At 47.4% G+C, this 102,991-nt stretch overlaps 4 protein-coding genes and 1 non-coding gene across 5 annotated transcripts in view; 4 read left to right on the top strand and 1 right to left on the bottom strand.

Moving 5' to 3' along the window:
• Positions 1–4,871, bottom strand: part of LOC135825959 (uncharacterized) — a 12,596-nt gene extending 7,725 nt beyond the window's left edge. Inside the window, exons 1-2 of the mRNA XM_065338600.1 lie at positions 4,485–4,871; positions 3,152–3,250 (exon numbers count right to left, since the gene is read on the bottom strand). Coding sequence (XP_065194672.1) covers positions 3,152–3,245 — 94 coding nt within the window. The 5' untranslated portion in view covers positions 3,246–3,250; positions 4,485–4,871. The remainder of the gene's footprint in view (positions 1–3,151; positions 3,251–4,484) is intronic.
• Positions 4,872–13,480: 8,609 nt separating this feature from the next.
• Positions 13,481–15,148, top strand: LOC135826294 (actin-3-like). The gene is made up of 3 exons (XM_065338921.1): positions 13,481–13,799; positions 13,944–14,054; positions 14,244–15,148. Exons 1-3 carry the CDS (start codon positions 13,545–13,547, stop codon positions 15,006–15,008), a joined length of 1,131 nt encoding a protein of 376 aa, XP_065194993.1. The 5' UTR covers positions 13,481–13,544; the 3' UTR covers positions 15,009–15,148.
• A 21,676-nt stretch (positions 15,149–36,824) lies between these two features.
• On the top strand, positions 36,825–86,122 carry LOC135826442 (deleted in malignant brain tumors 1 protein-like). The gene is made up of 19 exons (XM_065339052.1): positions 36,825–37,548; positions 47,799–49,145; positions 51,249–52,333; positions 52,816–53,013; positions 55,049–55,319; positions 55,846–55,919; positions 57,536–57,678; positions 61,966–62,231; positions 62,629–62,847; positions 63,606–64,922; positions 66,550–66,636; positions 67,291–67,402; positions 68,803–69,014; positions 69,931–70,094; positions 71,478–71,610; positions 72,924–73,226; positions 77,839–78,093; positions 82,450–82,827; positions 84,594–86,122. Exons 1-19 carry the CDS (start codon positions 37,413–37,415, stop codon positions 85,031–85,033), a joined length of 7,140 nt encoding a protein of 2,379 aa, XP_065195124.1. The 5' UTR covers positions 36,825–37,412; the 3' UTR covers positions 85,034–86,122.
• LOC135826875 (U6 spliceosomal RNA) lies at positions 54,113–54,218 on the top strand. The gene has a single exon (XR_010555339.1). It is a non-coding gene; the product is annotated as a U6 spliceosomal RNA (small nuclear RNA).
• A 15,679-nt stretch (positions 86,123–101,801) lies between the features above and the next one.
• Positions 101,802–102,991, top strand: part of LOC135826769 (hemicentin-2-like) — an 11,611-nt gene continuing 10,421 nt past the window's right edge. The window contains exon 1 of the mRNA XM_065339375.1: positions 101,802–101,806. Within this exon, the coding sequence (XP_065195447.1) occupies positions 101,802–101,806 (5 nt within the window). The remainder of the gene's footprint in view (positions 101,807–102,991) is intronic.

Below are 102,991 nucleotides of genomic sequence, written 5' to 3' on the forward strand. Positions count from 1 at the left end.
GCAGTCTGCCGATCGACACCCGAGCCATCGCTGAAATTACGAAATTGCTAGCTAGCCACACCGAAACACAAAAGTCAACACAGGAATTACTCAGTAACTGTGTCGAGGGAGGTCAGTATGCCTCTGCCCTCAAAACCGTGGAGTTACCCAAATTGCAACTGAAGAAATACGGGGGTGATCCACTCAAATTTAAAGAATTCTGGGACACTTTTCGATCTACCACATGTGCAATGTACGTTTCCGTACTGTGTACAACGCGGGATAGCGTGCATGCAATCCGATTATCTGCCATGATCCTGCTGGGGAGTTGCATACGCACAACGAGCTCCTGTCTGGCAGTGCTAGTTTCACGACTCCGCTGGTCCCTAAAAACTGGCTCGGAACATCCATCGGGAACACTGCAGCGCGTGATGTGAGGTTTGGCAGCGGGAGACCCCATAGAAAGGCTATCAGGAGTTGCATGCTCTTGGGAGGTTCTACTCCAAGATACAATAGCATGAATTCTCCAAAGCAGTATTGCTGAAGTGTGCTAACTGCGGCATTAGGACAGACGAAACTCAAAATCAAACCTAGAGACTGCCACTTGTTGCTTACCGAGGTGCATTTCCTAGGTCATGTTGTATCAGCTGAGGGTATTTCCATGGACTCGGGGAATGGAAAGACGGTACAGGAATGGAAACAGCCAACCACACTAATGTTGCGAAATTCGATACGCCCATTATTTGCACCCGTTGTTGTCTCTGGCCTCGCTGTCTCGTCCTGTCCGGTGTCAAATATGGCCTGCTGTCTGTACGGGTGTGGTGCGTTGTGTGCAGTGTATGGGTGTGGTGCGTATGACGTGGTATATGTGGTGTATGCGTTGCCAGAGTGCGCGGATCTGCTTCCGCCTGTGCGAGTGCGTTTGCCGACTAGTTGTTGCGCATGCGTGGACTATGTGGAGCATGCGCTGTGCGAGTCAGGTTCGGGTGCGAGAGAGTGGTGTGATTCGTCCACGGTGTTGTTGTCTTGGTTCTTGTCACATGTATCGTACGTACTGGTCGCTCATTGGTCGTTTCGATGTGTTCGCCCTTTCTCTGTTTATAACTGTTGGTTGTTTATTATTTCCTTGTCTTTCTCCCCCGTTCTCTCCGCCACCGGTTTGCATATTGTATAACTGAGAAGTATCCATGAACCAAATGATTACCAGAACTGTTGTATGGCGTGAGGAGAAGGGCGTGGGGGGATCTACCACAACAGTGGCGCCCGACGTGACGAGTGGCTCAGTGATTTATTTCGAGCGGGCCGCGAGAGATACCGAACTAAAGTCACTCCAATCCTTTCTCGGGTTTGCATCGTATTATCGTCGGTTCATTCCGCATTTTGCTTCGGTGGCCCATCCACTGTATGACCTCTTGAGAAAGGAGACCCCATCTGTCTGGGAGGAGGCGCATCAGGTTGCGTTCCAAAAGCTGTGCACGGCGTTTTGTACAGCGCCCGTTTTGGCCTTTCCGGACTTTTCACACCCGTTCATTGTAGATACTGATGCATGCATTTCAGGCTTAGGTGCGGTGCTGTCTCGGGTGTCTAGCGATGGCCTGGAACGTCCGATAGCTTATATTAGTCGGTCGTGTTCGGCGGCAGAAAAGAATTACACCATAACCAAACTGGAGCTACTGGCGATAGTTTGGGCGTGTCGCACATTTCGACTGTCCATGCTGTTACGTCCATTTTTGTTGAGGACGGATCATGGTAGCCTGAGATGGCTGATGAATTTGAAGAATCCGACGGGACAAACTGCGCGATGGCTAAGCACGCTGGCTGAGATGTTTGCGTCAGTCCGTGTTTCTTTCTGTGTGTGTCCTTGTGTTTCTCTGAGTTTCCGTAGCGCCGTCGGTTTTCGGTTAACCGTCCAGTGTGCGTCCTGTGCTGCAAGATGCCTGGATACCCGGTCCTGCTGCCCCGGTCTTCTCGGTCGGTGCGCGCCATCGGTCTCGCCGGTCCTGGCAGCATCACTGGTTGCGCCGGCATAACCTGTTTTCTCATGCATTTGTACTTTTGTTTGTCTTGACTGTTGGGTGGGTGGCGTACTAGGTTGGTGCTGTTCTAAAAATCAAGATCCAAAGGGACAAACACAGGTGGAACAGCTCACCAGCCGGGGTCCTCCGCAAAATCTGTTGCCTGCAGGTTCCGTTGATTGGTGCACAGTTTTGCGGGGCTCCCGACTGGTGTTGCCCCTCCTGGCCTACTCGTCATGTGTTCAACAGTTGTGACCCCACTTCTTTTGTGTTTTATTGTCGCCTGTTTATGTTGCTTCACATTTAATTTCCCCTGTCTTTCTGTCTTCTTCTCCGGTCTGTCTTCTTCCGGGTTTTTTTATACACTTCACTTTTGCTTCCATCCACAGGAGTGGATGTCTTTTTTTTGGTAGGGGATAGTGTTGTACATGTGGCTGCGCGTGTAGCTCTTTGTCGTCCATGCGGCTGCGCTTGTGTCTCTTTGTCGTACCTGCTGCTGCGTTTGTGTCTCTGTGTCGTACATGCTGCTGACCCGTGGTACACGCTGCTGCGCTGTCTTGGAATGCTTAGCACATGCGGCTGCACCGTCTTCTGTCCCCTCCGTATGCATTCTTTCTCATCTCGTCCCCGTCGTATACGCATTTTCTCGTCTTGTCTCCGTTGTATTCGTCCAGTTGCCGTCCTGTGTCCGTCGTATTTGATCGTCTGCCGTCTTTGTCTTCCGTCCCATTCGGGACCAGTTGTATTATACATGTGCACCTATGTCGTCTCCACGCCCCACTTTTGAGCACTTATTTCGTCTCCATCGTCCCACTTTTTCCACGTCCCCACAATATATTCCCTTATCTTGTCTTGTGGGAGTTCAGTTCTCTCGTCGGCTCTTGAAGTGTGGTACTGAAAAGCTCTCTCTCTCTCTCTCTCTCTCTCTCTCTCTCTCTCTCTCTCTCTCTCTCTCTCTCTCTCTCTCTCTCTCTCTCTCTCTCTCTCTCTCTCTCTCTCTCGAACGAAATCGAGAACTACCACTTGCCTAGTCCTTTTGTTGTGTGGCGGGCGAAAGCAGAGAAGTAGCTCGTCCTCCAACCGAGACGACAAGTGCCTACAACCTCCTCCCCAAAACATTTCCGTTGAAAATCAACAATAAAAAAGCAAGTTCCTACCTTCTGCTAAGCCCTCGCCACTGACAGAGCATGTTGCCAATAGCAACATAAGAGCAATGGCGGCCAAGGCTGGCAAGCCATAGCAACGATGCATTCTCCCTGGAGGAGCAAAAACAAGTCCAGGCATGCGCACATCCATATAAATACAAAGACACGCATAGAGAGATGCACAGGGACACACATACGTACATGTACGTACACAAGTGCACACACGCACGCGCATGCACGCACGCACGCGTACCCAAACATGCAAACACACATGCGCACATACACGTGCATGTGCACACACACACACACACACACACACACACACACACACACACACACACACACCAAACTCACTTGCTTAGAAGCACCTCTCAAATAATAGCCCCTGGAACGACCCGGTTTGAAAACATACAAGCCCCTCTCGAATAGAAACATGTTCTACTATTTACGCAGCATGGGGTGACCAGATAGTACCATGTATGGTGAGGTCAAGTGAATACAAAACATCTCGTGCGCGTACAATTATACCAGCACACTCAGGCAGGTGAGTTGTGTTAGCTGGGGAGAGTGCTCAATGTGCCCAGACGCAGAGCCCTATGTAAGTACAGTCGAACGTCTCCTTCCCGGGGCACATTGGGACCGGGCAGTGCCCGTATCTCAAATTTGCCCGTATCATCGGACAGCTCATCTACCATATCAGTTTTTTAAATGAAGAATATTTGGCCCGTAAAGCACATGTTCAGGATAGCATGCACGCAATTCCCCTCTCCTTGAAACAGTGTATCAGCTACACCATTTGTGCAACCAAGCTACACAGCCATTGGACTGGAATGATCCACGGTCAGGAAACTTGGGAGTTTTTCAAGATACATAAATGAATGATCATTTTCACTGTTAGGAGATCCCCCGATAGGCTATACATAATATAATAATTATAAGATCTACTGCTTGCTTCGCCGTCTCTGTCTCTGTCACTGTCACTGTCTCCGTCTGTCTGTCTCTCTCGAACATCACTGACCCTTCGGCTCCCTTCTCCACCATCAGCCTACACTTCGTACATGTACCAAGTAGACACTGACCTGCTATCGCCTACAAGCCTACGGACAAGGTTCGCTCACTACCCTCGAAGCGTCATACGGTATTATTACACTCGCAGGCTCATCGATTGTCTTCGTTCATTCGCATTGCCAGCACCTGGATCTCGCCAATCTCTTCGGTACTTTTCCGTTCGGGCGTGGTGAATGCATAAGAAGATGCCCCAGGCTATTACTGTATTAGTAGATGAAATGACATCACGTGTGCTGCAGCTCGAGGATGGAAGCAACGCGCGAACACACTGACTCACCTCCAAGATTTCCTCTCGGTCACGGAGAAATTCGCGTCGCTCAAGGCGCCCCTTGGATCGACAGCCTCCGCTCCCCCTCGCTTGCGACTCGCACAGCGAGGAGCTCTCAGCTGGCCAATCCTCTTCTCCTGATGGCTGCCAACAGAGTGTCGCAATGGCTAACACTAGAAAATGAAAGTGACTCTCTTCTATCAACAAGATCCACCCTGAGCCGAATAAGTTAGTTCTTGATTAGACTGAAGTGAGTTTCTTGGCAGTTCACCATGGTTCACGATTCCTGTTGCTCACAGAAGCTTCCGCCGAAGCACCTGCACCTGATCTGGTCTGCACGGTTAACTGGTTTTACTCCGGACCGATTTACCGAAATGTCTCTTGCAACACACGCAGTAAACCGAGCGGTTTTTGACCCTACAGGCTAGGTTCAGCCCAACTTGGCCCAAGGAATGCAGAAGCATCCGGATCCGGACGCAGGGGCGCTGCTTTTAGCCTGCGCAAAGATCGGCTGAACCTGTACGGCACAGCGGTCTGAGGAACGTCTCCGAAACGGTGAAGGTTCAACGGGAGACCCTAAATACAACCGATTCGCCACACCCTTGCCTCCAGATCTTGGCACTTGTCACAATGTGAGTGCCAATCGCGGGTCCTAAGAGCACTTTGAGAGCTTCGGCGGCCATATATGCCGCTAGTGTGGCGGTATGCAGAAAAACGAGGGTCCAAATGTGACTCTGATCTGAGTTCTCAAGCGGCTAGCGCTACTACATTGCAGTCAGATTGGAATGTACGCCAAGATTAGTGTTTATTGGTTTCGAAAGATGTGTAAACGGGAAAAGTCTGAAGAAATTGACTGTCATCACCATAACAGGACTCGAACCAGGGACCTTCGCTTGAGGCCAGCGATGCTCCAGTCTGACCACTGAGCTATAGTGTAGCTAGCTGTCATCCCAGCAGATCAGAAACCATTCAACATTTTCTTCAGACTTCGATCTGTAAATCTGTATTTTGTTTGTAGAAGATCGACCAAATGTTTCCTTCAATGGAAGTGACGAGCCGCCATGCAGGATCAGGAACATCGGCTACCAGTCCCCTGCTCCAGAGTGATACCGGCAGACTTCACTTGCGCTCTGAGAGCTCAACTACAAGTAGTTGCTTGCCAGAGCACATAAGTGACATAACCCTAGTGTACTGCTGTTGCTACACAGCACGAGTTGTCTGCATCCAGTAACTTGAATAGGATCGGCAAGGTAAGAAGCTGCATAGTTTGGTTGTAAACCAGAGTTCAGGCTCTTCACAATCAACTTTTTAAAAACCTTATTCCACCGGCACTCACTTTAATTTTTGTGAAGCTTCACTCCTGATCCTCACCTCCAATAGCCGTCTCTTCACTGTAATTCAAATTTATATTTAATACACCGAATTTTCCAGCCTGACCCATCATCACATTCAGGGTAATAAAAATAACAACTTGAGATCCATTGTGTAGATCTACCAGTAACATTGCCTTGTCTTCAGGTGAGATACACAGGTGAAGAAGAAACGAATCACTACGGTGCTACAATACTGCTCTTTTACTAGCAACATAGTACTGACATGTCGGGCGCCGAACTCGGAACGACCAGGCTAGAATTTCACTGAGCACAGCATACCATTAATATAGGCACCGGCGGAGTATGCTCGAAAAGGTTGCAGATTCTGCTCGAAAAGCAGTGAAATTGACAGAACCATACAAACCTTATGACGGGCAATTCCTTGAATTCTGCTCCATTTCTTTATCCACATATCAAACATGCATGAAACTTACCAGATATAGTACCGAATTCTGCCAATTTTTCTGCCGGCACAATCCGCCGGTGCCAAATGTATATACAGCGACACAATTCCGCATAGACCGTAATACTTGAAAAGTAAGAACGGCCTGGGCTACAATTATAGGAGGCTGACCTCCAATTCTTCGGCGACCGACAGTACTGTCACTGTGGGTGATATAAGCAGCAGCAGGTGGAAGGTGGATCAGTGAGAATCAACACGGGAGAGTGGTTTCACATCTTGGTCATGTGACTAAAACTGTGGGTTTGTGTAGAAAGTGATCATGCAATGTGGACAGTGGAACCAACATGGCCAACGTCATGTGACCCATAGATGCTAGGGTTGAGTGGAGCTGTAACCAACCTGTCCCCTTGGAAAAACGCGATTCCGCGGCCGCTGCAAATTTCGCAGAAGTTGCCATCATCCGCGGAAATCACGGAATCCACACTTTTGCCCGCGGAATCTGAATTTTTTAGGGTAAATTACTAAATTTGCTACTCAGAAAGCAGCAGAAAAACTACTTTGCGACTGTTTGAGCACATTTCTCTTGCCAGTGCAGGTCTCTACAAGATTCTTCGCTCTTATTCAGTTTGTGACTGCAAAGGATAGTATGAAAAGTGCTCCTTCATGCGATTAATTGTCATATCCTCTACGAGGAGGGTGAAAAACTTGCAGAAAGTGCCGCAGATTTTTGATTTTACCGCAGAAAATGCCGCAGAAAACCCCCCTTTTCCCCGCGGAATTTGCCGCGGAATTTTGAATTCTTCGCCGCGTTTTTCCAAAGGGATAGACCAACATGGCTGGCTGGCAGTGGCTGCCCTGTATGGTCATGTGATAGATGTGAGAGCACTCTATGGAGTAAAGTGATGATTCTGACACACATGGAAACATTGCAAATCCTACTGTCATGCACTAGCTGATGAAAGCCTGAAGAGGTGTGATCATGGAGATGTAACCATGTTCATTGTACTAACAATCAGAGATGACAAGTAAACCACACTAGCGATGTGTGAATGTCCTAACCAACACCCAACAGCCTGAGCTTGAATGTATGTTTGGTCTCTGCCACCATAGGTTTGGTTTTCTTGTATGCAGAATACCGTATATGACGTCACTCAGTAGTCCACCACCTCAGTACTGGGCCACCACCTCTCTATACCGGTATGTGTTCACTTCTCTACATGTCGTCGCCTGTTTACTTGGTGCCTATATGGCTTCACTGCGACTTTCTCTATAATGTAACTCCAGGTCATTCTCTATATAACTCCAAACGCGACTTTCCCTATATATCTCCACTCAGGTTGAGACTTTCTCTGTATGACTCCAACTCAGATTGCCACCTGCTCCATACAAAACCTGAGTTGGAGTCATACAGAGAAAGTCTCAACCTGAGTGGAGATATATAGGGGAAGTCGCGTCTGGAGTTATAGAGAATGACCTGGAGTTATATAGAGAAAGTCGCAGCGAAGCCATATACTGTAAGACATGTTATTATAACGAGTCGCAAATTTAACGATTGTCCAAAATTCATAGGTTAACGAGAAGATATGTTAACGATCTTGCAGTATTCTGCCATATCCACACACAGCATATATGAAGCAGTACGGCCTCAACGGATCTTATTATAACGAAGAAATGTCATCCGTTAAAACGTTAGATTTGCTTCCTCGTTATCAAGAGTACATAACCCCCCAGAGTGTGCAACTCCCACATACCCTGCTGTCCCGACAGAATTTCAAGTTGACGTCATTATTTATGACGCAATGCTCCTTGCACCAGTGATTTACAATATGTGTACGGGTGTCAACGCATCACACGTTTTTCTTTGCAATAATTTGTACAGGATCGATCGGCTTCGGTCAACCACAGGTTCCGGATACGTCTGATAATCCGTGTACAGTGCGCATTGCATCATAAAAATGACGTCAACTTGAAATTCTGTCGGGACAGTACCCATAGTGGAGTTGCACACTCTGGGGGGTTATGTACTCTTGTCGTTATATATATACATGTCTTACAGTAGGCACGAAGTAAACAGGTGATGACATAATATAGAGACAGTAGAGAGGTTCTGCACAACGAAAATTCGAACGAAGTTTCGCGACAGGCCTTGCGAAAATGTGTACGAATTTTCGCACGAACTTTTTGTTCTGCACATTTTCGTAGTTTGCACGCACCAAGTGCACGTACGACATGACCCAATCTCACGAAACTTCCTACGAAAGTTCATTTCGCGTTCCCTGCAAGTTTCGCGTCCAAAGTTGCGAAAGTTCGTGCGAAGTTTCTCACTTCGTGACGTAGAGCGAAAGTTCGTACACATTTTCGTTTTGCAGAACCTCTCTAGTGACGACAGAATTTGTCGTCACCGTTAATAGAGAAATGATGCCATACTGAGTGTAACATATAGAGGGTATGCAGAACATTCAGCAATTTTGGATCTCAGCTTGACGAGCGATCCCTGATGTGAGCGATCTCGGCCGTTCAGCAAAATGGAGCTAATTCCGAGTAGCCGATTACTTTCTTGTGGCTTGCGCTGCTCTTGCCTGCACAGCGTAACAAGATCATCTATTTTGATGCGGCGCTGTATCAATCAAAATCACTCACCCGTCGCTGTCGAAATCCACTCGAAATCTAGCTAGACCTTTCAGGTTCTAGTCAACTAACTTACTAACCAAAATTGGGATGAAATGGGCTGCAAAGTGAGCATTGGCGACATATAAACAAAGCTGAAAGATAAGCGACAATATCGCTGACGCGGACCAAGTACAATTAGGTAATCCTCCAGGCAAAGTTCTAGGAAGGTGGCAGAATCACTGCCAAAGTTACACCATATGGAAACTTGTTTCCTGCATGGTCTGAAAACAGATCTTCTGTGACTCCTGTGATCTAGCTCACCTCCTTGGAACATTGAGAACTGCTGTGTCGGACTTTTCAGTCGAAAAGTTGGAATCATTATTGTGAAATGAGTTGAACTATTGCATATAAGCCGCCTGATGATTGCAGTGCGCAAGAAACTCTGAGTTGCGACAAATCTGTAAACCTCTGTTGTACGTTTTGTGTGTACTATGTATGTGTGTACAGTAGTAGTAAAATGGAAACAAGGGAAACGGCAGTGCACAAGTTATGCGTCTCAGTTCCCCAAACCAAAACCAGACCAGATTTTGAACGATCAGACGTGAACAAGGCTGCACCAGACTGTTCACAATCTGGTTTAGTTTTGTGTACTCTAGCGCGCAACTTGTGCACCGCCGTTTTCCTTGTTTCCATTTAGTATTTCCCTTGGTTCACCATCTGAGTAAGTGCATGTAGTGGCGTGTGTGTATGCAATCCAGTACTGACTGTTTCCGAGAAGTCAGAACGTGATAAGAACGCTGCCAAGTTGCTCGGGAGTCCAGGAGATAAGAACGTCCCAGGCTGACTTCTTTGAAATGACCATCTTGGGTGCTTGACTCTAGGCGGTGGTGATAAAGCAAGAATGTGTTCTCTTATCTGCTAACGGACAAACAGCATGTAGTGTAGGGGAGCTCTGCATCGGCCGACCAGTTTGTGTGCATATGTGCGTGTGTGAATGTGTGTGGTCTATGAGAGGGAGAGAGAGAGAGAGAGAGAGAGAGAGAGAGAGAGAGAGAGAGAGAGAGAGAGAGAGAGAGAGAGAGAGAGAGAGAGAGAGAGAAGGAGAGAGACAGAGAGAGGGGGGGGGGAGACGGAGAGGGAGAAAGAGAGAGAGAGACGGAGAGATAGATAGATAGATAGATAGATAGAGAGAGAGAGAGAGAGAGAGAGAGAGAGAGAGAGAGAGAGAGAGAGAGAGAGAGAGAGACACACACACACACACACACACACACACACACACACAGAACCTGTTGACATGCAATGTGGACTGGGGTGCGGATTGATGTGATACACAGCTGTGCAATTATGTCAGTACATATACACATAATGTTCTGAATTGAGTAGTACCATCTCTGCACCATACACTGCTTTGGCACTCCATACAAAGCTCAATGCTTCAACATCACTGGAAGAAATGGACAGAAACCTCTGAAGTGTATCCGATCGTGCATCCTCACACACACACACACACACACACACACACACACACACACACACACACACACACACACACACACACGCACACATACACACACACGCACACACACACAGGAACAAAATTCTTCGTATGAATGGCATAGCACCAAACTGTCCATGGCCAAGCTACACTGACCATAATTTCTTACTTTTTATAATATAAGTCAAATTGGAGTATTTTTGGTGTTTTTGTCTTTGGCACAGGTTCAAAAGGTCAAATATTGCATTCAATGGGATACACGAGTTTCGGTGCGATGGCGTCTATACTATTTGCTGACCAGACCTGATGCAGGGTAAAATGATTCAAGCGAAAAGTAAAAGCACAGAAAAAGCAACCACCAAACAAAAGCAGTACATCCTATATTAATACAGTCGTCCCTCTGTAATCCGGCACTTGTTTATCCGGAACCCTTGCCAACCGGCGCACTTTCTGACGAAACCGATTTTTTTCGTTCAATTCCTACATCTTAATCCGGCACTTGAATTCCGCCTCCGGCAGTGACTTTTTGAAACGAATCGCTCAAACTGCACGTAGTTTGATTTCATAATCCGGCAGTCGTAAATCGCGTACCGTACAGGTGCACTCCTTGCCAGGCCAGGCTAGGCCAGTCTGGTCAATGTTGTCCAGGAGACAACCGGCAGTCAACCAACCATACTTTCTTATTTTAGCAAGGAGTAGTGTCCTGCCAATTTTCAGGTGTGTGTGTGTGTGTGCGTGTGTGTGCAAGAGTACATGTGAACATGTTCTCTGTTTTACTTTATCACTTTATCACTGTGTATATTCCCGGAGAACAATTGAGAATATAAAGCCGTGAACCAAATACTTGGGTCGACACGGAAAAACCCTGCGTTTTGACGTACATATGATACATGCATGCAATTGGGTAGGGTCGTGTCAGAGGGCAGGATTTCTTAATCCAGCACCCTCGTTAATCCAGCAGAAAACGCCGTAGCAAAAGGTGCCGGATTAGAGAGGGACGACTGTATATGGCCTAGCTTGCCACATGTGTTTTCAGCTTTTGAAGTACAGTTTTTTCTGGACAACCGTTTTGTTCCTATACTGTTACTCTGTATACAATAGTACTGGTGATTCCAAAAGATTCTGACCAGTCATAATTATACATGTTCATGCTATATGTGAAAATATATTTTGGATTGCCTGACATGGCCAGCTAGCTTGCAGTTGTGGCATGTCTCTGTCCATGCCTGACCTATAACATGTACAATACAACACACAACTACCGCGTATACCGGTACACAGCTGGGCTGGAATAAGCACACATCTACCCACCTGAACACTACTGGCAGGGATCAGAACTGGTCAAGAGACAGAAGGAGAAGAGACCGAAGTGCTGCTTGCTGTTGGGCGAACGGCAGCTGGAGAAGAACCACGAAGTACCGGTAATAGCTGTTATTATCAGGGAGTAGTACAATACCTCTCTGTCTCTCTCTCTCTCTCTCTCTCTGTCTCTGTCTCTCTCTCTCTCTGTCTCTGTCTCTCTGTCGTACGAGTACTACTCCCTGGTTATTATTTTGATGTACTAGCACTTCAGGAGTACATGTACAATTACCGGTACATGTAGATCTACATGATTGTATACAGTACAGTGCTAACACTAACAGCGAATTCGCCCAGCTGAAAACAGCTATGATCGTAGAAGTGGAAAGTGGACGTGTGACCTTTTCGTCCATGTACTTTACGAACTGAAATAATTGGAAAAAAAGAAAAGCTGAAAGGGAATCAGGCATTCAGGGCAGGCATTCCCCAAACAAAAAGACTCAAAAAAGATAATTATCTCAGAATCTGATCAAGCTGCACTGAGCTGACTGCAGCAGTGCAGAAAGACTCGAAACAGGGAAAACACCAAGAGTACATCACTACATGACTGTACTCTTGAAAACACCCATGCCATGGACCATGCATGGGCATGGTACGAGATCTACAAACGACCCCATGGCCCACTCCCTCGTGCGCCGATCGGCCTCCTCGAAACTGAACGCGGCGCGCGCGGGCGTACCCACGCGCAATGCATGCTTGTACTGTACGACTCGTACTCCGTGATAATTATAATTAGGCCAAACTAAAGAAGGTGTGTGGTTCGACTAACATGGACATTTTTTTTACGGGCGGGCGGGCGGATTTTTTTTTTTTTAATATATTTTTTAGTACATGTAAATACACTGTATACCATGGTATACGCGTATCGAGTAGACTCTACTACCAGCACAAGGCAGCAGTCGTACCACTCACTGCACTGCACTGCAGTACAACTACAAGCCAAGTCCAAAAGGAGCCGCCTGCGTCCGCAGACTCACGCCGCACAGCACGTAGACGTGGACGTGTTCAGTCCACGTACGTCAGTCACACGACAGCCCGCCGAAAAAAAGTTACGGTCGGGCTGAAATTGTACGGTCGGTCGGGTGAGTCGAACCACACACCTTCTTTAGTTTGGCCTTATCGATACTTTCCAACCAGCGCCAGGGAGAAGCCAGGGATCTAGGAAGTAGATACATGTACGAGTCGTACCTGGATCCAACCCACAACTTGTAGATCTAATTTTTCAGTTCTATTTTACCTTTGCAATGATGGTCCTTTCTCACTAGTCTTTCTCACTGTCTTTCTCTCGCCAAAATAATAAGCAAGACTTTTCATTGTGTTTCTAAAACCTCTCTGCCAAGTACGCGATCGCGAGTGCCCTACAAAAAAAACACGCACTTTTGAAATAATTGAAGTGTAACGCTTGTTGTTCGTACATGTACATGCGTGTGTACTGTGAAGTAACAGTTGTACCCGACAAGCTATCTGCATGCTGCATGCAAGGCACTGAAAACATGCAGTGTTTCCAAATACGGCACAACAGATGCAGCATGCGCCATGGCGCCGGTACGCGGTGAGCGGCGATCCGGCGAAATCCGGCGCATCATGTGATCTGGAAGTGAGACGTGATTGGTGCATATGACAGGTCACGTGTTCCCTTTCCAGGAACTGAAAACCTTCCAGGAATTGAAGATCACGGGCCACGCTTGCTGAGCGTTCCGGGAGGCGATACGGGATATCGATAGTGGAACTACAAGAAGAAGGTCTTGTCCCTCAAGTCCTTCACTCCACTCTGCTTTGCAAGAAACAACTTCACTTTTCGTGTTCTCCCTTATTTTTCAATCTTCAACATGTGTGACGACGACGTTGCCGCTCTTGTCGTAGACAATGGCTCCGGTATGTGCAAAGCCGGTTTCGCCGGTGACGACGCACCCCGTGCCGTCTTCCCCTCCATCGTCGGCCGTCCCCGCCACCAGGGTGTGATGGTCGGTATGGGCCAGAAGGACAGCTACGTCGGAGACGAGGCTCAGTCCAAGAGAGGTATCCTGACCCTCAAGTACCCCATTGAGCACGGTATCGTCACCAACTGGGATGATATGGAGAAGGTAAATACCTTTTTTTCTTTTCTACCTTTTGACTTTGCCCAATTTCGTAATCCTTTTCATGTTTGTGTGATGGCGGAGTGTCTGTTTACTTTTTCGGTCGAATTTTAACTTTTTGTTTGCCTTTTCTCAACTGTTGTGTTTCAGATCTGGCATCACACTTTCTACAATGAGTTGCGTGTTGCCCCCGAGGAGCACCCCGTCCTCCTGACCGAGGCTCCCCTCAACCCCAAGGCTAACCGCGAGAAGATGACCCAGGTAATTGGCGTTGTTGTAGTGTACTAAGTACGATTTCGTAGTATCTGTCGGTGTTGAAGTGTTTTGTTTGGTGTGTAAGCTTTCAAATTTCCTGATTCCAATTCTCTCTACTCTTGCTTACGCTTTGCCTGTGATGCCTGTTTTCTAAACAATCTTTTTGTGTTTTCTTTTCGTTTGTTTTCTTTGTAGATCATGTTCGAGACCTTCAACACCCCCGCCATGTACGTCGCCATCCAGGCTGTGCTCTCCCTGTACGCCTCCGGCCGTACCACCGGTATCGTCTTGGACTCCGGTGATGGTGTGTCCCACACCGTCCCAATCTATGAGGGATACGCTCTGCCCCACGCCATCCTCCGTCTCGACTTGGCTGGCCGTGACTTGACCGACTACCTCATGAAGATCCTCACCGAGCGTGGATACTCTTTCACCACCACCGCCGAGCGTGAAATCGTCCGTGACATCAAGGAGAAACTCTGCTATGTTGCCCTCGACTTCGAGCAGGAGATGGCCACCTCTGCCCAGAGCTCCTCCCTGGAGAAGAGCTACGAGCTTCCCGACGGTCAGGTCATCACCATCGGCAACGAGCGATTCCGCTGCCCTGAGGCTCTCTTCCAGCCATCCTTCCTCGGTATGGAGCAGTCTGGAGTCCATGAGACCACCTACAACTCCATCATGAAGTGCGACGTCGACATCCGTAAGGACCTGTACGCCAACGTTGTCCTGTCCGGTGGTACTACCATGTACCCCGGTATTGCCGACCGTATGCAGAAGGAGATCACCAACCTTGCCCCACCAACCATGAAGATCAAGATCATTGCCCCACCGGAGCGCAAGTACTCCGTATGGATCGGAGGCTCCATCCTCTCTTCCCTCTCCACCTTCCAGCAGATGTGGATCTCCAAGCAGGAGTACGACGAGTCTGGCCCCAGCATTGTCCACCGCAAGTGCTTCTAAACACTTTTCGTTCGTATCTTGTTTCGGTTGTCTTCTTGTTGTGTCTATTGTTCAGTATTCACTCTTTTAACACTTTATTTTCAAACGAGATCCGCTGGATACGGACTTACACACAGAGAGAAGATTGATCATTTGGAGTATTCCTGTTGGTGTTCTTGTTGTGCTGGATGTGGTGATGTCGTCAGTCTGGCATTGTTATACTGAAAACCGAGTGAGGGGGTGGGGCTGTTTTCATGTGCAATAATGGCAGTAAAGCGGTGTTCTGTTCGAGCATACTCAGTAGACGAATGTGCCATAGCTTTACAGGATCTGGATGGGGGAGTGCATGCTTGAATTTTTGCATGTACCTGTGTACCGCATTGTCTTCTATTAAAGCCTATTTTGAAATTATGCAAGCCTGATTTTCAAGATACACTGTCGGTGTCGGCACCTATTTTGAATATAAGCCCAGCTCTTACATCAGCTTCTACAGGAAGAAGCCTGGCTTTAATACGCAACATTACGGTATTTGCTAATGAAGCCTAGTACAGCAAGTTTGTAGGCAACATGGTTACACCAGGGTTTCAAAATTCTTGTAACGAGTATTCAAGTACGAGTACCTAACGTTATGTACTCTTGGTATTATCTACTACCAAGAGTAGATAAACAAGAGTGTGCAACTCCGCATGGGTTGGCCCACGGCGGAATTTTTTGTTGACGTAATCTTTTCGACGACGCACGCGCTGCGAGCCTTTTGGAGAGTTTTCCCTCGTGCACTTGGCTGGGCTTTACACTGCAAGGTCGGTGCCCAGCACGTGCTCTCACACTGCTCTGCGGCAAAGCCGCGTTTCTCTGAAAAAAGGTGACGTAAACAAAAAATTCCGCCGTGGGCGCGGGGTATCTGCAGATTGTGCAGGAGAGATCCGGAGTTGCACACTCTTGTTTATCTACTCTTGCTACTACGTATAGGATATTACCAAGAGTAGATAAACAAGAGTGTGCAACTCCGGATCTCTCCTGCACAATCTGCAGATACCGCGCGCCCACGGCGGAATTTTTTGTTTACGTCACCTTTTTTCAGAGAAACGCGGCTTTGCCGCAGAGCAGTGTGAGAGCACGTGCTGGGCACCGACCTTGTAGTGTAAAGCCCAGCCAAGTGCACGAGGGAAAACTCTCCAAAAGGCTCGCAGCGCGTGCGTCGTCGAAAAGATTACGTCAACAAAAAATTCCGCCGTGGGCCAATCCATCCGGAGTTGCACACTCTTGTTTATCTACTCTTGATATTACCAAGAGTACATAACCCCCCAGAGTGTGCAACGCCTGATCCAGCTCTGCATAGGCAGTCCATGCGCCAAGACCGAAAAAGTCGTCTAAAAGTTGTACTTTTTTATGCAGATTAGCCACTTTTCTGAGCTGAATATATTCAAATCTTCGTTGAAAAATTGTCAAGAAAATGTTAGATGTCTCGAGTCGTTTGCAATTTTCTCTCCATCAGTGATTGTTTGCGGAAGTTTTGCTTTCCGGACACCTTGACTGGGCCTTTGACCTTATGGATGTCAGTTGTAGTGGTCGTTACTCATTGTCTCGACGTCGCTGGGAGTGTTCTTGTGGGAGCTGTCAAATATTCGTGAAAATCAGGCAAGTGGCAAAGAAAAATTCGCCAAATTTTTGGGCAAGGTAGTATGTAGACATCGATGCTTTCCTTTGACTCTCCACCGATGTGGAAACACTTCCAGAAGCGTTCATCGGTGTCCGGTTCTTGATGGGGTCGTGGTGGCCTCCACCGTTTGGAACAAAACAAAACCAATGCATTGTCTGTCGTCACCAGTAGGAGACGTATTACATGGCAAAGAAACACACCAGCACCCGTATTCACTCTGGAGGGGCCTGAGATAGAAGCCCACATCATCTTCGTTCAAATGACAAAGTTCTAACCAGGATCTGCAGACAGCAATTTCAATGTCATTTTTGGTCCCTTGAAAAATGGCCTAGCCAATAGCCTATAGGTAGTTTATGCAGCATTGGCGTGTTCTTCGGGCTTGCAATCATATCATATTCATCATGAACTTCTCTTGCAAGATTCGTGCGAAACTGAAAGTTGTAATGTACTCTCAGGACAGCTTGAAGTAAGTTTCAATTCTCAGTGAGGTGCAAAGGTCTGAGTGGAACAAACTTTAAACCGTCATCGTGAATGTCAATGGGAATATGAGCCAAGAGTCCACAACCCCAAGGGAAATGTGTGATGGACTCTTAGTATGATCTGTGCGCAAAGAACTGCAGTTGAGTCATTGTTTTAGCAATATGGCTGCGTTCTGAGTTATAGCACATTCTTAGACTCTTATTGTACTGGATCATGTACTGGATCATGGTGTGTGCACTTTATAACACGTGTACATGTATATAACAAAAGCTGACTTACAGAACGGTAGAAAATGATATGTCCCATTCTCAGCTTTGGTTTCTGGCGTTCTTTTAATTATTAGTATTTCGGGCTGCATGTTCTTGGGCTCCATGTTCTTTAAAGGGGAAGTTAAGCCTAAAATCAAATTTTCACCAGTAACTGTTGTAATCTTCGGGACGCTGAGTCGGATGGTCTTGGTCCGAGGAAGCTGAGACGCTCACTTCCTCCTTTATTCCCAATCGAACTCGCGCACTTCCACCGAAATTGGGTGACTGCGCCCTACTAGATGGGGATTTGTATGCAAAATGTCACCAAAAGCGCCATTTCGTTCTTATAAAAGCACGGATGACCGCGATTGGCCCATATGTTGTAGTCTTTTGGACGCTGAGTCGACTGGTTTTGGTCCGAAAAGGCTGCGATATAGCGTTCGGCCCTTATTCCCGATCGAACATGGCTGAACAAGCGGTCACGTGCTCCTGCGTACACAAGTTACCTGGTCACCGCTCCAGCAGGCTACAACTTTTCACACCAAGGTTCAACTCGAGTGATAGAAACTCGCTCAAACATGCTATAACTTAAGTTGGAATAAGGGCTTAATGCTACATCACAGCCTTTTCGGACCAAAACCAGTCGACTCAGCGTCCAAAAGACTACTAGTACAACATATGGGCCAATCGCGGTTATCCGTACTTTTATAAGAATGAAATGGCGCTTTTAGTGACGTTTTGCATACAAATCCCCATCTAGTAGGGCCACCCAGTTTCGGTGGAAGTGCGCGAGGTCGATTGGGAATAAAGGAGGAAGGGAGCGTCCCAGCTTCCTCGGACAGAGACCATTGGACTCAGCACCCCGAAGACTACAACTGGTGAAAAATTGATTCCAGGCTTAACTTCCCCTTTAAAGCGAGGCTCTACTGTACATGTACATGTAATGTAAAGAACTTGGTGTGCCCCCGTCAATTTCTACCTGTAAACGACTTCAGCACATACACCAGAATACAGCGCTGAACCAATTCAATTATCATGATCATGCACATGGACCACATGATAGTACATTCGAGCGCAGGTATTCCCGGGGGGGGGGGGGGGGGACTTTACATTATTTCACTTGCAAACACATGGCACGTTACATGCAATTTCGATTCCTTCACTGTACATGTAGATCTACATAAGAAAAGGAACTAAACAGCCCAGCTGCAGCATGCATTCTTGATCAATAATCTGGCACACCCTGGTTTCAGTCAACCACATGGTACTGTAGCAGCTAAAAGTGCTTATAGCTGAGACACAGGCAGGAAGTGCTATATGTGTGCTTTCTTTTCCATCTCCTTCACAATGAGGAAACTCAATACAAGTGCAGACTGCCTCTTTTACGGCCAAAGAAACACAGTGTATGGTGAAGAAAGTGTACTAAGGCCGAGTAAAGGAAATAGCTAATAGGAATGGTAAAGCTACTAAAAGACTGGAACTGAACCCTTTAATTTAAACAACTTCCAGCTAGTATGTGACATACAAGTCAGTTAGGTTCAACACTATGCCAGTGGATGACAGGGCAGTGCCCAACTCCGATGCCAACCAGCCACGTCATGGACAGACGCACCAATGAGATGGTTAGGGATAGTCGGAGGCGAAAGTTAACCACAAGGAAGAACGGAGAAATAATAATTGTGTACAGCTACAAACAGGATCCGGAAACACAAGCTTCTCGGTCAAAGGGAATGAATTCTACATGAGCATCTTGAGAAAAGCACATGTGTCATTCCCCATACTTCACAGTCTAGCCAGCACCAGCATTTACACACTGAATGCCGGCATAAGATAGAGTGACCAAATTAGGACAACATCATCAGGCCTGGCAATCAAACAGAAGATCGTTGTCCATAGACTGTTATCCATATTCGAGAGCCACATGGATCTGTATGCAGTGACCATGACGATTGACCATGATACTCGATAGGCACTTGGATACCCATATGTGCACAGAATATGATTGGAAAAACCTCAACCAAGACAGAGGCACTGAAAATCTGTCGCCAGTGGCTTGTTTAAACACGGCTACGAATCCCACCAGACCAAACTCACACAATCCACTACAAACGAGCTGTAAATGGTCAGCGTGCTGTGTTCGAAACCCTGGACCACGTTCCTCGGCAAAGGACAAGACGGGTGTGCACGTACTCTTAACCAGTTCAGCCGTGCATGGGATGTGACAGTATTGCCTGTGACCGAACAGCTTGCAAGGAACGAGACAATCCCTCTAGTAACTGCATATGGCACATTTCACAAGGCATATCCTTGGCCTGAGAGTACACCATGACGATTGTTCCTTCATTTCTCTGACCAGTTGGGTCCACACTTGAGGTCCATAATCAAGATGGAGAGCAGCCAGCTTGCTCTATAGGAACGCATGCAATAATGTTCAGTAGACGGCATAATCCCGACTCCTGCATGGACAAAAACAAAATGAAAAGCCACACCAAGTCATAAGCATCAAAGTTCATTGTGAGGAATTATTGATCCATGACCGAGTACTGTAGAACGGGTAATTCTAGCGACTATTAATTTTAGCGTTTTCCCATTGTCAACCGGTTAGCGACGTTTCATTTTAGCGATTTGCATTTTTCTTCATTGTACACATTTTGATACTGCATTCTACTACTGTATGTACAAACCATCACTACCGTGTACTATGAGTGCTAGTACGAGAGAACATCATAAAACATGTGCTAACTAGTACTACTACTTGAAGTACTAGTATTACTACTTACTACTCACGGATCACCAGTGCACTACTAATGTCTCAACGGATTAACGACTTGAAACTTAAGCGAAAATGAGTCGATCGCTAAATTCACTAGGGTTTTTACGTCGCTAAAGTTACCCGTTCTACAGTAATCGGTATAATCGTTTCAGCCCTACTTGTACAGTGCGTATCGGTTATAGCGTGGTCGTGAAAAAGAATATACTGCCTACAAGAATGAACTCTCATGTTTTCATAATCATAACATGGATTTCAAGTGCACATTTATTCTTACAAGCAATTTTATAGTACAGTAGAATATATCGGTCCTAAGAATGGACTTTGTGTAGCAAAACATACCAGATTAGTACAAAGTATATCGCCTGTAGTAATAACATCCGTCCAATGCAGTTCCGACCTGACTCGCGTTGGGTCGTAGTGCTGCAGGTTCAACTGTTGTGGTCATGTAACTCATGTTGCATAGCCACATGGTAAGCCTATGTGACTATGCCCAGCCGCATGCACTGTAACACCACATTGTATGTACGATGATCTTCCTGACTCCGTGTACATGCACGTGATATGTCACACTTGATTTATCGTGTGTAAGAAATATCGGAATAAGAATAGAAAGTCGTTTTTCAAACACCCACACTATAACCGATGCCTACTGTACTTCGTAGGTGAACCCAATCCCACGGGCCACGACACGCTGATACCACAGGGTCCACCATATGCCATCTTTACACGGTTTAATGCGCAGCTTCCACATTCCATACCGGTAACACAACTACAAGCACATGCGCCTCTATGTGAGACCAATCGACCTGCAAAAGTTACAAATACGGCAAAAGCGTGTGTATAAGCGCATGGGCCATTACAATATGGTCCTCTTGTCAGGGTCTGTTCACTGCAGTGCTGTCCTTTTTTCTCGGCTTACGGGGCAGGAATACCTCAACAGGAATGTCCCCGTTGTGTTGGTGATGTGCACGCGGCGTGGGTCGGCTAAGAGTGCAGTGTGGAATGGTGGAGTGAGTTAATTCACCGAGAAGCGATGAAGGTAATAAGTGCGCCTGCCGAACACCATGAGACTCCAGAACATGTCTTTGTCTATGGAGTAATTAAGAGTGCATACATACTTATTTAATTCTACCCAACTTCCCATGACTACCATGTATGAACTGCGAAATCGGGTGAAGAGCCTCAATGGACATCGCTCTGAACTACAATTTTGACCCTCGTTTGCAGCTGATCTGAGAACGCGATCAGCCTTTTGAAGTGTATCTGTTCACATTCAAAACACCCATTAATATTTGTAACATCGTAGATAATTGTCCTCAAGTTTACGAGAAGAAAATCAGAAATCCATCAGCCATACTAGTTTTCGTGATTCTCGTGTATTGGCAACTAGGGTATTAGGAAAAATTCGCCAAATTTTTGGGCAAGTTACTATCAAGACAATTTTTGCTTTATGAGCAGCCTAGGACAATGGACTATACATACCTGAGGTCTGGGCGGTGTCCGGTAGTTCTTTTTTGGTTCTCACGCCATCAAGTATTTTGGCATCCAAAAATCATAAATTCTGGACGACGCAAAATTGAGAAAAGTGGCTCTGCTGCAACATGACGGAACAATCTCTGGCGGAACGGCTTCCAGATTTTGTTTAGGGACTATCCTAGCCCTCAGCAGACCAAGTTACAATAGCATTCATGAAAGTCTTCCATGCCAAATCGAAGACGATCAAAATGGTGATTCTGCTCAAAATTGGTCCCAGAAAAAGTCGAAAAAAGCGGCGTCGTCATCTTCATTTTGCATAAAGATTCGGGTCATTTTTGGCCCTTGGCGCATGGACTGTAGGGTCTTGGTCGAGCGGAATCGGATCTTTGCGTCATAATACCGTACACATCTGAGGGGAACCCGGGGAGTCGCGGGTACTCTTGGATCAAAAACAATGGTGCCCTGCCTCGAGACCGGCCTTGCGCTGGTGTGAAGTGTACGCATGACATCAGAAGATCCGATTCCGCTCGACCAAGACCCTACACAGAGCTGGATCGGCGTTGCACACTCTGGGGGGTTATGTACTCTTGATATTACCAAGGTTATGTACTCTTGATATTAGAGAGGTTCCGCACTACGTAAAGTTGAGCACGTAAAGTTGAGCAACTTTACGTTAGTGGGCGGGAAAAACCCGTGAATTCGCGAGTTTGCACTCCACTTACGGAAAGTTGTCTACGGAGAGTACGTAGATAGGGCTTTGATAACGTAGCTGGTCCGTTAATGGATTGGGTACAAATTTATGACTCTTTCCCCATGTCGATCTGGTCGTACACTGCAGCGTTCGGAGTTGCCAAGGGCAGCTACGTGATTTGAAAACTCCGTATGGCGGAACCCAGATCCGCATGCAGTTTACGTAAGACTTTCCGTAGATCGACTACGTTTTTTACTAACGTAATTACGTTATGCGGAACCTCTCTATTACCCAAGTACGAGGGTGTTACCTCCCGAATATCATCCCGACTGCGTAGCAGGAGGGATGATATGAGGGTACGGTAACACCCGAGTACGCGGGTCAATATCCTACTTATCCCAGGTACATCTACGCATTTTGGGGATCGACGCAACTGCGTTCTGAATACAATTGCCAAGGTACAGCTATACCAAAAACAAGATGCTGCCTTTCTTTTCAATCCAGTCAAGGTTTGAGAGCGATGGAGCTCGGGAGACAAGTTGCATTTTAGTAGTTGGACTAGAGAATTGACGAAGATTGCACTGTTATGATACATAGTCATTTGGTTCAAAGTAAGGGCCATACTTCAAGTCACGGCGAGATACCACGTCATTATGGAGGCTGGTGCTGACTTCCTTGTCATTGGATCGGCGTGGAACTTTCAACGGTTTGGGATCCTTGCTGAACACTGTCCGTGCAGGCAGTAACCACATTGTACATATCGTCGGACATTGGCACCAGTGAGTAAAGTGCATTTCGTTGTATCAAGACTCTTCGTTGTATCACTCTCGGACACTATGCAATCAGAAGAACGTTGATCTTGTTATATTATAGGCATACTGGATTTGTAGCAGCATCTACGTTTTAGATTGTTCTTGTGGTAATCGTACTGGATACAATGTCATGATAATCACTGCGGGTCGCATCTTGCATCCATATCTTATCTACATCACACATGGATTGCTGAGCTCTTCTTCTTTCACACTGTTGAATATTCTGTACAAGATTTTTCCTCTCACTTTCACGTCTTGTACTTTTCGAGTTGTTACGGTATCTCTCCTTGCAATAGACCGATCCCCTTATTATTGTCTGGGTTCGAGCAAGGGGGCAACTCCGCAGTCGCGTGGGATCCTGCTGCACACACGCGACCAACCTCACCGCGGCTGTGCGTGACTTCTCGCATGCGAAGTGCAGAGCACACGAGATCTACATGCAGTGCAAGCCTGTCTACAAAAAATGCCACAAGGACTTTTGATTTGAGCTGTTTTGTTTTAGTTTAGACGTCTTCCTTTTTACGACTTCAGGATGCCTTCTCAGAACATTGCTGCGTTCCTCACTGTCAGAACAGGAGGACGAAGCAAACAAGTCATTTCACTCCAGTCCTTTCCTCGTGTGGAGCCACAGCGCCTGGAGCAAGCGGATCCAGGCTATTCCCCATGAGGAAGGACGTAGTTTTAGGGTCACTCTGAATATTGAGTTGCAGCGATCATTTCGATCCCGAAATCGAAATCGTTTCACCCAGCTCTACAAGGACAGGATGAGTCCAGGAAACCAAACAGCTGTCCTACGGTACCAGGTTTGCCTTTCGCAAGAGAGTGGAGTCTGGACGCCCTGCTCCCCATGATCGCAAAACAGTATTTTGCTGAGCCTAGTGCAGTTCGGTCATGGACGTGCAGCGTCTGCATCACGAGCTCCCCATGCTCGCAAACAAGTATTTTGCGGAGAGGCAACGGCACTTTGAGTTGGAAAGGAACCTGGCTTAGTGCAGTTTGGTCCTGTAATGGAAGTGCAGCATCTGCATCAGGAGTTGGCAGCAAGTAGAGCTCGTGTACAGAGTCTCGTGGAGCAGTTGGACGATGTGAGGACTGGGGTGAAGAAAGCCGAAAAACAGCTTACGTACAATAACATAAAGAAAGACTCTGAGCCGCTCCAGTTTCTGACTGGTTTGCCTTCAGGTGTTTGGACCGCTCTGTGGGACTTCTTTGAGCCTAGCCGAGAAAATGTACTGCGCCGCGCCAGATCTGCGAAGACGGAAGCTGAGGGACGGCGGATACAGTTGGAGGTGGCCGTAAATCGCCAATGAGCATGTAATGGAGGATCAGCTGCTATTGGCATTGATGTGTCTAAGCCTGGGCCGAATGGAACAGAAGCTGGCATGCGTGGCACAAGTTAACCATCCGTTTCACGGTATATAGCTAGCTGAGCTGAAAAGATGTCTTGTTCCTCCGTTTGGGCATGATCCCCATCTGGGTGAGCTGGCGAGATGTTCAGTCATCAATGCCATATACCGCAAGACATTCTGCAATGGGGATCAAACAGTTCTATTTTGCCATGCACTTAGGGTTCTCGCACCGGCACGGCACAACAAGACCCAACAGATCCTTGCGCTCTTATTTTCTCCCATGGTAACATTGCCGGTCACAACACCCGGTAGCCAGTCGCAGATGCAACCAAAGCAACCGGGTTCTTTTTTTCCAATACTGAAACCAAAGGTACACCAATATTTGCATCGAATGCAGTGATGATTTCAACACTGTTCACTAGTACAACGCATTACCAGACTGGCATATAATCATAATATTATCCATTTCGCAATCACTGTCATTGCTTTCTTAGATCTCCAATCATCAATATCGGACCATAAACCGTCTACTAGTATCATCTTATATTATTTCATCATTTAATAGTATCCTGCTACTATCCTCCTCTAACGATGCGCTTGAAGAAACGAAACAGCTGTCTATAGGCGTAAATAATATCTGGCAACGGAAGTGTCCTTTCTGTGCTGGTGTGTTTATGCTTCGTGCATTAGTTCGGCCAAGAGCGCATGGTGGTGGCGGGTTGAGGATGTAGTACAGCGGAGTATGACCGAAAGCTCTGTCACAATGTATTTTATTAGGAAGGTATAGAAACAGAAAAACAACTGTATCTTGATCTTGGGCGTAAACAGCCCATCTCACATTAAATATACTAGAAAATAGTTCACTCTGAACATGGAGTCTTCCTAAGAGAGAGAGAGGGGGGGGGGGGGGGGTATATTCATAGGTTCGAAAGAACCGCACACACACTTTGCTGCAGACAGCGGCAAGCTTTGGCCCTCGTGCTTCGAAGAGGGAGCAATCCACTGCGCTACGCTTGCGATTAACAGCAGGCTTCAACTTTTCAAAGGTACGACTCATCACTGGCTCTGGGGTAAAGTTCCTGGAACAAATGCCCCATTGCCGACTGAGGGCCAGGGAGCACGCAATCTGCCTTCCTGGGCGAGAAGTGTTCCAGCACAAGAAGCAGCACAAATACATGCTGACAAAGACCACCATCACCACCAACCGGCACACAGCACACTGTTCTTCAAACACCATCCACTCCGTCCATGTGTTTGCACTGTCCTCCTCTAGCTCTTCACGCTCAACAAATACCACGCACTGCTCATCGTTTTTTTTTTGCTTCCTCTGCCTCTGGGTTGTCTAGCCCTTCGACTTCACAAAACAGCGATCACCACTGCACTGCTATCGTCACCGCATAGCAGTCGCTTCCACCAGTGGCCTTTCCTGCCTTTGCAAGGTGTCCAAGGATGGCTGATGTTGTCACTACAGGCAAATCAGAAGTACTTTAGTGGCTGATGTCCAACCAGATCGTTGGAAAATCGATTTTTCCACTTCAGGGCTGCTGATCGCGATCGCGACTTGGTGACTTGGCAGCACTACGGTTACCTTCACAGAAGATGGCTCTGGAGAGGAAAAGGCAGACCAGAAAAAGGTTACTATTGTCTTCAGCACCGATCTCAAGGAGAAAGAAATACGGTCTGCTAAAGCCGAGGCACAAAATAAATCTCAAAACACGATTCACGATTCGAATATTTCTACAACAAAAAACTCACCTCTGGACTCCTGTTTGTGGCCCGAGATCGTTCCCTCCCGCGCCTTGAAAAAATCCTACAGCTGCATCACAGTCCATGTCTCTCTCGGAGACTCTGCTCCTACCAGCAGGAGGTTCAGCACCGCTCGAAGCCATCGCAAACTACTTGAACTAAGCAGAAGACATTCCAAAACAAACCTGAAACACACTGTCAAAGATGCTGTCACGTTCAAAAACTAGCTCGATCGCGAGTGAGGTTGCCCCCGTGCTCGAACCCAGTATAATAAGGGGATATCGGTCTATTAGGCCAAAACAAATAATGACCTTGTTTCCGGTCGCCCGACCGGGCCACTTTTTCCCAAATTCTGAAACTTTTTTTTGGTCCCAAATGTATACAAACGGTGGCAATGCCATGTGTGCAAGTGCACTCAACTCAGTCAAATCTCAACCGAATTCCACAATCGAAACACCTACAAGGTAGCAGAGATTCTCAGCTGTCGGCTCGAAAAACTCCGGGGTCGATACGAGCTAGAATAACGGAGCTGGAAGGACTCGAACTGTTTGCTTGATTTCTCAGGATGTACGAAAACAGGAATACACCACATGCTGTACAAGAACAGTGAGTCAGTCAACTTTGACATTGATCCTTGCCATGATATATGTACAATGTACATATATAGGTGCTCTTGTCCATCAATACCACAACGATTGAGGAACCAAAAAAAGTATCCAAAAAAAGTTTCATTCCGGCCGACCGAGTCTCCTTTTTGAGGGGTTGCCGACCGGAAACAAGCCTATTTTTTGTTTTGGCCTTAGTAATTTTCACTCGGATGTTGATACTTTGTGTAGTTTTCGAGTTTACAAAGAGTGAATGAGAACAGATGCACTTCGAAGTCTCCTTTGTGTCGTAGTGTTGAGTTGAATAGTGATTGGAGTTCGTTGTTTGTTTGTATGGAATCTGGTTTTGGACGTAGTCGCGGAGGTAAGTTCTCTCCGTTCACTTTTACTGTACCGACGGTGCACTCTGCATTGGCATGCTCCCACCCTCTCACGGTTCTGTGTAGTGCATTTTGTCGCTGGGTTCTGATCGAAAGGCTCCAGTGGCAAGATGCATTGCATCGAATCGAGAGGGGGTGGGGGCATGCCAATGCAGGGTGCACCGTAGTAGGTACGGTAAAAGTGAACCCAGTTAATAATGAATATCATCCCGCGCGGGATTGTATTGGCTATTATTTCCCGGTCAGCAAGGCTCCTGATTGGCTGAAACAGGCCTATAGTACCGTACCATGGGATAAATTATATTCGATTCGCACTTTCTGGAATGCGTTTCAGCAAGAGTACTCTTGGTTTCAGGTGTCATTGGATTTTGGATCATTGTCTACATGACTACTAGTCTAAAGTCTAGACTAATGATGACGATGTGTGTGTTGTATCCTATCTAGGCTATACCAAGAGTAGATAAACAAGAGTGTGCAACTCCGGGATGGGTTGGCCTACATGTATACAGTAGAGCAGCTTGTGGGACACATATGATCCAGTACGGTTTGTTTCTAAGAACGCAGCCAGATTTCTGAAAAATAAGAACGTCCCAGTAGTACTGGGGCCAATTCAAAAAATCGACCTCTAAAATACATGCCTTGACACATGTCGGCTAACAAGGATTTTTCGGTGTTATTTGATAGATAATGTCTTCAAGAGCATCTTGGCCCAGTATGGCGAGTCCAATCGCGTCCAAAGGTCCCGAAATCACCCTCGATAGGAATACAAAATTGCCGAAAAAACTAAGTTCTCATCGGCTATATTCAAGCATTTTCAAGACTTTCTCGGTACTATATTGACTGGACCTGGGAGTTTTTACCCTTTTATGTGCCAGGAGCTATAGTAACACCGTACATACACAGGATGCGAACCGACGCGTACACTGATTTTGTGCGAGAGTTGGAAAGATTGAGCACTCAGGTATAATAAGGTGATCATGTGTGTACAAAACTTGTATTGGTAATAACGTTGGCATACATTAATATTTTTCAACCAAATTTTCTGTGGTGATACATGGGGTTAGTTGTCATCGATTTCCAATATCAAATTTAAATTATGAGCTGAATGACGTCATCAGTGCTACTTTTTATGTTCAGATTTCAACCCAAAACGCGGAGAAAACGAAAAATAGTAAGGCCACAAATCCTGGTGAACTGGATAGCCTTTGGGCCCTAGATAAAGGATATTGGTGGATATTGTACATAGATAACAACATTTCGCTGGAAACCAGTATCGACTTGTTTCACCATACGCACTGTACACATTTAGTATACGAAGCTGTCGTACCTCGGGGTCTGTTCAGACTCACCACCGCGATGAATGGGTGTTTAGTATCGATATCCAGCACATTCCCGCTTGCTGGGATGTACAGCTAGCCAATGCAACAGCTCTCATTCGCCAAAGACATTCCCCACGCTCCGCGTTTATGGATGAAGCTGTCATTGCCGTTTCAAAATAGCCGACATTGTCTCTTACACATAAATGACTGCGCTGTACATGTAGTGCATCACACCAGCAATCTGCTGTAGATCTACAGACAGTGCATGCAGCGAGCCGAGCATGCGCACTTGAGTAGGGTACTTGACTCCCACGCGCGATCGCTGGTCACAACTGTGAACTGAGTCTGTACTGTACACGGGACTGTGCTCGTGTCGTTGTGACTTGCAAGTGCACTCTGTACTGCACTGATGTACTGTATGACTAGTTGACTGGACAGGAACAATGCAAGTGCAGTTTTCAGTGCGTGGACTCGGCTACTAAAACATTTTGTGGAAGCAAACAAGCCTTCTTTATGATCTTGGTCATTTTTCTCAATCGACTCTGCGCTTCCAGCTAGATGTGTCCGTGGGGTATTGCCCAACTAGAACTGTAGTCCTCACATGCCCCAGGTCGCGAGGAGCTAATCACTTTTGTCAGCAGAACTCCTGCTCGGGACTCGACACATTTATTCCGTCCGATGTCATCTCCGCTGCGAGTGGGGAGCTTCATGCCCACGATAAAAGAGAACGTCATGACAATTTTCTCAATCGACTCTGCGCTTCCAGCTAGATGTGTCCGTGGGGTATTGCCCAACTAGAACTGTAGTCCTCACATGCCCCAGGTCGCGAGGAGCTAATCACTTTTTGTCAGCAGAACTCCTGCTCGGGACTCGACACATTTATTCCGTCCGATGTCATCTCCGCTGCGAGTGGGGAGCTTCATGCCCACGATAAAATAGAGAACGTCATGATATTTGAATCCTTCATCAGAGAAAGCTATTCGAGCTCAAAACGACACAAGACAATGGCCATGATAAAGATACTCGTACAGATCGCGATGTGACTGGCCTCCAAAAGTGCTGCAAAAGACTTGAAGTATTTTTCAAAACAAGATTGTGAAAAAAAGCTGAGCGCTCGAGTGCGGCGAACACGGCCAAACGCCATGTTTTCCTTGGTAACATGACGTCAGCCACATTATCACCATGGCGAGTTGCAGCGCTGATCTTGAAGTACAGCGGCACCAGAAAAGTGTCCTTATTTTACCTGAGCATCAAGTACCGTAGTGTAGTTGTGACATACCAGAAATGTGTTACCTCGTTTGGACACTTTCTTCAAAGTTTTGCATTGACTCGCTGGTGCTTTTGCTGTCGGAACGTCCACGAATGGATCGATGCTAAATTCAGCAGAACCTTCATTACAATGTCATCTTGGCTCCCCGGAAAAGTAGGCATGATTCCAACAAGGAGCAGCACAACAATTATGTGTGGAAAGCAGGGGAAAGTCATCATAGCTTGCCAAGCCAGTTGTAACTACTTGTATTCGTAGGACTAATCTACAACCGTGGAAAGTTTCAGACCTGGCTAACTTCATCGGGCTGGAGTGAAGGCATTTACTTTGTGAGTACTGCTGCACAGGAGGTGTTACAGTGGACGAGCATTTGATTCGAATCTACAAGAGCGGCTAGTGTTAGTACCATGATTTGAACACACCGACCGTGGTGATCAGCTACCATTATCACAAAGCCTATTTGCCAGCTCAACAGCTCTAGGACAACTGCCTTAGGAGTGCCATGCTGCAGTGAGAGGGAATAGCTATGTGGTGTGGAGTGTTACAAAAACGAAATCCGAGTACCTGGAGGTAACCTATCCCAATATGCAACACCAGCAATAGAAGAATCATTTCCTTGTCGCAGAATTTGATGGCTGGGCCTAGGCAGTGTGAAACTACAGTTATACTTATAAAACACTAACTGCAAGAAAGAGTCCGATGTCCAATGTCGTGGCTTGTCTCTCCTGAACTGATCACGGCACGTAGTTGATGCGATTCAAGAGCGGTGGTGAAGAGGGAAAACATGTTCATGTAATACCTCATGAACTAGTGGCTAAAGAATTGTCCTTGACTGCAGAGCCAATAGTGATGGTGTAGGTGGCGGAGTAGAGATGGGCTCAGCTGTCCGGCGTAGAGTTTCCGAAGCTCAGACGGAAGAACAACTTCAGTTAAAGTGAAACACATGGATGCTAAATATGGTGGTAAAGACACACCTGGCAATATGGCGGTAAACACACGCCTGCCCACACATGCTCTCTAGGCTGCAAAGTTCTGGCACAGAGCTCTCCTTCTCACCACCACCACCATCAGTTCGCGCCTGGCCGATGCATGGCTGGCGGTATCCGGCATAGCAGGCTGGTACATCAAGTAGCGCATGGCACATAGATGATGACACAGCAACGACATAGCTCGATTGCGATGTACGATTCTCCCAAAACACATGGAAGCGAAAGTATTCGCATCACAATGTTGGGATCGATCAGCTTTTTAAACTGCAGCTATTCACATGTGAGCGTTGTCCAACTGCAGCCTTGAATGACAAGCTAGCCAATGTTTGGACTGTTTTATGCAAAGGATTTTGGTATTTTCATTTTCATCATTTTTCGTTACAGCACTGCCATCGCATACAAGTAGTGTTGTCCTTCTTACATTGCTGCAAGATCTATCGTATTATCTACACATACTTCGAGTAAATTAGTTCAGGTTGAAACTGTCCTATAGCACTTCGTTCCTTAGACTCTGACAGTTTCCTACCACCTTTTCCTTCTCCTGTTAGTATTTGGGTTACAATACCTATTCTCTCAGTTGAAGTGTAACGCCGAACCGTCTGACGCTTCTCTCGTGTTTGCAGTCTGATTATAGTAATGCATGCCTGTAAATAGTCTCATGTACCTGCTAGCTGCACATACATGTACACGTACCTCAATGCTAACATTCGACGCGACATGTACTGTGCATGTACATGTCCAATAGCCAAGTAGTTTCACTGCACCTTGGAAATTTTGTTTTGACACTGTTAAAGTACAGTACTTGTTGCCGTACTGTATCTACTGCTTATTCTGAGCAAAATGAGGTGCTACTTGGCCATATACGTGTCAGTAAAAATGGATATAGGAGCAATTCTAGTTGGGTTGCTATGGTAATAACGGCCTTTTCTATTTTGATGTTTTTCACCATGTTCGGACACAATCCGGCAATCGAAACCTATGCCATCGTGTTCAGGAGGCAAAAACCATCCAGGAATGATCATAAAATCTATGTTAGCAAACATGTGTCAAGTAAAAGTGAGAAATTTCAAATGGGCCCTAGGACTACAGGCTAACCCCTTGGAAACAACGTTCTTGGGCGCGCGACTCTACTGTACGGCAGAATTTTTTGTTGACATCATCTTTACTACGACGCACACTCTGCGAGTCTTTTGGAAGTTTTGCCTCGTGCACTTTCCCGGGCTTTACATTGTTATAGGGGATTCACACACACGGGTAAACCTGAGGTCACGGGACAAGGTAAAAGTTCAGACCTTCGGTCAACGGAGTGGGGCCGTTCACACCCGTGGTCAGTTTTGCCTTGGCCACACGTTTGGCCATGAACTTGTGGCGGGGCAACTAAAAAAATAATCTGTACTGCATTTTTGTAGTACATTCTGTACTGTATCTTGCATTCGCCATGCACGATTTTCCGATCGGCACTGTCTGAAAATGCAAGTAATAGTTGCGATGCACTCGTACAATAGGGTTCAGAGTTCTCGCCAAAGACAAGATCTACGCATGCGCGTCTTATAGCCATGGGATTTTTCCCTTGACAAACGCTCTGAGGCCCACGGCCACGGCTTTGCCAATTTTTTCCCGAGAGGTTCTTCCTTTCCCCCAGTACCATAGTTTCCATAACAACTTTCCCATAACCGTGGTTTTACCCGTGTGTGTGAATCCCCTATAAGGTCGGTGCCCAGCTCGAGCGCGTGCTCTCTCACACTGCTCTGCGGCAAAATGCACGGTTTTCTGAAAAAGATGACATCAACAAAACATTCCGCCGTGGGCCGGGGTGTGTGCAGATTGTGCAGGAGAGATCCGGAGTTGCACACTCTTGTTTATGTACTCTTGGCTAGCTATACATGTATGTATGTCGTAATAGAGAGGTTCCGGGGTACAATTTTCCGTGCCATAATCCGTATGGGCGCTAAGGATTTTTTCGAGGCGCCGGCGTGCTTCATACGATTTTCAGCACGGAGAATCTGCGTGGATCATGGACAGACTTTCATGTAGGCGGTCAGCCTTTGGGTCATCCTAATAAAGTTATTATTGTAGAAAGGAAAAGGACATATGGATACGAGTTAAGAGTAACTCTCCATCACTGTAACATGATACTATTATACAGTCAGAAAGTGCAACAACTAGGCACAAAACTGACAGAGTACTGAGACATTCGACGTCCTGACACCTAGCTTCAACACATCTCCGTAGCGCTAACCGACAGCCTTCCAACTTGGAAGGTTCAAGGTTATGAAAAGACCAAAGGGGGAAGGCAAGCGCAATTAAAACGAGCAAAAGCTACAGTCCCAACGGAACAAAGAATGTCGATAGTTACTGGACGATGACGAGACCAGTACGATATTCGACATATATTTGATAGTTATTTTGGTTTTCCTTTTCCTTTCTACATTTATTTATGGCTCAACATCCGAGTTTCAAAGTTATTATTATTATTTATTATTACTTTCCACTCTGTTCATACGAACCATGTTTCGTATGGAGATTTTGCGTCATCGAGTGCAGACGCATTTTTCACGTACAAATTGGTACGAAAAACATCGATTTTCCACGGGACGTTTTGATTTCGGTAAAAAAATTTCAAAATAAAAGGCATAGCACGGGAATGTGACATGTTTGCGATCGTAACCTAGGCAATGACGGCAAACACATACATGTAAGTTCCGTACTCCGGAACATTTCACTGCTCGAAAGCGAGGTATAAAAAATCCGTAGCGCCTCTCGACGGATTTTGGCACGAGAAATTGTACTTCGGAACCTCTCATAACGAGGGTACATCTGTCCTGTAGGCTAGTAGTGAGATACATTTTTAAAAGTTCAAGTGCCTCGTCTACTCTTCTCTTGAGAATCATGCGTCAGGTTTTTACCGTACCGTTTCCATGGTTGTAGCCAATGTGCGACGCTCCCGCGGTGGCTTTGATGAGCCGATAAAGCCCGTCGTCAATGGTTATGGAAAAATACGGTAGCAATAAAGCCCATCGTCAATGGAACCCTAAACTCAGTCAGCCCCTAGCTTGGCAGCGGGGGTCTGTGGCAGTATTTCGTTGTCAGCTCAGATCGCATCTCACGTTCGACTGTGAACATTCTCTGGCACTTCGAAGTACCTGGAAACAGCCTGTCCAAGAACGGCAACATGAAAAGTGTCTACACATCGTGGTCAGTTTCCAACTCAAGTTCTTGTTGTCGTGAGTGGAGATGAAATCATTAAATTTTACGATAGTTTTGAATAAGCGAAAGAGCATGCACTTTATCTATCTGCTCTGAAGCAAGCTGAAATAAGTGGCAAACATCGCGATCAGTTTTCCATTTTCATTCTGCATGACTGTACATGTACTAATAAAGTAGTTGACGAGTTGCCGAACTTTTCTGGTAATTTTGAAAAAGCGAAAGATCATGGACCTGCTCTGAAGCAAGGATCATCCCATTCATGAGAAGCGGACGGAGCTGAAAATCACAAGTTGAATCCCCGACCACGTCCCCGACCACCACCCGTATACATGTAGGTGTCGCTTTTATACCAGAAACACGAAAGACAAGTCCGAAAAGGCTGCGATGCAGCGTTCCTCCTTTGTCATGTTCCCAATCGAACATGGTTGAACAAGCGGTCACGTGCTCCTGCGTACACCAGTCACCTGGTCACCGCGCCGCCAGCAGGCGACAACTTTCACACCAAGGTTCAACTCGAGTGACAGGACTGCACCCAAAAAAGGTCAAACAGGCTAGTAAGTTGTACCCTGCAGGCACGGTGACCAGGTGACTGGTGTACTGCAGGAGCACGTGACCGCTTGTTCAACCATGTTCGATTGGGAACAAAGGAGGAACGCTGCATCGCAGCCTTTTCGGACCAAAACCAGTCGACTCAGCGTCCAAAAGACTACAACATATGGGCCAATCACGGTCATCCGTGCTTTTATAAGAACGAAATGGCGCTTTTAGTGACATTTTGCATACAAATCCCCATCTCGTAGGGCGCAGTCACCCAGTTTCGGTGGAAGTGCGCGTCTGCGCGAGTTCGATTGGGAATATAGGAGGAAGGGAGCATCTCGAGGAAGGGTGCATCTCAGCTTCCTCGGACCAAGATAATTCGACTCAGCACCCCGAAGACTACAACTGGTGAAAATTTGATTTTAGACTTAACTTCCCCTTTAACAGTTCGCAGGAGACTCGGCTAGAAGTAGGGTCCGGCGGATTCTGCCGGCAGAAAAATTGGCAGAATTCGGTACTTTTCTGGTAAGTTTCATGCATGTTTGGTATGTGGATAAAGAAATGGAGCAGAATTCGAGGAATTGCCCGCCATAAGGTTTGTATGGTCCTGCCAATTTCACTGCTTTTCGAGCAGAATCTGCCACCTTTTCGAGCAGAATCCGCCGGTCCCTAGCTAGAAGCCGAGTTTTCCGCATCGGTAGGAACGCTACCTCCCTCAAGGATCAAGAAATCAGCCCAGTAAAATTTCCTTCATCACGTTGTGTTTATATTGCCGGTAAAAGAGGCTTATGACGTGTGTTGTGTTGGTTTGGATGGTAGATTTTTCTATACTGTAGTACCGCAGTAAAACCTGTCAAGGTGACCACTCTGATACAGCAACCACCTGTCCAAAAAGACCACTAGAACAACGACCAATGCATGGATGCCAGTCAAATGACCCTGCATAGGGAGACCACCTGTGCACGCCTGCACGGGGGGGGGGGGGGGGGGGGCACATTTTTGAAAGTCCCTCCAGCGAGCCGGCTTGTCACAGGTTTCACTGTAAGTGTCATGTAGATCTACTATAGTACAGTCATGTACATAATCATTGGCACACTGCGGTCAGTAATGAGTACTGTTGATACTGCAGTGTGGTCTGGACCACTCTATTCATCATTACAATCATGTTCACCCAGAGCTGCGCGCTATGCCGTGATGGCGCTAGCACAGCTCTATCTGTAGTACTACTGTACTGTACTGTAGTACTAGTGTGCCAGCGGAGATACGCATCAAGTTACCGGACGGGATGTGCAAGTCACGGGGGCGAAACAAGACACGATTTCAAACAAACTGTGTTTTACCGTTACTCCAAGCGTCCTACTGTAGAGTGTAGTGTACTAGTGCTAGTACATGTATGATGTAGGCTATTGTAGTAGAACTAGAAGAGCATCAAACCGCCAAGACCGCGCCTCGTACCAGTCCGAGGTGTGACTTTTCTCCCGACGTAGATCTACTGGCTGCTACACTCCATGGATCCACAGACTAGTCTGTTGTGACCGAGCTGCGTGTACCGCGTTTCTGCTCTGACCGCGATCGCTCGTCTCGTCAGGATCAATGCGGACCATGTAGATCTATCTACATGTACCTACATAGGCTACAAGCCACGCATGGATCGACCGACCGTCCAAACACTCTACTACACTACTAGTAGTAGTACTACAGTCTACCGTCTACCGTCCGGGGCCTGCTGTACTAGTATGTCAGTAGCGTAGACCTGGTAGACTGGAGTCTAGTCTGAGAGTACAGTCCGGCTGCTGCGATCAAGCCTCCCCCCTGGAGGTCGAAGGTCCACTTCAAGTTCAAGGCCACCAGCGAACTGCATGCAGGCGCGCTTCTAATAATAATAATAATTCGCGGGATTCGCGTTGGCATCGCTTGAATGTTCAGAAACACACAAACTAGCCTTCGCTTCCGCAGGCCACCACTATGCCTATGCCTTGCACACCTTAGTGGCGAATGCAGACCTCACAAGTGAGTCAGGGGAGAGTAGGTGAGTCTCTCAACCAATCGGGCGTGTAACGGCCCATAACCCTGTAAACTGCATCCTTGTTACCCTCACTCCGAGCTGTGAGTACCCAGTTGACCGTGGGTGTCGGCGCAGTTCACCACACATAAAAAGTCTTTACTCACGTAAAAAGTCTTTACACGCTCCCTGCTACCAGCGCGGGTCTCGAACTCGGGACCTCATGATTCGCAGGCAGGCGCGCTTCTGAAATCACTAAAACTAACTGCATTCTGAAATAGTACTGAAACTAACTGACTTACTTCAATCAGTGGTGTTCAAGGGAGAACGCTCCACGTCCTTTCATCCAGCGAGAACGACTCGCTGCGAACAGCTTCCGACCAAGCCAGCGGTGGCATCTTCCGTTGGTACCCGGCCTCCTCACAAGTACTGCCCTCTTCCTTAGGTAAATCTTACACATTCAGCAAGGAATTCTGGCCGTGATATTGCCCATTATTGGTACAGTGGTGGCATGCGTTCTGCGCTCGATTGGTGTGGTGGACGAGTTGGTCGTGTTTTCGGCAACAATTGACTTCCCCCCTCGGCCTGCATTCGCTTTCCTGCGGGCAAGAGGCCTACTCAGCAGCCGCTCACAGCACGGCTGACAGCTCGCACGTCTCAGTTTTCTCTCCTACATAGTTATTCAGCAACTAGGGGCAAGTAGACTGATGGTGCGGTGTCTTGGTGGCTTCAAACTTTCCGTTAATTGTTCACTGGTGCACTGTGCACACTCGCACGGCCAGGAAAACTAAGCTGGTAGGCGACGGAGAAGCAGTGTCGACCGTTCCAACAACGGTTCGTGTCCGTCCGGCATCCTTATAAATAATTACTGGACCAGACCGACCATGTACGTGGGTGTGGAAGCGTCTCCCGGTCCGCCGTGTATGCAGCACCGATCCAAGAGCATGACGGCGGCGTTGGATTCTGTTCAGTGCGTCCAGTCCTCGGCCACCATGATCCGATTGCGATGCTTTATCACAGGTAAGACCCGGAGTCCTTGCTGACCAATGTAAATACGGGGACCGAATGGCTGACGATATTACTATTATTACCATCTGTAGTGTAATGAGAACAGCTTTGTTGCGTTTCAAGGGTGATAAGTGGTGCCTACGTTTTGTAGTGGTTTCTACTTTTCCTAGCGTGTCAGTCCGCCTCGAGTTAGCAGCAACCTGTTTTTGTACCGGCATGTACAGCTATGTACATGACTGGCTGCATGCATTGGTGTCGGGCCGGCGTAGGCTGTCGTCGTCGTGGTTCTGTCGGAAGTACTCGTTCATTGCTACAAAAAACTGCCAGTGCTTGTCCTTGCCACGGCACCGGTGCACCAGTCGACTCGGCGTTAATAATTATTAATTTGTTTGCTGTGTGCTGTGTAGTTCTGAAAAATGTCTCTGCTGCGCTGTGCCTGTGGTGAAGTGTAGCGCTAGTACAGTAGTAGCTGCTGTGCGATCCAAAGCCTGCGTCCGTCCTATCGTCCTATCGGGGAACAAGATACAAAAACGAGCGCTGTAGTGGTGCAAGAATTATTTGTTTTCTTTTCTTGTGAGTTGTGTTATTAGAGGTGACTGCTGTGCTGGTACCGCGTACCGGTAGAGCTACGTAAAATCCAGTGCGGCTGGGGTTTCTGAGCTTGAAGTACGCTCGTGTTGTGCAGCGCGACCTGTTCGTTCGTTGGGCAGTGATGGGCGCGCAGTGACATCTCATAGCCGGCTGTGTTCGTTTACGTTTGCAGGTCACGAAAGGTCCCCACTCCCAAGCGAGCGTCTTTACTTGCGCTGAGCGATGTGTTGTAGGTCGTGATTTGCGTTTCACCTTCATGATCGATCAGGGCCCTATAATGAATGTTGTTCGTAGCGCTCACGATCGACTGTCAAGCGCCTTCTGGTTTGCTCCGTGTTACTGTCTGTGTTCGTTTTGATCGTGTACGTGTTTGATCAGCTCTAGTCTAGAGTCTAGTACTAGTACTAGTAGCACGCACATGCAGTAGATCTGCTAGTGCCTTCTCAATCACGGTGTCGTTTATGACTGGTCTCTTTGTCCCATCGTGAGTTGCTGTTTCCAGAGGCGTTGGCTGGAAGGTAGAACGTTGCGTGTGGTACTAGGATCTACATCTGATCACTTGAAGCAAACCACGCCGTGAGCTGGTGAGCTAGTGCAGCTTGAGAGGCGCAAAGAGGAGCTCAGTTCAAGCTACATGCGTAACATGGCCATAGTGTAACTGTTTTCGTCTTTCTTGACTTGACTTGAGCAAAGCTTGTATCACACAAGATTCACAGCGTCACATGACCATGATGACTGGGAACAGCCTCCCCCCCCCCCCTCCCAAATCCATGCCATGGTCACTTCTTGACTGTCAGTGTTACTGAATACTGTCACTCATTATGACACCACGTTGGTACACTATCAGTCTATCACTACTACATGTATCAGCCTGTGACTAATGTTTTGTCCAAGACAGCAAGACAGCAAGACAGTGAGTACACACTTGCGCGAGTACAGTCATGTAGTAGACTACAATGTACTAACAGTTACACACCCTAGCCTAGGCCTAGCACAGGGCCTAGCCTAGGCCTAGCACAGGGTAGCCGCAGTGTATTGTGAGAGGAAAGAGTATCATTTTTTGCTTTGGCGATGAAATTATTGTAATAAAAATTTAATTTATTATTAGTGACTAGTCCCTGGCTTCACCTGCGCCTGCACACGTGCACAGGTGCTGGACCACTTGAAGAAAACATAGCGTGCACCCTGACTGAGGAAGTCCTAAAGACTTTAAATAGACTGTACGTGCAGTCATTAGCTATCCCCAGTGCCCCAAAATTATGGTTGAAGTGCTGCAGCTTGTCAAGTCCATGTCACTCGCAGTTTTCCATGGCAACTGGCGAATTTTGGGGAAAAAGCAGCCATGATTGCGAGCTGCAATATTACATTGTTGTCTCCAGCCGTTACTTGAAGACGTTCACGGGGGGGGGGGGGGGGGGGGGGGGGGGAGCCGGTATGCCGGTAGTGGCCCTAGTTTTCCGGTAACATACCGGGAAAACCGGTATGTTTGGCAAGTATGCATAGAAGATGGAATTGCACATAGAGTGAATCCCCGTTGGGAAGAACCGACTGATAAGACAAATGTTTGCCTAAGAATAACTAGTATTCGTAACTGTATTGGATAAAACCCTGTGTATTCACTGGGTAAAACATATGGATAAGAAGAACTCCCGTTATTGCGAACAAAATTAATATCATCGGTCCCTGACTCCCTGGTTGTTTGTCCTAAAGAGGTTTTACTGTAGATGTAAGTATGGGACGGCGTATAACCTATCTCTACAGTCTTTGATTCTATCAAGAGTAGATAAACAAGAGTGTGCAACTCGCGGATGGGTAGGCCCACGGCGGAATTTTTTTGTTGACGTAATCTTTTCGACGACGCGCGCGCCACGGCTGTTACGACAGTACAAAACGGGCCCACTTGGTTTTTGTACAGGAGATGGCGCTTCCCGGGACTTTCCCGTTCTCAACGTTCAAAATTTGTACTCAAGGAGGTGTATTTTGAACGCAATCTCTGCTCAGTTGGGTCTCCAAAGCACCACTTCTGATCACCGCGTCGAGCTGTCCTCGCGGCTACAGTTGCGCAACATCCTGACCATGCCTCGCCAAAGAAAAAAGTAGTGAATTTGAGCTTTCCTTCGCTGAGAAAAGCCATTCTTCATGGAAATTTGTCTCTGAAGTTGTTGCCGTTCGATCGTTCTAGTCACCGAAGTTTGTTGCCTCCTTGAGGTGCTCAACGAGTTTTCGTCACGTCAAGGGTAGTTTTGCCGAGGAGAAGAGTATCTGTGTAGCTGTTTTTTGTTACTGCTGGGGCCCCGCTGATTCCTTGTTGGCCCCGCTGGGTCCAAATCTCTAGCAACATTTAGTGGAAATTGTTATTTATTCAGTGGATTTGAAATGGAAAAACACCAAGAAAAGTTACAGCTGGTATGCAGGTTAGGCGGTGAAAAGTTGTGTAGTACTAGCCGTGGAACTCAGCACCTTGTGAGAGATCATGCGAAAGCCATTGAATCTGTGCTGAGTATTAATGTGTTGTGTGATGACCAAAAAACTCATGCATATGAATATGCATGTAGCTCCAGCCTCATCCAGTCTGCATTTAGACGATGCAACAATTGGCATGGATATTCCCCTGATGAAACTGTACGACATTGCATCACCGCCATACAAAGCAATTGCTGACTTGCTGCCGGAACGCTTTATATACAGAGTTCGTTGCAGCACGCACGGCGGTACAACAACGTGATTAGAAAAGCCATTCTTCCTGTTGAGCTGCAATACGTGTGTGTTCCTGTGCTCCACCTAGATCTAGGGATTTATCCCTGGATTTACGGTGCACTTTGTGCTGACGCACATCAAATCGATATTGCACTGAGCAAATGTATGTTTCTTGCTGCAGATGACGGTGACTCTGCAGCGTCTATCAATGCCTACAAGAACGTACACGACACAGCAACACAAAAACTACACCTACAGTCAGAAGCACAAAGCATTCGTAGTCAGCTGCAGTTTGTGACGCTACAAGAACGTACACGACACAGCAACACAACAACTACACCTACAGTCAGAAGAACAAAGCATTCTTAGGCAGCTGCAGTTTGTGACGCTGCACATTCAGCAGCAGGAAGTAGTGGCTGCTGGCTTGCAGACTGTGGCATCAAATCTGCACTTCCTATGGAAGGAGAAAGAAAAGGAACTCAATTTGATGAATGAGAGGTGATGTGGCTCGAAAAGAGCATGAGAAATTAACAGTAAAAGATTAAAAAAAAGCAGCTGGCCCGTGCGTAACTTCCTTGGAAGCAGTACTGCCACAGTACCAAATAAAGCGGCAAGCATATCACTCCGGAGCATTTGTCGGCAACCACATACACCGTGCGTTGAAACCGGATGTCATTGCTGCCCTCACTTCTGTTCCCCTTACAGTCGTGCAGAGCCCCACACCTGCGGACAGCGGCGAGGTTCAGCTGCTTATAGCTTGCCCAGGCAAAGTCCTTGAGAGATCGCTACTCGAGACTCTTCACAGAGTATGCAGCATGTCGCAAGCTGTTCACTGGCAAGCTAGTTTTTACAACAGCAACAAGGCAGGTTCTGGGTGATGCCATCCACACCTTCATGGCCACCTGCAGAGCGGAGGTTCTGGCACGCAAGTTAGGAAATGTGACTCCTAAGCTTCACCTTCTCGAGTGCCATGTCCTTCCTTGTACAGGGTTGAAATTTATTCTTGCTGATCTGTTCGGCCACACACTCTGAGCTCCTCTGATGAGACCTAACAAGGTTGAAATTAATTCTTGCTGATCTGTTCGGCCACACACTCTGAGCTCCTCTGATGAGACCTAACAAGGTTGAAATTAATTCTTGCTGATCTGTTCGGCCACACACTCTGAGCTCCGCTGATGAGACCTAACAAGGTCGAAATTAATTCTTGCTGATCTGTTCGGCCACACACTCTGAGCTCCCCTGATGAGACCTAACACTGTAACAGGGTTGAAACTAATTCTTGCTGATCTGTTCGGCCACACACTGTGAACTCCGCTGATGAGACCTAACAAGGTCGAAACAGCTATAGCTGTCCGGAGATTGAGTAAACTTGACAAAAAGTTCTCCCCCGATCCGAGGCGCAGGTCGTCATTTTGCGAAAGAGTCCTGCGAAGCACATCTCCTTTATCTGGTACTGAGCGGTATCCGTTGCACTTCGCGGAGCACAGCTGCCTCCAACAACATTTTTTGACGAGCAAGAGACTGAAGAGACGAAATCCATAAAAGTACTATTTCAAGTATTCGAAGTGACAGAACCTTTTCTTTCTGCAGAAATGATCATGAAAATTTGAAAAATGCGATGAGCGTACCCACGCTTTCCGTGTGACCTCTGTTGCCAGGGGCGTTGCTACAGGGCGCCGCCATCTTGCCAAGTGACCTCCCCGTAACAGCCGTGCGCGCGCTGCGAGTCTTTCGGAAAGTTTTCCCTCGTGCTCTTGGCCGGCTTTACACTACAAGGTCGGTGCCCAGCACGTGCTCTCACACTGCTCTTCGGCAAACTGCGCGTTCTTCTGAAAAAAGGGGACGTCAACAAAAAATTCCGCCATGGGCGGGGCTATCTGCAGATTATGCAGGAGAGATCCGGAGTTGCACACTCTTGTTTATCTACTCTTGGTTCTTTTGAACTGTTACTGCTATTATGACTTGCTTAGCACGTACTCTGATACGAGTTGTGCGTATACCCTTCAGTAGTAAGTACCCAGATGATTCGTACCCTGCTTTGTACAATTGGGGCTGTTGCGCTCGGTGATAAGTAGGCGAATACTTCCTGCAGAAAAAAAATAATTCGTGATTTTGAACGGCCTCTTGTTTCTGGTGAATTGGGCTTTGAATAGTCGAGCGCTCATAACTCCAAATTGGACTCAATTGGTGCCAATCTCATTTTGTGTAAAACTAAAAGTAGGTGTTTATTAGGAGCTGCATCTGCGCCTTGATGCTAGAGGGTGGTGGCGTTCCTACGGATGTGGAAAACTCGGCTGCCAGCAGAGTCTCACGCGAACCGTGAATTTTTAATGTGTTTATTTACATACGGAAAAAACTGGGCCTTTGGCCTTTGGCCGAGTCTCACGCGAACCGTGAAATTTTTTTATTAGGCCACCCTGAAGAAGGTCTGTGGTTCGACTCACCCGACCGACCGTACATTTTTCAGCCCGACCGTAACTTTTTTTCGGCGGGCTGTCGTGTGACTGACGTACGTGGACTGAACACGTCCACGTCTACGTGTTGTGCAGCGTGAGTCTGCGGACGCAGGCGGCTCCTTTTGGACTTGACTTGTAGTTGTACTGCAGTGCAGTGCAGTGCAGTGAGTGGTACGACTGCTGCCTTGTGCTGGTAGTAGAGTCTACTCGATACGACCACCGGCAGACTGGCGAGACTTATTTTGAAGTGACCGTCCGGTTGAGAGTGATTGCCTCGTTCCAGATTAAGGACGGCCTTCTGTTTTGGGATGAAGGACAGACGAGATTGCACTTTCCTCGTGTATTGGGAACGATAGTTCACCTGTACCGGTAAGTTGCTGCTCCATGTGTGCAAGCACAGGAAGCGTCGATGGAAAAAGCCCATGTATTCGTGCACGCCGACGCCAAACTAGCAATACATGTGCCGGTACATTGTACAATTTGTACTTCGATTGAGTTCGAAGTAGTTCCCGAACTTACTTTCAACTCGCATCGTTCTTCATTTGCTTGATGATTTGGACAGTCAGAGTCACCGCTTGAAGTTATTCTCTTCTCGTTCCAGAGCTACACAATGTTTCAAAGTATTACTATTAGCCAGTGATCCCTTTATACAACATGTATGGCATAACACTGCGTAATAATGCCGATGTACTGGGTGTCTAAAGGCAGTACAGTGTATTTACATGTACTAAAATATATATATTAAAAAAAAAAAAATCCGCCCGCCCGCCCGTAAAAAAATGTCCGTGTTAGTCGAACCACACACCTTCTTTAGTTTGGCCTTATTATTATTTTTTACATACGTGTATCACTGTGTGTAGTTGTCATTGTCTTGAAGTACTTTTGTAGCACGGAGCTGAACTTATTCAGCACAGTAACTCCTTAGAGTGCACGCGGGACTAAACAAGTCCTGAAGTTTTTATTTCCAGAGGAGTACTAAGAACACGTTCCTGCCGGTTTCGTACGGCCATTATAGCTTATCAGAATCCCACTGTCTTATTGCCATGCCTGGGTGGCTGAAGGGTATGCATTGCAAGTGAGGGTGTGCATGCATATGCTTTCAGCAGAGCTACCATAGCGCGGCATGGGTTAGAAACTTAGAATGGAGCTGATAAGGCAAGAGGCCCAGGTGGGTATGGAAGAATGTGAAAAGTCATGCCCCCCCCCCCACACACACATGACCACCACCTACAATTCCTGATTGTTATGATAGCGTTATGCTAAGAACGGAGGGAGTGTTTCTCTCCTGCTCAGTCATGTGTGGCATAACGGCGTTCTTCTTGTTGTAGAGGTGTTTATAAGCCGTGAAATGGTGAGCTTCAGGCACTTGCAAGGGTGTTTGTTTGCCTAGTGCTAATTAAAGATGTGTGCGTATGTCTGCATTCACCAGAAGTGCTGCCTGACTCTGCCCGGTGCGTCTCCATGGTTCAGACACAATGGTGTGATTACGCCACTTGCACCTGGTGTGTTTGTATTGAGTGGCGCGGTTTTCTGGCTTGGAGAATGTGTTTGTAACGTTGTTGGGAGCACAGCCTCCGCTCTCTCTCTGTGTGCTGCGCTGTGCATTGATGTGCGGGTTGGGGCCAGAATGGCGATAGGAATGTTTGTGGATTTATTGTATGCACAGTTTGTGACCGATACTGAATAATGGTTTCAATCACGGCTCCCAGTTTGATGCACAATGTGAGATCATTGGGTCACTTAAGGGCCAGAATGGCGAAAGGAATGTTTATGGATTTATCTTAAGTACAGTTTGTGCCCAATAATGAACAATGGTTTCGATCAGGGCTCCCAGTTTGATGCACAATGCGAGATCATTGGGTCACACTTAAAAAGATCGTTGACATGCTGCCAATCGATGATACATGCAGGTATGCAGCTGACGGTGATGTGATAGAACTGATACTCAGTAGCGGCGGGCAGAAACTGGCACAGTACAGTACAGTACAGTACAGTACAGTACAGTACAGTACAGTACAGTACAGTACAGAACAGTACTGTTGGGTAGCGCCGAATAACGAGCAGGCTAGAGTTTCACCAAGCACAGCGTACCAATGTATACACGAGGACTCAACTGTGCATAGACTGTAGTAAGAACGACCAGCCTAGAATTTCACCAAGCGCAGCATACCAATGTATATGCGGTGACTCAACTGTGCATAGACTGTAGTACATGAAAATAAGAACGGTCTATAGTAGGCTAGGAGGCTGACCCCAGGTCCCCCCCCCCCCCCCCCCCCCCCAGGTCCCCCCTCCATCCAGGTCTTCTGCGACCGACAGTACTGTAATGAGGTTTACTGTTCCAGATACCAGTACAGTCAGACCCCGCTTATCCGGTCCTCTTTTACCCGGATCCCTCGCCATCCGGAAGAAAATCGCTGGTAACAGATTTACAGCAAACGTGATGCATCCAACATAACCGGTGTTCGGTTGTCCGGTTCCCTCGCCTATCCGGATAATTTGTGGAAAACAAGTGTATGCGGTTAAGCGACGTGTGACTGTACTGCATCACATGACCAGAGTATGGGTGCCTCGAACTACTTGCTGCTTGCTTCTTACATGCCTGTACCTTGATGCTTGTGTGCCCACAAGCTCATAATTATGTTTCCAAACAGACGCACAGCTCGGTAGCGATTGTGCTGGCAGGGGGAAGGATGTTGTCCCTTACAAGTGCTTGATGACACGCAAAGGTGTGTAAGGACTATAAGGGGTAGCTTTGCTGTCATGCATCCTATGGGCACAGTTTGAACAGTCTGCTCTCCAAGCACATGGTGCCATGTCGTAATGTTTAGTGATTATCTTTCTTTCAGCAGTGGTTGCGGGACTAATACAGCAGTAGTTAAAGCAGGAGATCACATCTAAATGTAACAATACGTTCTCTTGACTCCCGGAAGACAATGGATTTGAGCCGCTACACGACAAAAGGGTGCTTATGGCACGCGACATCAAACTGAGAAAAACTCGTTTAAAAGTTGAGTATGCAATAGGAAGAGTGCACATCTTCTTTTTGAATTCGATTAGTTTTCGTCGCGATTTATCAAGCTTTTTGAATGGCGTTTTTTGCAACAGGAGCAGTGAGAATTCAGCCATTGCGCTGTATCCATAACTCGGTTTGTAAAATTTTTGCCATGAGCACCCTTTTGTCATGGTGCGGCTCATTTTCAGTGAAACTGATGTTGCCCCAGGAGACAACTACAGTCCATTCACAAAAAAAAGAGTTGATCTCGGGTACTTTTCCAATCCGATTTCGGGTGAATTATGTTAAAAAACCCAATTCCAATCTGGCGCGAAATTGAATTATTGTTTGGACCAGCATGTCTTCACAATCACCAATGTGAAATCTGGCCGAAGTACTGAAAATCCGGCCGAAATACTGAAAACCCGACCGAAAAGATTCTTGGAGAAATAGACATAAAAAGACATAACAAGGCCACCTAGAATCAATTCGTTGTTTCGGGTCACTTCACTCATCCGCACCTGGGTCGGTCGGTCGGGGTTATTTAAAAAAAATTATTTTATATTATTTTTATTTTGGTTACTGCCACGTGCATACATACATGTACATGTATGTGAAAATGTAGATTGTAAAAAAACCCAGCTTTTGTCCATCAAGCCAGTCGATCAAATCTGACTGTAGACGACCCAGCGCAGCCATTGTCCCATCAGGTCCAGGTCCACTCCAGGACCAGATCTTGGCCTGGCTGGCGAACGAATCTGACCAGCAGCTCTCACCAAAACTTCTGTCAATGAGCGACGAGGTGGCGGAGCTGATACTGTCAGACTCGAAGGACAGATTGCGGATCGGAGATAACAAAAGACGTCGTTACAAACCGCTGCATCCTGTCATTTGGCTGCTTCCGAGGTCGATGTCGGGACTGCTGAAAATCAATGTACACTACTTCGAAGTATAATATACTTGTACATTTGCATGCGCAATAAAACACAAACATTTTACGGTCGGGTGAAAAGAGACGGTCGGTCTGGTCCCCCGAAACAATGAATTAATTCTGCTTGGCCTATAACCATACCATACTATACTGCACAGGAAAGGCAGTTTTGAAAAAGGTCCACCGTTCACCCATTTAGGTTCAAAAGCAAGATGGCATTCTGAAATTACTTTTGAACGATTAGATGCCTTGAAAGGGCGACGTGTTAGAATATTGGTATACATACAACTCCATTCAGTGTCTTCAGTGACAGCTGCACTTATTATGCTTTCCGGTGTGTTGGTGTGCATCTGTCGGTGTTTGTATCATGTGTGTGTGTGTGTGTGTGTGTGTGTGTGTGTGTGTGTCACTGTGTGTGTGTGTCACTGTGTGTGTGTGTGTGTATGTGTGAGTGTGTGCGTGCGTGTTTGTGTGTGTGTGTGTGTGTGTGTGTGTGTGTGTGTGTGCATGTGTGTTTGCGTGCATGTGTATATGCTTGTGTGTGTGTGTGTGTGTACGTGTATCAAAATTCTTGTATCATCCATACTGACAGGCGTTGTACTGGCACTATCGATACATCACACTTCGGCAGCAGCAACACAATGTTCACGATCAGCGTACGTCCTGCAGAACTCCCAGCCCGTGCCGCAGTGTCTGCAAGGCTGGGCGCTCCCACGGCAACAGCTGCCCGCCGCTGCGGTGGCCAATCAGCAAGCAGCATCGTCGTCGCCGGAGCTTTACGCTCGCACGTGTCAGCCGTGCCACGCGTCCTGCTTGGAGTGCAGTGCTCCCGCAGATGCCGATCAGTGCACTGGCTGTGCCGGCAACCTATATCTGGACAGCACGTCCACCGGCGTATCCGCTGTTGTGGGACGCTGCGTGGTGGCGCCGCAGTGTAGCATTCGGACGCCGCGCACCGTCAACGTCACCGCGCGTATCGCTCAGACCATACGTCTCGTCGCCACCAGTACGACCACTGCCGTCGATGTTGGTACTGCTGGTGCTGGTGGCAGTGTGCAGCGTGCAGGTCGCGTGGAAGTGTTCGCCGACGGCCGCTGGGGCACGGTGTGCTCGCGTGACGTGGATTTGACCGCAGCCAGCGCCATCTGCCGCCAGCTCGGCCTGGGCGAGGCCGTCGACATACTCGCAACTGCCCACGTCGGTATGGGCACGGGGCCGGTTGCCGTTGGTAACCTGCGCTGCCAGGGCAATGAAGTTGATATCCGCGACTGCACCTACCGGACATTTGTCGACGACTGTTCCCATAGTAACGATCTTGGTGTGCGGTGCTCTGGACCTAGATCGCATCAGACGTGCGCCAGCGACTGTCCGAACGGAACGTTCGCCGTGTCGACGACTGCCGGCTCGTGTGAGCTGTGTGAGACAAGCTGTAAAACATGCGCCGAGGTCTCGTACGCCTGCACCAGTTGCTACGGGAACGCCGTCCTTCACCAGTCGGAGTGCTTGCCCTCGTGCCCAGGCGGATACTACTCGGCAAGCACTGGTGACGGGGGTGAGGTCTGTCTTCGGTGCAATCGCAATTGCTCCGAGTGCAGCGGACCTCGCGCCCAGGACTGCACGAGCTGTCCGCCCGACCGGCTGGCACTGGGCAGCGGACGCTGCGATGGGGAACACACGTGCGCGGACTGCGCGCAGTGTGCCGGCCTCTGTGGCGCGACGCACGTCTGTCTGCAGAACGAGCTGTCGGTGAGCGCTGACGGCTTCTTGCAGATCGTGAGGCGGAGGAGTGCATCGTCGCCACCGGGTGGTAGTGCCGCAGTCGCTGGCCTGTTGGAGTCCGTGCTGATCTGCGGGGACGCGTTTACCATTCGCGATGCTCAGGTGGCGTGTCGGCAGCTGCGCCTGGGATCTGCCCTGCGCCTTGTCAACGACTCGCAAGGTACAGTCTCCAAAGGATTCATACTGTAGTGTGAAATGCAGTACTACAGTTGCGCTCACTGAAATCCAACCCGAAGTGCAAAGCTGGCGCCCTGGACCAGTTCCGATTACATCATTGTGGGTGTCCATGTGTACGTCCAGCCGCATTCATTCCACTGCCAGGGCGTCAAGGGCCGTGGAAGTTGAGGGCACCAGCTTTGCACATTGGGTCGGATTTCAGTGAGCGCAACTGTAGTAGTAGTTGTTAGATGCGTATGTGATTGGTGCGTGCTGGACATCAGAGTTGGTCAAACTGACTGGGATAGGGCGGCAGGGGACACGATAAGATTTCGAAATTGCTCTGACACAATGTCCTGCCACTTCTGGAACCGGTCGGACATGGCCGGACACTGTGATTTTTTTACAAGTCTGGTACTCATAATAAAAAATAATTATTATTGTCTTCACCAATTTCACACACGACACCACTGCATAATGCACACATGCATGTACATGCTACATCACACTGCGGTATTGCTGGTCACATCAAGTATGATCATCACACAGATCTCAGGAATGGTAACACTGATTCAAATCGCTGTGCGTTTTTCAGCAAACATAGCAACTGTGATGTGCAGTGTTTCTGCACATTTCGGATTTGAGCTGGTTTTTCAGCGGCAGATCAAAGATATTCATTTTTACGCAGTCGACAAAAGACAAAGTGGGCACCTGCTTGCCCATTCTAACTTCTTCTTGCCAGCTCCAAGATCGACACCATGTCACTACTCGAGTTGGCTGAAGGCTCCCATCTTTGGAAACGCGATGTGCTCTTTGAACAGCACGTAGTTTCTACGCGACGTTGAATTTCTGACTAACCTTCGCTGCTGCTGCTCCGTCGATCTTGCACAGCGCCTGTGCAACAGGAGCGTAATTGACTGGATTTGCAGAAGACTGCTCCTTTCGGTAGAGGCAGATCGCAAGCTGGCACAAATTTCTGACGCATTGTTTACCTGGAACAGGGACGTTTTCAATATTTCGGATTGTACAAGCACCTCGCGTAATAGTTCCTATTGTAGCAAGAAAGCGAAGAAATTTCATTTCAAAACTCGTTGATCGTTTGCTACGCTCAAACTGGAGCTACACTGAAGTGGACAGCTCCCTGTCTTGCTGTGAAACCCTCTTGTCACAGGTTGCTGCTCCGACTTCGTGAGACTTCTTCCCAGGCAGAGCGCCATTGTCCTCAGCCGTTCTCTTTCCCAGCGACGCTATTTTGTGAATTTCGATCGGACAGATTGTCCGTTCAAGAAAAAAAAAGCGCCGGATTCGAATCGAAAATGGTCGGAAAATGTCCGATGTCCGACCGTTATCGTGTCCCCTGGGCGGGTATTGTGCTATATGCAGATGGTAGAGTGAGTGAACATAGATGCATAAGTACACAGGCCACAGTATGTGTATGTGTGTGTATGTGTGTGTGTGTGTGTGTGTGTGTGTCTGTGTTGCCACACCTGCCGACATGTCAGTAGCCTGCCGATTTTTGGGGCCTGTCACGACCTGCCGACAATTGACCGTCTCCTGCCGACAACAGCCGTGAAAGTGTCCAAACTCGACCTTTGTGCTTGGTTTAGAAGTCATGGTCCAGAATTTTGGCTTTTACTACTCATTACGAGTATTTCCATAGCTCTCTCCTACAATACAAACATCAGCTGTCTGGGGGAAATCGTGTGCACTGTAGAATCCCGCTGGTGGGTTTGTACAACGAAGCTTGGCGATGTTCGAACTTGGCCTAGGCTTATGCGCGGGTGGGTTTATTCGCTGGATTCTACGATATATTAGGGTTACTATGAGAGGGGGGGGGGGGGGGGTCTGGGGGCGAAGCCCCCGGATGATGCATTTTTTTTTTCATTCTACTGATATTTGGCTATAATGATGTGGCAACACTGGTGTGTGTGTATATGGGTGCGTGCGTGCGCATGTGTACTATTAAAATGAGATGTTAGCATGGAGAAGACCCTACTAATGCTAGCAATTGTGTCCATTTGCGGCTGAACGAGTTTCTAGTGTGCATGTACCTGTGTGTGTGTGATTTGTGTATCATCCTGCAAACCATTTTTGATTTTTCACACAGGTACTACACCAACTTCACCCGCCACTTCCTATCTAACGGGCTACCATTGCCAGGGACATGAGCTAGGTCTGGAGTTCTGTAGAGTGCCGGTGGTAGCGCCGACCGCTACGTGTCTCTCGCGTGCTGCCGTGCAGTGCAGCCGTCCCGTTGCTATGGTTGCTGCCTCCACAGCGCCGCAAGTGACGCGTCTCCAGTGCCTGGAGACTTGCCCAGACGGCTGGCTGCTGGTCGGTGCGTTGTGCATTCCGTGTGATGCATCGTGCATGCGATGCGTCGGCACCACTTCGCAGTGTTCCGTGTGTCCAGCGGGGCGATTTCTCTCGGGGACCGCGTGCGTTCAAGCATGCCCCGCGGACATGTACGGCGATAGTGGCACTGCGGAATGCGCACCGTGCTCCTCGGCGTGTGCCACGTGCGCTGACGGAGACACTGGCAACGTGTGCACGTCCTGTGCAGTCGGCCTGCTGCTCGACGTGTCTGACTGTGTGTCCACATGCATCTCACCGAGACTTGCACTCAATGGCTTGACGTGCGTCGACCTGTGCCCGCGTGGGTCGTATGCGGATTCCGCGATGCTCGTGTGCAGGTCATGTGACCAGCATTGCGTGCAGTGTTCAGCACGTGAGAATGCAGGCACTGGCAGCACCTCCGTCTGTCACCAGTGTGAGCCAGGATGGTTTCTAACTGCAGAGGGCACGTGTCTGTCCACGTGCCCGCCTGGATTCATCCCGCAAGCACGGTTCTACGCCGCCGCCTCCGCGTCGGTTCGTCTCGTGGACGGAATGACCGGGGATGAGGGCAGGCTTGAAGTCCTGCACCAGGGCCAGTGGGGTACGGTGTGCGCCGACGGCTGGACCCTCCAGGCTGCCATAGTAACCTGCCGACAGCTGGGCTACGAGAATGTCAGCGTTGCCTTGACGACGGCATACTCCAATGCAAGCGCCTCGGTCAACATTTGGCTGGACGACGTCGGTTGCCGTGGCGACGAGGCAGATCTACTACAATGCCGAAGCTCTGGTCTGGGACAGAGCAACTGTCTCCATAGCGATGATGTTGGCATCGAGTGCTCGGTACCAACCGCACATGTAAGTCTTGGATACTGTAAGACTGGAATGTTTATTGGTTCGTATTACATGACTGCATTGCCAGTAGAGAGGTTTTGCAGAGCGAACATTCGCGCGAATTTTCATTTGACGTCACGAGAAGCGAAACTTTGGGCGGACATTCGCAGTTTTGAACGCGAACGTTGCAGGAAACGTGCAACAAACTTTCGCAGTAATTTTTGCTCATCGAGGACCGGTGGTTCACAGTGAGCCACCCTCAATCCTCACTTTTGTGCTTGGTCCGCGAGTGCTAGCTTTCCCATAGATGTGGTAGCCTGTTGCTTCGTGATCCCGTTTGACTTTGCAAAGAAACATAAAGAATTCGTTAGATTGTGACCTCGCTAACCCACAATAATCCGGAGATCGCTCACTTAAAATTGATATTGAAATATCTGGTCTTGCAGTAACGTTGCTCCTCGTTTCGTTCAACGATAACTCTTATGTCTTCCATCGTCATCGTGCAGGTCTGTGTAGCAAGCTGCTCGGACGGGTTCCTGCCGGAGCGTCTTGTTGTCGGGGGTAGCCTGCAGTGCGTGCGCTGTTCAATGGAGTGCCGCCGGTGTGCCAGTCAATTCGACCACTGTACCAGCTGTCACGCTCCATCGCTGCTGCACGGTACCGACTGCGTGCCCACCTGTCCTGGCGGTTACTATGGCGACGAGGTGAGTGCTACTATTCATCCATTCATCCAGCCATCCATCCATGAATTCATGCATTCAGACTTTTTTTGAAGGATTCTCCAAAAAGTAAATGAGTCCTTATCCAAGGGAGTTTCCTATCAGGGTAATGCTGGCTTGAAAATGCGGATGCCGTTGTATGCCGCCAGGTGTGGTCTTTTCAGCGTTCTCATGAAGAGGTGATATCCATTTTTTGCCACTTTCGAGAGATTGTTCAAACTGCAAATATTGCATACCGTACTCACCTGCATACAAGTGCATGCCCTATATGCGAAAAATGCGTGTTTTTCCATTTTGGTGTAGACGTTGAGCTTTGAGTAGAGCGTACCTCCAGTGGCTGTGCATGGTGGTAATCTGTCTTCTTTATAGCGGAGGTAGTGCGTATCCAACGTCAAGTGACTGGTATGGCGTACTGCCGAGTCCTGAAAATACAATCATGTCGGCTGCCGAAGAACTGGGGTCTGTGTAAACCATGACAGAAATGGCATTTTAGAATTCTTGTGGTTATGGCATGGTGCAATGCCCAGAAAGAAGCGGAAAAGGAAAGAAAAAAGAAGATTAAAAGTATCTAGATTATCACCCTGTGAATGCTTCTTGCTCAGTCTCATGAAGAAATATTGAAGAAAAAAACTGAAGAAAAATCTGCCCTATTTGAGATTCGTACCCGCGACCCTTAGATTACGAACACCATTACTACTTTAGTATCGCGTACTGTACTGTACCTGTGTTCTGGCTCTAGAAATGTCCAGGGAGTCCTGAGAATTAATACTTGTCGAGCGCATGTGACTAGAGGCAGAAGCATGTAGGACAAGTGAATGCATATGAGAATCGGCCCATATGGAATGCAGGACACAAAACCGTCAGATGCCGATCTGTTATTCCTTCAGGCGGATGGTTGTCGTGGTGATCCGCTCGACGGGTACTTGGAAGAAGGTTCAAGGAATGCTTTATTGTTTCTGAATATCAATAGAAAGTGATTTTTGTGCCTATTCCTGTCTATTTTCCATGGAAAAACATATTTTGGAATATGACCACTTAGCTGAGTGCATATGGTATATAAAGCCCTCCCAGTGACAGTAGTAATGTATCACTTCGGTGTTACATATACTAAAATTGGAACGATACAGAGAAGATTAGCATGGCCCCTGCGCAAGGATGACACGCAAATTCGTGAAGCGTTCCATATTTTTTTCCTCCCGAATGACGCCGAACGAATTTCGACATGGATCTTCGCCATTCGTCAACAATTTTTGTGCCTCTTGAATTGCATTTTGTTGGGGTTAGTAATGTGTGGTGCTATGTTGCGTACAGCACTAGTACGCGGAAATACGGTGACCAGACACCTCTGGATTTGGGCATTTGGAATAGAACGTGGATACTCTAATTTCAGAAATTTTCGGTGCTCAATATTTTCGGTATGAGGGCAAAGGGACAGGTTAGGTGAACAGAAGTTTTAGGTACAGAGAAGCAGTTCCCTATTGGATTATATGTGTTGGTGTTTGTTCGGTGTATTGAAATTTTAGGTATGAAACAGATACACCGAAAGTACCGAAAATAAAAGTACACCGAAAATTTGTGGAATTCCAGTAACTGACATAGTATTCAAGTCTTTATAATTGGCGTAATTAGTATACTCGAATGGAGAGCCAAGGATTAAGAAAAAGGACAGTGTCATGCAATGTTATCGCAAGAGCTGTTTGTTATAGTAACTGGTGGTCACGGTTAGTGGACAGTATAGCGTAACTAAGTCTTGTAGTTCCTTGGTCCTTTTTCTTTCTTAGAAAAGAATTATTATACAATATTACATTTTACTGGTTCTTGTGCACAATGGCAAGATTCGAATGCTGCAGATTCAAATATTGTTATAGTAAATACTGGTTGTGTTGTGGCGGTTGATGAGTAAATACTGGACTAGCTCGGATATAAATGAATAATATTTTTTACCCAGTTTACAGCCTACCGGTATGTTGATGATGCAGACGGTTTTCTTCAATTTCCCACTGGTCCACACCTGTTGCAGGTCTTGCAGGCATGTCGGCGCTGCCATGCCTCGTGTGAAGAATGCTCTGGGCCAACGGCAAGCGACTGCGTGTCCTGTTCAATGCCAACGTATCTATACCCTAATGCAATTGCCAATTCCAGCAGCAGCAGTAGCAGTAGCAGTAGCAGTGGTGCTGCAGGTGGTGTTGCCGGCAGTGGACCCGGTGTATGTGTGGAGTCCTGCTCGCCCGGTTTCATCTCCGCACCGAGTGCAACAGTGAGGCTTGTTGATGGAGCTAGTTCTCTGCAAGGTTAGGTATTCAGTACACTGGGTTGATGGTCAAACAGGCCGATACTACGTCTCTGGTAGAGTGTCGGGGGCGGGGGCGTATGAGTGTGTGACTGTATGACCGTATGGATGTATGACCGAGTGTCTGCATGACTGCATGACTGTATGACTGCATGACTGTACGACTATATATGGATATATGACTGTATGACCAAATGACTGTATGGATGTATGACCATATGACCATATGACTGTATGACTTTATGGCTGAGTGTCTGTATGACTGTATGACTGTATGACTGGATGACTGTATGACTGTATGACTGTATGACTGTATGACTGTATGACTGTATGACTGGATGACTGTATGACTGTATGACTGTATGACTGTATGACTGTATGACTGTATGACTGTATGACTGTATGACTGTATGACTGTATGACTGTATGACTGTATGACTGTATGACTGTATGACTGTATGACTGTATGACTGTATGACTGTATGACTGTATGACTGTATGACTGTATGACTGTACGGGTGCTGCAGGTCGTGTGGAGGTGTTCTACAATGGTGAATGGGGTACAGTGTGTGACGACTACTGGGATCTACGCGATGCACAGGTGAGCAAGACACACAGTACAGCGGGACAAAGCACTCTACCAAGTTCCTATATTGACTTATCAAATACAATTCATCTGGAAACAAAAACTTCGTGACTTTTTTCACTAATTTTCGAGTCTGTTCTGTCGCTCTCTCTCTCTGGTTCCGTCGGCCTGAGACACTGACATGACATTTAGGAATCGTAGGAAAGCATGATTCATATTCTGGACAGCCGACAGTCGTCGCAAAGCAAGGGTGGATTACCTGATACAGTCGTGGCCAAAGAAATCCGACCCGCTCACCGAAAGCAGCGCCTAAGCTCATGCTTAACCCTTTATGTACTGGAAAAATTGTACACAGACTGAATTTGATCTCGACTCACCTCAAATTCTATAATTATCTGGGTCATAACTTTAGTCTCCTTTTGACGATTTTTTCAATCTTGGGCTTCCTGGAAAGCTCGTCGCAAGAGGAACACATTGAGCCCACGATTGCCACCACGAAGGTCAAAACGCCAGCGCTACGGCCCAGCGTCTTAGCTGCAACGCCAATATTCCGACAGAAGTCGTCTTGCATCAGCCATTTCGCTCTCCTTGCTCGTAACAACTAACTGTTACTTCAAAAAAAATTCACAAACTGCCATGAGTCCGTTTACCATTTTGAACGTGTTTCTACGTCTCTGCATACCCAGAATGATGGGGAAATCCCTCATTCAAATTTGCGCGAGCGGCTATTGAGCGACATTTGCCGCGATTCGACTTTCGAGCTTCGTAACTCTGGAACCACACATCGGAGCGCTTCAGCGATTGTTTCAATGGACAGCTGGGAGTTTTTTCTTTGACCTACATATTTTAGTTTTCGGATATAACCCAGGAACGACTGAGTTACGATCCATTGAAATTTGAAAAGTTTCGATCCCAGGGGATCGAAAGTTGTACAGGCCGTACACAAAGGGTTAAGCCCTGAGACTCTCGTATGTTTTTGTGGAATTTGTGGAAATGGAAAAAAGTTTAAAACACGGCGCTGCTTTTGACTCAGGGGTCGGATTTCTTTGGCCACGGCTAGCACTGATCAGCCCATTGCACAATGATGTCATTTGTACCATCACCACTCCACGCAGCCACCTGGGCATGGTCTTGTGGGGGGTGTTGAACAGTGCATTGCTGATCCCAGCGTACTCACGTGCATTACTCATGCCTTCCGTATTTGGCAATGCGCAATGGGCTTATTGTTGAAGACTGTTGGTGCAGAACGAAAACTCTGGCTCTGATAGGCAACTCCTCTCTCGGGTCTTTCTTCCAACGATTTCCAATTGTCTTTGCCGCGTTGAATGGGATTTTCGGTCTTTGCCCGCTTTGCTGGAGGGCTGATCTACTCACCTCCCACCGCTTTAGGAGCTGCATCTGTGCCTTTGATCTTTGCAGGGTGGTAGCGTTCATACGGATGCTGAGAACTCAGTCTAACTGAGTCTCAAGCCAACTGTTAAATTTTTAACATGGAAAAGACTTCAAAAATCTGGTTTAGTTGGTGGACTCCGAATAACTTGTGCCCACAATTTGCCATGTTACAATTTTTTTCTTAGCCCGCCATCCGGGCTCGTTAATTGTTTTGTTGCCGGATGTTCTCCCCGTTGCAGGTTGTCTGTGGCCAGCTGCGTCTCGGCACGGCGCTGGTGGCGCAGCGTGGTAACCGTTACCAGGGCGATAGCGGTGGCCAGCGATCGCGACCCGTGTGGCTGCGCGATTTCACGTGCAGCGGCGTCGAAGCTGACCTGCACAGGTTAGTACTGTTAGCAAATTTTCGGCCCTTTCAAATTCCGGCCTCCCCGGGCTAAAACACATTTCGGCCGCATTAAATTTTCAGCCTGTACTGCTGCTGCCTGTATACACTGTCACACTGAACCTTGCAAAACAAAAAAATTCGGCCGCAACTAATTTTCAGCCCAATATGACCAGGCCGAAAAAAGCCGAAAATAAATATGCGCTGAATATTTGAATATTTGTTGACTTACAGTACTAAGTTGAACTCGGATGGTGAGCCAATTTAATTATGGTAAAAAAAATAGGTGTTGTTGTAGTACGTTATTTTGTGTACGTCGTGTGTACGTCATGTTGGTGCATGCGCGTGTTGCTGTGGTATGAAAAGCTGTCTTCGTCTTGAGTTCATCATCATGTCTTCGTCTTGAGTTCGTCATGTATAGTTATGGTTCCGTCGTCTTGTCACAAATATAGTCTTCTAAATGTAGTTATCGTCGCCCATTTGTATAAGTGTGGAGATGGCACGGGACTGGGAGCAGGCATAGAAAGGGAGTTACAACATTGGTGGCAGCGGTAATGGAAATTTGTAAATCTCAACTTCTGGATTCGTCCTGCGTGGCCTTCGCTCCCAGTTTCCGATGTCATCTCCAGTCGTCCTATCGTCACAATTTTGTCCGTCTTGAAGAAGTTCGTCCGTCGTCCTCGTCCTTCATCATTCGTCTCTCCCGTCTCTTGTCAGTCGTCGTCACTGGTGGTCCCGGACACGACGTAAAACTGTGCCCAGAAGAAGAGGAAAAGAAAAAGAAGGATGGATGGTCCCGGACACGACGTAAAACTGTGCCCAGAAGAAAAACTGAAACAGAAAAAAGAAGGATGGAAAGTGAAGGCTGCAGTGTGAGGATGTGGACGCTGAGCAGCGCTCCTTGAGATGGCGGACGACATGGCAGACGGCGTGAGGAGTTTCGTTGGTGAGAGGGTACGTGTGTTTTTGTGAACGTGATGAGTATGTGGGTTTTGTATTTTCTGTTCTCCCAACATTTTGTTCTTTATTATTTGCTCTCCTCGAGGGTAAAGAGGCGCCCGCACAGCGCGTGTGTTCTGTTTGTTTTTTGATTTGCTCTTCTATGAGGTTAACTAGAGGCCCCCACAGAGCCAGTGGATTTTGTTCTTTTTGTTATTCCTATGATTTGTGCTCTCACATTTTAGAATTTTTGCGTGATCGTGAGGTGGTGTGTTGAGTGAAATAGTTTAGAGTTTTTGAGGTTATCAGTTCCTACACGTGTGACAGCGATCGTGGCTGGTGTTCTGGGTGGGCGGACAGAGTTTTTTTGAATGATCTGCAGTGCAGGCAGAGGTATTTTATTTCTGGGTGTGACTGGTGTGGTATGATTGAGTGATTTGTGTGATCTTTTCCTCTTTTTACTCTGTTTTATTATTAGAATCGAGGACGATTCTACTCTTGGGAGGGAGTTATGTTGTAGTACGTTATTTTGTGTACGTCGTGTGTACGTCATGTTGGTGCATGCGCGTGTTGCTGTGGTATGAAAAGCTGTCTTCGTCTTGAGTTCATCATCATGTCTTCGTCTTGAGTTCGTCATGTATAGTTGTGATTCCGTCGTCTTGTCACAAATATAGTCTTCTAAATGTAGTTATCGTCGCCCATTTGTATAAGTGTGGAGATGGCACGGGACTGGGAGCAGGCATAGAAAGGGAGTTACAACAGTGTCAGGTCGCCGTCTCACCGAATGTCTCAGTACGCCTTGTCAGTTTTGTGCCATATTGTCGCAGTCGCTGACTGTATAAGATCTGGGTACGTCGGTGGACAGTTTGTCATGACTGGTAACATTTTGTCCTCCTTTTTTTCATCATACTCACAGTGTTGTATATACCGTGTGTCAGCGCCTTTAAAGCCATGGCCTTATATTCGAAACACCGCTGCTTTCCTAGATATTTTAGATGCAAAATGACTCACCCACTACGCCATGCCATAAAAGTCAAAGTCCACACAGAAATTTCAATCTTAATCTACTTGTTCACCCTTCCTGCTGGACTGTAAGTTTGTTAGCATAGTACTTATTTCTTCATTTTTGCAAAATACACTTCAAATGTCAATTCATTTATGAAGCCCATGACTTTATAACTGAGACTGGCTTTATATTTATTATTATTATTATACGCACGTCCGCGTTTACGTCAACAGTAAGTCCACGTATTCGCATGTGCCAGAAGACAGGCAGAGTGGGCAGGGAGGAAAACAAAAATAAACAAGAGTAAAAAATAAATGTAAGACAGCAGGCGACAGGCACATAACTCATGTTCGATGATAGGTGCTCAATGCACGGGATCTATTCGAAAGATCAAAAAAAATAAAACAAGAATAACAGACAACGACGATAGGTTTGTAGCTCATGGTCGATGATAAGTGCTAAATGCACGGGCTTTATAATCGAATATAATGCCATGGCTTTAAATGTGTGGACATACGGTATTAGCACAGTTGTCATGTCATGGTCGTTGTGTAGAGTGTGTAGACCGATGGGCAAGAAATATTAATATACTCTTGGCGAAAATCCAGGGGCGGGAGATTTATTGAAAGACTGAAAGCCTGATTCTAATCAACTTGATAAAATGAATCGTCAGGCGAAATAGCATGTCATAGTACATTTGAGATCAGCGGGAAGAAGATGACGACGTCCACTAATTTAGTATCTGTGCACACGAATCTGCTGTGTGTGTGACTCTGTGTGTCAGCTATGATATCATCTTCTGTGGTTCCATGCCTAGCATGTACGTCTGAACCATCCTGAAAAGTTTGAATGTCGTAGGTTGAGCGATTGCTCCGCGAAACATACTTTTTGAAATTTTCTTCATAGTATATCTTCCACCATTGAAATTTCGAATTTCTTCAAAAAAGTGCTGAGAGGGGTGGCTTGTAACCTCGATATGGCTTGTTCCAGGCATGCTTTGGAGCCATCTTCTGTTGAAGTAGTGGCGGGGATCTGCCCTGCAACTGCTACAACAAAAAATGATTCGATCTGAGAAAGGGTGAGACCGCGAATCTCGGTTGAATATTGAGTATTTCAAGCCTTTTCACGACGAAGATGGAGTTCTTTTTGGCGATGGACGTCGCGGCAAAGGACATGGTGTCCGACTTCTGGCGTCTGATGAAGCCAGGGTTCATTTGTCCAGTCAGGTCGGCAGCCTAACCGTCGGTAAGCTTGTGTTTGGATCCCGTTCTGCTCGATGTGGTAGATCACAAACAATTTGATATCGCACAAATTGATCTCAGCATCGTGCGTACGGTATTTTATATTCAGAAAATCCCAAAGTGTCTCTGTGTGGCCGTCCTATGCCACGAGAAACTCCAATCAGGCTCCTATGTCCTCTGCCTTCATGATTGAATGTCCACTTCGTTTGAACAACGAACACAACAATCGAGGACGGCTTTGCAATTAAAAATACAGCTAAACTGGAGCTGAAAAAAAGAAGAAAAAACGTGCTCAGGATGAGACTCGAGTGCACACATACTCTCCCAGCCGGTGAAACGCAAATTTTTGTGAAAAATGCGTGTCGCCGACTGACCAGTAATTTCGCCTGACGACTTCTCTGGATAGCCAGTTGTCTAAGGTCCTCAGGCTGCGTATACTGCTCTATGTGCAGTGCTCTATGTGCAGTGCTCTATGTGCAGTGCTCTATGTGCAGTGCTCTATGTGCAGTGCTCTATGTGCAGTGCTCTATGTGCAGTGCTCTATGTGCAGTGCTCTATGTGCAGTGGACAGAGCCAGTAATACAATGATCACACAGCAATGGCGCAAACAAATTCTTTTCTGCAGTTACTCGGAGTTTCATGTGAAACACTCATCAGAAAGCATATATCTCTGGATAAACACTTCTCTGGTTTGTATTCTGGACTGAGAGAGAGAAACCGAACTACCATAAATGTAGTTCTCTGTGAAAGGAAAGATTCACCTGCTTGGACGAAGGAGCACCGAGTTTCTTTTCCTCTTTTTGCTGACCTCGTTGCTATGGACAATGAACATGGCGGTTGTACGCAAGAAAAATCTGTTGCGGAAAATACACGAAAGTACGTAAAACTATTAGTACATGTACATGAATATGGTCTAATTTCACCGAGCACAACTCCAGTATAGTCCTCTAATGTTTAGCGTATCCACGGCGATATACATGTGGCTGTGGTGTGATTGTGTATCCACGGCGATATACATGTGGCTGTGGTGTGATTGTGTATCCACTGCGATATAGTTGTGGTGCAAGTCTTTGTGCTGTTCGCTTTGATTCTTGCTGTCAGCTGCCAAATAGCATCTTGGGGGACAAACGTGTGCAGTCATGACGAGGATGCAGGCATCGTCTGCAGTGGTCCTGACGTGAGTCGTCTTTGCGTGGGCACGTGCCCAGACGGATACACGGTCCTGGAGCCTGGCAACACCAATGGAGACGGTGTGGGTGCCGGCATCACGTTGGCAAGGCAATGCGTGCGTTGCGATGCATCGTGCCTGACGTGTGCTCAGCGTACCGACAGGTGTACCACGTGTCAACCAGGTCTCCGATTGCAAGGTAAGAACTAGGGGTATTATGTATGATGTCATCATGCATAACTGCATGATGTCATCACTCCCCCCTTGGGTGGCTTTGGGCCCCTCGCATCTGGCAATATGTATGATGTCATCATTAATAGCTGGCAACTGGCAACTGCACTATCCAGGATAAACTGACTGTTATGCAATTAGTCAGGGTGGACTCGTGATCATGCTCGTAGCCCGCATGGGGCACGGAGGGGGCACGTGCACCCTCCTAAAAAATTTGACCAAGGTTCAGTATGCACATAATGACTATGAATGACATGCACCAGCCATCCTACACATAAGCAGCCGTGCCCAACCCCCCCCCCCCCCCCCCCCCCCAAAGGTGGAGCAGCTACCCCTCGGAGTGATTGATGTTTTCCTGCTTGCAGGTACGCAGTGTGTGCTGCAGTGTGGTGACGGGTACTATGTGAGTGAAGACGGCGCTGGCAGCATCGACTCCACCGGCGCTACGGTTCAGCAGGGCCAGGGTGGTGATGGTGGCAGTGACGTCACCAGCAGCAGCAGCAGCATCACGTGTCTTCCATGCAGCAGTGCCTGTAGGACGTGTACAGGACCGGGTATCGATAGCTGTCAGGACTGTAACTCAGGTACGTCCACGCACGCACGCACGCACGCACACGTACACACACACACACACACACACAAACGGACACACACTGCACTTGTTGTAATAGTCCACACACCGTATCCTCCCATGCATACATAGTATTACATACGGCTTTCTTCATTCAGCTCTATTTCACGCACTTACCTAGGGTACCCTGTAAAAAGACTCAGTCTGTGGGGATTGCCCTAGTAAAATAATAAATACTACTACTACTACTACTACTACTACTACTACTACTACTACTACTACTACTACTACTACTACTACTACTACTACTACTACTACTACTACTACTACTACTACTACTACTACTACATACCGTACACATTCTGCCCCAGCATGCCATAATTATCGTACCATACACACTAGACAGTGCATTGCCGAGCCACCATGCTCACAGCAGAGACTTCTGTGTGTGTGTTATTGTCGTGAAAGTGGACCACAAAGACATACCGTACACATTCTGCCCTTGCATGCCATAATTATAGTACCGTACAGACTAGAGAGTGTACGTGTCCCCACCAAAACTCTGTTACCAAAAAAGGCAGCACATTGACGGGTGTCACCGTGGTACCACACCGGACCAGGGAGAGGAGTGCGTCGTTGTGAGCGTGTACAGTGCAGGGCCAGATAATATTATTGTCTGTCGGTGTTCGCCATGCTGTGGAAGGTCTAGTGTTGGGCACGGCTTGTGCCAATCCTTTTCTACTTGTGTTCTTTTGGCTTTTCCCTCTCTAGGATTCTATCTGAAAGAAAGTAGCTGTCAGAGCGACTGTTCAGCGTCACGCGACGAGATGGTGCTGACAAGAAACACGACGGCAGAAGCGCTGGGAATACGCTTAGCTGGAGGTGGTGGCGACGCCACTGTCCCTTCGTCATCTCCCCGGCTCGGCGGACGTGTCGAGGTGCTTATCAACGGTCGCTGGGGCACGGTGTGCGACGATCTATTCGATCTGCGCGATGCGCTCGTTGTTTGTCGGCAGCTGGGCCTCGGACCGCCGACGGAGATCGTGCGCCTTCTCGGCAGCTCGGCATTGAACATCACCCAGACGGCTCTGCCAATTCTGCTGGACGACCTGAAGTGTGTGGGCGTAGAGGACAGTCTTCTTGATTGCGAGTACGGCCAGTCAAACTGTGGACATTCGGAGGATATTGGCATTGTGTGCTCGCCGCGGGCAGTGCAAGCGCAGCAGTGCGTGAACTCGTGCCGCAGTGAGGACGGCCGTTATCGTGTGAACGCTGGGCAGTGTGCGGTGTGCGCGTACCCGTGCCAGACCTGTGACGGCGCGACGGCGTCAAGCTGTGTGACGTGTCGCGATCGGCATTACCTTGACGACGGCGGCAGCAGCAGCTCGGCGGCATGTGTACGCTCCTGTCCCCGTGGTATGTATGGCAACACGGACCTGCGCCATTGCCTTCCCTGCAGCGGTGAATGCTCAACATGTTACGACGGAGTCAACGCCTCTCTCTGTCGTACCTGTCCCGCCGGTCGTGCCCTGCATGGCACCAGTTGCCTGGCAACCTGTCCGGACGGCATGGTAACGCTTGAATCCATCCTTCCGCTCACCACTGGCACTAGTGACAACCTGTGCACGGCAGATCAGCGTTTGTGCTTACGGGATGGTGACAGTAATGCCGGAGGACGAATTGACCTGAGACTCACCGCCAATGCCACCAGCGGAGGCAGCAACGCAACAGACGATGGTGGAACTACTACGCACACAAACACGTCTGTTTTCGGCACGGTGTGCGACGATCTGTTCGATCTCGTCGACGCCAGCGTAGTATGCCGTCAGCTTGGTCTCGGTTTGGCCTCGTCAACCCTACGTGCCATTAGCAATCACATACCGGCGGGAACCGGGCCGATATACCTCGACGACGTCGAGTGCATCGGCTCGGAGAAGTCCATTCTCGACTGCCCGGCCCGGTCGGGGCAGGGCTGCTCTCACAGTGAGGACGTGGGCGTTCAGTGCGACCCGGGCGCAGCTCTGAGCGTGGAGAATCAGTGTGTGCGCGTTCGCATCGGCAAGTGCACATCACGGTCTTGTTATCCTGGTAAGATCTCACATCGCACAATTCAGGTGCGAATTATCAACAAGTGTGACTTATACTCAGGGAAATATGGTAGCAGTGCAGACACTGTGAATCAACTGTTCATGGGCTGTAGTGCATGAAAACAAGAACATTTTAGGGTACGAGGCTCAAGCCCATCCCCCCCCCTCCCAATTCTTTGCCCCCCCCCCCCCCCCCAGTTCTTCGGTGACCGACAGTACTGTAATAATTATAGTAGTTAGATACTGGGTCCGGGGTCCTGGCCGTGAAATGCATGCAAACCAGAGTTTGGGGATATCAGCTGCTTTTACCGTTGGGCGGCTCAATAATATAGCCAAAAGATTCATCTTTGCAGGGCTCCTTTTGAATAATTATATGAGCGGCAATCAGCAAAAACGACCCTTAGAGATTTCGTCATTTTTTCGAGAAGAAGGTCGATTTGTGACGTTCAACGATTTTTTGATCGCGCTGCAAACAGCGTGACGACTTCTTGAACTCCTTGCTTGAAGTAATTTATTTGAAGTTGAAGTGGTGTCGTGTGGCGACTCCAGTGTTCCTTGATCTTGTTGCGATGGCTGCGGACGCCAGAGCTGTTCGCAGAGCACACACGGCAGTCATTGTGTACAGCTAGCTCGAGCCTGGTGGGGTGTGGATGCTGAAGTAGCCGCTGAAGTTCTGAGAGTGAGGACGAGACCTTCTTTGGTTCCGACATCGATGTCGACAGCGAGGCGGAATCTCAGCCGTCATCTCCTGCTGCGATGCGGCTCAAGGTGGCCGATGACTCGTCAGAGTCGGCAGATGAGGAGTCGTCTGAGATAAATTCTGAGTCTGGGGCTACTGAAGGCAGTGACGTCGTGTCTTCAGTTGCGGAGGAAGAAATGGAAGCAGGATGCAGCTGCGAATATGTCGATCATTTCTCCGCACTCCTCAGCTATTCTTTGTCATAATAGCTGAATTTTGGCTTTTACTGCTCATTACGAGTGTTTCCATAGCTCTCTCCTACAATGCAAACATCAGCTGTCTGGGGGAAATCGGCAAACTCAGCCTGAGTCGTGTGCACTGTAGAATCCCACTGGTGGGTTTGTACAACGAAGCTTGGCGATGTTCGACCTTGACCTAGGCTTATGCACGGGTGGGTTTATCCGCTGGATTCTACGGTATATCGGGGATACTATGAAGGGGGGGGGGGGGGTCCGGGGGCAAAGCCCCCGGATGATGCATTTTTATTTTTTCAGTCTACTGATATTTGGCTATAATGATGTGGCAACACTGCCCTAAGGGCTGTTTTCGCTGGTTGAGGCCCATATCTCCAGTCTCCGGGAGAGACCCACGTGACCAATTTCTGGCCGTGAGCAAGTACAGGTAGAAACGTGGCAGCAGGCTCTCTGCTGATTGTCCACTCAGTGAAGTTTGGATTTACAGCAAAACAGTCTGTCTCATTTCCTGTACCGTGGGTGTGTGTGTGTGGGGGGGGGCTGTGTATTTGTGTGTGTGTGTGTGTATCTGTCTGTCTGTCTGTCTGTCTGTCTGTCTGTCTGTCCGTGCGTGCACATGTGCATGTGTATTGACACACTCCTTCTTGATCATGACTACTCTCTCTCTCTCTCTTTCTCTCCCGTGTTTGTTTCAGGTACCGGCTGCTTGAACATCGGGCTGAATGAATTTGTGTGCCTCGGCTGTCCTCTTGGCTACATCGGGGATGGTGTGGAGTGTATCGGTAAGATAGGCAGCCACCGCAGCAGTGTAAATCTCCGTTGAGAACACACATTTTGCTGGTGTCATAGGGAAAAACCGGGGGAGTGTGTGTGTGGTGGGGGGGGGGTGGTGCTTAAGGAGAAGGTTGTTGTGGTGGTGTGTGTGTGGGGGGGGGGGGTGCTTGAGGAGGAGGTTGTTTGTGGTGGTGTGTGTGGGGGGGGGGGGGGTGCTTGAGGAGAAGGTTGTTGTGGTGGTGGTGAGAGAGAGAGGGAGAGGGAGAGTGTGTGTGTGGTGGGGGGGGGGGGCGAGGGAGGGGGGGGGGGAGGGAAAGAGGGGGGGGAGGGAAAGAGGGGGGGGGGGGGGTCTAACACAGTTGACAGTGCGTACCGCTTTTGGAGAACGAAACATGGAAATCTTGGCTTGGACTGGACTGGCAAGGTAAAATGAAACAAGAAGTGCGACACTGATATCATCTGCCTGGTGGTCTAAATCATTGAGCACCCCACACCACCTGTGATCGACATCCTTGACTCAAGGGGCAACCCGCGCTGCTCATGGTCTACATCCTTGAAGTACCCTACAGCATTAAACAGCTGACACTGTATTGGCTTAACTCCTTGTGCGGTCAGCCATCATCGCCTGCGTGTCTGTTTGTTGTCGTGTTTTCTCACGGCAGCATACTCGCTGACTTCACCCAGTGTCGAGGACGCTCCCGTTGACTTGTTCATAGGAGGTGGTCAGACGCCCGCTTTCAAATGTCTAACCGCCGGCAACCCAGCCCTGAACTGGTAAGCCGAGTTTCTGCCTGGTCTTTTTAAAGCTTTCCAATTGTGGCCTTCAATAAGTTCACTGGTGACATGCCTTGCAACTCACTTAGCATGACATACAGTAAAACCTGTGACTAACGACCACCCCTTGCCTTGGGGCCAGAAAAACCAGTCCTTAGTGGCAGGTGGTCCTTAGTTAGAGGTTTGCACCGCACCACCATAATAATAATATGAATGTGAGACCGTCCGTGCCTGGTGAAGTGGTCTGTAGTGCCAGGCTGGTCGCTAGTCACGGTGGGCTTTAAAATAGAAAACGTTATGCAGAAATCGATACTTATGCTGTTAGTAGCGAGTGTTGAGAATGAATGAGAATCAATACCTTTGCTACATGTAAACCGGTCAATTTTCGGAAATCGTTATAATCAGGGGCGGATCCAGGAGGGGTTCCAGGGGTTCCGCGGAACCCCCTAAATTTCGTAAATGTACTCCATGTACTGGCAACCATACGCGCGTCCATGTACATGTAGATGTACATGTACATGGACTGAGCTACTAGCATTCAGTTTTGAGTCTTTTGACTATTGGAACCCCCCCCCCCTCTAGAGATCCCTGGATCCGCCGCTGATAATTGCGGCTCGGCAGACTAATTGCTTTTGCAGCACTCTGATTACACATGCCCTTGCTTAGTACACACTCTGATTACACATACCCTTGCTTAGTACATACTCTGATTACACCATGTTGGTTCCAACTCCAGTCAGCCCTTGCATCTATGGGTCACATGACGTCGGCCATGTTGGGTACAACTCCACTCAACCCTTGCATCTATGGGTCACATGACGTCGGCCATGTTGGTTCCAACTCCAGTCAGCCCTTGCATCTATGGGTCACATGACGTCGGCCATGTTGGTTCCAACTCCAGTCAGCCCTTGCATCTATGAGTCACATGATGTCGGCCATGTTGGTTCCAACTCCACTCAACCCCTGCATCTATTGGTCACATGATGTCGGCCACTTTCAGCTCGTGCTTGTCTTGGTTGCGCTCACCTTCCCCTCCTATGTTATGATATGACTTAGAACCTTCCAAGTTGGAAGGCTGTTGGAGTGCGCATCCAAGATGTGCTAGAGCTGTTAGCCAGTTCGTTGTAGAACGTCAGTACCGTCGATCAGGGTTGTGCAATGTTATCGCATGAGCTGATTGTTTTGTAGCTGCTGGTGGTGTTAGTGGACATTATAGCGTAACTTGTAGTTCCTTGGTCCTTTTTCTTGTTTATACATTAAATTTTATCCTTGGCTCTCCATTCGAGTCCAAATAGAGGCAAGAAAGAAAATAAGAGTATGAACCGCTGGCTGCAATAGCTTCTCTCTCTGTGTCATTTCTTTTTCTTCTTCTTCTTCTTCTCCGCTTTGTTCGGGGTCAGGTACAAGGATGGTGTTCTTCTTCCTGTGGCTCTGCCTGACCTCACACCCAACGCCAGGTACTTCAATCTGCTCTCGGCGTCAGCGGAGATCAGCCATCTCGGCACGCTGTCCATTGCCAGGTTCGAGCCGGCGGTGGACACGGGACGGTACGACTGTGTCGTGCGCAACACACGCGGAGAACGGAGAGCATCGGCAACTCTCCAACTACCAGGTCAGTTTTGTTACTGCATGTAGCAGAGAATCCGTTCTAGCACGTTGCTAGCATGACAGGACCGGTGGACCTGGCAGGTTTTCACAGGTCCGGTCACATCACAGTGACCTTACATAGAGTTATGTCCCATCACAGTGACCTTGCATACAGTTATGTGTATGGTAATGGTGGTTATGCAGTCATTACCTCTTCCGCAGTAACACATGGGTTGGTGGTAGTGGTGAAACGGATACTAGTATTTGACTATTCGAACATTCGTTCGGTTTGTCACATTCGAATATTCTTTAAGAAATTAAGTCACATTCGAGTATTCGTTACGTCACTTCGAGTGCAGTGCATGTATTATACAAGCACACCGAACACAATACAGTGCAGTGCGTACAGCCTACCTGTGACTTTGTACTGCATATTTGCACATGTAAGTCCATACTGGACTGCCAATGTTGCACATAACATGTATGAACTTTGAAGTACCCTTATGTGGCAGTACATTTGATGTGGCACTACCGCTTGTCATACCTAATAATAATGAAAATATCCATCAAATGACTGAGAGGAGGGCCTGTGATGGCATCTCTGTTCCCAAAAGAATGTTCGTTTGTTCGTTCGATAAGCCAAAGAAGATTCGGTTACTAGATTTTGACATTCATTTCACCACTAGAACTTGGCGGCCATACCGTTTGTGTATGATATGGCGGTTATACAGTCATGACCTCTTGCGCAGTAACACATGGCTTGATGGCCATACAGCTGGTCCGGTCATGGCCTTACCACAACCAACCGGACTGGTTCCACCGCCCTTGCACAATGGGCATACGTGTTGTTCATCCCAGCACTGGTCAATATGTCTCTCCGCCGATAATATTACGGTTTTTTTCTCACTCTGTCCATCTGCCCAACGGTCGGTCACATACAGTTGCCGTGGCGATAACCTCGTTCCCGGACGTTACTGTGGCAACCGGTGCCGATGCTGTCCTTGCCTGTACGGTGCGAGGACGGCCCGTTCCCGCGGTTGCATTCTTCCATAACGGCGTTGCCATAGAGACCCGTAACTCCAGTTTTCAAACGACCAAGTACAAGGTGAGTTGTGGCCAATGTTTCGTTGTATTGTACCATGTGATCTGCAGTGCAAGTAGGGAGGGCCCAAATATGCTCAAAAATTTCGCATATTGGCCACTTGCTTCAAGATATGCTTCGAAATCACACAAAAGCAGAAAAATATGCTCGAATTATGCTTGATCACCAGAACTGATATCAGTGATAATTATGCGAATTCTTTGCTCCTTGTAGCAAAATATGCTACATTTGGTACAATATGCTAGATTTGCTACTTTATGCGACCTCGAGTCTAAAGGACCAAAATATGCGAAAATATGCGCAAGCATATTCGGGCCCTCCCTAAGTGCAAGGCACGTTAATATTTCGCAATAAGGGGCTGTCCGGGGTTATCGACTGTTTTTCGAGAAAAAAAGATTTTTTTTGGAGGTGGGTGGGCTAGGGTTTTTCCGATGGGGGCTGAAAAATACTACCGGTTAATTAATCTTTTCATTTTCAACGAACAATCGGTAAGCCCGGACAGCCCCTAACTGGGCAGGACTTTTGCTGGAGGATTTCTTTTGGCAAAAATCCGACCTGCAGCTCAAGCCGCCGTGCAGCATTCTCAGGATTTGGCCAGGAGTTTGCATCCAAATTCCAAAAGTTTTTTAATTTTATTTTTTAAACTTAGCACGATGCTTGTCGCAGCTTCACTGATACCAAAGAAAGAATGAAAAGAAAAGAAAAAATGGTTCTAATTACATATATGAACTTGGATGGAGAGCATGAGCATGAGCTGATTGTTTAGTAACTGGTGGTGTTAGTGGACATTATAGTGTAACTTGTAGTTCCTTGGTCCTTTTTATTTTTTATAAATCACATATATGCTGTGACATTGGCTGGAACCGTACAGCTCTAAAAGTTCATGTAAGAGTCCTTTCCAGTTCAGAAATAGAAACCAACCGGACTATCATGTTCTTTAGCGCGATGTGCACGATAAGGGCAGGGAGAGGGGAGAGGGGAGGGGAGGGGGGGGGGGGTCCTAAACCTCATTGTGGCTGACACCTTGTGAGACATGTCATTTTCGCCGGTAAGGAATGGCTAAGTATTGGGTCGCTATTATGAGATAAGATGGATATATCGTCATTCAGTAACCATAACAACTGAGATCGTTAGCAGCAGCAGCGCATGCCGCATTTGCCTGTACACCGGTTAAATCCACCTTTCATGAACCCCTGATTCCTATCCGTAATATATTAAATTGTGTGCCTGTGTGTGTGTGTGTCTTTGTACGTGTCTGAATGCATTTGTGTGTGTGTGTGTGTGTGTGTGTGTGTGTGTGTGTGTGTGTGTGTGTGTGTGTGTGTGTGTGTGTGTGTGTGTGCGTGTGCGTGTGTGTGTGTGACCGTCGTGGTTGTCACTGAGTAGAACATAACCGATACTTCCTTACTCATCTACAAGACAAGCCTGGTAGATAACGGTGTGTATGAATGTCGAGCCACATCCCAGGTTGCAGGGGCTTTCATGGAAGTTACGAGAAACGCCACGCTATCCGTTTTGGGTTAGTTCTGCCTTGTGTAAATCTCTGCACGTATGTTGGGTAGGGGCAGTGCGTCTGACTGTATGTCTGTCCGTTCGTCCTTCCGTCCGTCTGTCCTCGTCTCTCATCATTATCATTCTGAAGGAGAAAATCGTCGAAGCGTTAAAAATTATCAGTCTCAATCAATCCGGTGTTGCTCCTGCCTGCCGGTGAATGCCTTCCTGCCTGTCTGTGTGCCTACCTACCGCCCTCAACATCCCCCGCCCGCCCTCAACATCCCCCGCCCGCCCTCAACATCCCTGCCCGCCCTCAACATCCCCTGCCTGCCCTCAACATCCCCTGCCCGCCCTCAACATCCCCTGCCCGCCCTCAACATCCCCTGCCCGCCCTCAGCATCCCCTGCCCACCCTCAACATCCCCTGCCCGCCGTCAACATCCTCTGTCCGCCCTCAACATCCCCTGCCCGCCGTCCACATCCCCTGTCCGCCGTCAACATCCCCTGCCCGCCCTCAACATCCCCTGTCCGCCCTCAACATCCCCTGTCCGCCCTCAACATCCCCTGTCCGCCCTCAACATCCCCTGCCCGGCCACAACATCCCCTGCCCGCCCTCAACTTCCCCTGTCTGCCCTCAACATCCCCTGCCCGCCCTCAACATCCCCTGTCCGCCCTCAACATCCCCTGCCCACCCTCAACATCCCCGCCCGCCCTCAACATCCCCTGCCCGCCCTCAACATCCCCTGCCCGCCCTCAACATCCCCTGCCCGCCCTCAACATCCCCTGCCCGCCCTCAACATCCCCTGCCCGCCCTCAACATCCCCTGCCCGCCCTCAACATCCCCTGTCCGCCCTCAACATCCCTACCCGCCCTCAACATCCCCCGCCCGCCCGCCCGCCCGCCAAATGAGCTTCACTGATTATGTACTTTGTGTAGTTCAAATGTTACACCGAAAATGCTACATCATCTCCAGAGAAAATTCAGTAACCTCAGCCACATGATTTGGCCAGGAGCCATCATCAGGATTGAGTTGAAAATTGGGTGTATCACCACAGGGGGGATATTTACTACCCATGTGATCAGCAGACAACAGGACTACTGTATTGGGTCTGATTGAGTGACGCGAGCGAGCGAGGGGGGGGGGGGGGGCACATGCACCCTCCTAAAAATTTCGACCTAGGTTCAGCATGCACATAATGACCAGGAATGACATGCACCAGCCATCCTACACATATGCGGCTGTGCCACTCCCTCCTCTCCCCCTTAAAACGGGAACCAGCTGCGCCCTTGCCATTTGTGGCATAACTGAGAATCACGATCTCTCGTTGCTGTTGCACAGATCTGCCCGTATTCACTCAGCGACCGACGGACGTATCCATAGCAGAGGGTGGCAGCTGGCTGTTTCCCTGTGTTGTCCTGGCGACGGGGACGGCGGTATCGTCACCCTCATCCGTGTCAGCTACAGCTCGCCTATGGACATGGAACGACCGACCCATCGTCGAATCACGTCAGCGCTTTCTCCTGCACCCTGACGGCAGTCTGGCCATTGTCGGAGCGCTGCACTCGGACGGTGGTCGTGTTAGCTGCATAGCCAGCAACCTAGCCGGCGTTGTGTCCGCCAGCGCTACTCTGAATGTCAGAGGTAAGAAGTTCTAGTGTTGAAACGACCTCATCGGATACTCGTTAGCTCGCTCGCCAGAAACTCGGCTCGTTTGTGCGGCCAGCTCGTTTGCACTAACGAACACCGTACACCGTACTCCGTACACATGGCAGTACATGTCGACCGGGGAGTCGTAAAATATTTTACGACTCCCTGGTCGATCGAGAGTCCAGTCCCGCGCAAAGTGAAAATCACTCGCAGTTACAGGTGACTGTATGCCTGCACGACACTTGAGTTGTTTCAGTTGTCGTTGCAGCTTTGGTGGACTCTACTGATGTCTTGTTCCGCATCTGCTGACCTGTCGCAGGATATGCTTCGGTCACCTCTCCATTCGAGTGAAAGTTACGCTCAGTCGTTTGGAAGTGTTTTCCCCGCGATGCAGCGAAGACCAGGGCTACTTCCAATCTTTGCAAAACGGTCTATTCTTACAAAGGCTAATCGACGATGGCGCTGAAAGACATCTCGACACCAACCAGCAGTCCGAAGTGAAGCAGCAGCAACCCCAAATGCCGGCGGTGATAATTTGAACCAGCTGAAAAAATCGAACTTAGAAAAAAATTATTCAAAAAAATAATCATATTTGCCACATCAATGAAACTCGTTAGCTCGCTCGATAGCTTGCTCGTTAGTGGAACTGATCGCTCGTTTGTTATAGATACGCTCGTTTCAACACTACTAAGAACCGTGTTTCCTATAGGCCAGTCAGCAATACCGTATTCTCCGGAGTACAAGCCGAACTGGAGTACAAGCCACACTGGAGCATAAGCCGCACCCCCCCCCCACCCCGTTTTTTTGCCACGAAATACAGACATCCTACCCTATTTACCACCGTTAATTTGATCATCGGAATATAAGCCGCCCCCCTTTTTTGGGTGAATTTTGAGTGCTCAAAGTGCGGCTTGTACTCTGGAAATATGGTAGTTGGCATGGAAACATGTATGAATCAGAATGGCTTCCAGCGTCTGTGCGTGATAGCATGGAGTGACTACCGATGTTTGAGTTTGTTATAATGTACTATAGAGGTGCCACCGTACCCCATGCTTACGTTGGTAAAACGTAGTGGATCTACGGAAAGTCTTACGTTCACTGCATGCGGATCCGTGTTCCGCCATACGTGGTTTTTGAATCACGTAGCTACCTTTGGCAACTCCGAGCACGACAATGGACGACCCAGAGGGAGAGAGAGGGGAGAGAGAGAGAGTAAGTTACATTTATAAAGACAGGTAAGTCTAACAAATGAGGACTGAGACCTCTACAACAGGGTTTTTACGCCTGAAAGCAGGTGCATGATTTAACAAGCAGGTTGTCAGTCTAGATTTTATGCGCAGATGGAGAAAAAGCGCAGAATTTTTGTAATGAGATGAAAAGCAGAAATAATAAGAAATAATAAGAAAAGATGCAATGAAAGCCTGCTCACAACCCCGCCCAGCCTTGCGAACTGGGTATGGTGGATTAAGAACCCGGTTCAACGCTCGAGCAAGCGCTCTCCACTCAAGGTGTTCACAGCAACTGATAGGAACTCATATGGGGAAATTATAGAAAAGAAATAATAAGATAAAGAGAATAAATTTCAACGCACCTCAATAAACGGAGCCCCACATACAGTACCTCAGAAAAGTGGATCTTCCGACCAGTGTTTTTGTTGACGCCGCAACCAGATGATGTAGCTGCTTCGCAGAGACGTCTTACTGCACAAATTACAAATAAATTTTATTCTTCGATTAGAAAATCCAAGCGCTTTCAGAGCCCTCCGAAGAGAGTCCGGGATGAAACCACGCACACCTACCTCAACCGAAAAAGAAACGACCTGCCATCCGTTTGCTCGGCATTGATCGGCCAGATCCGCATACCGCCTGTCCTTCCGCGAGTTACTGACACTGAATCTGTCCTCAGCACAAACTGTCAACTCCATCCAGAATACAATCCTACGACTCGTAGAGTACAGAACTATATCTGGTCTTAGGGTGGTAAGTGCAACACAGCTAGGGAAAGAAATCTTTGCACTAACTGAGTCGACAAGAAGTTTCCAGTCTGAGGCCGCTGACAGGAGATCAGTCGTAACCAACTTTCGTCTGGGCTGAACGCGAACTGGCTTCTCTCCCGCCTTGCAAAACGAGATGAAGTCAAGCTCATTTGAATTTGAGAGAGAGAGAGAGAGAGAGAGAGAGAGAGAGAGAGAGAAGAGAGAGAGAGAGAGAGAGAGAGAGAGAGAGAGAGAGAGAGAGAGAGAGAGAGAGAGAGAGAGAGAGAGAGAAAGAGAGAAGAGAAGGAGAGAGAAAGAAAGAGAGAAAGAAAGAGAGAGAGAGAGAGAGAGAGAGAGAGAGAGAGAGAGAGAGAGAGAGAGAGAGAGAGAGAGAGAGAGAGAGAGAGAGAGAGAGAGAGAGAGAAAGAAAAGAGAGAAGAGAGAGAGAGAGAGAGAGAGAGAGAGAGAGAGAGAGAGAGAGAGAGAGAGAGAGAGGGAGGGAGGGAGGGAGGGAGGGAGGGAGGAGGGAGGGAGGGGAGAGAGAGAGAGAGAGAGAGAGAGCGCGCGAGAGAGAGAGAGAGAGAGAGAGAGAGAGAGAGAGAGAGAGAGAGAGAGAGAGAGAGAGAGAGAGAGAGAGAGAGCGAGAGAGAGAGAGAGAGAGAGAGAGAGAGAGAGAGAGAGAGAGAGAGAGAGAGAGAGCGAGAGAGGAGGAGAGAGAGAGAGAGGAGAGAGAGGAGAGAGAGAGAGAGAGAGAGAGAGAGAGAGAGAGAGAGAGAGAGAGAGAGAGCGAGAGAGAGAGAGAGAGCGCGAGAGAGAGAGAGAGAGAGAGAGAGAGAGAGAGAGAGAGAGAGAGAGAGAGAGAGAGAGAGAGAGAGAGAGAGAGAGAGAGCGAGAGAGAGAGAGAGAGAGAGAGAGAGAGAGAGAGAGAGAGAGAGAGAGAGAGAGAGAGAGAGAGAGAGAGAGAGAGAGAGAGAGAGAGAGAGAGAGAGAGAAAGAGAGAGAGAGAGTCATACATGTATACTCCAATCCACTTACGGAGCACCTCCATTAGTAGAGCCCTACTTACGAACTCTACGTTGACAACTTCCCGTCATGGCTGGAGTCGCGATTTCCCGGGTTTTCTTGCCCACTTTCGCGAAGCTGTCAACTTTACGTAGTGCGGAACCTTTCTATTGGCTTCCGGACTGCAGCTGGAAGTGACAAATCTCTATTGAAGCCGGTTACCGTAGTTTATGGACTAAAAGCCGCATCCCGAATATTTGTAACAAGAAACAGACATCTAGTTTGTATTGAGATTCATTTCACCTTGGTAGTGTAAGCCGCACCAATCTATTTTGGGTGTATTATGAGTGTTCGCAGTGCGACTTATGCTCCGAAAAATTCAGTACTTTTTTGCTATTGGTCAGCGAGCAATGTTTTTTCCTCCATGAGGGGTGGCAAGTATGCCTCTATTGTGGGTGTGTGTGTGTGTGTGGGGGGGGGGGGGGTGGAGGGTGGAGGGTGGAGGGGCGGTTGGGCCCTGGAAACTCCCTTACTTATAGTTGGGCAAGGGAGTGGGAAGGGGGGGGGGAGGGGGCTGTTTGGCCCTGGAAGCTCCCTTACTTAGAGTTGGGAAAGGGAGTGGCACTATCAACAAAGGTACCGTATTTTCCGGAGTATAAGCCATGCTTTGTAAACACCAGTAATTCGCCCAAAAAGCTGCTGCGGCTTGTGCTACAATGATCGAAATTAATTAGCTGGGATGAACAGCGCAGATATCTGCATTTTGTGACAAAAAGTCTGGCTGCAGCTTATACTCCAGTGCGGCTTATACTCCAGTGCGGCTTATACTCCAGTGTGGCTTATACTCCAGTGTGGCTTATACTCCAGGGTGGCTTATACTCTAGTGTGGCTTATACTCCAGTGTGATGAAGGAAAGCGTGCACACAAAGTGAATATCTGAAATGATCATGCTGGGGAGTTGCTACGCGCAGTGAGTTTCTGTCAGGGAGTGCTATTTTTATTACTCAGCTGCTCGCAAAACAAAACGGGCTAAAAACGAACAGCGGGACCACTACAACATGTGATGTAAGCTTTCGCTGTCGGCGAACCCCATAGAATGGGTATCAGGAGTTGCACTATAGCACTCTTGTGAGCTCAGTTATCTACTTTTGTTTATACTTGTTCTTGTTGTCCATCTTTTTGTTCTCCACATGTTTTCCAGTAGAGCTGTGTTAATAGTAAAATACACTGCACTCCTGAATGTACTGTACTCTAGGTTTGGGCATAGCCTGACCCATTCCAGCTGGGGGAAACCCCTCTTGAACTGACTCATTCCAGCTGGGGGAAACCCCTCTTGAACTGACCCATTCGGGGAAACCCCTCCTGAACTGACCCATTCCTGCTGGGGAAAACCCCTCCTGAACTGACTCATTCCAGCTGGGGAAACCCCTCTTGAACTGACTCATTCCAGCTGGGAGCAATCCCACTTGAACTGACTCATTCCAGCTGGGAGCAACCCCTCTTGAACTAACTCATTCAAGCTGGGGGCAACTCCTCTTGAACTCACCCATTCCAGCTGGGAGCAACTCCTCTTTGACTCATTCAAGCTGGGTGCGACACCTCTTGAATTGATTGTTGTTGGCCCTGCAGGCGTGTGGATTGATGAGAACTCCACCATATCGCTGACGTGCGGTGCAGGACTGCCCCCAAGCGCTGTGGCAACCTGGACGCACGACACTGTCGCCTTGGCAACCGGGAACCGAGTGCAGGTATCGCGCGATGCGTTGACGATTGAACGCGCCGCGCCGCAAGATGCCGGTGTCTATCAGTGCGTTGCCACGGAGATTGGCCCGCAGGATGGGAGGCCAGTACAAGTAGTGAAAACGCACACTGTCTTTATTTCATGTGAGTAAGGCAAGCCAAGGCCAACAAATCGAGATTCCCGGCCAGCACCCATGTGAAATTGGTGCGCGCTGTTGAATTTTGTTATTTTATTTTAGGGGAAGTTAAGCCTAAAATCAAAATTTCACCAGTTGTAGTCTTCGGGGTGCTGAGTCGAATGGTCTTGGTCCGAGAAAGCTGAGACGCTCCGTCCTTCCTTTATTCTGAATCGAACTCGCGCACTTCCACCGAAACTGGGTGACTGCGCCCTACTAGATGGGGATTTGTATGCAAAATGTCACTAAAAGCGCCATTTCGTTCTTATAAAAGCACGGATGACCGTGATTGGCCCATATGTTGTAGTCTTTCGGATGCTGAGTCGACTGGTTTTGGTCCGAGAAGGCTGCGATGCAGCATTCGGACCGTTTTTCCAATCGAACATACATGTACTGTCAACTTTGTGTATAACGACACTCGGCGGGGCATCAGAAAAGTGTCCTTAATGGCTTATTCGCGAAGTGTCCTTATATCCGAACTCTTGTAATTATGTATTACAGTGAGATGGGACTTTGCTCTGGGCAAGGAAATTCTGTCGTTATTCGCGAATTGTCGTTGTATCCGCAGTCGTTATAAGCGAAGTCGACTGTAGTTGAATATGCGGTCACATGCTCATGCGTGCACAAGTCACCTGGTCACCGTGCCTGCAGGCTACAACTTTCACACCAGGGGTCATTTCGAGTTCAGCTCGAGGGACAGGAAAACGCCCAAACAGCCTGTAAGTTGAGTGTAAGTCAGGAGTGTCTCAGCTTCCTCGGACCAAGACGATTCGACTCAGCACCCCGAAGACTACAACTGGTGAGGCTTAACTTCCCAGGGGCGTGCTCGGCCCCCCAACTAGGGGGGTGCACGGGAGCCGAGGGGAGCCCCCCCCGGCAATTTTCTGCAATTTGTTTGCAACCTTTCTTTAATTTTAGAGCATATTTGCATACATTGCAATTGCCTTGGATCCCTGTAAGCCAGGTACTTCACAAAGGCACAAAACAGCAGATTTGTGGATTTTTCCGGAGACTGACTCATTACCAACAATGAACAGTCATGGATTATTGATATGAAGTAACTGTTATAGCAGCTGAGGAAAAAAGTGCACCCATTTTGGTCAGGGGATGGCCCACGCCTGAAAATAAAAAGAGAAACAAAGAAAAAAGCAAAAAACGGCACCCATTTTTTCGCTGCAGCAACAGCTCCCGCAGCAACAGTTGCAGAACGACCGAACGCTTCACTTAGAGTTAGCTGCGGCAGCGTGGAAGCTTTGCGCAATGACTTCAATGACGGCGGTCGATTTGACATTATGAAAAGAGCAGCTCAGTCATAGTCAGATATCCATACTTCAGGAAAGAAATCAAAGAATCCAGAGACCTGAAAGCAAGAAATCGAAACCGGGAAAGAATCCGACTGTCGCAAGGTACTAATGTTTATGCTGTGCACAGTGTAGATCTACATGTAAAATTCTTGTTCGCGCTGCACGTGTACGTGTAGAAGGCCGTCTGCACGTGTACGTGTACATGAAGGCCGTTTGCACGTGTACGTGTAGAAGGCCGTCTGCACGTGTACGTGTAGAAGGCCGTCTGCACGTGTACGTGTAGAAGGCCGTTTGCATGTGTACGTGTCACATCCGAGGTGCAGTATTATTTTTTTCAAAACCCAGATTGAAAATTTTTGGGGGGTGCACGTGCCCCCCGTGCCCCTCGCCGAGCACGCGCCTGCTTCCCCTTTAACGCTTCGTTAACACTGTTCATGCATTGGTTTTGTATGTAGAATGCACTTTTTCATTTGCACGTACAGTTGTGCTTTGTATAATCCGACCCACAGCGCATATTTGGCGCCCTCTGCTTGCACGGCGCTTGACGCGGCCCTGGAAGTGGTACGAATGCTGCATTACTGTGCAGGTACAGTCAGGCGCGTCGGACATGCTAAGGTCACTACGATTGTGACCGTACCAATGTTTGCCCCCCCCCCCCCCCCGGATACCCTGTGAATTAATAAACGGCACTGATTTGTGCTCTAAATTTTGAGGAGACACCCCAACCCCACATGTAAATCGTACTTCGGGTGGCTGACCGTAGAGTAAAACCCGGTTTAAGCGACCACCCCACGGTGCAAGCAAGAGCAGTCATTTAAGCCAGGTGGTCTTTAGAACCAGGTCACACAGTGCCTGTGTTGAACTGTCGGTGCATGGAAAAACGGTCATTATGAGCAGGTGGTCGCTAAACCCAGAGGTAGGGATCTCAGCGCGTGAACTGCGCAGCCAGTTTGCGCAGGTGAGATTTCAGATCCCAAACGCGTCCAGTGCAGAAACCGTGAAAAAAACATTCTTTCGAAATAAAACAAGTTAAAGAAGACAGAAGAAATGGCTGAATGTTGCGTCCAGGAAAGCACGTTCTACGGCCATCTCCAAGCTACCTATCTCCCAGACACTCTCTCAGAGGAACTTTGGAGGGTCAAAGAGCACAATAGTTCACTCTTGGACGCAGCGTGAACACCTCTTCTTCTGAGTGCGATGTCTTCTCTCTGCCAGATAATGGCGACGATGTTCACGATGGCTGATGCACTGAAAATCGAAGTTAGGACAATCTCTAACTAGGGAAACGTCTGAATTTTTTCATTGGATCTTCTTTGAAGTAGGTTCTTGCCACATGGCAAATTATAGGAAAATCGACCGGGGCGATGTCGCTTTGGCCACGCTGTCCTCTGGCGGGAATCACGATTGTGTTCGAACGACGATGAAGATGACGATTCCGCTAGTGTCGACCGCTTCCGCTAGTGTCGAAAATCTACCGTCGCCATTTTGTAGCTGTGTCCGCGAGCTGCACTCAAAACTTGATGACGCAATGTATGCGCAAACACCCTGCGCAGTGCACGCGCTGAGATCCGTACCAGAGGTCGCTAAACCCAGAGGTCGCTAAACCCAGAGGTCGCTAAACCCAGAGGTCGCTAAACCCAGAGGTCGCTAAACCCAGAGGTCGCTAAACCCAGAGGTCGCTAAACCCAGAGGTGGCTAAACCCAGAGGTGGCTAAACCCAGAGGTGGCTAAACCCAGAGGTCGCTAAACCCAGAGGTCGCTAAACCCAGAGGTCGCTAAACCCAGAGGTTGCTAAACCCAGAGGTGGCTAAACCCAGAGGTCGCTAAACCCAGAGGTCGCTAAACCCAGAGGTCGCTAAATCCAGAGGTCGCTAAACCCAGAGGTCGCTAAACCCAGAGGTGGCTAAACCCAGAGGTGGCTAAACCCAGAGGTCGCTAAACCCAGAGGTGGCTAAACCCAGAGGTGGCTAAACCCAGAGGTTGCTAAACCCAGTGGTCGCTAAACCCAGAGGTCGCTAAACCCAGAGGTTGCTAAACCCAGAGGTCGCTAAACCCAGAGGTTGCTAAACCCAGAGGTTGCTAAACCCAGAGGTTGCTTACACCAGGTTTTACTGTAACACCCTAAAATACGTTTCGACGCCTCTTGTTTGTTTGTTTCTATACTTTATTTGAATTCGCTAATCCCTGACAGTGACGTGTTCAGAACTGGTCCAGGACGTCAGTTTTGCGCTTCGGGTCGGACGTCAGTGAGCGCAAACTGTATGCTACAGTGTTGTGTGCAGTGTTTATCTGTACATTTATATATTTTTCTCCCCACACTGTTTTCTGCATCGGTATTGCGTATTTGTGTTGAGTGTCTGTGTGCATGTGTTCATTAGTGAGCTTCTGCTGCATGGAACTACGTATCAAACTCCGTGTCAACTGCAGTGAAGTTTGACACGGATCTTCCGTGCGTTGCGCCGGTTCTGCTGTGCATAGCATGCTCAAAGTATGCTCAAACTTCCCGCCACATGTACTCTGTCCGCTCAGTTTTCACACAGAGACCGGTCCGTGTGAAGCGCGCTTTGCATGGAAAACCATATGAAAAATTCTGTTTGAAACTTGATCTCGAACCGCGACAAGGTTTCCATTCGTACTTTGGTACGTTTTCCCGTGTAGCAGAGACTCACAATTAGAGAGGTTAAGATGCACGTTATTTCCGACGTGACGCTCAATTTCGCGCCAAATTTGGCGTAAAACTCCAAATTTCGACGTGAGCTGCAAGTCCTTCGCATTGTTTTTCTACACGCGAGCCAAATAACGCGAGCTGAACTTTCTCTTCACGTCAGAAATCACGTGCATCTTAACCTCTCTATTGTCTGTTGTGTATTGCTATCGCGGCGGCTATTGTGCATTTGTTGTTTGTCTGCTGGGTGCCTGTTGTGTCGACGGGCTGTGTGTCTGTGCTGGGTCTGTTGTGTGTGCCTGTGCTGTGTATGCCTGTGCTGCGTGCAACGGTGCTCTGTGTTTCTCACGCGCAGTTCCTCCGCGCCTGCCAGCAGCGGAAACATCATCACTCACCGCAGCAGCAGCAGCAGCAGCAGCAGCCACAGCAGCGGGGGCGGTGATGGAGATATCCACCAAGCTGCTATCCAGTGTTGCACTGGTCACCAGCATCCAGGCGCCATCCGATGCTCTCGTCACATGGGACAAGGACGGCGTGACCGTCGTCCGCGGCAACCCTACCACAGCGACGACATTGCCGGCGGCAACAGGCGTGTACCGGTTGTACAGGCTGTCCGTGGACGCGAGGACCCTGCGGATATGCGCAGCCCAGCGTAGCGACGCCGGTAGATTCCGCGTAACCGTGACGCATCGCCTTGGCAATGCCACACAAGAGTTCATTCTGGAGGTTCACGGTGAGTTACGTCCACTGACAACTGGTACTGGTGGGAGAAGTACAAGTCTAAGGGCGCGTTCGAATTGTCACTCTTTGATTTTTCGAGGAGCTTCGTTTTTCTGAAGAGGTGGCCTTATTGGCCTCTTCAGAAAAACGAAACTCCTCGAAACTCATCCGATGGGAAGGTGGATTAGTTTCGAAGAGTTTGGAATAGCTACGTCACGTAGTACGTGGAGATGGTCGATCTGAATGGACGTCATCATCGCCATGACAATTCCACTGAAAAACTCTAAAATGATAGAAGCCGCTCTAATGGGACACTTCAACTAATCTCTTTATAAAATTTGTTAGAACAGTTGATGAAGACAATTCGAATGCGCCCTTAGAACGGTCTAGTGGTCTTACACAAGAGAGACGCCTTGGGGAGGGGGGAGGGGGGGGGGGGCTGTGTTGGAACCCCGGGTTTTACGTAGTCACGGTCATCAAACGATTGTATTAGGCCGCGGTCACACCAAACAAGCCGTTTTCAGCTTGTGCTGAAAGTGGCTTGTGCTGAAAGTGGCTTGTGCTGAATGAAGCGGTTGGTCACATCGACCCATATGGCCATATGGCCCCCGGATTTTTTTTGCGTGCTGTTGAGGTTTTTTCTTCGAGTCCATTCTTGAATTTTTATTTTTTGGAATTTTAAATTAATTCTATTATCTGTTGAACATGTCACAGTACGTGGCAATCAGCAGAGTTTTGGTACTGTACTAGGAGCTTCATTGGAATCAAGGTGCTTGTTTGAAAGATTGAGGGAGGTTTGAGCTCGTAGTGCAGCCATGTATCCCGAAACTAGACTCCTTGCCATTGTCTGCATGCTTCTATCGCAAAATAGTCTCCCTTGTCTGACTCTGCCGAACCAAATCACGCCTTGTAGAAAGCGCACAAGGAAAGATGAGGACAATAACAGACAGCAGGCAGTGAGACAAGTTGGACCAACAACGAAACAAACAACGAAAGCCGGAATATTTCAGAACACGATGCATCCATGGCAAGATGTGCTTTGGATTTGCACGAATTTGTTTTTCCCGCCACTGCGCCAGAATGGTTGAAAGTGGCTGAATCCATTCAGCGCTCCATTCAGCGTTAAAACGGCTGACTGCTGAAATGGCTGAAGCCGAAAATTCAGCCGTTTCTGTAGCAACAATGACGTCAAAAAGCGCTTTTTCTGCTGAATGGCTGAATCGCGCTTGGTGTGACTGCAGCCTTAAGGTCTTATCCATTACAAATAAGAACTGTGGCAGTGGCATTGAGTATCCCATTACTTTAATTATGTCAATGATCTTGGAAGCCATTTCGCAAAAACTGAGCCTATCCGCTCGACGGTTGATTATCGTTATTCATGAGTTGACTGCAGAGTGTCTCGTTATTCACGAGTTGTTTCAATACCCGGCGAGGTGGATATTCATGAGCTTTACTGGATGGCCTTGCTTCTGCTACTGGGTCTGGGTGCTGGGTGCTTGCTTCTGATACTGGGTCTGGGTGCTGTGTGCTTGCTTGTGATCATGACCTGGTGTGGGTGTTGTGTGCTTGCTCAGCGGCTGATCAAGCGATCTCTACGGGGGGTTCCAGTATAGTCAAAACTGAATAGCTGATGCATGTCCATGGACACGCATATGGTTGCCAGTGGTACATTTATGAAATTTAGGGGGTTCCGCAGAACCCCTGGAACCCCTCCTGGATCCACCCCTGGTGCTTGTGATACTTGATGTGGGTGTTTTGTGCTTGCCTGTCCCTGTACAGGTCTGGACGGTGCGCAATCCTCCAGCGCCGAGTCACGCCCGTACCTCGTTGGAGTGATCATCGCGGCCGTGGTCGTCGGCATCATGCTCATTGTGCTCGTCCTCGTCGTTGCACTGCTCAACCAACGACGCAGCAGTAGCAAGGGACACAATCTTGATCGCGTTCGTAACGGTGGCCGATGCGGTGGCGGCAGCAATGGTTACTACGGAAACGCGTTGGTGCCGACGGACGGTCATGCCGAGAACGGTGGTGTAATAACTGACCTGGACTCGCAGCAGAGCATGCACAGCGGCGCTGGCGGTGGCGGAGACTGTGCTAACGTATTCCGCAGCACATTGTCATCTTCGTCGTCGTCGGAGTGCAGGCCAAGTGCGCCGCGGCGCATGGAGTCGCTACAGTACCTTGTCGCCGACCCGCACGTGGCCGAGCACAACGTATAGCGCAGACCAGGTGTGCAGTGCAGTGTGCTGGCTGGCATTGTCAGACCAGGTATACAGTGCAATGTGCTAGCTGGCATTGTCACTGTTCAGTGTTTACTCCACAATTCTTCGTGGACTGTGGTCAGAGTTATTTAAATTGTTTGTAAGTCGCACCGCCATTTCTATGATGGCGGTGATGGTTAACATGGGGGTTAACGAGGGGGGGGGCATAGTGCAAGAGTGCACGATCAACATGCTTGAGCTGTGTGCACGCGACCTGGCCACCAATGTGTGGTTTAGGTGATAAGGGAGCGATCGGGATTCTCCTATCCACGTCCACAGCATGTCGTACTGTTCAGTGGTGATAAGGCTCATTGACACCTATCCGAGGCTCTGCCTGGCTCATAGACCTCTCTGTCTTACTCTCTCTCTCTCTCTCTCTCTCTCTCTCTCTCTCTCTCTCTCTCTCTCTCTCTCTCTCTCTCTCTCTCTCTCTCTCTCTCTCTCTCTCTCTCTCTCTCTCTCTCTCTCTCTCTCTCTCTCTCTCTCTCTCTCTCTCTCTCTCTCTCTCTCTCTCTCTCTCTCTCTCTCTCTCTCTCTCCCCCCCCCCCCCCTCTCTCTCTCTCTCTCTCTCTCTCTCTCCCTCCCTCCCTTCAGCACTGCAGCCACTGAGGCTGTGGCCTTGGACACACTTTATAGTAGTTCGTGCTAGATTCTGTAATCAGAGCACGAACCCTGTTCACCTAATGTGCTACATTCTACCCTGTAACCCATGGCATTGCGTAACAGTGTGCAGACTGTTGATGACTCATTGATTGTTAACACATGTGTAATGCATACTAGATCTGCCGAAGTATTTATCCCTGTATTAAATGGCCTGGCTTCTCCAGCATGGCTGGCCTTCAACAACACGTGCAACATGAACCAGTGTTTGTTTGTACAGCCTACTGCACACAGCTGTGTCATTGTGAACACTAATGACGTATTATCACTCCCTTAGTATTGACTTCCATAGATTTTTGCTATACCTAAGCAGTCAAATATTCCTGCATATTTCACTCCTTAGGGCTATATTTACCGCTTATATTTGACTCCTTTTTAGCGATTGAACACATGCTTTGGTTAGTAGTGCTAAATCTAATACCGGTATTGACTGGGTACGAGGTCAATATTGGATACATACAAGTAGTAGGTAGGCGGAGAGACACTGTTTATTTTATTCTAGAAAAGTGATTTGTAATGATTCACCTGCCAGATCTTCTACGGTGACAATGGATGGGCTCTTTGCACACGCTGCTCAGTGAAGTACTCGTGTTTGCTGCTCTTTGTATTGAACACTATTCATACGAGAGAGTTAGAGTTATTACCGGTGCTTGTAGTTTGCTGTTCTCAGGTTGCTAATGTTCTTGTCCATGCACTGGTGATTTCAGAATTCTGGATCAAAATCGCAGTTCTCAGTCTTGCCATGTCTGTTGAGTTGTGATAGTTTACAGTAAACTCCAGGCTCTGTTTTTCTTAATAGCTATGAAAAGTATGAATGCCGCAGACATCACCACGCAACATGACAATTTGTTCAAGGTTTGGTTTTGTGTGTTTCCAAAATCGATTTTCACGCTCCGATCATCAGTGGAAATACGGAACTAAAGAGATCAAGGGAAAAACAAAGGTTAAAAATTTAAAGAAGTGTGACACATGACGGGTAACTTTTGATCTCTTTAGTTCCGTATTTCCACTGATGATCGGAGCGTGAAAATCGATTTTGGAAACACACAAAACAAAACCTTGAACACACATCATGTTGCGTGGTGATGTCTGCGGCATTCATACTTTTCATAGCTAGTATTAAACTTTTATCTCAACGTAGATATCTACGGTTTTTCTTCGCCTTCTTTGTTTTCATCCTGGTTGACGTAAATGTACAAGCATTGAAAAACGTAGTGCCCTGGCCCTCTCTTCACAATCGATGAGTGCCCTCTCTTGAATAGTGCCCCATCTGTGATGGACATTGAAAAAAGTAGTGCCCTCTCTTGAATGATTGCCCCATCTGTGATGGACATTGAAAAAAGTAGTGCCCTCTCTTGAATGAGTGCCCCATCTGTGATGGACATTGAAAAAAGTAGTGCCCTCTCTTGAATGAGTGCCCCATCTGTGATGGACATTGAAAAAAGTAGTGCCCTCTCTTGAATGAGTGCCCCATCTGTGATGGACATTGAAAAAAGTAGTGCCCTCTCGATCTCTTGAATACTACGGTAGTGCCCCATCTGTGATGGTTGATTTTTGAGCTTTCTCCAGTCATCTCCCCCGGCCCCGCTATTTTCCCTCAAGAAGACCAAAGTCAGAAATTGATAAAATAAAAATGGTGATCCGGCCTGCCGAGCTCATGGAAAATCCCTAACAAAAATAATAAGAAAAAAGTACGAAGTAGTGGGGAGCAAACCCTTTTTTTAAATAAGAAAAAAGTAATAATAATAATGAGGGAGAAGGTGAGCTGAGTGAGGGTGAGTGTGAGGGTGTGCGCGTGAGTCGAGATTATGTGCGTCCGTCTCGTAATAACAAGTCTTCAGTATACTGGTTTCTAGTACTGACTGTTGTCGTACTTATTCTGATTCCTGTTTTTCTGTTTTGTGCTGTGCTCGTCATGGTTATCTTTTGCAGTTACAAGCCTGTTTTGGAAGCTGTTTGTCAGCACATTCATAAGCCGAATTTGTGTGTCCAGAAAGATAGTGTTATTACCCTAAAATTGTTCAAATAATGTTCTTTTGTGTAGTGTGGCAACGTTGTTGCCACTTGTGCCTAAATGTGTTTTTGTCACCTTCTTGTTTATTATTGTTATTATTATCATTCGTTCTCACTTTTTGTTTTTGTTGCTGATACACACTTGTCACGCTTAGTTCTTACTTGTATACCCTTGTTTTCTGCACACTTTTGTGAGAAATCGCACCTCGATATTCCAGTGCTGTCATTGTATCGTGTTACCCTACCTTGATTGCTATATTATTTCCTTTGTTCTCATTTTGTTCTTTAGTGCAAGGGTGATTCCTGAAGAGTGTTGTACGAAAACTTGTTCGAATCATCTTTTTTCCATTGCCTTTTTCTTCTTAGGCCACCCTTTCTTTTTTCGTTGTTTAACGTCCGCGCCCGCGTACCTTTTTGCCTCCGACCGGAAAAAAAACAAGGAAGTACAAGTAGTAGTACCAATAATATGCGAAGTTGTAAATACATGATTGTGTAGTTTCACAGTGTGCCGATCATGACCTTAAACTTATAATCTTGCCTCCCGGGCATGCCTTTGTCTTGTGTTCTTTTTCTTTTTTTGTTGGCTTTTAAATATCGTACGGTGTGTGTCCTAGTAAAAATCCAGATGTAATGAATTCATGACAATCATGCTTACTCCATGCTATGTACCTGTTTTGTTGAATTCATCAGGCATGTGCTCCAATGTACCATCAAAGAGTGTTGTTCTATGCCTGCAAGTGCCGTTAGACCCAGATATATTGTATACCGTATATTCTCTATTATAAGCACAGGTCTCCATTACTAGCACAGTCTCTAATAGGGCTTGAAAGTGCTACGTCACAGCATAGCAACAATTTCAAAAATTCAAAAACTGGATCCACTTGGATCCAGTTTTTGTATGGATCCAAGCACATTTCAAGCGGTCTTACCCACAGCAAGGTGATGTAGCCAGTGAAACTGACCGATATGGCTACTGGGGGCGGGGTAGGCCTTGACGGATTATGCTAGCATCATTTTTCGCATAATTTCTACCAAAATCGAATAATCGCATAATTCGAGGCAAATTGGATATGAATCGCATAAATTGGAATAATCCGCCTGTTCGCATCAAATTCCATACAGTTGTACATGTTCTACAAGTACAAGTACAAGTAGATGCACCAGGAAGTCGTAGGTTTACGACTCCCTTGATAACATGTCCAGTCGACTACAATCAGTGACGGTCGTAGCTAGGTCGGACGGTGCGGTGACCCCGTTGAACTTTTGCTACTACAGTACAACGCCCTCTACAAAACAATTCCCCTGGTATTTTGCACAGAACCATCATATACATCAGCAGCATATGTGAGCATAATGCGGCATAATATGATAACTTTTAGCATAAAAATAGCATAATTCTGCAATTTTTTCAGCAATGCGAAAAGCATAATTTCACGAAAATATTAGCATAATCCGTCAAGGCCTAGGGCGGGGTTACAACTGGTGGCGAAATAAAAGTCACACCTGCATGCGACATGAGTGGGTTGCTATGCACCCACATACTTAGGCAATAGCAAAGTCACACCTTAGTGGATCCAAAAATAGAAATCTGATGTCAACTTACTACTCCCTGGCCGTTTTGACGTCATCACTTTCAAGCCCTATACTAGCACACTGTGAGCACCTTTCGAAACATTATAAGCACAGTCTCTATTATTAGCACGGTCTTGGTGGAAATCAATGCGGTGTGCATGATATCCAGCATGTATTTCTTCTTGCTCTGTATGGATGTATTGGTTGAAAAAATATAAGCACGGTCTCCAATATAAGCGCGGTCTCCAATATAAGCACGGGGTAGAGGGGTGTTGAAAAAATATAAGCACGGCGCTTATAATAGAGAATATACGGGATATCACATGCTTTACTGGTCAAAATGTTTGATTGGGGTTTCCAGTTTTTGGAATGGGCTTTTTTTTTCGCCCTCCCGCGTACCTTTTCGCGAAAAAAAAGGACGTTAAACAATGAACTAAGTTAACAAAGGGTGGCCTTACGTGACATGTAATTTTCCTTACCCTTTAGATTGTTTCTTGCATCGTCTCCATCGCTTACATTGTTAATAAAGTAATCCAAATGTCGCTTCAGCTAGCTCGTCCTACTTATTGCCATATTAAAATTATTGTCTCCTCGTCGAATTTTTAAATAATAATAATAATAATGAGATCGAGAGTGAGTACAATGACAGTAAAACCTGCCAAGGCGACCACTCGGATAAGGCGACCATCTGCCTCAGAAGACCACTGTAACCAGGACCAAGGGATGCTATTTCCAGTCAACTGACCCTGGATAAGGAGACCACCTGGTAAAACAACGGAGGTCCCTTGAGAGGTCGTCTTTTAGACAGGTTCAAGTCTCTGAAGTACCGAACCAAGAGTGCATGGACCAGGGAGTCGTCAAAATACCGGTACAGTCGTCCCTCTCTAATCCGGCACTTGTTTATCCGGAACCCTTGCCAACCGGCGCACTTTCTGACGAAACCGATTTTTTTCGTTCAATTCCTACATCTTAATCCGGCACTTGAATTCCGCCTCCGGCAGTGACTTTTTGAAACGAATCGCTCAAACTGCACGTAGTTTGATTTCATAATCCGGCAGTCGTAAATCGCGTACCGTACAGGTGCACTCCTTGCCAGGCGCTAGGCCAGGCTAGGCCAGTCTGGTCAATGTTGTCCAGGAGACAACGGCAGTCCACCATACTTTCTTATTTTAGCAAGGAGTAGTGTCCTGCCAATTTTCAGGTGTGTGTGTGTGTGCGCGTGTGTGTGAAAGAGTACATGTGAACATGTTCTCTGTTTTACTTTATCACTTTATCACTGTGTATACTCCCGGAGAACAATTGAGAATATAAAGCCGTGCACCAAATACTTTGGTCGACACGGAAAAACCCTGCGTTTTGACGTACATATGATACATGCATGCAATTGGGTAGGGCCGGGTCAGAGGGCAGGATTTCTTAATCCAGCACCCTCGTTAATCCAGCAGAAAACGCCGTAGCAAAAGGTGCCGGATTAGAGAGGGACGACTGTATTTTGACGACTCCCTGGCATGGACTCTTGACTAGTCGACTGTCATGTTGACCGAACGTGAACAAAAAATATTAAATGTTTTAAATACCTACCGTTACCATGGTTACTTGCATGCAGCTTGCATGGTCACAAGAGTACATGAAAACCAGAGTGTGCAGCTTGGGGCCTTTTCTGCTATGGGTGTCTGTCACGGCGAAATTCCGTGATTACATCATATTTGGCCCAGATCTGAGGCAGGAAGTGGCGTAGTGCGTACAACTGAGCTGCAGTTGTGCAGAAAGAGACCTGCTTGAATCCTGCTTGTACGCACTACATCACTAAAATGATGTAATCACGGAATTTCGCCGTGACAGCAACCCATCCGAGCTTTTTTTTTTTTTTTTTTTTTTTTTTTTTTTTTTTTTTTTTTTTTTTTTTTGTTTTTTTTGTTTTTTCCGAGTTGGCACCTATGAATTCAGGGGATGGCCCACGCCTGGTAAAAAGAAAAAAGAAAGAAAAAAAAAGAATGTCTGGCACCTATGAATTCAGGGGATGGCCCACGCCTGGTAAAAAGAAAAAGAAAAAGAAAAAAAGAAATCATATTAAGAGAGCATGTCTGAGAAAACCAGAACATATGTGCAAGTCGATCTCTCAGATTTCGCTCAAATTTGGCAGGTAGGTTTGCTTTGGGGTGTAGATCGATATTCCAAAGCCCGCACAAAATATTTTGAAGGGAACCATGAAATTGGCATACCCCTCAATATTGGCCCAATATTGGCACGATTTATGGGTCTACAAACGAGCCACGGCATAGCGTACAAGAACAAGCTACGAACAAAACTCCAGCAAGCCATCATTACCTCACCTTAGAAGAGTTCTTGGGGCAGCACCACTTAGCCACGCCAGCATCCCAGAAGACGAGGGAAATCATCCCTTGACGCCACAAATGATCGTCTTGAAAATAGCCAAACTACAAGCGCTGATAAAACAGCGAGCTACGTCCTCAATTAGCAAACACTATACACCGGCAGATAGTAGAACACCTCTTCTAGCACTGAGGACATGTCCCCCATCATCCTTTTGGGGTTTTCTTGAAATAAACAATTTTGAATTTTTCCACTCGACCATTCTGAAATACGTCCAAACTCATACCTGAGCAGGAAAGCTCGCCCCTCCGCGACGTCTAGTCAGCAATTTCTACTCCAACACCACTCCCAACGCTGCAGAAAAAAGTGTATTGTTGACTCTGACAAGGAAAAGCAGCGGTGATCACTTGTCACTCCAAACGACAAGCTTCTCCTTGCGCCACCAACATTTTTCGTTGCAACAATTGATGCAAAAGTGACTGAATTTTTGCGTGTAGTTTTTGGATTTTACTGCAAGAGGAATGATGAAATCACGTGCCTCGTGACACAAGAATGCCAGGTCTCGTAGATCACGGTTCAGCAGTTGTTCCGAGTCACCTTGATCAAGCGCTCCTGCACTTACATGGATCACCCGTTGATCTAGATCCGATCAAGTGCATCTTGATGTCCAGCTCAAGAGCACGCATGTCGTGTTGTAGGCCTTCCAGCTGGGACTTTCCCTCAACATGCAGAGACTATGGCGAGTAGGGTCAAATCACGTTGTTCATGACGTAAGAAATCTGCCTTGTGGGCGCGCCACATACTTCATGCAACCAGTGTTGGCCGCGCTCTGGTCAACTCCAAGCGACCTTGATGGCATGGACCACGCTCGTTCCTTGCTGTTGCAGATCTACGTGGATCATCAGCATGTAAACCAGCCGTAGTTCCTGTTGAACCATGTTCGGGATGAGCGAGGTTAGTGTGAAAAAATGCATCGCTGTTCTTACTGCAAGAGGAAATATCTCCAAGAATTCTTGCCAATGCAATACTGCTAGCGTTATAACGATAGTTTCTGCATGTTCTGAGCAGAGCATGCAAGAAATACAATGCATCTTACCTCCTCCCTCATGGTCCGTTTCGAATAGCGCCTCAGGAACGATCGTGATCGTGTGCATTGTGTCGTGTACCAGAAAGCATTATTCTACGTCACGATCCACGTGATTTCTTCATTCCTCTTGCAGTAAAATCCAAAAACTACACGCAAAAATTCAGTCACTTTTGCATCAACTGTTGCAACGAAAAATGTTGGTGGCGCAAGGAGAAGCTTGTCGTTTGGAGTGACAAGTGATCACCGCTGCTTTTACTTGTCAGAGTCAACAATACACTTTGTTCTGCAGCGTTGGGAGTGGTGTTGGAGTAGAAATTGCTGACTAGACGTCGCGGAGGCCGAGCTTTCCTGCGCAGGTATGAGTTTGGACGTATTTCAGAATGGTCGAGTGGAAAAATTCAAAATTGTTTATTTCAAGAAAACCCCAAAAGGATGATGGGGGACATGTCCTCAGTGCTAGAAGAGGTGTTCTACTATCTGCCGGTGTATAGTGTTTGCTAATTGAGGACGTAGCTCGCTGTTTTATCAGCGCTTGTAATTTGGCTATTTTCAAGACGATCAGTTGTGGCGTCAAGGGATGATTTCCCTCGTCTTCTGGGATGCTGGCGTGGCTAAGTAGTGCTGCCGCAAGAACTCTTCTAAGGTGAGGTAATGATGGCTTGATGGAGTTTTGTTCGTAGCTTGTTCTTGCACGTTGTACCGTGGCTCGTTTGTAGACCCATAAATCGTGCCAATATTGGGCCAATATTGAGGGGTATACCAATTTCATGGTTCCCTTCAAAAGATTTTGTGCGGGCTTTGGAATGTCGATCTACACCCCAAAGCAAACCTACCTGCAAAATTTGAGCGAAATCTGAGAGATCGACTTGCACATATGTTCTGGTTTTCTCAGACATGCTCTCTTAACAAAGAAAACTAAAGAAAAAAGAATGTTTGGCACCTATGAACCATCCGAGCTGCACACTCTGGTTTTCATGTACTCTTGATGGTCATGGAGGTATATTATGGCACCGCAGGCCGCGCACCTGAGGGCCTTTCTGGAAGCCTTACTCGATCGGATAGAGCGAAACTGAGCACCCTGGGATGCGAGCAGTTTTTAGTACTCCCGGGTCCAAAATCTCACCACCAGGCCGGGCTGATCAAAACGTCTGCCGGGTCTGCAGCCTACAAACGTGGATCTGCCAACACTGTGCTGTCGACGACATGTCCCGCAAGGCACCTTGCGTGAAAGCAAGGAACGCTTTTTTTTAGAAAGGAAGCTTCTTCTCCAAAATTTAAAAAAAATTGAAAATTATTCCTTCTGAAAATATCATCGCGCTCTTGACCTCGAAGTATATTATGGCACCGCAGGCCGCGCACCTGAGGGCCTTTCTGGAAGCCTTACTCGATCGGATAGAGCGAAACTGAGCACCCTGGGATGCGAGCAGTTTTTAGTACTCCCGGGTCCAAAATCTCACCACCAGGCCGGGCTGATCAAAACGTCTGCCGGGTCTGCAGCCTACAAACGTGGATCTGCCAACACTGTGCTGTCGACGACATGTCCCGCAAGGCACCTTGCGTGAAAGCAAGGAACGCTTTTTTTTAGAAAGGAAGCTTCTTCTCCAAAATTTAAAAAAAATTGAAAATTATTCCTTCTGAAAATATCATCGCGCTCTTGACCTCGAAGCTGACTGCTGAATGCGATTAGGAAAGAAGATTCCTGAAGATGCACCAGACTGATTCTGGCAAGCCGTCTGTCGTCTGGATATGCACTGTTGTTCGTTATGGTCAGCAATCTTCTTCGTTCGTCCTTTCGTTTTCCTGACCACGATGATGACAAGCAGCTCTCATGCTCAGGTTAGTGCTACTTGTATGTCTGGGCACACAACACATCTGAGATGCACCCACTGACGTTATCGAACTGAAGAATGCAGCAAGGGTTCCTCGGATTCTCTTGATTTCGGAACAAATTTCCTTCACTTTCACTTTCACCCTCTCAGTCTCTTCCCCATGTGCCCTCCATGCATGCACAATGGAGCTTGCATTTCAAATGTTTTTTTTACTTTGGCAGTGCGTTCGATAACGTTAGGACAGTCTAAGTTAAGTGTTCTTCTCTTCAGGCTTATTGGGCCTGTAAAAATTCTAAAAAATAGCTTCCAAAATGTAATGCTTAACGCAGGTCCCTATGATTATGAATACGGTTCTGCTGGGCAATGATGTTTGCACCAATCTACACTCTATGCTGTCACAGCACCCACAACTGATCCTCTCTCTCTCTCTCTCTGATCACTATTTGATAAAGCTAATCTTTAAATCGCTGTTGCACAGGATCTCAGGTGCGAAGAAGCGATGAATCGATACATGGCATTGTGAATAAAAGAAGAACAAATTCACAGTGCACGTGAGACTCGGTTAGAAAGACTGCGTTTCCGCGTTCGTAAGAATGCCACACGTACACTCCGCGGGCCCGGGGATCATGATAAAGAAAATATGTCGTGAAAATGACTGACAAAAATGAAAATATTTTTCTGTATTTGTGCGGAAAATCACTCCTTGTTCGCACTACAGAATTTGGGCAAATGGTACAGAAAATCGAAGAGGATCAATCAGCTGTGTAGAAGCATTGCAAGTGTAAGCTGAGCGATGAATAGTCTTGTACCAAAGTGAGTGCATGCCGTACCACGACAACATGTACATGTAGCACAAAAAATAATGTCGTGAGTGCAAGTCACACATGTTTTACACTACCAAATGCAGCCTACGTCATGCATGTGCGTGTCAAAAAACTTTACAGTGCAAGTATGCATGCAATGTACACGGCAGTACGCAAAACACTGCAAGATACGGAAAATCAGAAGTCTGAGTACGCAAAACAGACTCAATTGGTGGGCAGCTCTGTACTGGCCTGTACGGAGGGAGTGAATCTCAATGTGTGCAATGCATGGACTTCGGCCGACAGTGAAAACTATGCAAGTCGTGTAGGTTTGCAGGATGAACGTGAGTCCTTTTAGACAAGCGCCTTAGTGAAGTAGCCCACCGAAAGAAGAGTACTTGACACCGCAAAGTGGAGTCTGCGCATACAACAGTGAGGGGGTAAAATTAGCTATGACTGATTCTGCATGTGTGTCACATTACACTAGCAGATAGGCACACGTGTTGTTCCAAAAAGATGCTTACGTCAGTGTCTGAATATGTCATGTACCAGGTAATATTGTTGCCAGGATCTCACGGTGAGAGTCAGACTTGGATATGGTATCAATTAGGGGTGAAACGATTACACTTTTCAACTATCGGTTAACCTACCCTTGTATCGATTCGATTATCGATTATGATTATTGATTACTGCGTCCTAGAAATTGTCGCGCCAGACCAGCACAAAGCATGCCGTGTTGAAATATACACATATACATGTACATACACACGTGCAGATAAACCGCGTACTCTACGCAATGCAGCACATCACGTGCAGGTGCAGACAGTCAGTTTTTTATTTTTTATTTTTCACAGCCTTACTGGAAAACATATGGACAACAAAAAGAAACGAGGAAAAGGACAAAGTACAGTATCTAGTAGTGCTGTACATGACATCTTTTGATTCTTGCAGACGTTTCTTTTTTTTAGAATCGCGTAATCGAAACAGACAGCGTAATCGAAATCGTTTCCTTGTAATGATCGATTAGACGGATAACCGATATAATTGTTTCAGCCCTAGTATCAATAGATTATCAATATCATACATCACCACCCAAATTATAATAGCCGAAGGGCCCGTTTGTGTGGTGGTGTATGATTTTGTGAGCAAGATGAAGTGGCTACAGATGTGTTTTATATAACACCCTAAGAAAAGATCATCAATACTGGGGAAAGTGATTCTGGTAGCATCTTGTATCTAGTGTGGCATGACAGACACTCCCTCGATTTAGGCTAAGGCCTGTGGAGAATCCATGAATCAATGAATACAATACATACAGGCATCGCAACCTTCGGATTATATGCACTTTTGCTTGCCTCCTGGAGTGTGGTTGTACCTTGGTTCAGTAGACTTTCGAATTCGTTTCTATAACATTAGGTTTCTTTGTGTTGCTGCTATGTCTTTTCATGTGTTTTACAGGATTGCCATCTGTTGATGAATACCACTCTGAGGCACTCTCACGAGCGAAGGTGTTTGAGAATTCATGTCGGAATGATGGTCGTGTTGGCCTAAAGGTGCATTACATTGCCGATGCTCGCCACCTCCACCCTGGAACATGTTCAATTTCTGTTTCTCGTATGGAAGGACCGAACAGGTTGTTTTCCTGCCTCAGTGGACCACTCAAGACTGAACAGCACTGATGGAAGAAGATTTGCCGCGAATCTCGTTCTCATAATCAGCCTGTTTAATTGCTGTACTGAGGTGACTGCTTCATAACAATGACCATGCATCATTAATTTTTGCATAGTACTTTAGTGCCCCTAAAATTGGAGAATATCGAATTTCTCTGCTAGCATTGTGATTCTTTTGTGAATAAACATCACTACTCTTTTTGAGTAGCATAGCAATGACAGAGTTGGTTTGATGTATGACAAAAATGGAGCTGCTTTTTAAACCTGTACTGTATAATCAGTACCGCCGGAAGCAGTTTTTGATCGGTCTGGTAGTTTCATGGCCTTTTATACTTTGTGTGTGATATGGCGGGTACACACGTCCTCCACAGCAGGAAACATTTGTTGGTGGCCAACAAGTTGGTCCGGTGATAACCCGACCAACCAGACCGGTTCCGGTGGGCCTGATAATTGTGGGGTTCATGAGCAGCTCAAGTACTTAGCATGGTTTTGGACATGTCCTCAGTTGAAACCGACTTCACCCAAGCGTTCTCTGAGGGGACCGAGGTCTACTCTATCAGTTCATGTATTCTGTGAAGTGACATGACCATTCGTGGGGACCTTGCTCATAACTGCAAAAGTCCTTGTCTGATTTTCCACATCAATTGAACGTTGTACATGTGCATGTAGTGAAAGCCACATGCAAAAGGCTGTTCCATGGCACCATGCCACCAAGCTCTGGGTTCATTGGCTGAAAATATTCTTCGGCACAGTAAAGTCGTGCGCCCAAGAGCGTGGAAGCCTAGAACATCCAGCCTGGAATACTAAGAACACCACAGCCCAAATTTAAGAATTGTGGTGCTGGGTTTGTGCTGTTGTAAAACACGGGGATTGTTATTGATTGTCATGTTGTACATGTATTTGAGCTTTACCACTACATACACGTCTGTCTATACACAATACTCAATCTGCGGACAGCATGCTGTTTCGCTCATCAATGCAGCACAGAGAAAATGAGGCAGATGAATGTCCTGCTAGAGAGCATCGAATATAGGTATAGAATCATGCCTTGCAGATCTCGTTACGGCCCCTTCGATGCATGCATGTTTGAACATTAGATGGCTGTGTAGCTTCAGTTATCTCAGAATATTTATTTATCCAGCAGCAACAACGTTGGGCACCGATTAACTGACACACAACTATTCACTATAATGAGTATGCGTTGGAACACTTTACCCCGAGTCATACTATAGCAGTGAATGCCATGCATGGGTTTACCTCACAAACTGAATTTCATAATTTGACATCCAAATCACAGAAGAGTGAGTGGTGTTCCAAACTCACTCCATGTCCTGCGAGCTCCAGTAGAATACTTTAATAGAATACTTCTTATAGCACGTTCTTAGAAACAAATCGTATAGGTTTGAGGCTGTCAACCCAGAAATTTGTGATTTCACAGCCATAGATGTTACCAGTCAGGTCACTGTATACAGTAGGTATGCAGAAGAAAATAGTAGTAACTCTTTGTGGAAGAGCTGTGCCAAAATGTGTACAGTACAGTAAATTAATAAAAAGTGAGAAAAGCAGTGACAAGGCTGTGCATGATGTAGATCCACCAGTAAGTACAGTGTTGTACTGTGTACCGGTGAAACTGTTGGTGTAGTACCCGTATACCACTATAATGATGGCATGGCCCATGCCACTACAATCTATTTGCAGTGGGCCGCAGTAGGCCAGTGCAACAGAAAGCAATTCAGTAGCTGTGTGCAATGTGAACATCTATGACATGCAAGTAAACTGCCATACAGCACAATCGATTACTCTCAGCCCACATAAGTACAATGTAGGCCAATCAGTAGTATAGATACATAGAGCACACTCTGCATCATACATAGTCAGCACCAAATCTATATTGTCGATGTACTTTGCAATGATGAAATGATGGCAAGCGTGCTTGATTCATCATAATACTGCCTTGAACTTGGTTGGAAGTTAGCTGTAAGTTCAGTGGTCGAGGTAAGCACTGAGCTGCTCCAGCTTTCAGAATCCTGCATGAAAAAGGCAGAAAGCAAACCATTGCCTTTGGGTTATCCGTCATAATAATAATAATAATAATAATAATAATAATAAATGTAGGTATAATAGTAGCAAGCTGACGTAAAGAGCCTGTCTTTCAATCCAATAATTCTATCCACTGCATGGACAGACCTGGTGCTTCATTCACCTCTGTTTCTTGCTTTCTCAGAAAACCTACTTCCTCCTTCTGCCATCTAGCTCATGACATACATTTTCTTTACGCCTTTTCAGCCGTGGTCGACTTTCGCCCCTCCTGTTTGATTGGCAATTGCAGTCAACCTGGGGAATACTGACCCTCGATTGTGAATGAAAAAAGTGTCGCCATTGGTGTATTGTTGTTACTCGTGAGGTTGGAAGTATGCAATCAAATGGTCACTAGATCTGAAGATTGTTATTTGCGAGTTGTTTTGTAAACCCGAGGTACATTATTCACAAGTTGGATTGTACATGCTATGGGATGTAGAATAACTAACCAAACAAGAATGGTGTAACAACGATTGAGTCCATTTCCAATTGGATGAACCTAGAGCGCATGATCCATTCCAGAAAGGCGACTTCAGAATTGTCAGCAGCATCATACTTCCATTGAGCTTTTTTTCTTTTTCGAAACGACCCTCTCTTTTCAATTCGAACGAAGGTCAACATACGATTACGGCAGGCATCCATGCACTGATCTTCACTGTATACATGTGCATGTATACTGTACTGTAGTCTGTACAGTCAACTAGTCGTGGTCCACTTGGCTTCCATAGGTGCAACTTGGCTTACGGTAAGTGTCACTACAAGTGCATAGTAGCCCCCCCCCCCCCGGAGTGCGTGTGAACAGGAACTGTGAACTGGTAAAAGAATTATTCGACACCTTCGTTCGTTTCAATGGAGAAGGTTCATTTGGAAAATTGAGGCCTTCGTTTCACCCCTAGCCCCAGGAGCGAAATTTTAACTCCTTGGCTGCCTGTTTGAGCCATCCTTGTGGAAGGGTTGATTTATGCATGCCCGCATATAGACCTTATTCGATAAACGTCACGGTCAGGTGAACTGGGGACCAGGGAGCGGCAAGAGACCTGCACTCAGTGCACAGAGGACTCGTCGTGGGAACATAGGAACAGAAAATACCGGTATTTTACTACTCCCTTGTACGAACTGGGCCTTTCTTGCCACGTTTCACGTACGCGTGCCCCAGCTTACGACAAATCCCTGGAGGCGAGTCCAAAAATCACGTATGTATCTACATATACAATGTAACCGTAACTCTACCAATGTTGCGGATGATGACCCCCCCCCCGGCATACAGAAAGTTGCTATGTCCTGGCCCTCATACAGCATTGCGGAGGCACTGAATCACTTCTGCAAAAAGGACTAGCCGAAAGTGGCACAACAAATTTCTATTCCCAGAAAAGCGGTGTTCCAGCCGAGTTTATCTTCTAATTAAATGGTTTTCTCGGTTGGGATTTCATACCTGACAACCATCCCGACATCGAGGGCGGTAATAGGCACCCAAAAGAGCATTAGTTCCATGCCTCACCGCGAGGTATATTTGTATACATTTTCATGCCTAGGTATGTCATTCCATCTCAGGTTTGCAAAGGTTGGCAGGTATGGGATTTGTAGAGTGACCAGTTCTGACTATTGCCACCTGCTGCGCAGAAGTGTCATTCCTACATCCTGGCTGCAAACATACCTCCCCCCCCCCCCACACACACACCACCACCAACAATGTTGGATCCTATTTACAGGACCTCACTCTATATGAAAGTGTAGCAGAGGCACTGCCAAAGTATAAAAACAACATTTGAAATGCAAGCTCCATTGTGCATGCATGGAGGGCATGGGGAAGAGACTGAGAGGGTAAAAGTGAAGGAAATTTGTTCCGAAATCAAGAGAATCCGAGGAACCCTTGCTGCATTCTTCAGTTCGATAACGTCAGTGGGTGCATCTCAGATGTGTTGTGTGCCCAGACATACACGTAGCACTAACCTGAGCATGAGAGCTGCTTGTCATCATCGTGGTCAGGAAAACGAAAGGACGAACGAAGAAGATTGCTGACCATAACGAACAACAGTGCATATCCAGACGACAGACGGCTTGCCAGAATCAGTCTGGTGCATCTTCAGGAATCTTCTTTCCTAATCGCATTCAGCAGTCAGCTTCGAGGTCAAGAGCGCGATGATATTTTCAGAAGGAATAATTTTCAATTTTTTTTAAATTTTGGAGAAGAAGCTTCCTTTCTAAAAAAAAGCGTTCCTTGCTTTCAAGCAAGGTACTAGGTGCCTTGCGGGACATGTCGTCGACAGCACAGTGTTGGCAGATCCACGTTTGTAGGCTGCAGACCCGGCAGACGTTTTGATCAGCCCGGCCTGGTGGTGAGATTTTGGACCCGGGAGTACTAAAAACTGCTCGCATCCCAGGGTGCTCAGTTTCGCTCTATCCGATCGAGTAAGGCTTCCAGAAAGGCCCTCAGGTGCGCGGCCTGCGGTGCCATAATATACCTCACGTACCGGCAACTTGTATTTCCGTATTGATTTGTTCACATGGTGGTGTACTTCATCGCACTTGTACGGTAGTTTAAGGAAGGCAGAGCGGGGATTACCGCGTCGTCTACGCCGAGGTTTCCTGGCAGCTTCCCTTGCTTCCGATATGATACTGTCTGGGTAGATATTTATGCGCAGTTGTTTGTGTATTTTTTGTTCGCTCTCGGCTTGCATCATGGGGTTAGACGATAGTCGCTGTGCCCTTAGGAATTGAGATTGAGCGACGGCTGACTTGATGTGGTGAGGAACTGCCGATGAATAATCCACCAGTAGGCCACTACTGCATGCCTTCTGGGACAACTTGAATGACAGCTCTCCGGTTTGCCCAACCGCGATCGTTACGTCCATGTAGTCTATGCAGCCACTGTCACAACTTAATTCATGCGTGAATTTGATACGTTCGTGGCTGGCGTTGAATCTTTCTATGAGCTTACTACGAAAATGTGTTCGAACGTTGCAGTGTAAATAGAAGGGAGCGAGTCCGCTCCATCTGAAATTCTGTATGAAACTGCAGGAGGCCTCACCGCTTCTAATTATTATTTACATTATTAAATTTGAAACTCGGATGTTGAGCCATAAATAAATGTAGAAGAGAAAAGGACATAGGGATAGAAAAGGACATAGGGATATATGTCCTTTTCTCTTCTACATTATTAAATTTGCTGTAATCAATTCCGGAAATTCCCGGCTTGCGGACACAGGGGTAGCAGTGCTTGGACGTTGGTCTCCAGTCGTGTCGTTGGCGGGACACTTTGATTTAATGATGATCGCTCATATCTTCATGGGTGGACACTGCTACGGTCTTCACTGTGCTAGGCGTCAGCCTTTGGGTAATCCTGAAATAAAGATTAGTATTTTTCAACGCATTTGCAATGAACCGACTCTTCACAATTACAATCCATAGCACCATGCCAAAGAACATTATAATCGTAGCAGTCTAAGGGGCCGTCCGTAAATATCGATGTTTTTTTAGAGACGTTATTGGTGCGTCTGGGGGGGGGAGGGGGTTTGTAGCCATGTGCGGCTTTTCGAGCATCAGAAAAATATCGATGTAAATATCTGAAGTTTCGCCGATCCCTGCACGCGGACGTCTAAATGGCTATACAAGAAATGTGAAACCAGCTTCCGTTCGCGGAGCTAAAACTCGCGACACAAGAACAAAATCAAAAATTGGAAGCTTTACGCCCATGGCGAATTTCAAGAGCAAAAGAATGAGCTATTGATTGTGGAAATCGGCCGAACGATGCCTGCAGGAGACCTTTTTCAAGACGTAGAGGCAGTGCGAACAAACACGGACGAACTCCAGTCTTCATTGTCTGAACAAGGATTTGAAAAAATTCAAGCCCGAGCGTAGCCGCTTTGGCT

Source organism: Sycon ciliatum, chromosome 10, assembly GCF_964019385.1.
Source record: "Sycon ciliatum chromosome 10, ocSycCili1.1, whole genome shotgun sequence".
Classification (NCBI taxonomy): domain Eukaryota; kingdom Metazoa; phylum Porifera; class Calcarea; order Leucosolenida; family Sycettidae; genus Sycon; species Sycon ciliatum.

Coding starts and splice junctions, on each gene's coding strand:
- LOC135826294 (XM_065338921.1), top strand. CDS start 13,545: ATGTGTGACGACGACGTTGCCGCTCTTGTCGTAGACAATGGCTCCGGT. Junction 13,800..13,943: donor ACTGGGATGATATGGAGAAG/GTAAATACCTTT, acceptor GTTGTGTTTCAG/ATCTGGCATCACACTTTCTA. Junction 14,055..14,243: donor ACCGCGAGAAGATGACCCAG/GTAATTGGCGTT, acceptor TTTTCTTTGTAG/ATCATGTTCGAGACCTTCAA.
- LOC135826442 (XM_065339052.1), top strand. CDS start 37,413: ATGTACGTGGGTGTGGAAGCGTCTCCCGGTCCGCCGTGTATGCAGCAC. Junction 37,549..47,798: donor ATTGCGATGCTTTATCACAG/GTAAGACCCGGA, acceptor CCATACTGACAG/GCGTTGTACTGGCACTATCG. Junction 69,015..69,930: donor GGCAACTCTCCAACTACCAG/GTCAGTTTTGTT, acceptor GGTCACATACAG/TTGCCGTGGCGATAACCTCG.